Raw genomic sequence first — 144,179 nt, forward strand, 5'->3', positions numbered from 1 at the left:
GTGTCTATGTTCAGAGCAATGTGAACTGAAGGATCCAGAGCCTTTTGGTTTTTCTGTAAGCATCCTCGATTGGCCTGTACAATTGTATCAGTTGGCCTTATTACTCCTCCGTAGGTATCTCAGTCAGTCTACAGCACATTCAGACCAATGGTTTAGAGGTCCAAACAGAAATGGGAATTAAATGAACAGTTCTGCTTGCATTCTAGTGTTTTGGGGTATGCTTTCAGGGAATTACTCAGACCCATTACCTTTTGCTGCTCCATTCTCATGGTAGGAAGAGCAGCAAGTCCTTGTTAGTAGTTTGGTTTATGTGTGTTAAGGCTTTATATATAGCTTACAGTGTTGTCTTGTCTAGGAGAGAAATGGACTGCAACTTATTTTTGTAAAGTATGAACCCCTTCAAAGTATTGATTGTGTGATTCACTTGTCCATTTTGAACCTCAGAAGTGTCACTATTGTTCTTCATGTCAATGTTTTATATTAAAAAGTATTTTGAGATGTGCAATTATAAAAATGTGTTGGCTACACAATCAGCATATGCAAATATGTGGGCCTATTCAATTGTTGGTGCTTGTGTTGGCTGCTGTTGAATCCAAATGTTTGATCATTTTTCCTGTGTTTTTCAAAATGTTTTTCCTGTGATTTTTCTAAATCTTCAATAAAGATGTTTTTATACAGCTGCCTCAGATTCACCGAACATAGTACCTCTATTACAGATTACCTAACAGTTGGATTTTCTACAAATCAGCTAAGCACAAAACTGCATACAAATTACCCAAAGTCACCAGTGTTGAATGAATATGCTGGAACTCAGTGTTATGAAAATAATATTTGAAGATAATTGGCCATAATGAAATGTGTTTGCAGTTTAAGGCTTACAAACGGAGGGAAATCTTAAACAAAATAAATACTACAACCAGTCTGTTTTAGTTACATTTTAGTAATTTAGCAGAGACTTATCCAGAGCGACTTTACAGGAGCAATTAGGGTTAAGTGTCTTGCTTAACAGCACATCAGATGTTTCACATAGTCGCTCAGGGATTCTAACCTTTCGGCTACTTGCCCAACGCTCAGCTACCTTCCCCCAGCTCAGCGCTAGAGGCCAACACTCTAACCAGGAAACAGGCCAGATCTGACTCGCTCATTTTAGAACCAGCAACACATTCACTTCTCCTTTCTCACACCTGAAATAACACAGTGAGCCTTACTCTGTGCAAACTGAAGAGAAACAGCTGATCTTAGCAGAGACTTGAGTCCCAACCAACACAGCTAGTGCCACAGGAATAGATTTTGAAATTAAAGTGCTCTGAGTGTACAAAACATTATGAACACTAATATTGAGTTGCACCCCCTTTCGCCCTCAGAACGGCCTCATTTCATCAGGGCATGGACTCTACAAGGTGTCGTAAGCATTCCACATGGACGCATGCCCATGTTGACTCCAATGCTTCCCACAGTTGTGTCAAGTTGGCTGGATGTCCTTTGGGTGGTGGACCATTCTTGATACACACAGGAAACTGTTGAGCATGAAAAACCCAGCAGCATTGCAGTTCTTGACACACTCAAACCGGTGCGACTGTCACCTGCTACTACCATATCCTGTTCAAAGGCACACCCTCTGAATGGCACATATACACAATCCATGTCCCAATTGTCTCAAGATTTAAAAATCCTTCTTTAACCTGTCTCCTCTCCTTCATCTGCACCGATTGAAGTGGATTTAACAAGTGACATCAATAAGGGATCATAGCCTTCACCTGGTCAGTCTGTCATGGAAAGAGCAGGTGTTCCTAATGTTTTGTATACTCAGTGTACATATCTAATGGTATTACACACACTCAACCTCAAGAATGAGGATGTGGACAAAGAAGAGCATGGATGGGACACACGAGCACCATTACTCAGAACTACAAACAAGCTCTCATGAGTTTTATTGGTGATCATTTCAAACATGGCTTATTTTAGGACAGTTCAATAAATCTGTGATATCTTGTAATAAAATGTAAACATACATTTTTTTATTTTTTTATCTCCGTGATGATCGTTACATTTTGAGGTTACATTTTCTTTGTTGTAACAAAACACAAGAGTACATAAAGTCACAGAATGTATAAAAACAACACAGGCTGTTTCAGTTGGCACAACACATTCTCATTGTCCCGGTAATCATGAATATCAACCTGGTTAATACTTTTAAGGACCCGCCTTGGCTTTGAGATTTGTTCTAATTAGAAAATAATTCATTATATACAGTCATCAATATTTATGAGTACAGGGAAATACTTGTGATACGCAGTTGGGTGCCACACACACCCACCCACCCACACTGGATTGGTCACTTTTCTATGGTATTCCTCGCTGATTGGTTGTTCACTTACAGTACGCTTCTCCACCCTCTTCCTGCTATTGGACCCTTGAGCCTGCCCTGTCTCACAGATCCATGGTGATGGCCAAGTCATATGATCAGTGAGGGATGAGAGGACACCAACTCAGAACTGCAACAAAAGGAAGACATTGACAAGCATCATAATACTGTTCCATTAGTCGCACTGATTTGACTACATTTCTATAAAATGTAGATGTTTTGCTTCGAACACATAGCAGTCTTACATTCTTGAGGAACTCCTCCGCTACGATACGGGCACGGGCATTGACAGACAGCTTCATCTCGCTGATCTCCTTGTCGATCTCCTCCATGAAGGTGATGACGAAGTCCACCAGCTTGTGCTTGTACATCTGCTCCGTGTGGAAGTTGGTGATGAGGAAACTGATGTCATAGCCCTACATGACAGGATGGAGAGATGGACGAAGAAAGAGAAAAGGAATTTTAAAAAGATTAGCAAGTCCAACAACAGCAATATCAACAACACCAATTGAATCATTTTCTTTCCTGTTATGAATCTCACTGGTTCTTTCAACCCCAGTTTAAAACATGAACGTCTAAGTTGATTTTCATTTATCACCTCAACCGGTTTCCTCCTGAGAATGAAGAAGTTCTCAGCTCTCATCATCATGAAGCGCATGAACTTGTGGCACAGGATCTTCTCAATCTCATCAGCCTGATGGAGCCAATTACAGTGCACTAATCAGCATTTGCATTAAACACACTTTTGTTTCCATATTGATTACAACTGATAGCTTTCAAATCTATATGAAAGGCTTGACTTTCTCAAACACACAACATCAAGATAATGGAAGGATAACATTGAAAGCAAAAAGACGGGTCATATTCCCTGACCTGCTTCACAGCAATGCTGACTCGCACAGAGTTGATGGAGCCCTCAATTAGAACCTTCTCCTTGTCATTGCGGCTGATCACCACAGGCTGTAGTAGGAGTTCTTTACTACTCCTGTAATGAGAAAACAACCAACTTGACAGAGCTTGAATAATAAAATAACACTAATGTCATCATGAGGAGAGAGAGAGAGACAGAGAGAGAGACTCTTTCACACACAACTCACCTGACCTCCACCTCTGGTTTGTTGTGGCGTTCCACTACCTGAGAGGAGAAGTTCTCCAGACAGAGGGCGGCCTGCAGTGTGGCACGCACAGCGTTCAAGTATGGGCGCAGGGTTGCTGTCTGAGGGAGGTAGTGCCAACATTAACTCACGGGTAGAAAACAGCACTATTACATTTCAATTATCACGACAATCATCCAGATGTTTTTTTTTTTTACTAAGTATTTACATGTCCGTCTCAGACAGAGTGCTTTCAGAGTGATGTTTGTACCATGGTCACAGGTTTTGCTACAACCATGTTACTACAAACATATTAGCCTCATTCATTTGCATAATATTGAACGATCTAATAATGTTGTGGTGTTGTCAGAGATTTCTAGTCTGTCTTGCTTTGATCAATACTTTTTTCCTAGGGCGTCCTGTCAAACCACCATATTATGGTTCAACCTACCAGATTAAGGTTCAACCTGGGAATTTAAAAGCAGAGAATATAATCGGAATTTCTGATTAAATAGAGAATTAACTCACTCACCATTTCTCTGTTGTAGCGGGTTTTAAATGCGGAAGTTATTTTGCCACGCCTGCCAACTCCTTCCGCAAATCTCATATCACAGCGGATAGAGCGTTTTCATTGATTTCGACTTGACCGTCGCCGCGGCCATCTTTCTGCTATCTAAAACATCTTTGGACGCATCCATTTGTTGGCCTCACTTTTTAGGGGAGTTAAATAAAATGATAAATTAATTAATTGTATAATTTAAAAAAATCATAACTATCTGACATACTATTGTAATAGTATACCTACAAATACACTTCAATTAGGGACAAACAAAAACATTTAGATCCCTAATATTCGTTTGATTCCCGTTACCATAAATCCACATCCCCAAATACAATTTGGTATTTGTCGGGGATGCCATTCTACAATTTAGAGGGTCACTGACGTTCTGTATTCGTCACATGGGAATTGCTCAAAAAAAAGTATTAACAATTGAGAATCATTCAACACTCAGAGAATTACTGGTCATTTTTTTTCTGCCTCAATAATAGCTAGTATGTTAACGTACAATACCCTCTTACTGAATATTCTTACCCCCCTCTTCCACAGATGGTTCAATCAATAATGGATGCCAGTACAGAGGTAAATATTGGTGCGTAAATATTGAACATTTGGTCCATTTACATGGTGTATTTGCAATCAAACCAGTATTTTGTCAATTTATAAACTGTATTTGAGGTCCTGATTGATATTATGAATGGTCACTTTTGTTTCGGAAGCAACACCGGTCGTTGAGCGCAAATACTACTGGTACTGTGCTAAAGCTAGCTAACGTTAGCTGGTTAGCTAAGCTAGCTAACGCGCTAATGTTCACGATATCTTCAATGGCAATCACCAACGTTGTTCCCCGGTCTTGAAGTTAGTAGTAGTAGGCTAATGAAGTTCAGTGATTAGTGTGAGGAGCGTTTCTTTTTTTTGGACAGATGGAGCGTATGTTTGAGTGTACATTTTTGTATGATCAAAGGTGCACTTTATCTCTGCCTCTCCACACAGACATAGCCCACTCTAAACCATCAAGATGAGTGAGTTGAAGGACTGCCCGCCTCTAAAGTACTATGACTTTAAGCCAGTAGAGCATGTGAAGGTGTGCCCCCGCTACACTGCAGTCCTCGGGCGCTCAGAGGACGATGGCATCGGCATTGAAGAGCTGGACACACTGCAGCTGGAGCTGGAGACTCTCCTGTCCTCTGCCAGCCGTCGTCTCAGAGCTCTGGAGGAACAGAGACAGGTAAGACAGTCAATGGGCACATATTTAATGTCACTGAGTAATTAAGTAGGTTTTGTGTCATTGGACTGCCCAATGATTCAGTCACCTCTAGGGCTGACACAATTACTGTATAACCCATGGTTATGTAACCAGTGGTCATGAGGGACAGTTCTAAATTTACTGGGGTGAAGGGGGAGTTTTTTTTTATTTATTTTTATTGGACACAGGAGGGTACTGTGTTTTTTTTCCCCCCATGGTTTATACACTGCTCAAAAAAATAAAGGGAACACTAAAATAACACATCCTAGATCTGAATGAATGAAATATTCTTATTAAATACTTTTTTCTTTACATAGTTGAATGTGCTGACAACAAAATCACACAAAAATGATCAATGGAAATCAAATTGATCAACCCATGGAGATCTGGATTTGGAGTCACACTCAAAATTAAAGTGGAAAACCACACTACAGGCTGATTCAACTGATGTAATGTCCTTAAAACAAGTCAAAATGAAGCTCAGTAGTGTGTGTGGCCTCCACATGCCTGTATGACCTCCCTACAATGCCTGGGCATGCTCGTGATGAGGTGGGGATCTCCTCCCAGACCTGGACTAAAGCATCCGCCAACTCCTGGACAGTCTGTGGTGCAACGTGGCGTTGGTGGATGGAGCGAGACATGATGTCCCAGATGTGCTCAATTGGATTCCGGTGTGGGGAACGGGTGGGCCAGTCCATAGCATCAATGCCTCACTCTTGCAGGAACTGCTGACACACTCCAGCCACATGAGGTCTAGCATTGTCTTGCATTAGGAGGAACCCAGGGCCAACCGCACCAGCATAGGGTCTCACAAGGGGTCTGAGGATCTCATCTCGGTACCTTATGGCAGTCAGGCTACCTCTGGCGAGCACACGGAGGAATGAACACCATGACTGACCCACTGCCAAACCGGTCATGCTGGAGGATGTTGCAGGCAGCAGAACGTTCTCCATGGCATCTCCAGACTCTGTCACATGTGCTCAGTGTGAACCTGCTTTCATCTGTGAAGAGCACAGGGCGCCAGTGGCGAATTTGCCAATCTTGGTGTTCTCTGGCAAATGCCAAACGTCCCCCACATGTGGATGTCGGGCCCTCATACCACCCTCATGGAGTCTGTTTCTGACCGTTTGAGCAGACACATGCACATTTGTGGCCTGCTGGAGGTCATTTTGCAGGGCGCTGGCAGTGCTCCTCCTGCTCCTCCTTGCACAAAGGCGGAGGTAGCAGTCCTGCTGCTGGGTTGTTGCCCTCCTACGGCCTCCTCCACGTCTCCTGATGTACTGGCCTGTCTCCTGGTAGCGCCTCCATGCTCTGGACACTACGCTGACAGACACAGCAAACCTTCTTGCCACAGCTCGCATTGATGTGCCATCCTGGATGAGCTGCACTACCTGAGCCACTTGTGTGGGTTGTAGACTCAGTCTCGTGCTACCACTAGAGTGAAAGCACCGCCAGCATTGAAAAGTGACCAAAACATCAGCCAGGAAGCATAGGAACTGAGAAGTGGTCTGTGGTCACCACCTGCAGAACCACTCCTTTATTGGGGGTGTCTTGCTAATTGCCTATAATTTCCACCTGTTGTCGATTCCATTTGCACAACAGCATGTGAAATTTATTGTTAATCGGTGTTGCTTCCTAAGTGGACAGTTTGATTTCACAGAAGTGTGATTGACTTGGAGTTACATTGTTGTTTAAGTGTTCCCTTTATTTTTTTTAGCAGTGTATTTGACCTTTGCAAGTTTTATGAAAGTATTTTCTTCCATCCTAGCCACATTTCCTCATCAGCATGCATGCGCCTCCCCTGTATCAAGGTGTTTTGGTACTTCCCTTATGCACTACACTTTTACACACGTTAACTATTACTATACCACAGGTCAATATTAGAGAACAACCGGTCAAGGAGGCTGATGGCCCATATTCTTTATTAATTTTTAATTCTCCCCAATTTCGTGGTATCCAATTGTTGTAGTACTACTATCTTGTCTCATCGCTACAACTCCCGTACGGGCTCGGGAGAGACGAAGGTTGAAAGTCATGCGTCCTCCGATACACAACCCAACCAAGCCGCACTGCTTCTTAACACAGCGCGCATCCAACCCGGAAGCCAGCCGCACCAATGTGTCAGAGGAAACACTGTGCACCTGGCAAGCTTGGTTAGCGCGCACTGCGCCCGGCCCGCCACAGGAGTCACTGGGGCGCAATGAGACAAGGACATCCCCACCGACCAAGCCCTCCCTAACCCGGACGACGCTAGGCCAATTGTGCGTCGCCCCACGGACCTCCCGGTCGCGGGCCGGTTACGACAGAGCCTGGGCGCGAACCCAGAGTCTCTGATGGCACAGCTGGCGCTGCAGTACAGCGCCCTTAACCACTGCGCCACCCGGGTGAATGCCCATATTCAATATCATTACATTTGACAATTTTGATTACAATTTCCCAGGGGCGTATGATAATGCATCAATTTTAAAATCAAACAAATTTGACATGGTTTTTACCAATCTAACTACATAACAACATCATGGTAATACTTTTTATTTGAATGGTAAATCTCTTGATAAACTGGGAAAATGAAGATGGCATAGGCCTACTCAGTTAGGGGTGTAATCGTAACTGTTGTTTTATCACACTCGATACTCGTAATCTGAAAACCCGGAAGTGCGCTTTAAATGTTGGTAAAGCCTGTACATCAAGTGCGCTATCACTCAGAGCGCATCGTTATGTACTTTCACTCATTCACGCACATTGTTAAAAGGTAAATGACCCTGACAGATGAAAATGCACATGATTTACTTACAGTGGGGCAAAAAAGTATTTAGTCAGCCACCAATTGTGCAAGTTCTCCCACTTAAAAAGATGAGAAAGGCCTGTAATTTTCATCATAGGTACACTTCAACTATGACAGACAAAATTAGATTTCTTTTCTCCAGAAAATCACATTGTAGGATTTTTTAATGAATTTATTTGCAAAATATGGTGGAAAATAAGTATTTGGTCAATAACAAAAGTTTATCTCAATACTTTGTTAGATACCCTTTGTTGACAATGACAGAGGTCAAACGTTTTCTGTAAGTCTTCACAAGGTTTTCACACACTGTTGCTGGTATTTTGGCCCATTCCTCAATGCAGATCTCCTCTAGAGCAGTGATGTTTTGGGGCTGTTGCTGGGCAACACGGACTTTCAACTCCCTCCAAAGATTTTCTATGGGGTTGAGATCTGGAGACTGGCTAGGCCACTCCAGGACCTTGAAATGCTTCTTACAAAGCCACTCCTTCGTTGCCCGGGCGGTGTGTTTGGGATCATTGTCATGCTGAAAGACCCAGCCACGTTTCATCTTCAATGCCCTTGTTGATGGAAGAAGGTTTTCACTCAAAATCTCTCGATACATGGCCCCATTCATTCTTTCCTTTACACGGATCAGTCGTCCTGGTCCCTTTGCAGAAAAACAGACCCAAAGCATGATGTTTCCACCCCCATGCTTCACAGTAGGTATGGTGTTCTTTGGAAGCAACTCAGCATTCTTTGTCCTCCAAACACGACGAGTTGAGTTTTTACCAAAAAGTTATATTTTGGTTTCATCTGACCATATGACATTCTCCCAATCTTCTTCTGGATCATCCAAATGCTCTCTAGCAAACTTCAGACGGGCCTGGACATGTACTGGCTTAAGCAGGGGGACACGTCTGGCACTGCAGGATTTGAGTCCCTGGCGGCGTAGTGTGTTACTGATGGTAGGCTTTGTTACTTTGGTCCCAGCTCTCTGCAGGTCATTTACTAGGTCCCCGTGTGGTTCTGGGATTTTTGCTCACCGTTCTTGTGATAATTTTGATCCCACGGGGTGAGATCTTGCGTAGAGTCCCAGATCGAGGGACATTATCAGTGGTCTTGTATGTCTTCCATTTCCTAATAATTGCTCCCACAGTTGATTTCTTCAAACCAAGCTGCTTACCTATTGCAGATTCAGTCTTCCCAGCCTGGTGCAGGTCTACCATTTTGTTTCTGGTGTCCTTTGACAGCTCTTTGGTCTTGGCCATAGTGGAGTTTGGAGTGTGACTGTTTGAGGTTGTGGACAGGTGTCTTTTATACTGATAACAAGTTTAAACAGGTGCCATTAATACAGGTAACGAGTGGAGGACAGAGGAGCCTCTTTAAGAAGAAGTTACAGGTCTGTGAGAGCCAGAAATCTTGCTTGTTTGTAGGTGACCAAATACTTATTTTCCACCATAATTTGAAAAAAACCTACAATGTTATTTTCTGGATTTCTTTCCCTCATTTTGTCTGTCATAGTTGAAGTGTACCTATGATGAAAATTACAGGCCTCTCTCATCTTTTTAAGTGGGAGAACTTGCACAATTGGTGGCTGACTAAATACTTTTTTGCCCCACTGTACTTAGTCCTATTCAATTATCAACGAATAATAAATAGCCTAATACATGGCTGGCTACTACTGCCTGCATATATTCTAGACACAGATTTAAATGAAGGTAGGCTAGTTCGCTTGCCCCATATATTGTTTTACTTTAGAGAGGAGCAAAACTATTCTTTCCCAACACTTACAGCTGCAAGAAAAATGTTTGTGCCCTATGGAATTACATGGATTTCTGCATTGATTACTCATAAAATGTGGTCACAATAATAGACAAACACAATCTGACTAAACTAATTCACACACAAACAGTTGTACTCTTCAAATAATTATTGAAGACATTGAGTAAATATCCTCTTTGCAGGCTGGAAAAAGTAAGTGAACCCTTGAATTTAGTAACTTGTAGATCCTCCTTTAGCAGCATCAACCTCCACCAAACGTTTCCTGTAGCTGCTTATAAGACTTCCACAACGTTGAGGAGGAATTTGAACCATTCTTCCCTACAAATCTGTTTCAGTTCATCAATATTTCTGGGTTGTCCTGATTGCATAGCCCTCTTCAGGTCATGCCACAGCATCTCAATTGGGTTAAGGTCAGGACTCTGACTTGGCCATTCCAAAACAAAAACTTCTTCCTTTTCAGCCATTCTTTAGTTGATTTACTTGTGCGCTTTGGGTCATTGTCTTGTTGTATCACACAACCTCTCTTAAGCTTGAGGTCATGGACTGCTGCCCTGACATTCGCCTGGAAAATCCAGGCCCTGAGGCAGCAAAACAACCCCAAACCATGATGCTCCCTTCACCATGCTTCACAGTTGGCATGCAGTGCCATTTTTCCTCCACACATAGCGTAATACATTTTCCCCAAAAAGTTCAACTTTTGTCTCATCTGTTCACGGCACATTTTCCCAGAAGTGTTGTGGAACATCCAGGTGATCTTGGGCAAACTTGAGACGTGCCACAATGTTTTTTTTTTTTTAGACAGCAGTGGTTTCCTTCGTGGTGTCCTTCCATGAACACCATTGCGATTCAGTGTTTTTCTGATAGTGGACACATGAACACAGACTTTTGTTGTTTGTAGAGTTTTCTGAAGGTCTTTTGCTGTTACCCTTGGGTTCTTTCTCACCTCTTTCAGGATTGCCCTTTGTGCTCTTGGAGTGATCTTCGCACGATGCCCACTCCTAGGGAGAGTAGCAACAGTCCTGAATCTTCTCCATTTGTAGACAATTTGCCTTACCATGGATTGATGAACACCAAGGTCTTTAGCAATGCTTTTGTAACCTTTTCCAGTTTGTGCATCTCCATAAGCCTTGGTTTCATGCATGTTAACATTAGAAGCCTCCTCCCTATGTTTGTTTTATTCGCTGCTTTAGCACACTCTGCCAAAGGGGGCGGAGCTAGCCTGCAGAGTTCTGTCATACTATCCATGTCTGTGCCAAAACAATTTGAGCTTCAACTTCTAAAAATCCACCTTTCCAGAAACAAGTCTCTCACCATTGCCGCTTGTTATAGAGCACCTTCTGCCCCGGGCTGTGCCCTGGACACCATATGTGAATTGATTGCCCCCCCATCTATCTTCAGAGCTTGTACTGTTAGGTGACCTAAACTGGGACATGCTAAACACCCTTGCCGTCCTACAATCTAAGCTAGATGCCCTCAATCTCACACAAATGATCAATGAACATATCAGGTACAACCCCAAATCCGTAAATACGGGCACCCTCATAGATATCATCCTGACCAACATGCCCTCTAATACACCTCTGCAGTCTTCAACCAGGACCTCATTGCCTGCGTCCGTAATGGGTCTGCGGTCAAACGACCACCCCTCATCACTGTCAAACGCTCCCTAAAACACTTCAGCGTTCAGGCCTTTCTAATCGACCTGGCCCGGGTATCCTGGAAGGATATTGATCTCATTCCGTCAGTACAGGATGCCTGGTTATTCTTTAAAAGTGCTTTCCTCACCATCTTAAATAAGCATGCCCCATTCAAAAAATGTAGAACCAGGAACAGATATAGCCCTTGGTTCACTCCAGACCTGACTGCCCTTGACCAGCACAAAAACATCCTGTGGCGTACTGCATTAGCATCGATTAGCCCCCGCGATATGCAATGTTTCAGGGAAGTTAGAAACCAATATACACAGGCAGTTAGGAAAGCAAAGGCTAGCTTTTTCAAACAGAAATTTGCATCCTGTAGCACAAACTCAATCAATTCTGGGACACTGTAGTCCATGGAGAATAAGAGCACATCCTCCCAGCTGCCCACTGCACTGAGGCTAGGAAGCACTGTCACCACCGATAAATCCACGATAATTTAGAATTTCAATAAGCATTTTTCTACGGCTGGCCATGCTTTCCACCTGGCTACCCCTACCCCGGTAAACATCCCTGCACCCCCCCACAGCAACTTGCCCAAGCCTTCCCCATTTCTCCTTCACCCAAATTCAGATAGCTGATGTTCTGAAAGAGTTGCAAAATCTGGACCCCTACAAATCAGCTGGGCTAGACAATCTGGACCCTCTCTTTCTAAAATTATATGCCACCATTGTTTGCAACCCCTATTACTAGCCTGTTCAACCTCTCTTTCAAATCGTCTGAGATCCTCAAAGATTGTATAGCTGCTGCGGTCATCCCCCTTTTTCAAAGGGGTTGACACTTTAGACCCAAACTGTTACAGCCCTATATCTATCCTACCCTGCCTTTCTAAGGTCTTCGAAAGCCAAGGTAACAAACAGATCACAGACTATTTCGAATCCCACTGTACCGTCTCCGCTTTGCAGTCTGGTTTCTGAGCTGGTCATGGGTGCACCTCAGCCACGCTCAAGGTCTTAAACGATATCATAACCGCCATCGATAAAAGACAATACTGTGCAGCCATATTCATTGACCTGGCGAAGGCTTTCGACTTTGTCAATCACCACATTCTTATCGGCAGACTCAACAGCCTTGGTTTCTCCAATGACGGCCTCGCCTGGTTCACCAACTACTTCTCAGAGTTCAGTGTGTAAAATTTTAGGGCCTGTTGTCCGGGACCTCTGGCAGTCTCTATGGGGGTGCCACAGGGTTAAATTCTCGGGCCGGCTCTTTTCTCTGTATACATCAATGATGTCGCTCTTGCTGCTGGTGATTCTCTGATCAACATCTACGCAGTAGACACCATTCTATATACTTCTGGCGCTTCTTTGGACACTGTGTTAACTAACCTCTAGGCGAGGTCATATACTACCCACAACTGCGACCTGTATGCTCTCGTTGGCTGGCCCTCGCTTCATATTCTTCACCAAACCACTGGCTCCAGGTCATCTATAAGTCTGCTAGGTAAAGCCCCGCCTTATCTCAGCTCACTGGTCACCATAGCAGCACCCACCCGTAGCATGTGCTCCAGCAGGTATATTTCACTGGTTAACCCCAAAGCCAATTCCTCCTTTGACCGCCTTTCCTTCCAGTTCTCTGCTGCCAATGACTGGAACTAATTTTAAAAATCACTGAAGCTGAAGACTCTTATCTCCATCACTAACTTTAAGCATCAGCTGTCAGAACAGCTCACAGATCATTGCACCTGTACATAGCCCATCTGTGAATAGCCCATCCACATTGTTATTTTTTTGCTCCTTTGCACCATAGTATCTCTACTTGCACATTCATCTTCTGTACATCTACCATTCCAGTGTTTAAATGCTAAATTGTAATTACTTCGCCACTACGCCGACAACAACTCTGTGTTTTTGTTTGTGTCGCGCTGCTTTGCTTTATCTTGGCCAGGTCACAGTTGTAAATGAGAACTTGTTCTCAACTAGCCTACCTGGTTAAATAAAGGTGAAATTAAAAAAATAATGCATCCTCTAAGGTGCTGTGAAAGTTGTTGGGATCGAGGCACGGTTCACACTAACCAATCTGTGTGTGTGTGTGTCTGTCTAGGGAAATGAGAGCAGAGGGAGAGTGGCTTGTTCTAATCCAATTGTTGCAGCATGCTCAACCGATACCCCGCCCATTTCCTTACAGACAAGAACTAGCCAATAGTTGTTTATAACGCACAGTGCTTCACACTGTTGGAGTGAAAGAGAAATGGCAGCTGACAATTACTATAATAATAATTACAATTATTCATAATCGTATTGGGAAAATTCTCCATATCCATCACGATTCTCAGTTTGCCTTCCACCTTGGACTCAGAATGAGTGTGTTAAACATTACGCACATGGAATAGTGCTACACTACATTACCAAAAGTATGTGGACAGCTGGTCGTTGAACATTTCATTCCAAAATTATGGGCATTAATATGGAGTTGGTCCGCCCTTTGTTGCTATAACAGCCTCCATTCTTCTGGGAAGGCTTTCCACTAGAAGTTGGAACATTGCTGCGGGGACTTGCTTCCATTCAGCCACGAGCATTAGCGAGGTCGGGCACTGATGTTGGGCGATTAGGCCTGGCTCGCAGTCAGCATTCCAATTGATCCCAAATGTGTTTGATGGGGTTGAGGTCAGGGCTCTGTGCAGGCCAGTCAAGTTATTCCACGCCAATCTCGACAACCCATTTTTGTATGGACCTCACTTTGTGCACAGGAGCATTGTCATGCTGAAACAGGAAAGGGCCTTCCCCAAACTGTTTCCACAAAGTTGGAAGCACAGAATGTTGGTGTAGCATTAAGATATCTCTTCACTGGAATTAAGGGGCCGAGCCCGAACCATGAAAAACGGCTTCAGACCATTATTCCTCATCCACCAAACTTTACAGGTGACACTGAATTCGGGCAGGTGGTATTCTCCTGGCATCCGCCAAACCCAGATTCGTCCGCCGGACTGCCAGATGGTGAAGCGTGATTCATCACTCCAGAGAACACGTTTCCACTTCTCCAGAGTCCAATGGATACGAGCTTTACACCACTCCAACTGACGCTCGGTATTGCGCACGGTGTACTTGTAATAGCTAGCTATTTGTGTAGGTAGCTATCAAGTAAATCCAATGATAATAGTTGGATTTGTGTACAGGTGCTCTGCAATTGAAACCCATTTCATGAAGCTCTCGACAAACTGTTATTGTGCTGACGTTTCCAGAGGCAGTTTGGAACTCGTTAGTGAGTGTTACAAGGGTGTTACAAGGGTGTTACAAGGACAGATGATTTTTACGTGCTACAGCCCTTGGCGGTCCCGTTCTGTGAGATTGTGTAGCCTAACAGTTTGTGGCTAAGTCGTTGCTCCTAGATGTTTCCACTTCATAATAACAGCACTTACAGTTGACCGGGGCAGCTCCAGCAGGGCAGAAATTTGATGAACAGCCTTGTTGGAAAGGTGGCATCCTATGACAGTGCCACGTTGAAAGTAATTTAGCTCTTCAGTAAGGCCGTTCTACTGCCGATTTTAGTTTTTTGTCTATGGAGATTGCATTGCTGTGTGCCTTTTTTTTTATACACTTGTCAGCAACAGGTGTTGCTGAACCAGCCAAGTCCACTAGTTTGAAGTGGTGTCCACATACTTTTGTATATATAGTGTAAGTAAGCACAGGCAAAATCGTAGAGGAAAACCTGGTTCAGTCTGCTTTCTAACAGACACTGGGAGGCAAATTCACCTTTCAGCTGGTCAATAACCTGAAACACAAGGCCAAATACACTTGGTGTCCAAAACATTAGGAACACCTGCTCTTTCCATGACTTAGACTGACCAGGTGAATCCAAGTGAAAGCTATGATCCCTTATTGATGTCATCTGTTAAATCCATTTCAATCAGTGTAGATTAAGGGCAGGAGAATTATTTTTAAGCCGTGAGACAATTGAGACATGGATTGTGAATGGCCAAGACAAAAGATTTAAGTGCCTTTGAACGGGGTGTGGTAGTAGGTGCACCATTTTGAGTGTGTCAGGATTTGCAAAGCTGCTGGGTTTTTCACGCTCAAAAGTTTTCCGTGTGTTACAAGAATGGTTCACCACCCGAATGACATCCAGCTAACTTGACAACTGTGGGAAGCATTGGAGTCAACATAGGCCAGCATCCACTGATATTAGGAAGGTACTCCTAATGTTTTGTACATTGTTCCTGAGTGGCCTATTTACCGTCTTGACTTAAATTGGCTTAAATCAATGGCAATACCAACATGCTTCAAGTAGACCACCATAGTCCCTGTGCCCATGCACAACACTGACAACGATGAGACAGCCTATAGACCGGGTGGTGCCAGAATAACAACCTGTCCCTCAATATAACCAAGACTAAGGAGATGATTGTGGACTACAGGAAAAGGAGCACTGAGCACGTCCCCATTCTCATCGACGGGGCTGTAGTGGAGCAGGTTGAGAGCTTCAAATTCCTTGGTGTCCACATCAACAACAAACTACATTGGTCCAAACACACCAAGACAGTCGTGAAGAGGGCACGACAAAGCCTATTCCCCCTCCAGGAAACTAAAAAGATTTGGCATGCGTCCTGAGATCCTCAAAAGGTTCTACAGCTGCAACATCGAGAGCATGGTTGCATCACTGCCTGGTACGGCAATTGCTCGGCCTCCAACCGCAAGGCACTTCAGAGGGTAGTGCGTACGGCCCAGTACATCACTGGGACAAAGCTGCCTGCCATCCAGGACCTCTACACCAGGCGGTATCAGAGGAAGGCCCTAAAAATTGTTAAAGACCCCAGCCGCTCCAGTCATAGACTGTTCTCTCTACTACCGCATGGCAAGCGGTACCGGAGTGCCAAGTCAAGGACAAAAAGGCTTCTCAACAGTTTTTACCCCCAAGCCATAAGACTCCTGAACAGGTAACCAATGGTTACCCAGACTATTTGCATTGTGTGCCCCCCCCATCCCCTCTTTTACGCTGCTGCTACTCTCTGTTCATCTTATATGTATAGTCACTTTATATAGTCACTCTCTTTACGCTTCTCCTACTCACTGTTCATCATATATGCACAGTCACTTCAACGATACCTACATGTACATACTACCTCTATAAGCCTAACAGGTGTCTGTATATAACATTGCTACTCTTTTTTTCAAATGTCTTTCTACTGTTTTATTTCTTTACTTACCTACACACGCGTGCACACACACCTTTTTTTTGGCACCATTGGTTAGAGCCTGTAAGTAAGGTTTACACCTGTTGTATTCGGCGCACGTGACAAACTTTGATTTGAAGACTTGAAAATTGCTGTCTTGCAATGATCAACAACAAATTAGACAGAACTTTAACAATAAAAAAATAATGTGCAAATATTGTAAAATCCAGGTATGCAAAGCTCTTAGACTTACCCAGAAAGACTCATAGCTGTAATCGCTGCCAATAACATGGACTCTTAACAACATGATGGAGCTTTGTTGCCCCTTGCAGAAACAAGCAAGGTGTTGTAGCAAACAATTAATAAAATGGGTTGTCAACCTCTAACCCTGGCAATTTGACTTGTAAACTCATGGGTACACTCGCAATTTCTGCCTGGTATTGTGATGTAATAACTTCCATGTTAATGTACAGTGTTCATTCAAATGAAATATTAACTGATGTACCTCACGCAATGGAATTGAGTTGAATCAACAAATCACAGCACATATTGATGGGTACAATTCATGCTGTTGCTTTTTACTTTTCTCCTATGGGTACACTCGCGATAGCCGCCAGTCCATCCATTATCCTATCATTGACTTGAATGGGAAAGCTTATTCTATTTCTATGGCAGCACATGCAGTCGGGAGGAAAAAATGTGCGTCTAAAAAATGTATCTAATATCTTATTCTGCCTCCTTCCTCGAACTGCTGTTGCTACACCTCCATCGGTAATGTTGGACAGGAAAGATATTTTTGTGCCATAGTGGTTCTGAAACTGCAAGTGGTCTGATACTTGCCTGATGTTACAAATCTTACTGCGTCATCCTCTGAAAATGAAGTTTTGTTGGTGACTGGTCCCTATTTTCTCAGATCCTCACAGACTGGCAGGATAAGAAAGGGGACAAGCGCTTTCTGAAGCTGGGAAAGGATGCAGACCTTTCAGCTTCATCACGTCACAAACCTAAGAAGCAGAAACTCGATGGAAAGGGTAGTCACGGGCCTGGTCCTGGGCGACCCAAATCCAAAAATCTACAGCCCAAAGTCCAGGAGTACGAGTTAAGTGAGGATCCACAGGACATTCCCCGTAATCCTAAGAACGATGCCCCCAACAGGTCAGTAACAATCACATCTCACTCAAACAGTGTTGGGTGTCTGCATCTTTTGACCAATGAGTAACATAATATGTTAGTTGTGTAGATAATCTTCTAAGAAAACAAATGGTCCAAACCTAATGTCTCTGTCATAATCTGTTCAAATGTTATTTAAGTGTTTACCCTTGTAGGATGGCTAGAATTAGGGTGACTAAATCAATAGAGCCCGGGAAAAAAGTGTCAGAAATCAGGAATGTTGCATCGCGTAAGATATGCTGGATTCTGTGCAAGAATAAAGGCCACTGGCTACCTGACAGGCTCACTTTCCTGTTGAACTTGTCATCTTTCTTAAAATGGATATCGATTTTGAGACATGACATGTAGTATTTTAGTATAAGCTTTTCATACTAATTCGAAATGACTGATATTTCCCCCAAATTTCTCACAAAAACAAGTGAAATCAACAGAGGACCGAGTGCAAGGCTGTTACAGTGATGTATTATCAGTGGTGTAAAAATACTTAGTATTAAGTAGTTTTTGGGGGTATCGGTACTAAACTATTTATATTTTTCACAACTGTTACTTCACTACATTCTTAAAGAAAATTCTATACTTTCTACTCTATTTTACTCCCTGACACCCAAAAGTATTTGTTACATTTTGAATGCTTAGCAGGACAGGAAAATGGTCCAATTCACACACTCAAGAGAGCATCCCTGTTCATACTACTGCCTCTTATCTGGTGGACTCATTAAACACAAATGCTTCATTTGTAAATGAGTGTGCTCCTAGCTATCCATAAATATAAAAACAAGAAATTGTGCTGTCTGGTTTGCTAAATATAATGAATTTTGAATGATTTATACTTGTACTTTTACATTTGATACTTAAGTATATTTACTTAATAACTTTAGACTTTTACTCAAGTAGTGTTTTACTGGGTGGCTTTCACTTTTACTTGAGTCTTTTTCTATTAAGGCATCTTTACTTTTACTCAAGACAATTGGGTCATTTTTTCCACCACTGCGCATTACCTCCAGACTAAGGTCACACCGGTCCTTCTCCAAAACTGCTCTCTGATACCGCTGATGGTCATTCGTAGCCTACCAAACTTGCTAACTGCCACTTGCTAATGGCCAGGTACTCACCTCTCTATTGTCCCACTAATCACTCTGACATCAATGCAAATGTAATCGAAAATCAAACACTTCATGAGAGCTCATGTTCGCAACATTTCTATAGGCTATGCAATTGTGTGAGAAAACAGTTTTGATGGACTCTATTAAAAAGAAGAGGATACCATCAGCTTTCAATAGGCTAGGCCTACTATATTTCTCAACTTTCCTAATTTTAAGCACATTGCTTCACTTTACATCAGGAGTAGCCTACCTGACTGGCATGAAAATGAACAGAGGGAAAATCGTCCTCCATTCATTATTTATGTGCAACTTTTTTCTCTGCCCCTGTTCTGACGGGTGCATGATAATTGTCCATTCTAAATCTAAACTAATTTCACACATATATTATTAAGTATATGTAAAGAAAATATGAAATTGAGTGTAGTCTGATTGGTGACAGTAGTATCACTTGTGCATGGTGACAGTAGTATCACTTGTGAATGATGCAGTGTGTGTGCAGCCTAAGGCAAGAAACAGCACATGCCTTTTTTTTGCGACTTATTCAAATCCTAGTCGCACACATCATGCCATAGGCCTATATGTTTTGATCACAACTAAAGTGACCAAATAACTAAAAATGTAACCTGTAGGTCTAAGGCCCCTGGAACACGGTTGGAGAGCACATAGCCTACAGAACCTAGTGAAATGTGTTCTTATAAGTCCAGTCGCATGTGAAAAGAGTTTTGACTAGCCACTATTTAAGAGGATCCTATCTTTCTCGTGCTGCTATATTTATTGCTCAATTCTTAAAATGAAGCACATTAATCTGCTTTATATCCAGTGTAGCTTACCTGGCATACATATGTGGTGCGTGAGTCAAGTTTGGGGCAGCAAATTTTCACCATTAAAAATGCACCTTTTAGAATAAAATGTATTTCCTTGCATCATAGCATTTGCAGACATAAAATAGCTTACTGTTCATAATGTGATGAGATTGGATAGTTATAATTTAGGCTTCTAATTTAACTCAATCACTGTTTAAAAAACAAAAAAAACCTGTTCAATGCAGCTGAGTGTGTAGAGTAGGCCTAGGCTATATTTTATATTAGATACATTTCTTTCTTTGCATGGGAAAAATGTGGCCTTTTTATAAACACATTTCATGCAATTCTACGACACTTTATATGACTGGAGAATTGTTTTATGTAGCACTGACTAAATAGTGAATATGCACAGTGCGCACTCACAGGGGATATTGCTGATGCTCTCTGCTGGTGCCAATATGATAGGCTATACTGTTCGCAATTCAGTTGAGAATTTAGTTAACTAAAAGAGATTTAGTATTTTCATTGTCTTCTCTTTACAGCAATAAAAAAATTCTTTCCAAACTATGTTTTCCCGCGATTGTATTTTTAAATATTGTGACATGCCTGGCTTGGCCTCTACTTTTCACAGACAGTCGCAACTCAACAATAATCTGCCCAAATTGTGCACCCTGCCTTTCCTTCCGACTGTAAGCAATGGCGATTTTCAAACAATTCACAACATTTTACTTTAGAGAAAGCTTCCCCTAGCCTTATGGACGCGCCGCCTATGCTTGCATATTAAAAACGTAATGCATGGGACTTCCATTCGCTATTCGAGTGCTGGCTACAGATTACATGTCTTTTTTTTTGTGGGCCATTCTAAATAAATAACAATATTCCACACATATATTAGTAGGCTATATGTAAAGACCAGATTAAATTAAGATTAGTTTAAGAATAGTCTGATGGGTGAGAATATTAACAAGTGCTTGTCAAATTGTCAATTAGAAACTGATTAAGTGTGTGCAGCCTGCATAAGAAACAGAGCAGAGCTCATGCCTTCATGCTACTTTTTTCCAATCATTAGTCGCATCATGCAGCCTTAGAATGTATTAAAAATCAAAACATATAGCCTGTTTTTTTCACAACTAAGGTTGCATAAATAACTCTAAATTAAGCATGTAAACTCAGAAGAAAAAATTTCACTTTTTCAGGACCCTGTCTTTCAAAGATAATTTTTAAAAATCCAAATAACTGATCTTCATTGTAAAGCGTTTAACACGGTTTTCCATGCTTGTTCAATGAACCATAAACAATTAATGAACATGCACCTGTGGAACGGTCGTTAAGACACTAACAGCTTACAGACGGTAGGTAATTAAGGTCACAGTTATGAAAACTTAGGACACTAAAGAGGTCTTTCTGCTGACTCTGGAAAAACACCAAAAGTAAAATGCCCAGGGTCCCTGCTCTTCTGCGTGAACGTGCCTTAGGCATGCTGCAAGGAAGCATGAGGACTGCAGATGTGGCCAGGGCAATAAATTGCAATGTCCGTACTGTGAGACGCCTAAGACAGGGAGACAGGAAGGACAGCTGATCGTCCTCACAGTGGCAGACCACGTGTAACAACACCTGCACAGGATCAGTACATTCGAACATCACACCTGCGGGATAGGTACAGGATGGCAACAACAAATAAAATAAAATTTATTTATATAGCCCTTCGTACATCAGCTGATATCTCAAAGTGCTGTACAGAAACCCAGCCTAAAACCCCAAACAGCAAGCAATGCAGGTGTAGAAGCACGGTGGCTAGGAAAAACTCCCTAGAAAGGCCAATACCTAGGAAGAAACCTAGAGAGGAACCAGGCTATGTGGGGTGGCCAGTCCTCTTCTGGCTGTGCCGGGTGGAGATTATAACAGAACATGGCCAAGATGTTCAAATGTTCATAAATGACCAGCATGGTCGAATAATAATAAGGCAGAACAGTTGAAACTGGAGCAGCAGCATGGCCAGGTGGACTGGGGACAGCAAGGAGTCATCATGTCAGGTAGTCCTGGGGCATGGTCCTAGGGCTCAGGTCAGTTGAAACTGGAACAGCAGCATGGCCAGGTGGACTGGGGACAGCAAGGAGTCATCATGTCAGGTAGTCCTGGGGCATGGTCCTAGGGCTCAGGTCCTCCGAGAGAGAGAAAGAAAGAGAGAAGGAGAGAATTAGAGAACGCACACTTAGATTCACACAGGACACCGAATAGGACAGGAGAAGTACTCCAGATATAACAAACTGACCCCAGCCCCCTGACACATAAACTACTGCAGCATAAATACTGGAGGCTGAGACAGGAGGGGTCAGGAGACACTGTGGCCCCATCCGAGGACACCCCCGGACAGGGACAAACAGGAAGGATATAACCCCACCCACTTTGCCAAAGCACAGCCCCCACACCACTAGAGGGATATCTTCAACCACCAACTTACCATCCTGAGACAAGGCTGAGTATAGCCCACAAAGATCTCCGCCACGGCACAACCCAAGGGGGGGGGGGGGGGGGCGCCAACCCAGACAGGATGACCACAACAGTGAATCAACCCACTCAGGTGACGCACCCCCTCCAGGGACGGCATGAGAGAGCCCCAGCAAGCCAGTGACTCAGCCCCTGTAATAGGGTTAGAGGCAGAGAATCCCAGTGGAAAGAGGGGAACCGGCCAGGCAGAGACAGCAAGGGCGGTTCGTTGCTCCAGAGCCTTTCCGTTCACCTTCCCACTCCTGGGCCAGACTACACTCAATCATATGACCCACTGAAGAGATGAGTCTTCAGTAAAGACTTAAAGGTTGAGACCGAGTTTGCGTCTCTGACATGGGTAGGCAGACCGTTCCATAAAAATGGAGCTCTATAGGAGAAAGCCCTGCCTCCAGCTGTTTGCTTAGAAATTCTAGGGACAATTAGGAGGCCTGCGTCTTGTGACCGTAGCGTACGTGTAGGTATGTACGGCAGGACCAAATCAGAGAGATAGGTAGGAGCAAGCCCATGTAATGCTTTGTAGGTTAGCAGTAAAACCTTAAAATCAGCCCTTGCTTTGACAGGAAGCCAGTGTAGAGAGGCTAGCACTGGAGTAATATGATCAATTTTTTTGGTTCTAGTCAGGATTCTAGCAGCCGTATTTAGCACTAACTGAAGTTTATTTAGTGCTTTATCCGGGTAGCCGGAAAATAGAGAATTGCAGTAGTCTAACCTAGAAGTGACAAAAGCATGGATTAATTTTTCTGCATCATTTTTGGACAGAAAGTTTCTGATTTTTGCAATGTTACGTAGATGGAAAAAAGCTGTCCTCGAAATGGTCTTGATATGTTCTTCAAAAGAGAGATCAGGGTCCAGAGTAACGCCGAGGTCCTTCAGTTTTATTTGAGACGACTGTACAACCATTAAGATTAATTGTCAGATTCAACAGAAGATCTCTTTGTTTCTTGGGACCTAGAACAAGCATCTCTGTTTTGTCTGAGTTTAATAGTAGAAAGTTTGCAGCCATCCACTTCCTTATGTCTGAAACACATGCTTCTAGCGAGGGCAATTTTGGGGCTTCACCATGTTTCATTGAAATGTACAGCTGTGTGTCATCCGCATAGCAGTGAAAGTTTACATTATGTTTTCGAATAACATCCCCAAGAGGTAAAATATATAGTGAAAACAATAGTGGTCCTAAAACGGAACCTTGAGGAACACCGAAATTTACAGTTGATTTGTCAGAGGACAAACCATTCACAGAGACAAACTGATATCTTTCCGACAGATAAGATCTAAACCAGGCCAGAACATGTCCGTGTAGACCAATTTGGGTTTCCAATCTCTCCAAAAGAATGTGGTGATCGATGGTATCAAAAGCAGCACTAAGGTCTAGGAGCACGAGGACAGATGCAGAGCCTCGGTCCGATGCCATTAAAATGTCATTTATCACCTTCACAAGTGCCGTCTGATGGGGTCTAAAACCAGACTGAAGCATTTCGTATACATTGTTTGTCTTCAGGAAGGCAGTGAGTTGCTGCGCAACAGCCTTCTCTAAAATTTTTGAGAGGAATGGAAGATTCGATATAGGCCGATAGTTTTTTATATTTTCTGGGTCAAGGTTTGGCTTTTTCAAGGGAGGCTTTATTACTGCCACTTTTAGTGAGTTTGGTACAACTGCATGTGAGTTACACCAGGAATGCATAATCCCTCCATCAGTGCTCAGACTCGGGGCGGCAGGTAGCTTAGTGGTTAGAGCGTTGGACTAGTGACCGAAAGGTTGCAAGATCAAATCCCCGATCTGACAAGGTAAAAATATGTTGTTCTGCCCCTGAACAAGAATTTGTTCTTAACTGACTTGTCTAGTTAAATAAAGGTAAAATATTTTTTTTTTTAAATAAACGTGCTCAGACTGTCTGCAATAGGCTGAGAGAGGCTGGACTGAGGGATTGTAGGCCTGTTGTAAGGCAGGTCTTCACCAGACATCACTGGAAACAATGTCGCCTATGGGCACAAACCCACCTTCTCTGGACCAGACAAGACTGGCAAAAAGTGCTCTTGACTCACAAGTCGCGGTTTTGTCTCGCCAGGGCTGATAGTCGGATTCGCGTTTATCGTCGAAGGAATGAGCCTGTACTCTGGAGAGGGATCGATTTGGAGTTGGAGGGTCCGTCATGGTCTGGGGCACAGCATCATCGGACAGAGCTTGTTGTCATTGTAGGCAATCTCAACGCTCTGCATTACAGGGAAGACATCATCCTCCCTCATGTGGTACCCTTCCTGCAGGCTCATCCTGACATGACCCTCCAGCATGACAATGCCACCACGCACAGAATGAGCAGTATTGCTGATTTCCTGCAAGACAGGAATGTCAGTGTTCTGCCATGGCCAGTGAAGAGCCCGGATCTCAATCCCATTGAGCACTTCTGGGACCTGTTGGATCGGAGGGTGAGGGCTAGGGACATTCCCTCCCAGACTCCCAGGCACGTGCAGGTGCCTTGGTGGAAGAATGGGGTAACATATCACAGCAAGAACTGGCCAATCTGGTGCAGTCCATGAGGACATGATGCACTGCAGTACTTAATGCAGCTGGTGGCCACACCAGATACTGACTGTTACTTTTGATTTTGACCCCCCCCCCCCTGCTGAAAATGAACGCATTTGACAGTGAGAGGACGGTTTTTATTTTGCTGAGTTTTGGAGGACCTGTTTCTTTGTTAACCGCTCACAGAATAGCAGCATGTTGCCACTCCCTATCTATTATATTCATCCATGTTCAATTGTATTCTTCATACTATAAAAAAATGCCACTGAATTCTAAGAAAATCTTGTCTACTAAGTGAACTAGTGTAGCCCACATGGCATGGCCAGATCAGGGCCTGACATAAGGCCAACTCAGAATATGCTATTCTGCTCTTCTAAAATAGGCTACATTTTTTTCAAATGATGTTTGTTTAAACCTGTCTAAAATAAATCATGGATTTATTGTGATTGTGTACGCTAAATTACATTAATTTATAGTTTTTAAAATGTAATTTTCCAAAGGTCTGCATCCGTGGCTTGTAGGCTATATTCGTGGAAGCCAGGAGATGCTAAACATGTTTATTTTAATTAACGGTCAATTACCATTAGACCGGCAGCTATTTGCATGACACCAACTGAGAAAATGTTATGACCGCCACAGCCCTAACTGAGCGCATACCAAGCTTTTTATTTCAAAGCCTTTTAACATTTACAGATCTACGTGTGTTCTACGGAAACAACTTTGAAGATGACCACCACAAAATGTTAAATATTCAAGAAACCTGCACCGCTACAGTTGGAAGTCGGAAGTTTACATACACTTAGGTTGGAGTCATTAAAACTCGTTTTTCAACCACCCCCAAATTTCCTGTTAAAACTATAGTTTTGGCAAGTCGGTTCGGACATCTACTTTGTGCATGACAAGTAATTTTTCCAACAATTGTTTACAGACAGATTATTTCACTGTGTCACAATTCCAGTGGTTCAAAAGTTTACAAACACTAAGTTGACTGTGCCTTTAAACAGCTTGGAAAATTCCAGACAATTATGTCATGGCTTTAGAAGCCTCAGATAAGCTAATTGACATCATTTGAGTCAATTGAAGGTGTACCTGTGGATGTATTTCAAGGCTTACCTTCAAATCCAATGCCTCTTTGCTTGACACCATGGGAAAATCAAAATAAATCAGCCAAGACATCAGAAAAAAAATTGTAGACCTCCACAAATCTGGTTCATCCTTGTGAGCAATTTTCAAATGCCTGAGGGAAACAGGCACAAAAGTATCTATATCCACAGTAAAACGAGTCCTATATCGACATAACCTGAACGGCCGCTCAGCAAGGAAGAAGCCACTACTCCAAAACCGCCATTAAAAAAAGCCAGACTACGGTTTGCAACTGCACATGGGGACAAAGATCGTACTTTTTGGAGAAATGTCCTCTGGTCTGATGAAACAAAAATAGAACTGTTTGGCCATAATGACCATTGTTATGTTTGGAGGAAAAAGGGGGAGGCTTGCAAGCCAAAGAACACCATCCCAACCCTGAGGCACGGGGGTGGCAGCATCATGTTGTGGGGGTGCTTTGCTGCATAAGAGACTGGTGCACTTCACAAAATAGATGGCATCATGAGGGAGGAAAATTATGTGGATATATTGAAGCAACATCTCAAGACGTCAGTCAGGAAGTTAAAGCTTGGTCGCAAATGGGTCTTCCAAATGAACAATGACCCCAAGCATACTTCCAAAGTTGTGGCAAAATGACTCAGTTCCACCAGCTCTGTCAGGAGGAATGTGCCAAAATTCTCCCAACTTATTGTGGGAAGCTTGTGGAAGGCTACCCGAAAAGTTTGACCCAAGTTAAACAATTTAAAGGCAATGCTACCAAATACTAATTGAGTGTATGTAAACTTCTGACCCACTGGGAATGTGATGAAAGAAAGAAAAGCTGAAATAAATCATTCTCTACTATTATTCTGACATTTCACATTCTTAAAATAAAGTGGTGATCCTAACTGACCTAAGAGAGGGATTTTTTTACTAGGATTAAATGTCAGGAATTGTGGAAAAACTGAGATTAAATGCATTTGGCTAAAGTGTGTGTAAACTTCTAACTTCAACTGTATGTCAACAGAGCTTGGTGCTTATTATTGGATGTATTAGGTTACAATGTCTGACTTTTGGGATATAATGATATATATATATATATATATATATATATGATATGTTCGAGAAAGACACCACTGAACGATTCAGAACATCAATAATCATATTTGTCTTGGTAAAATGGATTTTATAACAAGTGAAATGTCATCACCAAAGGCATTTTCACTGACTCTGGGCAGGGTCAGTGGACACCCTGGTTTGAGATAGAATAGGATATGTGTTTGTTTTTCATTGTCCCACATGCATCTGTGTATTATGTTTTCCAGATTTTGGGCATCAGTAGAGCCATACTGTGCTGACATCACAAATGAAGAAATCCGGGTTCTGGAAGAACTATTGAAGCCCCCGGATGATGAGGCTGAATACTACAAGGTACAATATTGAATGTCCAAAATCTTTTGTGTTTTATGTCATATTTTGTACCTTTTTTATTTAACAAGGTAAGTCAGTTAAGAACAAAAACGTATTTTCAATGACGGCATAGGAACAGTGGGTTAACTGCCTGTTCAGGGGCAGAACGACAGATTTGTACCATGTCAGCTCAGGGGTTTGAACTTGCAACCTTCCGGTTACTAGTCCAACGCTCTAACCACTAGGCTACCCTGCCGCCCCTATGCTCATTACATTTGTAGCTGACTTATCAGGTCCCAAGCACTACCAGCATATCTGATAGTAGGTATTCTGTGACACTTCAGATAAGAGTTGTGCTTTAGAATGGTGTGTTACTCACATCTTCTGTTAAAGATTTCCCCACGGAGAAAACATAGATTAATAGTATTGTATTGGTTATATTGTGAAGATTCCAGCATTGGGGAAACACTTCTCTCAGCGATGGGCTCAGGAGGATCTACTGGAGGAACAGAGGGAAGGAGCACGAGCCAACGACAAGAAGAAAAGCCTCATGGGACCACTATCTGAGCTCGACGCCAAAGGTGAGTGCACCCCAGGGATGGGGATGATGACATACAGTATGTATTGAATGGATGAGCCTTCATAAATGGGTATTGTGTCTGTCTACATTCAGCACAGAAATTATCATGTGTATTTGTCTGATATGGGGATGCTTTTATTCTCTCAGATGTGGATGCCCTGCTAAAGAAGTCAGAGTCCCAGCACGACCCCCCAGAGGATGGCTGTCCCTTCGGTCCTCTCACACAGAGGCTCCTTCAGGCTCTTGTTGAGGTCACATACAGTTGAAGTCGGAAGTTTACATACACCTTAGCCAACTACATTTAAACTCAGTTTTTTACAATTCCTGACATTTAATCCTAGTAAACATTCCCTGTCTTAGGTCAGTTAGGATCACCACTTTATTTTAAGAATGTAAAATGTCAGAATTATAGTAGAGAATTATTTATTTCAGCTTTTATTTCTTTCATCACATTCCCAGTGGGTCAGAAGTTTACATACACTCAATTAGTATTTGGTAGCATTGCCTTTAAATGGTTTAACTTGGATCAAACGTTTCGGGTAGCCTTCCACAAGCTTCCCACAATAAGTTGGGTGAATTTTGGCCCATTCCTCCTGACAGAGCTGGTGGAACTGAGTCAGGTTTGTACACGCTTTTTCAGTTCTGCCCACAAATGTTCTATAGGTTTGAGGTCAGGGCTTTGTGATGGCCACTCCAATACCGTGACTTTGTTGTCCTTAAGCCATTTTGCCACAACTTTGGAACTATGCTTGGGGTCATTGTTCATTTGGAAGACCCATTTGCGACCAAGCTTTAACTTTGACTGATGTCTTGATGTTGCTTCAATATATCCATATCATTTTCCTACCTCACGATACCATCTATTTTGCTGCTCCCTTATACAGCAAAGCACCCCCACAACATGATGCTGCCACCCCCGTGCTTCAGGGTTGGGATGTTCTTTGGCTTGCAAGCCTCTCCCTTTTTCCTCCAAACATAACGATGACCATTATGGTCAAACAGTTCTATTTTTGTTACATCAGACCAGGGGACAAATCTCCAAAAAGTACGATCTTTGTCCCCATGTGCAGTTGCAAACTGTAGTTTGGCTTTTTAATGGCAGTTTTGGAGCAGTGGCTTCTTCCTTGCTGAGTGGCCTTTCAGGTTATGTCGATATAGGACTCGTTTTACTGTGGATATATATATATATATATATACTTGTGTGCCTGTTTCCTCCAGCTTCTTCACAAGGTCCTTTGCTGTTGTTCTGGGATTGATTTGCACTTTTTGCACCAAGGCACATTCATCTCTAGGAGACAGAACGCATCTCCTTCATGAGCGGTATGACAGCTGCATGGTCCCATGGTGTTTATACTTGCGTACTATTGTTTGTACAGATGAACGTGGTACCCTCAGGCGTTTGAAAATTGCTCACAAGGATGAACCAGATTTGTGGAGGTCTACAATTTTTTTTCTGATGTCTTGGCTGATTTATTTTGATTTTCCCATGATGTCAAGCAAAGAGGCATTGAATTTGAAGGTAAGCCTTGAAATACATCCACAGGTACACCTTCAATTGACTCAAATGATGTCAATTAGCTTATCTGAAGCTTCTAAAGCCATGACATCATTTTCTGGAATTTTCCAAGCTTTTTAAAGGCACAGTCAACTTAGTGTATGTAAACTTTTGACCCACTAGAATTGTGATACAGTGAATTATAAGTGAAATAATCTGTCTAAACAATTGTTGTAAAAATTACTTGTCATGCACAAAGTAGATGTCCGAACCGACTTGCCAAAACTATAGTTTGTTAACGACAGATTTGTGGATTGGTTGAAAAATGAGTTTTAATGACTCCAACCTAAGTATGTATATTTCTGACTTCAACTGTATCTTAGGCTTTATTGTTGACTACGCATACAATTCTAAATTACTTTTGAAAACTTAACCCTGCAAATAACTAGTTGATTTGAATAGTTTATAATTAAACTGTAGAATTTAAATTCTTTAATATTGTTGTTTTTTCGTGCAGGAGAATATCATATCCCCCATGGAGGATTCTCCAGTCCCCGACATATTGGGGAAGGATGGTGGGAACGATGGGGCTGGGACATCACCTCGCAACCAGGGCAAAGCTTTTAGGTAAAGGCCTATCCTCCATAAAGTAACATCACCCCTTCATAACCTTGTAGGATACATTCTATAGATATGCTGAATAGCAACAAAGCAGGGCTCGACATACAAGGATACCCGCTGGCCTGGGGAGGTTTTGGAACCCCCCCTGGGCCAGTCAACCATCCACATCATTGGCCTGCTTGGGCCAGTGAAAATAATATTGTAATAATGCTATTTTCAATCTAGGCTACATAATTGATGAAAAAACGGATGAAATCCTGAAAATGTTCGTTCGTTATGTAGATTATTTATCAAACAGATGCCGCACACGGTGCAGCAGCTCCCTAAATGAAGGGGGAAACCTGAAGGCATACCTGAATGCCTTCAACTGAAATGTGTCTTCCGCATTTATCCCAACCCCTCTGAATCAGAAACGACAACGGTAGTTGCATTGCTTGCTGTTTGGGGTTTTAGGCTGGGTTTCTGTACAGCACTTTGAGATATCAGCTGATGTACGAAGGGCTATATAAATAAATTTGATTTGATTTTGATTTAGGGTAGGTAGGAAAGATGTTTCAATTTATGATATCTACAAGTAAATTCTAAGGCATCAATGGGTATGCAAACCAGGTATTCAAATAGTTTGGTCCGAAGTCAGGTTAAATCTTTGCGATATGCAATTCAGTCATTGTGTGCTGTTTGAATAAACATTTCTAAAGGCTTTAAAATATATTTTTTAAACGGACCAATTAAATGTTGACTGCAAAGTAGGTCTATGTGATATCATGATGATTTGTATCCATTTGGGGGGGGGCACTTGTTTGGCAAACCCTGCCATCACATCATGTGTAGCCTACACTGCAGATTGGTAGGCTACAGTACAAAACACAGCTAGCCAAACACAACGGTCTCTAGCTAGGTGAGCAATTGATTTAAAAAGGTAAACTACACCCTCCAATTATTTATATACATGCATACATACATACATGCATACATGCATACATGCATACATGCATACATGCATACATACATACATACATGCATGCATGCATGCATACATACATACATACATACATACAGTGGGGCAAAAAAGTATTTAGTCAGCCACCAATTGTGCAAGTTTCCCACTTAAAAAGATGAGAGGCCTGTAATTTTCATCATAGGTACACTTCAACTATGACTGTCATTTTGTCTGTTATAGTTGAAGTGTACCTATGATGAAAATTACAGGCCTCTCTCTCATATTTTTAAGTGGGAGAACTTGCACAATTGGTGGCTGACTAAATACTTTTTTGCCCCACTGTGAGTGTGTGTATGCATATAGATATATATATCTTGATGTGGTTTAAGCGTTATGGATTTGTACTCTATCAAAAAAGTGATTTTTAAGAGTGAAACTCGTAAACCTGGAAAAACAAAACCGTGAACTATATTTAGCTAAATATAAAACTGATTTTATAGGGCCCTACAACTCGCTAACAAAATCGGTAACAATAACACTCTTTTTGAGATTGCACAAATGTTTAATTTTCTATCTCCAAACAATCAATATAAATATGATATTGCCAAGTAGTAATTATATAAAATGTTATTCTAGGCACTTGCTCAGCCCGCAAATTAAAGATTCAGTTTAAATGATTTGCACATTATTCGGGCCAGTAGCTTTCAGTTGGCACTGGCATATGAAACTGAATGTCAAGCCCCGAACAAAGGCTTTGTAGATTACACCAAAGTATTCCAATCATTGCTTACTTCTTCTGCAACTCTGCAGAAGTTCTGCAACTCACTCATCAGTTAACTAGTTATTTCTCTCCTCTGACTTTCCCTCTTTCCTAGTGTTCCTCACACACGCTCCCTAGAAGCGCGGATCAAGGAGGAGCTGATGTCTCAGGGCCTTCTGGATTCTGAGGAACGGCCCGGAGCAGGCGGAGACTCGGAGGATGAGGTGCTGGCTGAACTCCACAAGAGACAGGCTGAACTCAAAGCCCTGAGCGCCCACAACAGATCCCGCAAGCAGGAGCTACTCCGGTGAGAGCACAGGAGAAATGTAAAATATACATCAGAAATAAGGTTTATTAAGGTCAAAAAGGATTGTATGATGACTTAGTTCAAGACCTATAAGGAGGGATGTTCTGACGTCGATGAAAATGAGTTGCACTTATAGAAGGCCCAGTTGGTTCTCATTGTGTTCCACTTCATCCACCATCAATATGTAGAGCGGAGATTAAGGGAATGTTAACCTTTTTTAAATTTATTTTTTACCTGAACACACATCACAAACTATTACTGGATTAGGATTTTATTCATAACAAGCCTCAGCATTCATCCTTTACTCTAAACTTCCCATCCTCCTCACAGCCTGGCAAAGGAGGAGATGCGGAAGCAGGAGTTGCGGCAGAGGGTCCGGGTGTCGGATAATGAGGTCATGGAGGGCTTCCGTCGCATCATGGCTGCTAGGCAGAAAAAACGAATGCCGACAAAGAAGGAGAAAGATCAGGCATGGAAAGCACTGAAGGAGAGGGACAGCATCCTCAAGCTGCTGGATGGTTAGAGGGACAATAGTTTAGCGTGGGAATTAGATGGGAAGGGGTAGGTTTTCAGTCTGCCAATGAGTATATACTGTTGTATGTGTCTGGTCATATGCTTCCATGCTCTAGTGGCCATAAGCATTTGTGTTACTTTATAAAACTCCCCAATTGAAGTACAGTGAATACCTGCAATGATGTAGCATGATTGTCATAGTTGTTGACACTCGATGTTGAAAATGGAGGTATCTATGTTTTGTATTGATAATTACTGTATTCTTGCATGAATGTGCTAACTAAACTTTCAGTGCATATTCACTATTGGAACATCGTCACCATATGAGCTTATCATCATTTAATGTGCATTGCTGGCGTTTTTTTTTTTTTTTTTACTAATAACTGATAGTTTCCCACTGGCATTTTCCAAGTTCTGTTGTCGATTTTGTTTAAATTTTATTTTTAACGTTATATAGTGCATTTATTTTCTCTAGTATGGAAAAACAACTATGAATGTTTGAATAAATAAATATCAGAAAAATGGTTGTGAGGGAGTGTTTGTAATGTGCCATTCAACTTTCACACTAGCAACGTAACGTTGGGAAACGTTTAACCAAAGATTTTAATCGCTAAACCAAGCTAGACCACAGTCTGTCGTTATCAACGGGAACAAATTAGTCATAATTGGTAGAACAAGCAAGGAGGTAGTAAAATCCTATTGGCCTGTTCTAGCATCATCTGCATATTCCGTTAGGGAATGCCTACTCTGAAGTGAGCGTGTGCAATAACTAAATTATCCTTCGCACTCCTAAACAACGCGATCGTTTACAACTTTAGCAAATGGTGAAGTCAACGAAACTTTGTTCACTCTGTTCATAATAGATCTCTAGTTTTGGGAACAAAACTATTGAGATCAAATGTTTCATCGATGAGAAAATGTGCAAATTCCAATAAGGTATAGATACAACATCCTGCTGAAACAAGGTTTATGTCACTCTGTTGTTGAATGGACCAAAAGATAAACAAATATTTTCTACTGATGAGTCAACAGGTTCAATAGAAGGTAGGCTCTGAGGGTCAGGTCTTGACACATTCCTGAATAACAGAGCAACACCTGAGGGAATGGCATCTAAAACAATTGCAAAATCTTTAGGTGTTACAGGAACCTTGTAAAGTGATAAGAATTCCTTATAACTGAGTAAAAGACCCTCTGCATTTACCAGTTGGCTCACCAATTGGATGTTATTTCGGAACCAATATTCTAAAAACAAAAGTATTTTTATACAATATTTCCCGATTTATTCCATACGTAATATCTGTGTGGAGAAAAAAATTTGTTTATAAATTAAGGACAATGACAAGAAAACCTGGAGATGAAAAGCAGAAAGTTTCACTGGAACTTTGTCAATATTATAATTGCAAAACAATATGAAGTTAAGGCCACCAAAAGTAGAGAAGACATGATGAGGAATAAAATTCCAGATAGAATTGGGTCTTAGGAATTGTTTTATCCAATAGATCTTAAAAGTATTATTTAAAGTAGTAAAGTCTAGAAAATTCAGCCCACCATTCTCATAAGTGTTCATTACACCAGTTTTCCTAATGTAATGGGTACGGTTTCATCACAGAAAGTTGAAAAGCATCTGGTCTATCTCCTTGCTTATTTTACCGTCAAGATATAAAGATCGAGTGCCATATGTTAGTCTAGAGATACCTTCACCCTTGGTTATTAGGGGACTCTACCTTTTAAAGATAAGTCCCTCTGTAGCCATTGATTTAGCTTCTTCTGTTTTTTTTTAATAAGAATGTTAAGATTTAGTAAGCCTCTAGACTTCTGATCCTTTGTAATGGTAATGCCTAAATATGTAAGTTCTTCTTTTACTGGAATACCATAATATGAAGGGGTCACACAATTCCTCTCTTTAACTCAAATCTAGGTGAGGTGCCATATTTCAATTTGATAGAGCTGTTACCATTTGCAGAGAGTCTTAATAGCCTTACAGAAAAAATCCCCAAAGCCAAGTCTCTCAAGGGAGTGGAAGAGAAACTGATGCTCTACTGTGTCAAATGCTTTATAAAAATCTAGAAATAATATGAAGCTATCCTCAGTTATTAGGTCTGAGTAGTCAAGTATGTCTAATACTAGTCTGACATTGTTAGAAATATGTCTGTTCCTCATGAAGCCAGACATCAATGATTGCATCCAGGACTTCTTTAATTATTTTTGCAAGTAAGGCTAATATCTTATAGTCATTATTAAGAAGACAAATTGGACGCCAGTTATCGATTAGCAGCACTTATTTTTTAGGCTTAGGTATCAGTGTTATTAACCCCTGACTCATTGTAGGAGGGAGAACATTGTTTTTAATACTCTCTAAAAAAGACTTCAAATAGTAAGTGAGCTACTTGTTCAGAAAATAAGTTGTAAAATTCAGATGTAATTCCATCAACACCAGGTGATTTATTGTTCTTTAGCTGTTTGATAGACTCTAATCTCTTCAACTTTGATGGGTTCATCACACTGTTTAGATTCTATATCACTGATAGAGTGAACATTATTCAGTAGGTTAAAAAAAAATCTGTGGATTCCTGACAGTACGTAGAGCTATACAATTTTCTGTAAAAATGTATACAGTATTTAGCCATTTAAATTTTTGGTAATCTGTAATAACACCATCAATGTTTAATTTATGGATAGTGTTATTTGTAGAGTGAAATTTCTCAAGTCTAAAGAAATAGGATCCCTCAATCCATTTCTTCCTGATCTAATAACGGCTCCTTCTACTTTTAATCTCTATATATTATCCAGTTTATTTAATCTATATATATTATCAAGCTTATTTCATCTATATATATCATCCAGTTTATTTCATCTATATATATTATCCAGTTTATTTATATAGTTTCTATATTATCTAGTTTATTTTGTAACTCACTCAGTTCCATCTTCTCCTCCCCTGAGAGGCCGAAAGGGGACCTCTGAGAAAGGGAAGTTATCTTAATGATCAGCTTTTCTGGTCTTAAGCAAGATTACTACCATATTTTCTAAGGTATTTGGACACCTCAAATTTAAAGAGCTCCCAGTTCTTGCAATAAAATTGATTCACAAGCCCTTTCCCAAAAGTGTGAGAGCAGATCTTTAACCTCAAATTTAACTACATGATTATTTAATAACGAGCTATTTAGCTTCCAGTAGGATGCTCTACCAAGGTTCGTATCAGGAGTAAATATTTTGATATCAATGTAAATAGCCCTATGGTCTGTGAGGGGAGTAGTACAAATATGTGTAGTAACACACTCACTATCAATACATTTGGATATAAACCTAAAATCTATTCTGGATTATCTGGAACCTGTTTTGTTACTCCAAGTGAACAATCTGCCGGCCATAAACCTCTCTCCATGTATCAGTAAGATCAAACTGTTTCATAAAAAGTATTAAACCCAAATTCTGACAGGTTGAAGAAAAAAAAGACACCCTCGTTCACTTACCCTCGCCTTATATCCTTGGGGTAATCCCTGTCACCATTTTGGATGTTGGTCCAAACGATTAGCCAAACAAGGATTATTCGCAATGTAAGCCCCTCAGCCCTTCTTTCTGATCGAGTTTACGAGTGTACAATTATTTTCACTTCAGGCCCGAAACGCCCCACAATTCAATTCGCGATGATTGTACATCCGCCAAGAAAAATAAGCCAAAACTTTAGACCTCAACGTCAATATGGATAAGTAAACATACAAGTAATCTAATGTAAAAAGGTTAGAAATTGTGCTACTGATGGACATGACGGCACAAACACATCTCATAAAAGTAGTCATATTTTTGTTTGGTTTGCTTTTGGAATTTTTTTAATTAAACATTTTCCTTCTTCAGAAGTTCCAGCTAGGCAGGCTAACTTTATTTAGCTAATTAATTTGCTAGCTATCATACAGTAGGCATATATTAATAATTATATAGTTAATATAGACATGCAATCATAATTGACTGTAGCACATATAAAGCACCCACAAGCTACCGGTGGCTGAAAACACAATCATCTCTGGATGAACAGTGACAAATTTCCATTTGAAAATAATTCCTTCCGCCCTTGCCCTGCAAGTGTATACTTGTCAGACTTCATTTAACATCATCAGAAGTGTCCACTTAATTTGAGGGCTGAGGGGATAGGGTGTCTTTTAAGTGTTTGGAATGCTGCCCATGAGTCATTGTGGAAAATGTTACATTTGTCAGTACTATACACAATGCATGCATTTCATTACAGCATGTTGTTTCATCAGACACTGGGCTGAGGACGTGTGGGAGGACCGCATCACAAATACATGGGTTAGATTAATATTAATCTTTGGCTGCATTCATCCTGAAGTAGAGACCAAGGTGGAAATAATGGGATTCGGATACTTACCGACCTTCCTACAACAAGAGTCAACAGTCTTTGAGCCCCACCTTGTACCAGACATTTTGATAAGGTATGCAAAGTATAGGTGTTCAACTGATCCTGGCTAGGGGGCTGATGTTTCTTTGGGGGGGCTTTATTTGCACCCTGCCTGGAGAAAGATGTGTGTATTAACCAGACAGTCCGAATCCACCCATCCTCAAACTTGGTTCCCGTGTATTAGTGAATGTTTGTGTACCATTTCATTCAGGATCCGATGCTGAAAGGACAGCGCTGTTTCATCTTGGCTGACGGCTTTTATGAATGGAGGCAGGAGAAAGACAAGCAGCCCTTCATCTATTTCCCCCAGACTCAAGGATCTGCTCACGTGAAAACAGAGGACCAGGATGAGGGGACACCCTATAAGGAGGATACAGACATGCATGTCTGAAGAAGGCTCTGTAGACCTGGAAGAGGTGAGCCTACCCACACATGCACCTTTCATCACTAAGAAAACTAACATTCAGAATAAGATGATTGAGTCTGATTACACTGATGTCTCCCATCTTCCCTTTTCTTCTCAAAAATACTTTAGCACTCTCCCACTGACTCCATCCTGACCCATTTTGTGATCCTTCTGTTTGTCTGCAGTAATGAAATAATGTAAACTTTGCCTTTTGACCGATTTTATGTATTTCTGTCTTATGTAGGACAAAGGAGTCTGTGAGTGGAGAGGATGGCTGTTGCTGACCATTGCAGGACTGTTTGACTGATGGACTCCCCATAGTGGAGATCCCCTCTAGACCTACACTGTGATCACTCTGGGTACATCCCCTATCATCAAGGCATCCATGACCGGTATGGGTCTGTTTAAAACATTACTCTCTTCTTGAGTAAAGTATGTTCTTTATATATGAAAGTTTGTATGAGGTAGAATCACCAATGATTTTTCTTGTGTTGCAGGATGCCAGCGATTCTCAACAGAGGTTAGAAGATTGCTGGATTTTGGTGAGGAGAAGTAATTAGATGCCCTAAAACTGCTTCAGTCCAAAAACAAACTGACCTTTCACACAGTCTCTTCACTGGTCAACAACTCTCAAAAACATTTCCCAAGTGCCTGCTGCCAGTGGATCCTCAGGCTAAGAAAGTATAACTGCATGACTTCACTGAGCTACATACCCATATTTGAGATGTCTGGTGTGTTCCAATCATTGAATAGCTCCTGATCATTGGTCTGGGACAACCTTTCTAAACACTTAACATATCTAGATTTAAAACGTTGAAGAGTAAAAATACATAATGGGCTCCATACCATACTACACTTTCCTCCCTGCCTCCCTTCATCATATACACTTCCTTCCACAGGAGCTCAAGCCCTCAGCTGGCAGTAAGATGATGATGGGCTGGCTAAAGAGCAGCACACCCTCCAAGAGGAAAGAGCCAGACACTGGGGAAGTCAAACAGGAGGGCCACACAGGAGAAACCAGGCCTGAGAAGCAGCCGAAGACCGCAGGGCCTCTCCAACAGTGGCTGCAGGGACCCAGTAAGAAACCCAGGATCAACTGAGTGGTTGGGACAAACATTGACTGACTTTGAAAAGAGATGGGAACAGACTGAAGAATGTATGTCTTATTGTCTTGAGATGGAAGAGCGCAAATGGTTTGATTATTTTTATGTCTGGTGTAGGTTGAAGATAATGTAATTAAACATTTGACAGATTTCGATGGTCCCGTGTTCTGTCAACTTTCACAAGTGACCAATTTTTATATTTCAGTATAAGTAGTAGACTGAATACAAATACCAAGTGAGTGCCCCCATGCAAAATGACACATTTCAATGTATTCAAGAGTATACTATAGATTTGAGTAAACTGTCTTTCAACAGCTGTGTGTATGAGAGCCATGATAGTAACCTACTGTGCTTTAACTACCTGTTCTACTTGCACTAACACACACAGATTCTTTATTCAATAACCATTATTACTACCTGAAACCCAAAGACATTTTCAAACAATGTAGATTAAGTGCATTTATCATTTCATTAACTTGATTAAAGCTAACACATTTCCCCCATATGTCCTCTGATGCAATTCAAATTCTAAACATAATATGTGAACAGACAAAAGATCTGATCGGTAAAAAACAAAACAAATCAAGCACTTAAATAATTTGCCAACCTGAGCTATCGGCAGAGAGAGAAACTGACAAGACATGTTTTCTTGCCTTAAACGATTGACAAAGGTTTGTAATAGTTGACAGCGTAAAAAGAAGACAGGTACTAGCTAATAATAGTAAAGAGATATTTCTATTCTGAAAATATATCTCCCTTGGTTTGATTCTCTACCCCGTGTTAGGTCTCAATGCTTGACTTTTCCCCCATTGAGAAACAATGTGTAGGTCAGTTGAGGACATCATGGAAGTTGGGGAGCAGAGTTAAAATCCATATAGCCTCTTCTGCCTTGAGCTAAAAAAAATAATTAAAAGGTGTTTATTGTGGCTCCAAAATAAGGTGTCAAATAGGGTTTGAATAAGCCTACATGACAACAAAGTGCAAAAAATGCCTTCAACACACTTATATGTTGGATTTGCTCGTTTACATCCAATCAAATTAACACATGTATCTTTAGGCAGTACATTGGTATAACCCCCACACACCATTGATATAAATTACTCAATCTGATCCTTCACCACTGGAACTTTGAGAGTGAACTACATCTAACCCCCCTTGTAAAATGTTATGAGGCTGGTGCCATGGAAACAATGGCATCTAAAAAGGTGTTTGAGACAGGTTAGGGGAAATAATAAGCAGATATGCTGTTAAATGCTCTAATATCCATCTGGGTGTTCTTTGGGCTTGGAGACTCATCTTGAGAGTAAATGTGTGATGTGTACACTGGGATGAGTCCAGTGTGTGTGTGTGTAAAGTATACTTTACGAGCGGAACTCTGCTTGCATCTACGAAGGCCAGTGATGATATTGGGCAGAGGAGAGCACACAGGGGCATGGAGGATAAAGGGTAGACAAGGCAAGACAGAGTAGCAGGGCAAACAGTTGTCCCCTGTAGGTCTCCTGGGTCCTCAGCAGCTGCAGGCCTCCGCTGATGGCTTGGCCCGTTCGTTCCTGTCCAGCTTTATCGGTTCAGGAAACTCATTGTACAACTCCACCTCTGTCTCCTAAAAGACGAGATGGTGTTAAGTACTTTAAAGTATTTTTACTGAAGTAGTGTTGTGGGGTATATATACACATTACTATTTATATTTTACAACTTTTACTTTATTACATTCTTAAAGACAATAATGTACGTTTTACTCCATACATTTTCCCTGACACCCAAAAGTTTGTTACATTTTGACAGGAAACTGGTCCAAATTCATGCACTTATCAAGAGAACATCCCTGGTCATCCCTATTGCCTCTGATCTGGCAGACTCACTAAACACAAATGCTTTCTTTGTAAATTATGTCAGTGTTGGAGTGTGCCACTGGGTATCTGTACATTTAAAAAACAAAGACAATTTTGCCATCTGGTTTGCTTAATATAAGCAATTAGAAATTATTTATACTTTTTCTTTTGATATTAAACCCCTTGACTTTCACATATTGATGTGTTACAAATTGGGATTGAAATGGAGTTGTCAAAGTGGAATATATACAGTACCAGTTAAATGTTTGGACACCTACTCATTAAAGGGTTTTTCTTTATTTTTATTATTTTATACATACAATAGTGAAGACATCAAAACTATGAAATAACATATGGAATTATGTAGTAACCAAAAGTGTTAAACAAATCAATCTATTTTAGATTCTTCAAAGTTACCACCCTTTGCCTTGATGACAGCTTTGCACACTCTTGGCAATAATTAAAAATAAATCAATAATATATCTTCATTAGATAAGTATTCAACCCCTTAGTCAATACATGTTGGAATCACCTTTGGCAGTGATTACAGCATAAGTATCTTAAGAGCTTTATACACCTGAATATTTGCCCATTATTATTTGTTAAACTCTTAAAGCTCTGTCAAGCTGGTTGTGATCATTGCTAGACAGACATTTTCCAGTCTTGCCATAGATTTAAGTCAAAACTGTAACTAGGCCACTCTGGACCATTCAATGTCATCTTGGTAAGCAACTCGTGTAAATTTTGTTTTGCCTGTGCTTAGCTCTAAAAACTCAGTAGACCTTGCCAATGACTACCATATCCATAACATGACGCAGCCACCATCATGCTTGAAAATATAAAGGGTAGTACAGTACTTACTCAGCGATGTGTTGTGTTTGTTTTGCCCCAAACATAATGTATGTTTTGGAATATTTTTTATTCTGTACAGACTTCCTTTTCACTCTGTCATTTAGGTCAGTATTGTGGAGTAACTACAATATTGTTGATCCAGCTTCAGTTTTCTCCTATCACAGCCATTAAACTCTGTAACTGTTTTAAAGTAACCATTGGCCTCATGGTGAAATCCCTGAGCGGTTTCCTCCCTCTCTGGCAATGGAGTTAGGGAGGACACCTGTATCTTTGTAATGACTGGGTGTATAGATACACCATCCAAAGCATTATTAATAACTTCCCTATGCTCAAAGGGATATTCAGTGTCTGCTTTTTAAAATATATATTTTTTACCCATCTGCCTCTTTGTGAGGCTTTGGAAAACCTCCCTGGTCTTTGTGGTTGACTCTGCACTTGAAAAATCACTACTCGACTGGGGGACCTTACAGATAATTGTATGTGTGGGGTATAGAGATGGGGTAATCATTCAAAAATCATGTTAACCACTATTATTGCACACAGAGTGAGTCCATGCAACTTATGTGTACACAGCAATATTTTTCCTTCTGAAAGTATTTAGGCTTGCCTTAACAAATGGGTGGAATACTTACTGATTCAAGACATTTCTACTTTAACATTTCTGCAAACAAAATTTCACTTTGACATTGATGGGTATTGTGTCTAGATCAGTGGCACAAAATCTCAAATTAAATCATTTTAAATTCTGTCTGTAACAACAAAACGTGGAAAAAGTCAAGGGGTGTGAAAGGCACTGTACAATGAAATCAAGACAGCACTACTGTAAATACACAAAACACACATGGCATTCAGCAAACCTCTTATAAGCTCACATCTGACCCCTACCTGTTTAAGAGCATTGCGTGCGATAGTCTGGAAAGCCTGTTCAACATTGATGGCCTCCTTAGCGCTGGTCTCGAAGTAGGGGATGTTGTTCTTGCTCTGACACCACGCCTGTGCTCGTTTGGTCGTCACCTGACAGATGCAAAGGGCAGCTGTCATTCTCTGCGGGGAACACAAGCTACTGCCTGAGATGCTCTGGTCTCAAACACTACATCTTGACACACCTGTCTGTTTTCCAAGTCAATCTTGTTGCCTAGCACCACAAAGGGGAAGTTCTCGGGATCTCGGGGGCTGGCCTGTATAAGGAACTCGTCCCTCCAGCTGTCTAGCGTCTTAAAGGTGTTGGGGGCAGTCACGTCAAACACCAGCACACAGCAGTCTGCCCCACGGTAGAACGCTACACCCAGAGACTGGAACCTCTCCTGCCCTGCAGTGTCCCAGATCTGTGACAGAGCACAGGGAGGCGATACATGTTCATGAACAACAATAGATTATAGGCCTACCCACTGGCCTCTACTTCAGCACAGCACTTGTGAAGTGATGAGTAAATTGATAGTATCCCTTCCCCAGTACCTGCATGGTGACAAGTCTGTCATCCACCATCACTTCTTTCGTTAGGAAATCAGCTCCTATTGTGGCTTTGTACTGGTTACTGAACTTCTTATTCACATACTGGTTCATCAGCGAAGTCTTCCCAACTCTGACAAGAGAGATTCAGCAACAGTTATGACAGAGTGATTGGTAAACAAACATATTCTGTAAACTTTTACGTTGAGAAGTGTAATTAGCAAGGTAGACAGGACACTCACCCAGAGTCTCCCAGGATGATGACTTTGAGTAGTACTTTCTTCCTAGACGTCATTGTGCCACAGCTGAGGAAAGGGGCACTAAATTAGAATGGTGGACTAACCATGTACATTGTTATTATGGTAAACAGCAACCTATAACACAGGCACACACAGCATGCTGCCTGTGTGTCTGCTGTGAACCCCCCCGGGGTTAAAAAGCGATGCAGTTTATGTTCTACGACAGCATGGCTCAGGCAATATTATCACAGGCTACTACTTACAACCACTACTACTGCAGTGTAAATATTATAACACTTCCTTTGTGCAATTGACTACATTGACCAGCTGCTAGCTCAACCTCACTCTAGACATTTGGTCCACAGCTAGTGATCCAGTCATTGGGATTACAGACAATGAAATGCTCGGAGCAGGAATAGTTCTGGGAATGTAACCAAGTACAGTGTGCCTCACTGGACACTGTTTAACTACATAAACAACAAGACTAGGTGTTTTTTGTACACCTTGCCCTCACTGACTTACATTTTCTTAACAAAACAGCATAACCATATCCCTCCCAAATAAAACCTGACCATAATTATATCCTCCTGATTCCTGCTTACAAGCAACAATTAAAGCAGGAAGTACCATTGACTCACTCAATACAGAAGTGGTCAGATGACGTGGATGCTACGCTACAGGACTGTTTTGCTAACACAGTCTGGAATATCCTCCAGGATTCATCCAATGGCATTGAGGAGCCTCATTCAACAGCTGCCTAGTGGTTAGAGCGTTAGGCCAGTAACCGAAAGGTTGTTGGATTGAATCCCCGAGCTGTAAAGGTACAAATCTGTCGTTCTGCCCCTGAGCAAGGCAGTTGGACCCACTGTTCCCAGGGCACCGTGGATGTCAATTAAAGCAGCCCCCTGCACCTCTCTGATTCAGAGGGGTTGGGTTAAATGCAGAAGACACATTTCAGTTGAATACATTCAGATGGACAACTGACTAGGTATCCCCCTTTCTCTTCCATCAATAAGTACATCAACAATGTCATTCCCGCATGTACATTTGCCAACTAGATGCCATGGATTACAGGCAACATCCGCACTGAGCTAAAGGCTAGAGCTGCCGCTTCAAGGAGAGGGACACTAATCCAGACGCTTATAAGAAATCCCGCTATGCCCTCAGACGAACCATCAAACAGGCAAAACGTCAATATAGGACAATGATTGAACTTCCTGACGGACCACCCCCAGGTGGTAAGGGTAGGCAACAACACATCTGCCATGCTGATCCTCAACCCTGGCGCCCCTCAGGGGTGCGTGCTTAGTCCCTTCCTGTACTCCCCGTTCACGCACGACTGTGTGGCCAAGCACGACTCCAACACCATCATTAAGTTTGCTGACGACACAGCAGTGGTAGGCCAGATCACCGACAATGATGAGACAGCCTATAGGGAGGAGGTTAGAGTCCTGGCAGTGTGGTGCCAGGACACCACATCTCCCTCAATGTCAGCAAGACAAAGAGCTGATCGTGGACTAGGAAAAGGAGGACCGAACAGGCCCCCATTAACATTGACGGGGCTGAAGTGGAGCAAGTGAACGTGCCGTGTGGAAAGAAATTTGCAACACAAACAAACATGGAGGAGAGTGAACGTGACACAGAGCATGGAGACTGAGTTCATAGCTAAAAGAGGGGCCACTTCGGTCGCATGGATGTGGTTTGGGTATGAAAAGTCTGTCATGGACCAAAAAAAACATCCTCTGCAAATATGCCGCAGGCCGGTCCCGACAACAGGCTCAAAAACCACTAACCTCTTTTACCACCTATGCAAGAATCATGTGAAACAGTACGGAGAGAGTCTACGGATGAGACCCAAAAGTACAGTCGAGTGTTCAAAACAAACCCCCAACTCAGACGTTGAAGAGGCGTTTGCCCACAGCACACCATATGGCAAAGAATCACAAAGATGGAAGGAGATAACAACTGCTGCTACAACTTACATTTGCAAAGACATGGCCCAAATTTACATGTTCGAGAAACGAGAGTTGTATAATTCAAAATGTAATAAGAAATAAGCCTTTACACGTGGTCATTTTATAGAAACAATTTATTCATTGAATTTACAGAAAATGTGCTATATTGTGATTTGTATCATTTTATGAAATTACCTATATCAGGATATGAGATTTTGGCCATATCACTCAGCCCTAGTCCATACACACAAAGACAGTTGTGAAGAGGATACAACAACACCTTTTCCCCCTCAGGACACTGAAAAGATGTGGCATTGGTCCCAGATCCTCAAAAGGTTCTACAGCTGCACCATCGAGAGCATCCTGACCGGTTGTATCACCACCTGGTATGGCAATTGCTCGGCATCTGACCATAAGGAGCTACAGAGGGTAGTGCGCATGGCCCAGTACACCACTGGGGCCAAGCTTCCTGACATCCAGGACCTATATAATAGGCAGTGTCAGAGAAAAGGCCCCAAAAATTGTCAAAGACTCCAGTCACCCAAGTCATAGACTGTTCTCTCTGCTACCACACAGCAAGCGGTACTGGAGCACCAAGTCTAGGACCAAAAGGCTCCTTAACAGCTTGTACCCCCAAGACATAAGACTGCTGAACGATTAATCAAATGGCCACCCTATTAACATTGACCTCCCCCTTGTTTTTACACTGCTGCCACTCGGTGTTTTTTACCTATGCATAGTCACTTTCCAAGTTACCTCAACTAACCTGTACCCCAGCACATTGACTCGGTACCGGTACCCCCTGTATATAGCCTTGTTATTGTTATATAATTTTCTTGTGTTCCTTTAGGATATATTTTTTCTTCCACTTTAGTTGATTTAGTCAATATTTTCTTAACTATATTTCTTGAACTGCACTGTTGGATAAGGGCTTGTAGGTAAGCATTTCACAGTAAGGTCTACACCTGTTGTATTTGGCGCATGTGACAAATTATATTTGATCACAGGACCGTGCATTCAGGAACCCCGACCTGGAATGTAGGCCAACATAAGTGATCAATTGGACCACTCTAGATTCTGAGGGTGGAAGATACATGCATGGTGCCAAAATAGGCCTAACCTCAGTCTGAACAATTAAATTAAGCACTATATACTTTTTAAATTTCTAACAATTTGGCAATTCTGACTGTGGCCTTGCTGACTCCATATTTAATCTCTAACCCATGACATTCATGAGAGTCGGGTGGGTCACATGGGTTTCTCATGTAGAAAGCAACACCACAGATTGTTCATTATATTGACCAACTTCACTATTGGCCAGTAACAACAAAAATAAATGTATTTAAAAATGGAAGGAGAGGAGGCCAGATCAGGTGAGACCATTCTAGCCAATGAGAGGGCAGACAGGCGTGTGAACAACATGCATAACGGTTTCCACTAGTTACCAAAACCACAAAGTCAAAATGATCTACCATAAAAACTTGTGAAAACTAAAAATGTGCTTTTTGGTTTTAATTTATTGTAAAGGGTTAGGCATATAGTTAGCAGTGTGGTTAGGGTTAGGTGGAAAATCACATTTCAAGAAGATAAATTGTAGAAATAGGCGGGGACTTTGTGGTAACTAGTGACAACCAGGCACAACTCCGTTATAACTTGTTTTTTTCTCAAAATGCCGGGATGTCACGTGTCCTTCCTATATCCGTACACTTGTAACAAAACGTTTTGCAACGGAAAACGTTTACTCCAAACGGATGGATTTTGCAACGAAAACAATATTTTTCTATTGGACAAATTCAGGAATGTACTCATTACCTCGATTCTGAAACAAACGAAAAAAGGGGGGACCTATTTGAATTGGTCAAATAGACACACTCACATACAATCATCATAGACTCTGCTGCTACAATGTTCACCATATATCCTGATGCCTACCTTACCCCTAAACATATCTAACCCTACTACACCAGTATCCCTGCACATTGTAAATATGATATTGGAACCGACCCTGACTTATACTGAACAAAAATATAAATTCAACATGTAAAGTGTTGGTCCCATGTTTTATAAGCTGAAATAAAAGATCCCAGAAATTGTCAATTTCTCTCCAATTTTGTGCACACATTTGTTTACATCCCTCTTAGTGAGCATTTCTCATTTGCCAATATAATCCATCCACCTGACAGGTGTGGCATATCAAGAAGCTGATTAAACAGCATGGTCATTCCACAGGTGCACCTTGTGCTGTGGACAAAAGGCCCCTCTAAAATGTGCCGTTTTGACACAACACAGTGCCACAGATGTCTCAAGTTGGGGGAGTGTCCAATTGGCATGCCACCAGAGCTGTTATCAGCTAATTTAATGTTAATTTCTCTACCATAAGCCACCTCCAACGTTGTTTTAGAGAATTTGGCAGTACGTCCAACCAGTCTCAAACTCAGTCCATGTGTAACCACACCAGCCCAGGGCCTCCACATCTGGCTTCTTCACCTGCAGGATCTGAGACCAACCACCAGGACAGCTGATACAATTGAGGAGTATTTCTGTCTGTAATTAAGCCATTTTCTGGGGAAAAACTAATTCTGATTGCTGGGCCTGGCTCCCAAGTGGTTGGGCCTGTGCCCTCCCAGTCATGTGAAATCCATAGATAAGGGCCTAATGAATTTATTTCCATTGACTGATTTCCTTATATGAACTTAAACTCAGTAAAATCATTGAAATTGTAGCATTTATATTTTTGTTCAGTATACTTTTTGTGTTCTCATCTCTATCTCTCATGTGTTTTTGTTCTACTTTACTTTTTTTTGTAGTACTACTGATATTGCCAGCAGCATACCACTCTGTGGGCTTGCTTCTGAAGCTAAGCAGGGTTGGTCCTGGTCAGTCCCTGGATGGGAGACCAGATGCTGCTGGAAGTGGTGTTGGAGGGCCAGTAGGAGGCACTCTTTCCTTTGGTCTAAAAAAGATCCCTATGCTCCAGGGCAGTGATGGGGAACACTGCCCTGTGTAGGGTGCGGTCTTTCAGATGGGACGTTAAATGGGTGTCCTGACTCTCTGAGGTTATTAAAGATCCCATGGCACTTATTGTAGGATTAGGGGTGTTAACCCTTCTAAATTCACAATCTGTCACCTAATAATCCTCAGTTTATGATTGGCTCTTTCATCCTCTCCCCTGTAACTATTCCCCAGATCGTTGCTGTAAATGAGAAGGTGTTCTCAGTCAACTTACCTGGTAAAATAACAGATAAATAAATGGTTGGGAAAAATCAAGCAAGAATGGCGTTTCCCTGTACGTGTGCACATGACAATAAAAACTTGAGAAACTAGTTTTACTCTGTTCGGTTCTTAAACAGCTAAAGGTTTCCGTAATGAATACACCCCAGGTAGGTCCCTCATTTGCTTCCTAGAGTTTTGAAACAGACGAAACATTTTTGCAACTGATTCCGATTAATGAATACACCCCTTGCTGGCTAGTATGAAACATTTGGCTAGCTCGTAAACAAATGTTTACCAGTTGCTAAAATACTAGCTAGTTAGCTAATGATTACAGATGAGCACGTCATTCAACACTAACGTTATTATTTTATCAACAAGGTAAGCTAACATGACAGTTAGCTCAACTCTGGCTAAACGGTCGGTTTGTTTTCTAACAACGTTACTTTAGCTAACTAGTAGCTGGCATAATGTTGGCGTTACCCCTGATGGGCCTAGTAGGTTAGATAGTCCGTTAACGTGACGTTAGTTGGTGCATTACTAACTAGCACCTAGCTAATTAGATACTACAGAGCCATGCATTTAGAAAAATAGCGAAGTACATGGTTTAGGATAGTTAGCTAAGTACATAATTTTGGATGCTTACTGGCTGTTTAGACAGCTAACTAATTGGACAGGGCTGATTTTGACAAAGATGTTCTAGTATGACTGATGAGTGACACTCATATTAGAGTCGAGAAGCTAGGTATCTGACTTCAGTGTCTAGCGCTCAACGCACACTGCGGGGACAAACGACCCGTAAGTAAATTGGTAAACATAAAATAACCATTTATCAAAATTTGTGCAGAAAAAGAATACCATATACAAATCTTACCTTGATCAACCCAAACACAGGGAAGGAATATTAAGGAATGTCCAAATGGGCCTTTCGTCTAACTAGATGAAAAACAGACGACCCACCCCCCCACCCAACAACCTAACGTTCGTTAGTGGTGTGGTAACGTTGCTGTCAGAACGCACGTCTGTTTAATGATATGCAATATATTCTTTCAATACTAGTAGGTAAGCCACCTCTGTTTCCAAAGTAAGATAAAGTATTAAGCAAGAGGAATCCTTGAAGGTATACTTGAAGAGGGCCTATTTCTTTTTCTTTTCAGTCACTTCCTCCAAAACATCCTCTGAGTCAGCAATCTTTGACGTCATCACAGATGTTGACTAAGACACGCCCTAAACCCTGCCCCCTTTTTACTGTATATAGCAGGGTTTCCCAATTTAGGGGTCACCTCATTTAAAAATGGGATAGCTAGAGAAAACAGGGTAGTTTGACCAAAGTCGCGCTTGGTCAGCCTGGTCTCAGACACTCGACCTAACATAGTATACGTAAATCCGGGAAACTCAAATTAGTATAATATGTCAGATTTGGTATTTTTATTTTACTAGGTAAGTCAGTTAAGAACAAATTCTTATTTTCAATGATGGCCTAGGAAAAGTGGGTAACTGCCTTGTTCAGGGGCAGAATGACCAATTTTTTACCTTGTCAGCTCAGGGATTTGATCTTACAACCTTCCGGTTACTAGTCCAACACTCTAACCACTAGGTTACCTTCCACCCTTATGTATGGTTACATAAGAAAAAGGTTTCTTATTAACAGAACAATGAAAGGAGGGGGGTTGGCAGTGGTGGATGTGTGGGCGTATAACACCTATGACTAGAAACTCAAAGGTTACATGTTTGAATCTCATCACAGACAACGTTAGCATTTTGGTAGCTTTTAATCTACTTAGTACTTTTTAGCTACTTTGCAAGTATTTAGCAAATGAGGTCGTGAATGACCTCATTACGGAGTTCAAAATTGATTACATGGCTGTCTTCAGACTGTAGTGCTGCTTTTTTTGAAGCCACTCTTATGGAAGCCTCCCGCCTCCCAGATTACAGCTTAATAACAAACATTTAAAAAAACATGGTTATCAGTTAATGAAGACCTGATGAGAAGTTTGATGATATGTGCCCTAGCCTACCACGCAAAGGCACAATGGATTTATTTTTCCCTGGTTGCCACAGACATGCTAATGAAAGTGATATCATAATTTAAGCCTTCTACCTGCCTTCACAATCCTATCCCCACCATCTTCTTCAAAATTGTTTTTATTTGCATATCTGAAGAAGTGCAAGCTATTGTTAATCACTCCCTGTTCACAGGCACTTTTTACAGATGACACCATTCTGTATACCTCTGGACCTTCTTTGGACACTGTGTTAACTAACCTCCAGACAAGCTTCAATGCCATACAACTCTCCTTCCGTGGCCTCCAACTGCTCTTAAATACAAATAAAACTAAATGCATGCTCTTCAACATATCACTGCCCGCCCCGTCCAGCATCACTACTCTGGACGGTTCTGACTTAGAATATGTGGACAACTACAAATACCTAGGTGTCTGGCTAGACTGTAAACTCTTCTTCCAGACTCAAATTAAGCATCTCCAATCCAAAATTAAATCTAGAATTGGCTTCCTATTTCGCAACAAAGCACCCTTCACTCATGCTGCCAAACATACCCTCATAAAACTGACCATCCTACCGATCCTCACCTTCGGCGATGCCATTTAAAAAATTGCCTCCAACACTCTACTCAACAAATTGGATGCAGTCTATCACAGTGCCATCCGTTTTGTCACCAAATCCCCATATACTACCCACCATTGCGACCTGTACACTCTCGTTGGCTGACCCTCGCTTCATACTCGTTGCCAAACCCACTGGCTCCAGGTCATCTACAAGTCTCTGCTAGGTAAAGCCCCACCTTATCTCAGCTCACTGGTCACCATAGCAGCACCTACCCGTAGCACGCACTCCAGCAGGTATATCTCACTGGTCACCCCCAAAGCCAATTCTTCATTTGACCGCCTTTCCTTCCAGTTCTCTATTGCCAATGACTGGAACAAACTGCAACAATCACTGAAGCTGGAGACTCATATCTCCCTCACTAGCTTTAAGCACCAGCTGTCAGAGCAGATCACTGGACCTGTACATAGCCCATCTGTAAATAACCCATCCAACTACCTCATCCCCATACTGTATTTATTTATCTTTCTCCTTTGCACCCCAGTATCTCTACTTGCACATCCTTCCAGTGTTTAACTGCTATATTGTAATTATTTTGCCACCATGGCCTATTTATTGCCTTTCCTCCCTTATCCTACCTCATTAGCACACACTGTATATAGACTTTTTCTACTGTATTATTGACTGTATGTTTGTTTATCTTGCTTTATCTTGGCCAGGTCGCAGTTGCAAATGAGAACTTGTTCTCAACTAGCCTACCTGGTTAAATAAAGGTGAAATATTATTATAATTTTATTTTTTTAACTTTCCCCACTGCACTAAAAATTGCTATGCTGAAACCCCGTCTGAAGAAAAGTAATCTAGATTGTTGAGCTTTTAGCAATTTTCGGCCAACATCCAACCTTCCATTCTTAAGCAAAATTATGGAGAAATTGGTTTTCAAAAATAAAAAAATTCAATGTCAACTGTATTTTTGAAAAATTCCACTCTGTTTTCTGTGCATACCACAGTGCAGAGACAGCCTTAGTTAAAGTGGTAAACGATCTTAGAGCCAACACAGATGCCAAACATCTCTCTGTTCTCTTGGATTTAAGTCTTACATTCGACACGGTTGACCATGATGTCCTTCTGGACAGACTGTAGAGGTGGGTTGGCCTCTCCGGCTGAGTTCTAAATTGGTTTAAGACCTTTTTAACCGGTCAAGAGTTTATTTTGTCACCCTTGGTCAACATAACTCAGAGAAAATGCATATCACATGTGGCATTCAATTTTGGGTCCGGTACTGTTCAGTTTCTATGTTACCTCTTGGTATCAGAAATGGATTTTCACTGCTACGCTGATGATAGACAACTTAAAATGTCTGTGTCACCAGAGGATTTTTGCTCCACAGATAAATTATTAGACTGTATTAGTGGTTTAAATACTTGAATGGCTCACAACTTCCTCCAGCTAAATCAAGACAAGACCTAGGTACTTATTGTTGGAGCGAAATCACAGAGAGAGAATCTGGCCGCACATTTTAATACACAGGCAATAAAGATAAAACACCAGGTAAAAAACCTAAGTGTTATTTTAGATTCTGAACTCTAATTTGAATCACACATTAGGAATGTGACCAAAATAGCTTTTAACCACCTGAGGAACATTGCCAAGGTGCTGCCGTTTCTCTCTCAGGCTGAGACAAAGAGACTCATCCATGCTTTTATGACAAGCAGGCTTGACTACTGTAATACTATCCTGTCTGGTCTACGCAAGAAAGCCATTGGTCAGCTGTAAAATATACAGAATACAACAGCACAGGTACTGACCAAGACCAAACGGAGAGCACACATTACACCGTTTTAAGGTCTCTGCACTGGTGCCTGAGAGTTTTAGAATGAATTTTAAGATTATTATACTGTTTTTTAATTGTGCACCCCAATACATGTCAGACATTCTTGTAAGTTATGTACCTAGTAGGTCCCTCAGGTCCTCTGGCACTGCCCTTTTAACAAGTGGTGGGAAAAGTATCAAATTGTCATCCTTGAGTAAAAGTAAAGATACTGAGTCACCCAGTCAAATACTACTTGAGTAAAAGTCTACATGTATTTTGGTTTGAAATATACTTAAGTATCAAAAGTAAATGTACACTGAACAAAATATAAACAACATTTAAAGTGTTGGTCCCATGTTTCATGAGCTGATAAGTATTTCTGTCTGTAATACAACCCTTTTGTGGGAAAAAACTAATTCTGATTGGCAGGGCCTGCCTCCCCATTGGATGGGCCTGGCTGCAAAGTGGGTGGGCATATGCCCTCCCAGGCCCACCCATAGCTGCATCCCTGCCCAGTTATGTGAAATCCATAGATTAGGGCCTAATTAATTAATTTAAATTGACTGATTTCCTTATATTAATTGTAACTCAGTAAAATCTTTGAAATTGTTGCATGTTGCATTTATATTTTTGTTCAGTATAGTTGAATGTAGTTCACTACTCCTCAATACTGAGGTTTTGCTCTGTGAGTGTATATGCAAGTGCATTTGTGAGTATGAGGCGTGTGTGTGTGATAGCTTGTGTCAGGGCCATGCACAGACCTTTCAGGAAGCAGGTGCTCAAAATGAAATAACCCCATCCCACCCTTGAAAAATTAAATGGAGTTTCATCATTAATATCTCAATTCATAACCCCACTGGGCAAAGATGTCAATTCAGTGTTGGTTCAACTTAATTTAATTGAGATGACGTGGAAACAACGTTGATTCAACCAGTGTGTGACCGGTGGGCACTAACTGCCTCTGTAGCAAAGGCCTATTTATTTCTGGGGGGGGGGGGGGGTGTAGAGAAACATTGTACAATATGAGGAGGACATTATAGTCCTAAACAATCTTTCCAGTTTCACTGACTCACCCAAAGATGCGCAGCTCACTCGCTTGCTTTCCAACCTGTGTTTTTCCGCAATTGTATTTGAAATATTGCGAAAGACCTGTTTTGTCTGCATTGCCACAGTCATACCCACTGACAGATTTGCCGCGCATTGCCGAATGTAGGCTACACATAATCTGCAGCTAGTCAATTTTTTTCACTCATGGTGTCGTAGGCTATTCTGAATTATTTATTTTATTTCTGAACACAAAGCAGTAATTCTTTACCTTTGGCAAATGTATTTCAATTGATCAGGGGTAAAATGTATTTCAATTGATCAGGGGTAAAATGTATTTCAATTGATCAGGGGTAAAATGTATTTCAATTGATCAGCGGTAAAATCTATTTCAATTGATCAGGGGTAAAATATATTTCAATTTATCAGGGGTGTTGCAGCACCTCCAGCACCCTTCCTATGGCTATGATTCTATAAGGAAAGACATTATGAAGTGCTGCTGCTCATAGGCTATCAGCCAACCAGACCAAATGTTGATGATGATGTAAATCAAGTGTTTTCTAGTGTTAATCAAATGTTATGCTGCTGTGGCAGTGCTTGCTACACACATTTGACCGGTGACCGCATTTCAAGCCATGCATGTTTGGATAGCAATCTCAGTACATGGCAGACTGGAAAATGACACATGTGACCTCCATACAGGGCAGTGGACGGGGAAGGCAAACTTGGCGACGTCACAACAACCTGGGAGCAGTGGGTTCAGAACAGCAATGACAAAAGCTGTATGTAGAGCTGCCCTCATAACAGCCTCAATTCGTCGGGCATGGACTACAAGGTGTGGAAAGCGTTCCACAGGGATGGTGGCCCATGTTGAATCCCACAGTTGTGTCAGGTTGGCAGGATGTCCAACCTGTTGAGTGTGAAAAAACAAGCAGTGTTGCAGTTCTTGACACAAACCGGTGCGCCTGACATCGACAACCATACCCTGTTCAAAGGCACTTAAATATTTTGTCTTACCCATTCACCCTCTGAATGGCATGCACACAATCCATGTCTCAATTGTTTCATGGCTTAAAAATCCTTCTTTAAACCCCTTCATCTACACCCTCAGCACCCCTACTTCCCACGGTTATACAGGTGTGTGCCTGGCTTGTGTTTGTGTTCTGTGTAAGTGAGCGTGCATCACTTGGTAGACGGCTAGTGATGGCTGTTCAACGGTTTTTTGGCTCTGATACACCTGTACTGTCTCTGCCTGTCAGACAGCAGCCAATTGAACACTCAGTGGCTCAGGGGGCCATGCCAAATTTCTTCAGCCACCTGAGGTTGTAGAGGCGCTGTTGCAGTTTCTTCACCATGGTGTCAGTGTGGTGAGACCATTTTAGGACCTCAGTGATGTGCACGCTGAGGAACTTGACTCTTTTGACCCTATCCACTGCAGCCCCGTCGATGAAGATGGGGTTGTGCTCCCTCTTCTGTCTCCTATCATCCACGATCAACTCCTTTGTTTTGTTGACATTTAGGGAGAGATTATTTTCATAGCACCACTCTGCCAGTGCTCTAACCTCCCTGTATGCTTACTTGTCGTTGTTGGTAATCAGGCCTATCACTGACGTGTCGTCAGCAAACTTGATGATTGAGTTGGACTCATGTGTGGCACGCAGTCATGGGTGAACAGGTTTGTAGTACATGTAGTTATGGCAGATAATATTCTATTTTTGGTGACTTTAATATTCACATGGAAAAGTCCACAGACCCACTCCAAAAGGCTTTCGGGGCCATCATCGACTCAGTGGATTTTGTCCAACATGTCTCGAGACCCACTCATTGCCACAGTCATACCCTGGATCTAGCTTTGTCCCGTGGAATAAATATTTCGGAACTAAATGTTTTTCCTCATAATCCTGTACTATCGGACCACCATTTTGTTTACATTTGCAATCGCAACAAATAATCTGCTCAGACCCCAACCAAGGATCATCAAAAGCCATGTTATAAACCCTTGGAAATATATAAAAGAAGCCAAAAACTGTTGGGGCCTTTCGATTTTTATACTCCAGTTTATAATATGATTATTTTAGAACAATGTGACTTGTATTAACACTATAACACAATTTTAACATAGTGTTAACACAATTTCACAATAATGTTTTCTAAAGAAAACATAGGCCTATGTCTTAAAACCATTTACTATCAATCACCATAGTTCAGAATAAATCAATTGGTGTGACGAACCATAACAAAGGGAGAAATGCAGAGAGCAAGGTAAAGCAATTTTACCAGTTGTATCTAGATTGTCATTATAGAGACACCTGTTGGATAAATGTAAGAAATAAAATTGGACTAGTTTTCAGGCTTTGTGGGAGGGTTTTGAGTGGTCATTGAGACCCCTCAAAACCCCTCCCGGCCCTCCCGGGCGCCTGTGTAGGCGTGTTTTGCATCCGTTAAAAATGGATTTCATTCGATTTGGAGCCGGGCTGCCACCCGGGCATAAACCAGGTGCCCTGTTCAAAACCAACGGCGTAGTCGGCTCAAAACAATAGTGATGTAATTAAGCACGTGCAGTAATTAGTAGGATTTTGTGTTCTGTCTTCTGCCTTCCCAATGAAAACTAGTTCGAAAATTCAAACGTGTTTTATGAGAACGAGATGTATGTTTTGGACGATGCTCCATGCTGCCTTTGCAGCCTTAATGCTTTATGTAAGAACCGGTCCACGAACGGGAATGCTAGATCTGCATTATCGGCTGCCTAGGCTGTGATTGGGTACAGGAACAATGCCATCCATGACAGCTATCTTGAAGTAAGTGGGGACGATAGGGAGGGGTCGTACACATTCCATCTATATTCTGGTCATTCACAAGTAAAGTTAGGTTGTAGCTACAAGCTACACACAGATTTGTGTGTTACTGGAGAGAGACGTTTTGCAAAAAAAAAGAAAAGGACAATGGCTCCCTCTGCCGTTTTTTTCTTCTGAACAGCATCTTTGGACCAGTTTACGCCCTTCTTCTTATATGATATCATGGTGGTCCGCAAACAAACGTGTAAGGTGCATGTCGCCACCTACTGTTCTGGAGTGTGCGATCAATCGTGGTCTGCCAAATTCTGTACCACTACGAAAATACAATTAAAAACCAAATAAATCCCTACTAACTTCTACTCCCCCCCCAATCCATTACAGTTGATCTATATCATGCTGAAACAATCCACCCTTAGAATTATTTAGCATGTCAACAACCATTGATAGTCAAAGTTAACTTCCTAGCTTTCATTGGTAAGGTTAACAACACGACTCAGGTTATGGAACTCAGAAATGACAGGTTGAAGGTTATAGTGGATATGGCAAAATAGTTATTGGGGGTAACAGATGTTACTGTCAAATTGTCTTTTTACACAGCACATTCATGATCGCAAGATTTATGAACAGGTCTGGAAACCATGCCAGGACTAGCAGAAGCCCCAGCTCCGACAGTAGGTTCACTTAGTACAGGAGCAGCAATGGAAGCGCCATCAGACCGCACTGTAGTTCCACCAATCTGTGTTACAACCTCTGCATACGATACATTATGACTGCTTTTATATTTCTGAGCCTCTAGCCTCTCTCTGCAACTGGCATCCACCAAATGCTGCACTATGTCCCTTCTTTGACCCTCTTCTCTACTGATCAACCTTTTGGCCTCAATCACTCTTCCTCCCTTCACATTTTCTTTAATATTATCTATGGACATGCTGTAGATATTCTGACCCCCAGTGATGACTCCCATCAACCTAGCATAAGCACCAGGGTGTTGGTTTTTAATCTTCTTCCCATGAATCTTTTCCATTTGCAGAATCTTCCCTTGCTGAGCCTGACTACCACAAAATATTAGCAATCTACCTTTTCCAATGAACCGGACTAGTTTGATTTGAAATGAGGCCCTGTGGTCTCATCAAACACTCACCACTTTCTACACCAACACATCTTTACTCTTGCATCCTACCTTGGCCTCTTTATGCTTTCTTTAGTAGACTCTTCAATGCTTTTAGTTTCATGACCTCTTTTCTTCCTATGTCTTTCCACTACTGACTATTCAGGTCATTGACACTCATCCTCCCGCTCCATATCATCAGAACAGACACCCATATTGTTCGCATTCCAGCACAGCTGTTGCTTCACCAACTTTTTCTCAATTTCCTCCATTTCGTCCACACTACTCGCTGCCATATCCAACCCGAGCGCGTTGTAAAGCCCTCACTCACACTCAAACCCGGACAAGCCATGTCATGTTTTTGATGAGACAAAGAACATTTAACAAACTGTTTTCAGCGTTACAAGTCTTCTCCTCTTCTGCAAACGCACTACTCTCAGCGATTCCTGAGCATCAACCATTTTGCCTGAAATTGAGAAAAGGTTGGTGAAGTAACAGCTGTGCTAGAATGCGAACAATATGGGGGTCAGGTCTGATGGTATGGAGAGTGAGGCATTAAAAAAAATATGAAGGGAGAAAGAGTGATTGAGGCCAGGTTGATCAGTAGGAAAGAAGTTCTAATAAATGAAAGCCTATCAGTGCTGCTGAGGTGTGAGAAGGTTGTGCTTGGAAAAGTACAGATAGGATTCCTTAGTTTCAATGTCAGAGCATTTGTCCCTTTCCCATTGCAGTGTTTTAAATGCAAAATAATTGGACATGTAGCTGCTCAATGTAAAGGAAGGAAAAGATGTGCCAAGTGTGGAGGGGAACATGATTAAGGTGAATGTGGGAGTAATGTGAAGGTTAAGTGTTGTAATTGTGGGGTGGGGAGGCATAGTACAGCATTTGGTGGATGCCAGGTGCAGAGAGAGGCTAGACAGACTCAGAGATATATAATTAGTCATGATGTATCATATGCAGAGGCTGTAAGACAGATTGCTAGAACTACAGTGTGGAAGGATAGAGCTTCCATGGCTGTTCCTGTAGTACGTGCACCTAATGTCGGGGCTGGTGTTTCTGCTGGTCCTGGCATGGTTTGGAGGCCTGTTCAGAAATCTTGTACTCATGAATGTGTGGTGTCAAAGCACACTTTGATAATGAATAAAGTTGACTTCATAGCTTTTATTAGTAAGGTTATCAATACGATTCAGGTCTATCACGCTAGTGCTTAATTTCTAAATTGTAATTGTTTCGCCACTATGGCCTATTTATTACCTACCTCCCTTATCTTACCTCATTTGCACACTCTGTATAAATACTTTTTTTTCTCTATTGTGTTATTGACTGTATGTTTGTTTATTCCATGTGTAACTCTGTGTTGTTGTTTGTGTCACACTGCTTCACATTATCTTGGCCAGGTCACAGTTGTAAATGAGAACTTGTTCTCAACTAGCCTACCTGGTTAAATAAAGGTGAAATAAATCAATAAAAAGGTTGTGGAAAGCAGAAATGCCAGGTTGAAGGTTATTGTGGATAAAGCAAAAGAGATATTGGGGGTAGCAGATGTTACTGTTGAAATGGTTGTTGACATGCTGAACAATCCTAAAGGTGGAGTTTTTCAGCATGATATAGATCTAGTTTAATGGGGTAGAGGTTAGTAGGGATTTCTTTGTTTTTTATTTATTTTCATGGTAGTACAGAATTGGGCAGATCATGATTGATCCTACGTTCCAGCACAGTACGTGGCGGTGGCATGCACTTAAATGATTGTTTGCGGACCGCCATGATATCATAGAAGACGAAGAACCATTTAGCCTGGGAAGCAACCAGTTTACGCCATTACAAACACTCATTTCCGGTGTTCTATCGAAATGGCCCCTCCTAGGAAATGCTTTTGAGAACTTGATATAGCTAGCTGAAGTGGAATAGGAAGTATCGCAAGAAGCGAGATCAGTGTGTTTTGATAGAAAATGATGGCGGAAGCAGATGATGAAGTGGATTCTGAGTCTAATGGCGGTAAGAATCAAGGATAATTAGAATATTGTCCAAAATAATGGAAACGGAGAAAAGTAGTATACAATGATGAGAATGTCACTTTGTATCTTGTAGGATTGTACGGTTTATTAATGAGGAGCAGCTGATCGAATGACCAATCTTGAGGAATCCATTGGAGATATCCAAACTGGTGGAGAGAGTGCTGGGTAGAGTGAAGGCTGTGAGGATCAGGAGAGGCGGGCTTGTTTAGATTTTATGTTATTCTGCGGATCAGAAGAAACGTGTGTTGAGTCTCACACGATTTGATACGTTTGAAGTGTCGTGTGTGTGTCTCTCAGGAACAGGGCACCCCTCAAGGGGTGCTGGTGTCTCGTGGGCAGTGGATGTTGAAGAGATGAAAAATATTCCTGGAGTGATTGATGCATGTCAGCTGAATCATGTGGTGAATTAAGAAAAAGAGGAGAGTATCTGTTCTTTTCTTTTTTGATATGGAGTCTCTCCCTATTCAAGTGCAGTTAGGGTATATTAACTACAGTCAGGTTATTTATCCAAAGACCAATGCAGTGTGATCATTCTAAAGCTTTTGGTCATGTTTCAAGTGTTTGCATACGGGAGAACCCGAGATGTCCAAGTTGTGGAAAATATCATATCGTGTTATAAAAGTGATGAAAATGTGACATGTTGCAATTGCGTTGGGAACCATGAAGCCACATCTTTCGAATGACCCACAAAGGTGAAAGAGAATGAGGGGGGCAAAGTCAGGGCTGTCCAGAGCATTTCATATGCAGCAGCTGTTAATGGGTTGAGGGTTTGAATGGTTCACCTGAAGAGTCCATGGTGGTGGATAGTCTTTCACTGCAGGCTGCAGGGGTTACATTTCACGAGGAGGATCCTGACATTTTAAAGGTTAAGAAGGTGGCCTTTATAGCTATGGTGGTTAATTACCCTGCCAAGGTGGAGAGACGGTCCAGGAAGATAGAAATCATTGTGGGTGTGGCAGAGCGGTTCCTTGGGCTGAAAGATTTCTCTGCGAAGGAGTTACATGGAATATTGTCACAGGCCGTACCACCCTCTCAGGCCCTAGAGCCTGAGAAGGGAGATATGGAGATTTGTTTTGTTTTCTCAATGTACTATTTTTATTTGGGTGGATTAAGTTAGTTATGAATTTTATTTTTTACCTCGTTTTGGTTTCAACCCGTCCAGTTGGTGGCGGCAAAATGCATGTTTTGTTTGTAGTCTGTCATAAAACCCACAGAAGAAGAAGACGAAGTTTACGCCATTACGTGAGAAATGAATTAAGCGTCATCCTTTCGGCTGCAACTTTGATCCTAAAGCGGTGCGCGGCATTTTTGTTTTTCCCCCTCTCTAGCTTCAACTATACATACCGTTTAATTCTATAACAATGGCGCGAAGCATATCTTTCTGCACAGTTCCCACTTGTCTGCTCCTTATCACCGGACTGTGTTATAGAGTAGTTGCCGACGGGCTGGTGAACGAGGAGGTGAAACGAACAGTGGACCTGAGCACGCACATTGCTAAGATAACAGCAGAGATTGTTCTGTTAAATCAGGGAGACTCGGAGGTACATAGCTTTATATTGGCAGTAGAGCCCGAATTGGCCCCCAACCTTGCGTACGTCGGAGCATCGGTAAGTGACTTAGGAATGCATTCGCTGTAAACCAAACATTTTTCTCCAGGTAGTTACCTAACACATGATTATAGGTAACGTTAGTAGGCTAGGTAGTTTACCCAGCTAGCAATAGCATGCACATATTTGTCCTGCAGCGCCCAGTCAAGGCGAGGAAGCTAAATTACTACTTGCTAGATAGCAAATGTGTTTTGCTAACAATGCAAGGCTGTAGCAATAAAATATAAGTGAATTGTGTGATTGTGCGGTGGAACTGTTTGAATGGGCCAACGAGTGCACTTCCGCCGCACTCGTTCTGTCAGGAATGACACGTATCCGCAGAGGGAAGTTATTTCCGTGTCTTATCTATATTCTGAACATCTCCTTTTGTGTGCATGATTTTGGGACCTTTGATTATGTAAGATAATGTTTAGTAACTAGTTAGAATAAATGTTTTCCTCATGGTGAGGGTTGTAAATTAAGATTTGTGTGTGCTATCAGTGATTGTGTGCACACCACCCATAGCCGTGGGAAATCAGTACTAACTCTAGTCACAACGCAACATACTCAAACTCATTCCTATCTATAATGAATAAAGATCAGGTCCAGTTGCAGTAATAAGAGTTGAATTGCACTGGATTGGACAGACATGTAAACATGTGTGTCTTTGCCAGGTGAAGGGTGATGAAGAGGAGGATGGCATACTTGAGCTCAAGCAGACAATGATCCAAGGCCAAAGGTGAGCGGTCTATAATTGCTGGCATCCCTGTTCACTAATGCTTCGAACACACTGAGAGCGTCTTTGTGCAAAATAGTATGCAGCATCATACTATCATGTGCAGATGTGTAACAAAAGTTCAACATTCACCTTCTGCTACCATTTGTTTGACCGTCTACGCATACAGTTTCATGCATACCTATGTACCACACCGAACGCACTGCAACTGCCTCTGCAATGCAATGCTGCAAGGCAAACACAACTTTTCATTGGAAATGAATGGAATTCTGGTGTACCAAAATGCCATGATGCTATCTGTGTGTTCGAAGTAGAGGTCGACCGATTAATCGGAATGGCCGATTAATTAGGGCCAATTTTCATAATTTTTTCATAACAATTGGAAATCTGGATTTTTGGACACTTTTTTTTTTTTTTCCCCGATTGTAATTTCTTTACACCTTTATTTAATCTTTATTTAACTAGGCAAGTCAGTTAATAAGAACACATTCTTATTTTCAATGACGGCCTAGGAACGGTGGGTTAACTGCCTCGTTCAGGGGCAGAACGGCCGATTTTCACATTGTCCGCCCGGGGGATCCAAACTTGCAACCTTACAGTTAAGTCGTCCAACGCAATAACGACCTGCCTCTTGTTGCACTCCACAAGGAGACTGTCTGTTACGCGAATGCAGTAAACCAAGGTAAGTTGCTAGCTAGCATTAAACTTATCTTATAAAAATCAATCAATCATAATCACTAGTTAACTACACATGGTTGATGATATTACTAGATATTATCTAGCGTGTCATGCGTTCCGTATAATCTGACTGAGCATACAAGTATCTGACTGAGCGGTGGTAGGCAGAAGCAGGCGTGTAAACATTCATTCAAACAGCACTTTTGTTCGTTTTGCCAGCAGCTCTTCGTTGTGCGTCAAGCATTGCGCTGTTAATGACTTCAAGCATATCAACTCCCGAGATTAGGCTGTGTAACCGAAGTGGAATGGCTGGCTAGTTAGCGCGCGCTAATAACGTTTCAAACGTTGCTTGCTCTGAGCCTTGGAGTGGTTGTTCCCCTTGCTCTGCATGGGTAACACTGCTTTGAGGGTGGCCTTTGTCGTTGTGTTGCTGGTTCGAGTCCAGGTAGGAGTGACGAGAGGGACGGAAGATATACGGTTACACTGGCAATACTAAAGTGCCTATAAGAACATCCCATAGTCAAAGGTTAATGAAATACAAATGGTATAGAGCGAAATTGTCCTATAATTCCTAGAACTACAACCTAAAACTTCTTACCTGAGAATATTGAAGAGTCATGTTAAAAGGAACCACCAGCTTTCATATGTTCTGAGCAAGGAACTTAAACGTTAGCTTTCTTACATGACAAATATTGCGCTTTTACTTCTCCAACACTTTGTTTTTGCATTATTTAAACCAAATTGAACATGTTTCATTATTTATTTGAGGCTAAATTGATGTTATTGATGTATTATATTAAGTTAAAATAAGTGTTCATTCAGTATTGTTGTAATTGTCATTATTCCAAATAAAAAATCGTTCCGATTTAATCGGTATCGGCTTTTTTGGTCCTCCAATAATTGGTATCGGCATTGAAAAATCATAATCGCTCGACCTTGAGTTCGAAGGGTATGTTGCTTATACATTGTCAAGCATTCGACTATAACGTTTCTAGATATGCACATTTTCACCATGTTAAACTTCACCCCTTTTATCCAGTGGAGTTTCTGTCACTGTTTTAGTTAGTCCCCTTGTTTTTTAAAGCCATATACGTTGGTGCTGGTGTCCACTGACCTGACCCCTCCTGTCTGCTAACCTCTTACAGTGGGGAGTTCTACAAGGTGCAGTTACCCTCCAGTCTGGCCGTTGGTGCAAAGCTGCGAGTGAAGGTGGAGACAGTCCTGAGCCACATTCTGAGGCCCTTTCCCACCCACATCACCCAGGCTGAGCGTCAGCTGGTGGTGTTCCAGGGCAACCACTACCTGTACTCTCCATACCCCACCCGCAGCCAGACCACCCGTGTCCGCCTTGCCTCTAAGACTGTGGAGAGCTACACCAAGCTGGGCAACCCCAGCAAGAGTGATGAGGCCATTGAGTACGGCCCCTTCCGTGATGTCGCCCCATTCAGTGAGGTATAATGTCTCTGAGGGCCCTGGGTTTGAGATACATCTGTTGTTGAATGGTCTGAACACTGTTGGGCCAGCTGAATAGCAAACATTTGCTTAGTCGATTCATATTTGGAAGGGAAGTTTGATATTTCTTTGTTTCTCATTCTTTTTAGGATGCCCTGAAGGTCCATTATGAGAACAACACCCCCTTCCTCACCATTAGCAGCATCACCCGCATCATTGAAGTTTCTCATTGGGGAAACATTGCTGTGGAAGAGACAATTGACATGAGGCACACAGGGGCATTCCTGAAAGGGCCTTTCTCCCGTTATGACTACCAGCGCCAGTCTGACAGTGGCATCTCATCAGTCAAATCCTTTAAGGTGTGTTGATTTTAAAGACACTTTTATTGCCATGGAATATTGGTGCATTTGCAAATCAAATCAAATTTATTTATATAGCCCTTCGTACATCAGCTGATATCTCAAAGTGCTGTACAGAAACCCAGCCTAAAACCCCAAACAGCAAGCAATGCAGGTGTAGAAGCACGGTGGCTAGGAAAAACTCCCTAGAAAGGCCAATACCTAGGAAGAAACCTAGAGAGGAACCAGGCTATGTGGGGTGGCCAGTCCTCTTCTGGCTGTGCCGGGTGGAGATTATAACAGAACATGGCCAAGATGTTCAAATGTTCATAAATGACCAGCATGGTCGAATAATAATAAGGCAGAACAGTTGAAACTGGAGCAGCAGCACAGTCAGGTGGAAGTTGAAACTGGAACAGCAGCATGGCCAGGTGGACTGGGGACAGCAAGGAGTCATAATGTCAGGTAGTCCTGGGGCATGGTCCTAGGGCTCAGGTCAGTTGAAACTGGAACAGCAGCATGGCCAGGTGGACTGGGGACAGCAAGGAGTCATCAAATCATGCTCTCAAAGGTGATTGTATAATAACTACATCTCCTCTTTCTCACAAAGACCATCCTTCCTGCCTCAGCCCAGGATGTGTACTACCGGGATGAGATCGGCAACATCTCCACCTCCCACCTCCAGATTCTGGAAGACTCTGTGGAGGTGGAGGTTAGGCCCCGCTTCCCCCTGTTTGGTGGCTGGAAAACCCACTACATTATCGGCTACAATCTGCCCAGCTACGAGTACCTCTACACCCTGGGTGAGTTGAGTTGACTAGATTACCATATTACGATAACTGTTTATAACCAGAACTCTTTTTAAAGAGAAATGGCCTAATTGAAAGCTAAAAAAGAATATGCTAATTCAAATATTCCTTAGGGGATCAGTATGCTCTGAAGATGAGGCTGGTTGACCATGTATATGATGACCAGGTCATCGACTCCCTCACTGTTAAACTCATACTGCCAGAAGGTGCCAGGTGAGTATGCTGTGATACATGATGTGTATTTAGAATCTGTGGAAAAGCATTGATCTCCTGTTTCATTGTATTGATCCATGTCTCTTCCTCTCAGGAACATCCATGTGGAAACCCCCTACCCCATTGACCGTATTCCAGACCAGCTGCACTACACTTACCTAGACACCTTTGGCCGCCCCGTGCTGGTGGCGTCTAAAAACAACCTGGTGGAGCAGCACATCCAGGACGTAGTGGTGAGCTGCAAGCCCCTAGTGGAGGAGGGAACAGAGACTTTCGGGGGAGGTTCAGGGGAGAAAGGAAGGCAGTATCAAATCAAATTTTATTTGTCACATACACATGGTTAGCAGATGTTAATGAGAGTGTAGTGAAATGCTTGTGCTTCTAGTTCCAACAATGCAGTAATAACCAACAAGTAATCTAGCTAACAATTCCAAAACTACTACCTTATACACACAAGTGTAAAGGGATAAAGAATATGTACATAAAGATATATGAGTGAGTGATGGTACAGAGCGGCATAGGCAAGATACAGTAGATGGTATCGAGTGCAGTATATACATATGAGATGAGTGTGTAAACAAAGTGGCATAGTTCAAAGTGGCTAGTGATACATGTATTACATAAAGATGCAGTAGAATATATAGAGTACAGTATATACGTATACATATGAGATGAATAATGTAGGGTATGTAAACATTATATTAGGTAGCATTGTTTAAAGTGGCTAGTGATATATTTTACATTTCCCATCAATTCCCATTATTAAAGTGGCTGGAGTTGAGTCAGTGTGTTGGCAGCAGCCACTCAATGTTAGTGGTGGCTGTTTAACAGTCTGATGGCCTTGAGATAGAAGCTGTTTTTCAGTCTCTCGGTCCCAGCTTTGATGCACCTGTACTGACCTCGCCTTCTGGATGATAGCGGGGTGAACAGGCAGTGGCTCGGGTGGTTGTTGTCCTTGATGATCTTTATGGCCTTCCTGTGACATCGGGTGGTGTAGGTGTCCTGGAGGGCAGGTAGTTTGCCCCCGGTGATGCGTTGTGCAGACCTCACTACCCTCTGGAGAGCCTTGCGGTTGTGGGCGGAGCAGTTGCCGTACCAGGTGGTGATACAGCCCGACAGGATGCTCTCGATTGTGCATCTGTAGAAGTTTGTGAGTGCTTTTGGTGACAAGCCGAATTTCTTCAGCCTCCTGAGGTTGAAGAGGCGCTGCTGCGCCTTCTTCACGATGCTGTCTGTGTGGGTGGACAAATTCAGTTTGTCTGATGTGTACGCCGAGGAACTTAAAACTTACTACCCTCCACTACTGTTCCATCAATGTGGATAGGGGGGGGTTCCCTCTGCTGTTTCCTGAAGTCATCTCCTTAGTTTTGTTGACGTTGAGTGTGAGGTTATTTTCCTGACACCACACTCCGAGGGCCCTCACCTCCTCCCTGTAGGCCGTCTCCTTGTTGTTGGTAATCAAGCCTACCACTGTTGTGTCGTCCGCTAACTTGATGATTGAGTTGGAGGCGTGCGTGGCCACGCAGTCGTGGGTGAACGGGGAGTACAGGAGAGGGCTCAGAACGCACCCTTGTGGGGCCCCAGTGTTGAGGATCAGCGGGGTGGAAATGTTGTTGCCTACCCTCACCACCTGGGGGCGGCCCGTCAGGAAGTCCAGTACCCAGTTGCACAGGGCGGGGTCGAGACCCAGGGTCTTGAGCTTGATGACGAGCTTGGAGGGCACTATGGTGTTAAATGCCGAGCTGTAGTCGATGAACAGCATTCTCTCATAGGTATTCCTCTTGTCCAGATGGGTTAGGGCAGTGTGCAGTGTGGTTGAGATTGCATCGTCTGTGGACCTATTTGGGCGGTAAGCAAATTGGAGTGGGTCTAGGGTGTCAGGTAGGGTGGAGGTGATATGGTCCTTGACTAGTCTCTCAAAGCACTTCATGATGACGGACGTGAGTGCTACGGGGCGGTAGTCGTTTAGCTCAGTTACCTTAGCTTTCTTGGGAACAGAAACAATGGTGGCCCTCTTGAAGCATGTGGGAACAACAGACTGGGATAGGGATTGATTGAATATGTCCGTAAACACACCAGCCAGCTGGTCTGCGCATGCTCTGAGGGCGCGGCTGGAGATGCCGTCTGGGCCTGCAGCCTTGCGAGGGTTGACACGTTTAAATGTTTTCCTCACGTCGGCTGCAGTGAAGGAGAGTCCGCATGTTTTAGTTGCGGGCCGTGTCAGTGGCACTGTATTGTCCTCAAAGTGGGCAAAAAAGTTATTTAGTCAGCCTGGGAGCAAGACATCCTGGTCCGTGACTGGGCTGGTTTTCTTTTTGTAATCCGTGATTGACTGTAGACCCTGCCACATACCTCTTGTGTCTGAGCCGTTGAATTGAGATTCTACTTTGTCTCTATACTGACGCTTAGCTTGTTTGATTGCCTTGCGGAGGGAATAGTTACATTGTTTGTATTCGGTCATGTTTCCGGTCACCTTGCCCTGGTTAAAAGCAGTGGTTCGGGCTTTCAGTTTCACGCGAATGCTGCCATCAACCCACGGTTTCTGGTTTGGGAATGTTTTAATCGTTGCTATGGGAACGACATCTTCAACGCACGTTCTAATGAACTCGCTCACCGAATCAGCGTATTCGTCAATGTTGTTGTCTGACGCAATACGAAACATATCCCAGTCCACGTGATGGAAGCAGTCTTGGAGTGGAATCAGATTGGTCGGACCAGCGTTGAACAGACCTCAGCGCGGGAGCTTCTTGTTTTAGTTTCTGTCTGTAGGCAGGGAGCAACAAAATGGAGTCGTGGTCAGCTTTTCCGAAAGGAGCGCGGGGCAGAAGTTAGAATAGCAGTGATCCAAGGTTTTTCCAGCCCTGGTTGCGCAATCGATATGCTGATAAAATTTAGGGAGTCTTGTTTTCAGATTAGCCTTGTTAAAATCCCCAGCCACAATGAATGCAGCCTCCGGATAAATGGATTCCAGTTTGCAAAGAGTAAAATAAAGTTCGTTCAGAGCCATCGATGTGTCTGCTTGGGGGGGAATATATATGGCTGTGATTATAATCGAAGAGAATTCCCTTGGTAGATAATGCGGTCGACATTTGATTGTGAGGAATTCTAAATCGGGTGAACAGAAGGACCTGAGTACCTGTATGTTGTTATGATCACACCACGTCACGTTAACCATGAAGCATACGCCCCCGCCCCTCTTCTTACCAGAAAGATGTTTGTTTCTGTCTGCGTGATGCGTGGAGAAACCAGTTGGCTGCACCGACTCCGATAGCGTCTCTCCAGTGAGCCATGTTTCCGTGAAGCAAAGAACGTTAGTCTCTGATGTCCCTCTGGAATGCTACCCTTGCTCGGATTTCATCAACCTTGTTGTCAAGAGACTGGACATTGGCGAGAAGAATGCTAGGGAGTGGTGCACGATGTGCCCGTCTCCGGAGTCTGAACAGAAGACCGCTTCGTTTCCCCCTTTTACGAACTATTTTTTTGGGGTCGCCGGCTGGGATCCATTCCGTTGTCCTGGGTGAAAGGCAGAACACAGGATCCGCTTCGCGAAAGTCATATTCTTGGTTGTACTGATGGTAAGTTGACGCTGCTCTTATGTTCAGTAGTTCTTCTCGACTGTATGTAATGAAACCTAAGATGACCTGGGGTACTAATGTAAGAAATAACACGTAAAAAAACTAAAAACTGCATAGTTTCCTAGGAACGCGAAGCGAGGCGGCCATCTCTGTCGGCGCCGGAAGTACACGTTTGTCTTTGGTTTCACTGCATCTGGAAAACCAGAGTGCCGTTACGGTGACAGGATTATTATAAGCAACGGCTCTGGAGTTATGCCACTGAAATATTTTTTTTTTTTTAAACAATCAAGATGCTTTACATCTGCAAACCCTTTCAGAGAAATGCTTTAGAAGCTATGTACGGTTCCCAATTGATGATGTGAGTTCCTCAGTGTCTGTCTCATCCCCCAGGTGCATTATACCTTCAATAAGGTCCTGATGCTGCAGGAGCCCCTGTTGGTGGTGGGGGCATTCTACATCCTCTTCTTCACTGTCATCATCTATGTGCGCCTGGACTTCTCCATCACTAAGGTACACCATCCTCAACATATTCCCCCTCAGTCTCTTTAATAGTGGTAGCACTTGTACTCTCCACATCACTCCCTTCTATGTTTATCTCCTTTTTCCTGTATGCACTTGCTGATTGTCTCGTGTGTGTCTTCCCACCCCCCCCGTTTCAGGACCCTGCTGCAGAGGTTCGTATGAAGGTGTCCTCCATCACAGAGCAGGTCCTGACCCTGGTCAACAAGCGTTTAGGGCTGTACCGCCACATGGACGAGGTGGTGAATCGCTATAAGCAATCTCGAGACACAGGGGCCCTGAACAGCGGCCGCAAGATCCTGGAGTCCGACCACCGCACCCTCACCAACGACATCAGCTCCCTGCAGGCCCGCCTCAAAGCAGAGGGCTCCGACCTTGCAGATAAGGTGTGTGTATTCAATTGTGTATACAGTGTTTGGTGTGTGTACAGTTTATACCTACCTGTGTGCATACACTGTGTTGAACCTCACATTTCCTTGTGTTTGTCAACAGGTGGGTGAGGTGCAGAAGCTGGACGGCCAGGTGAAGGAGCTGGTGTGTCGCTCTTGGCAGGAGGCTGAGCGCCTGGTGGCAGGCAAGGTTAAGAAGGAGGCCTACATCGACAACGAGAAGACCCTCTCTAGCAAGAGACTGGAGCTGGTGACCCGCATCGACAGTCTGCTGGACACCCTGTAAACACCACTACACGTGTCAGTGTACAAAAAACACACATGTGCTGCCCCAACTACACATCTGTTGATCCAGCCCTGCAGTTATTATAAAATAAGAAATATTTCCCTTTGCTCATTGTCCATCCCACTCACAAAGTACACACACACTAAAGGAACCTGTAGGTGCATGCAAACACTCGTGCCTTTGTGCCTCGCAAGAAACACAACAGCGTTATGCTTAACACCACAGGGAATGCTTGCGTCACACCTTACATGGAAGTCTAAGTTAAATTGCGTGGAAGAGCTCTGTTCCTAAATGCAGAATTTAACTGTTTAAATTTGAATTTTTTTAAATATTTTTTTGAATGGTGATAAATCTATATTTGTGTTACTCTTAAGGGTTTTCATGTCACATCTGTCCTGTGTCTATACTCCCTTGAGTCCCTCCAACCTGTGCTCTCTTAAGGGTGGAGTAGTCATCAGTGCCCCTGAAATAAGGGATCCCTTGTGAGTCAAACAGTCTCTAAATGCTTTGTCATTCTTTGCACCTACGAACTATTGTTACTTCCCCCTGGCTGTTTATATTTCAACAAAGTTGAAGCTCTGAAATGGTGTGGACCCCAATCCAAAGGGTTACCATCATGTTACGTTTCTCATTGTCCCTCTAATATTTTATAACATTTTGTATAATTTCTCATTGTAACGGTATATTTAGTTTGATAGGAGATTTAGTGAATGCATGAGGTTAGGCCATGTGGGGAATAGTATGGGGCAGTCGAAGACGTTGAGTGATAATGTATGTGAACCTGTATCGTCAGTAAATGAAATGGGGAAAATGAACCAAGTTTGAAACATTGTCTGACAACTGTTTTAAAATAGAAATGATTCCTCCACTTTTAAAACTCTTTTGGGAAGTAACCTAGTTCCACCACCTGAGGGCACTCTTGCTCAAGATATTTTTCCCATCTGTGGTGGGTAAGTGAGGCTTTTGACTTGGGAAAGGGATAGTGCCTACAAAGTCGACACTGTTTTATTTTAATATGGAAGCAACCCCAAATAAAACAACTGCTCAATTCATATAATGTGATCCTTGTAGATGTGGCTTGCTGATTCTCTCTCAATCATGGGGGACAATTGGCTTATTCTTTCATTTTGCTGATCATTGCATCAGCCAATTATATTCTTGAAGACTACTAAATCGTGGCTCACCTGTCAATTAATTAATAAACGAGAGGGCAATGGTGGGTTGAATTCTCCATTACATTCAAAGATGTCACATACTGTATAAGACATCAATTACATTTCCCTTCTCTTTCCACATTCCTCTGGGAATTTCCAACATGATTTATTCTAGTGCACACCAGGCCTTAGGATGACCACACCTAGCAACCCAAACTGCTAGTGGAGGGTGGCACTCCCTAGGAGACCTGCTTATTCCTGATCAGAGGACGAACAGGAGATGAGACATGGGTCAGTCTAAGGTCACCGCTTTCCCTTTAGGGTCATAAGAGGTCATGCCAAGGCCATAACTACCCATTCTAGTTGCCATGATAACGTTCATGTATTGTATGTGCGTTACAATAATCATTGTGCAAATACACATTGGAGGAAGGCGAAGACCATGTCTGTTAGCACTGATGTTCGGTGGCATTACAAGGCCCCACAATGGCATTTTGTGTATGCGCTTCAGTGGAGATTTGGAGCTGCAGGGCTGGTAGACCCCCCTCAGCCAATCATTCTCACACCAACATAAACTCAGCAAAAAAAGAAACGTCCTCTCACTGTCAACTGTTTACTTTCAGCAAACTTAACGTGTAAATATTTGTATGAACATAATATTCAACAACTGAGACATGACCTGAACAATTTCCACAGACATGTGACTAACAAATGGAATAATGTGTCCCTGAACATAGGGGAGTCAAAATCAACAGTAACAGTCAGTATCTGGTGTGGCCACCAGCTGCATTAAGTACTGCAGTGCATCTTCTCATGGACTGCACCAGATTTGCCAGTTCTTACTGTGAGATGTTACCCCACTCTTCCACCAAGGCACCTGCAAGTTCCCAGACATTTCTGGGGGGAATGGCCCTAGCCCTCACCCTCCGATCCAACAGGTCCCAGAAGTGCTCAATAGGATTGAGATCCGGGCTCTTCGCTGGCCACGTCAGAACACTGACAATACTGTCTTGCAGGAAATCACGCACAGAACGAGTAGTATGGCTGGAGGCATTGTCATGCTGGACGGTCATGTCAGGATGAGGCTGCAGGAAGAGTACCACATGAGGGAGGAGGAGGTCTTCCTTGTAACGCACAGCGTTGAGATTGCCTGCAATGACAACAAGCTCAGTCTGATGATGCTGGAACACACCGCCACAGACCATGACTGACACTCCACCTCCAAATCGATCCCGCTCCAGAGTAGAGGCCTCGGTGTAACGCTCATTCCTTCGACGATAAACTCGAATCCGACCATCACCCCTGCTGAGACAAAACTGCGACTCGTCAGTGAAGAGCACTTTTTGCCAGTCCTGTCTGGTCCAGTGACGGTGGATTTGTGCCCATAGGCAACGTTGTTGCCGGTGATGTCTGGTGAGGACCTGCCTTACAACAGGCCTACATGCCCTCAGTCCATTCTCTCTCAGCCTATTGTGGACAGTCTGAGCACTGATGGAGGGATTGTGCGTTCCTGGTGTAACTCGGGCAGTTGTTGTCATCCTGTACCTGTCACGCAGGTGTGATGTTCGGATGTACCGATCCTGTGCAGGTGTTGTTACACGTGATCTGCCACTGCGAGGATGATCTACTGTCCGTCCTGTCTCCATGTAGAGCTGTCTTAGGCGTCTCACAGTACGGACATGGCAATTTATTACCCTGGCCACATCTGCAGTCCTCATGCCTCCTTGCAGCATGCCTAAGGCACGTTCACAAAGATGAGCAGGGACCCTGGGCATCTTTCTTTTGGTGTTTTTCAGAGTGAGTAGAAAGTCCTCTTTAGTGTCCTAAGTTTTCATAACTGTGACCTTAATTGCCTACTGTCTGTAAGCTGTTAGTGTCTTAACGACCTTTCCACAGGTGCATGTTCATTAATTGTTTATGGTTCATTGAACAAGCATGGGAAACATTGTTTAAACCCTTTACAATGAAGATCGTTGAAGTTATTTGGATTTTTATGAATTATCTTTGAAAGACAGAGTCCTGAAAAAGGGATATTTATTTTTTTGCCGAGTTTCTTATACTGCAGGCAGACTGTAGTTGACATAGTTTCCCTCACTGCAGTGGTATGTCAAACAGCACGCCATCACATTACAACTTGGTTACCAGTATGTTAGATCGTATTGTATTCGACAGCAGGTTGCATACTTATTTGTGGACCGCTGTATGTTTGGCAAATAAACTGTTAACAAACAAGGGAGAGAGCGAAAGTATTGCTTAAGTACAGTATGTTAGCTCTTCATAATACCACCAATTCCTCACATCTGACATCACTTCCAATAGTGGCAATAATTTGATTAGGTCTTACCCAAATGTGTGGCATAGCGACAGATTCAAAATGTGTTTTCTTGTAATAGTTTAGTGTGATTTACTGTATTTGGTTGATATGTGGGTGGTAGGAGGTGAAGATTCGTTAGAGATGTTCCTTTCAGTTCTGGCCCTGCCTTGCTTTAGTTTCAGCCTATAGGGGATGTGATAACCGGTCACACCAGGGCTGCGGTTGAGCTGTTGACCAAATCCGAGCAAAATTCTGTTTAAACCGGAATCTACAAACAGAACTGTATCCTGATGTGGCGAAGAGTGAAAGCTGAGGGACATGTGTGTGTGAACCATGTGGTTGTTATGTGTTGCATAAATATTATTTATTTCCTGATGCAGTAACTTAGGCTATTGCAAGTAAGTTATTTCTCAGAATGAATTGATAGTTTTGGAAGAATCTGAAAGAAAAAGCCAGGTACTTATGAAATGGGGAATCTAGAGGGCAAGAGCAACGTGACATGGTGGTGATTGATTACGTTGAGAGCTCACCTGCAGGCCCCTTCTCCTAATCTCTTTCTCCCGCTCTCTCTAACACACACACACCCTACCGAGGGACCAGTCACTGTCAGAGAACAATATCCTGCACTGAAGACCCTTCAAAGTGCGTGCTCATAAATCACTCCCTCAGAGAAGCCATCCTCCCTGTCCCTATTTTATTATATATGCAGCACATACATACACGCACAGAGCTGAAGGTTGAAGAGAGAAGAGAGAAACCATGCAGATTAGGAGGAAACTAATCCAAACATCAAGGGAGTTCTCAATACTCGCACACATATGCATGCAAAACCTGGTCTCATAGACATAACATAGTAAACATAAATCTGGGAGCCTCAAATTAGAATGATATCTTATGTTTAGTACGATTACATAAGACATAAGGTTAGTTAATGCAAAACAAAAGTAGGGTGATTGGTCGGGGTGTATGGGCGTATAACCAGGTTGCTTTTTTGAATCTCATTACGGACAACTTGCATTTTAGCTAATTAGTAACTTTGCAACTACTTGCTAATTTTTAGCTACAGTACTTTGCAACTACTTAGCATGTTAGCTAACCCTAACCTTAACTGCTTAACCTAACTCCTAACTTTAACCCCTAACCCTAACTGAGCTAATGTTAGCCATAACAAATTGGAATTTGTAACATATCATACATTTTGCTAATTCGTAACATATTGTACAAATTGCACTTTGTAACATATACAAATTGTAATTCGCAACGTATCATATGAAATGGATGATGGACATCCACAAATTAATAAATATCATACGAAACGTAACATATCATACTAATTGAAGTGTCCTGGATTTACATGTACTATGTTAAGTCTACCCCTGAGTCCAGCTTGGCATGCACACACACACACGCATTCATGAACACTCATAAACACTTACAAATGCAAATGGGAATCCATGTGCCATCAAATATCTGTCATACTTGACTGTCCTCCATGCTGTAAAGACTGTACTCACTACCCACAATAGCTCAAATGCTGTTGATGGTATTCTACTTAAAGTGATGGTAATCTGTAGAGACTTGACTTTGGGCTACAAGGCAATATAAACAAGGAAAATCCCCATCATGCATTCTGGCAATACCCACACACTCACAGGTCTCTGTCTCCTGTTGTATTCAAAATCATTTAAAAAATGTTGCATCCTATGCTAAAATCTATTCCTTTGCTGTGTACAAATCCTGTATACTTTAGCTCCTCTTGACCTGGAAACAAACAGAGATGGCTCTCTGTCCTCTAGCCCGTGTGTCTGCCATTCCACAGTGACAGGCCTGGGGTAGAGGGGCCTGCGCTGGGGGGGAGATGAAAGCTGCCTGGTCAGGGCCCATGTCCTGTGCAGGTGGCAGGTGTGATTGTGGCGGGTGCAGACGAGCGAGGGCGAGGAAGAGGAGCACAATGAGAGCGCCTGTGCCCCTCTCACAGCTGCAGGGGGTGGAGATGAGCACGGCTGACAGATAGACAGACAGACAGACAAACGGACAGAGAAGGGTAAGGAAGGGAACAGAAAGAGGGATGGAGAGATATCTGGACATGTGTTCATCTGACTTCAAACAGAGGATTGTGTCAGGGGTGTGGAGAGACACATTCTTGTCTGGGGCGGGTAGGGTGGGTTGTATGGTGAGGAAATGGAGGAAAAGGTGCAAGAGAGACAGAAAGAGGGGGACAATCATTGAGAAGGTTGTCATTGCTTCCATCTACTGCATAGAGTAATCCGAGTTTGTATACATGGTATATGTGTGTTATGTCAGTTTGTCTCTTCTCTATGGATTTGTATTGATGAAACTGTAATCCTCTTGCCCTCCTCCCCTTGTATGTAACTGTCCACAGCTCCCACTAAGACCCCCTGATCTCTGTCACATGGCTCTCCATCAAAGGCACGCTGGTCATGCCTCTCAGGGAGAGATTCACCTAAAACATCCACTGGGTGATCCATCTCTAGGGGAAGTGAAGAGGTGGCAGCTCTGATGGTTATTTTATACATGTGTATGTTATCCATGACAGATCCATGGGCTTTATAAACCCAGTGAGACATGGTTAACAACAACTTCATCCATACACAGAGAAAGACATATGCACATGTACCTATGTGCAAATGCAATCACACGTGTGCACACACACACACATACACACACACACACACACGTTTCCTCCTCTCTATCACTCCTGATTAGAGTGACAGGGGCACTTCCCATTGGCTGTGAGATTGGCCCTCTCCTTTCCAGGGCAGCCAATTTCCCCCTACTCCAGAGCTGATAGGAAACTCTGATTGTCTACTGAGTTTAGGAGAGACAAAGACATTTTTCCTCTCACACTTCACATACCACTCTATTTCATATCTACTGTGAGACTCATTCTTTCTGTGTTTTCTCAACCTCTATTTGTCAAACCTCTGACATTAACTCGTGTTGTCCCATGGTACATGGGCTTTTATTGTGAGCCCACGTGGGTTTGTAACCTGGCTGACAGATCTGACAGGCAGGAAGTACCACCGTGGTAACACCTGGTTCCTGCTCCCCAGTTTATTTACACCTCAAGCAACCTGATGGCCTGGCAGCTTGACCCACTCTCCTCCCTCCCACAACCCCATTGATCAAATGTATCATACCCTGTTGCTGTGTGAACTCACATGAGGAGTTTGAAGGTGAACATTTGAGGGAAATAGGATGGTTTCATAACCAATAGGCCTACAAGTCCTAATGTGGATGGGGAGTGAAGCATGGCGAAAGACAGAGGGATAGGTAGACAGAGAACACTTAGAGAGAAATGTGTTGAGAGAGGGAGAGCAGCTAACAGGAAACAACTCTCTCTCTCTCCCCACCCAGCGCTAGCCCTCCCAGCACACTCTTCCTGTCAGGACTCCACTCTCTTCCTGTCCAGCCATCGGGAATCCCAGCTGGAACATTCCAGCTGTGCAATGGCCTTTTGTAGTCTCCCTCTCTCTCTCTCACTCACTCACTCACTCACTCACTCTCAATCTCTTTCTCTCTCGCTCTGTCTCCATCCCCTGCATCTATTCTCAATGACTCAATGAATTTTTATCCTCCATGAATTTCTCTCTATGTTCGTTGTTTCTCTCCCTCTTTCAACACACACAGACTCTCTCTCTCTCTCTCTCTCTCTCTCTCTCTCTCTCTCTCTCTCACACACACACACAAACACACACTTTTTTTAAACTTTCATCCATTTTCCTCCACTTTCCTCATTTGAATATTGATCTACTTTTGAATGATCATCTCATCACTAGGGGTCGCTACATAACAGTACATTGGGCCCAATTGCTACTCAAACTGGAGCCCTAGCGGGTTGGTAATGAGACAAATAGCCTGAGTAACCTCTCCAAGCCTCAGCTTGTGTTGCTGCTATGTTGTTCTGTCTACATTCACCATAAGTCACAGAAGGTACTTCTTTATGATGCTGATATTTTGTGAGCAGGGACATTTTGAAGGTTAATGACTTTAAATGAAATGGCATGCAAATGCATGTATATACATGTGTGTGCACTCACAGCCAGGGTGAAAATACCAGGTGTCATGATTTTGTGTTTGACCTTTTCGGGAAGAGAGCTAATCCCAGGATATAATAGACTGGTGCTGATATGGAAAACTGCTGCTCTGTTATCTTGGTTGTCTAGGAGACCATCAGAGCACAGGGCTGGTGGAGATACCTTGTTATTAAAAGGGGAGTTTGTGTATATTGGAAAACTCGATTTTTTTTTTTGTCATAAGTGTCACTCCTAAATACTACATTATGTTCCATGTTCGATTATAAATGGAAAACGGTTCTCTCTCAAATACAAAACATTTTGCTCTCTGTGCGGTCAAATTAGTAATGTAGACTCTGAGATGTATGACTACAGCAAACTTCAAAGGGCAGTCATCAGAGAACTCGATGTCCATGGTGAAGTTTTTGCGCCTACACCTCGATCACACCTACAGTGTCATTGCGTTTTGGTACACCAGAAGTACATTCATTTCCAAAAGAATAATGAGTTTGCCTTGCAGCATTGCGTTGCAGAGGCTGTTGCAGTGTGTTCTGTGTGGTGCATATGTTGGATTTATCAAACATATGCATCAAATTGTATGCTTAGACGGCTTGACAGAAATGGTAGCAGACGGTGAATGTTACACTTTTGTTGCACACATATCCAGATGATGCTGATTACCATTTTGCGCAACGACAGTGTAGGTGTGATCGACGCATAATCGTGTATGCCAAATATTCTCTCATAAAACATCAAAAAATAACATGGGAGAATAAAGGAATATTAGGCCTAGCATACCACACCGGGTCTATAGTACGCCTACTTCATACACATAAAACATGGGAAAAGAATTGTGTTTGAATTGGAATATTTTAATAAATGCATTTGTTAGAGAATAAACAGTATGCCTATAGAAAACGGCAGAAACTGTTTGTCTGCTTGCTCGAATAAACTTTTGCCATACCTTCGGGAATGTTGAGGTATATTGGCCTGTTGTATTTGTTATATAGGCCTATATATTGCATTTGTAAGCTTTTAGTGAACTAACACTCGCACTTGACTCGTTTCCCTTCGTAGCTCTGGCTTTGCTGATAGCTACTTTATTGAGGAAAAATTAACTTACTATGACTTTGATATGTCGTTGTCCCACCTAGCTATCTTAAAACGAATGCACTAACTGTAAGTCCCACCTAGCCATCTTAAAACGTATGCACTAACTGTAAGTCCCACCTAGCCATCTTAAAACGAATGTACTAACTGTAAGTCCCACCTAGCTATCTTAAAACGTATGCACTAACTGTAAGTCCCACCTAGCTATCTTAAAACGTATGCACTAACTGTAAGTCCCACCTAGCTATCTTAAAACGTATGCACTAACTGTAAGTCCCACCTAGCTATCTTAAAACGTATGCACTACTGTAAGTCCCACCTAGCTATCTTAAAACGTATGCACTAACTGTAAGTCCCACCTAGCTATCTTAAAACTAATGCACTAACTGTAAGTCCCACCTAGCTATCTTAAAAATAATGCACTAACTGTAAGTCCCACCTAGCTATCTTAAAACTAATGCACTAACTGTAAGTCCCACCTAGCTATCTTAAAACGAATGCACTAACTGTAAGTCCCACCTAGCTATCTTAAAACGAATGCACTAACTGTAAGTCCCACCTAGCCATCTTAAAACCAATGCACTAACTGTAAGTCCCACCTAGCTATCTTAAAACTAATGCACTAACTGTAAGTCCCACCTAGCCATCTTAAAACCAATGCACTAACTGTAAGTCCCACCTAGCTATCTTAAAACTAATGCACTAACTGTAAGTCACTCTGGATAAGAGCGTCTTCTAAATGACTAAAATGTAAAAATGTATATTGAAGTGAATATTATTGCCATTGCTAATACTATGATTAATCAATATATGCATTATTATTATTGTAGTTATTATTTAGCCTAAGCTACAATTATTACAGTATTATGTTATTATTTATTGCATTGTTATGTATGTTCATTCATAGTGTCATTATCAATTGTTATTAGTTATTATGTTCCATTGTGTTTCAAATGTCAGCGTTTATAGTTTAAGTTATAGTAGACTATTCAGTATAGAAATGCATTTCTGAAAACCAATAGGCTACAAGGCTACATCCGACGCAAAGAAATAACGAGTTTTGTTTTTTTACCACTACCAATGTAGAGACAACAACTGAGGAGACAGGATTAATCATGCAGATAACCATCATATCACTTCACTGTGATATATGTTTAATATAGGGTGATATGTAAAATGTGTGAACCAAAGGCCTACCTAATATTGGCTCTAAACACGGTAGCGGGTAAAACGTGTAAATATTTCGCATTCCCTGTGTCTGTATGTCTCTATCAACCTGCGGGATCTTCCCCCCTCAAATGATGCATTCGATGCATTGAATGTATTTGTTGTGTGCGTCTGAAAAGGCGGCGATAATCTGGGAGTGAGAGATAAGGAACACCAATTTATTCAGCGGCACTTTGGACCCTGCTTTCAGCCTCGGTCGGTGCTGACACCCCGAGCAGTTTGCTGATAACGATTAGGCCATTTATTATCTTCACAGAGAACAAAGATTGCCTAGCACCGATGAAATATTAGCCTACCCCTGGTAATAATCAGAAGAAGAAGGGCCCTGGCATCTAATGCAGCATGCATACATAAATAATAACGTTCCAGCCAAGCACCATGCAGACACTTACAAAAACCCTGCTGCAGAACATGTTGAAAATGATAAGAAACATACAAAAATAAATGCTGCAATTTCATGTGATTATGTGATTATGATAACCCTATGATAAAGATTATTAGGCTATTCAATTATTGTAAGGCCAATTATTATTATTAGGCTATAATTCAGCCTATTTGTATTATTATTAAGTCCTTGACCTTGAACTATAAAGTTTGTATTATTGTCATTAGGCTCACCTCAAGAAAATTTGCTTCAAAATGTTAGAAGCTATAGGTGTCCAACTGTAGCCTATAGGCTAGATTTGGGTGGACAGTATGACATGTCGTATTTTCTATTAAAAAAAACATGAGTTGAGCAGCTTCATCAATTTATGGGTTATATATTTTAGTCTTTTTTATTATTATTTTTTCAATAGTTGCAAATAGGAAAGGAAGCTCGGTGCTGATAAGCTTTTATCGCGCGCTCAAATCAGGAGGCAGCTCTTTCCGCTGGACGGATCACAAGGCTTGCGCTGCTCGTACTTTTATTGATCTTTAACTAATTAGCATTCTAATTGGGTTAATGCTATGAGCATGTGAGCATGAAATTTCTAATTTAGCTTAACCACTTTGTTGTCAAGTGATGATATTCTACGGTTTTGTAGCCTAAATAAACGAAAAGATCAATACACATAAAGAGCTATTTGTGATGAGTGTTTGATTATAACTATTAACATTAACTGGTATGATCATAACCATTGTTGTTGATTTTGGTGCAACTTTTTGTGAAATAAAGAACTGTCGCTTTTGGGGTGGGATACTGTGAAAATAATGGATCGTTACCGTTCTCATTTCTCTCATATGTCTGCTCCAAGTTCTCAAATGTTGAGGGCATTTTTATTTGTGTGCTATAACTTCTACTTTGGATAATGGGATAACAACATCATGACCGGGGTCGAGTCTGCATTTCAAGGAAGGTAAAGGCTAGTTACTGGATGCAAGTAGGCCTAAGCCAATAATGCACTCTCCAATTTCAACAATATATGCTGTCTTCAATTGTGCGCCGTCATTGAATTTGATGTTATATTACAAAAATGTTATTTGAACAAAAATGTAGACCTAAATGCACAATACAGGCTATTTAAAATGTCTTTCTCTGGGCGTATATGCACGGATTGTTGTAAGGCGTCAACATGACAAAGTTACACAATTTAAACCATGTAGCCTATGGAGCTTTTTCTGCCTCCAGTTGGGAGAGTTGACATCGCGCCATCTCAAGATAACTGTCTTTATTTTTCGGCTTCTCTTCTTTTTTTGGTAAAATTATATAACCTACCATAAACCAGACGATTCTTGTCAGTTTATTTTATTTTGAAAATTAAACTTATGTCAAGTCAGTGTGTATATTCTGTCTGTTTTTTTTTTCATTCAAGGCCCTATGCATGAGCCAAAACAGATCGGGGTTTGATGAATTTTGCATAAATTATTTTAAGTTTTGAAATGAATGCAATTAATTATGTCAGAGTTTACTTTTTTTGTTTCTATTGATGCAAGCTTGGTTTTCTCCTCTTTTTGTGTGTGTCTACTCTAGGGGACACGAGCCCGGGATGCAGCAGTCCTTGCACCCTTGCACCTGCCTGGCTTCAGAGGCAGTGCACGAGCCCAGGTCGCGTGCAGGAGATATTGAGGCTTTGCATGTTTTAAAAGTTGGTGTTAATGTGTGGGACAGAGTAAAACGAAGATGGGAGGAGGGCGGGTCGGTCATGGGGTATACCGTATTTTAATCCAAATTGGCGAAGGAATTCATTACACCGGATTGCTCTAGGCCAAATACTATTGTGCATGTAGATTTATGTAGCTAATATAATCACAATTTGTTTTTTCATAGATTAGATTATTTTGAAGATATATTGCCTCGCCATAGCGCTAAACTAGGCCTACTTTATATGACTTTTATTACAGTTCAAAATAACCTGATTGGTTATTGGATTGGTTGAGTGACATTGACCTTCCACTCTCACATAACATTCCATAAGGAACTGTTCTGCTTACTGATTATGAAGTGAAACTGTAGGCCGGATAAACCTTATGACTAAAATGTTTTTAAGAATGAACACTAGATACCCTCCTCCACAATCCATATCAAAATGGCCAAAGCCAGGATCCGGAATACAAGATAGAGACTGGTTGACGCACCGACCGACATCGTTACGTTGCTCCAGCCTCTATACGTCTATGAAGTTCTTTCTCGTTTTCAGTGGAGAGAAAGGGGGAGTGCAGAGATTGAAAAAGTGAAAGGGTTGAAAGGGAGAGAGAGAGGTCGCTAAACTGCTTGCCAGCTGACATAACTCTTGGGAAAGAACGACATAACTTCTACAGCAGCATCACCAACAAACGCGGATTGATTTTTAGGCAAATCTACCACCTTCATCACTGTGCGCATAACAGGGAAACGTGCTAGAACTACGCGGTGTCAGGCAAGCGAAACGGAGACCCGGTTATACAAGACTGAGTCTCTCATTATTCCTCTCCCAGACAGAGCAGGACCGTCAGTTTGTGTCCATCTAGCCTGTGCATCGCGAAGAACAGGGATCAGCCACTACATATGCAACCATCAAGTGGTAAGAGCTATTCAATATTTACATAGGGTATTGTGGTAAATGGAATTATTTAGGATATATGATCCTTGCAATGTTGTTACTGGTTGGGGTGCATATTGCAATAATAGTTGTCCATCAACTGAAATACAATATGTGAGAGAGTAGGCTATCCAAGCTTTATGCCAGTCAAAAATAATGAACGCGCCTATGTATCATTTAAAATATACTACATTATAGGCCGCAGAGAGCCATGGCACGGCACTCGGAATGGACACGGAGTAGTTAGAATGTCAGAAGAACAACATGAAATACAAGCCATCACAATAATGACAACAATAGACTACAATTGGAATGTATTTTATTCAAACAGTTTATCATGTGTTTATCATATAGTTTACCATTCAGAATAATTCGTTACGCAGTTACAGCAGTAGCCTATCTAATCCAATTGTGCTATTATATGATGCGATTATGTGCTGTTTGCATTTCTCTGTCAAATCTATAATTACGACTATCAAACAAGTTTTCCTGGTTTTCTAAACAACATTTTTTTATAAGACTAAATAGACCTCAAATAAAATAGTTGAAAAAATGCATTGAGACTGTATAGGCTACTATACCTACAGCTAGCTCCTTTGAGCATTAGTTATTAGGCCTACTGTTTTTTGTAAATATTATGCTATATAGACTAGGAACATAACATAATGTGATACTTCGAACATTAAGTCATCTGGTAGAGCTAACATAGTTCTCCCGAGTCCCCCCAAAATACCTGCCGCGTCATATGAGCAGAAGAAGAGCATCGATTATAATTTGTCCAGATTGAATTCTTAATAGTTTAACAGTGTTATGTATTACATGGTTATTGCGAGTATCCGCTTTGGAATGACCTGACTTAGTGTGATCTGATTTTCTGTACTAGATGTTCATTAAGTATTTAATAGTTCATAATTTAAAATGTGAAAATTGCTGTGGCCTCGGGTTGTTCTTATGGAATTATGCAGATCCAGATAGGCTAACCAATCAAGGGTGTGAGATCAACATTGGCGTTATATTGACATATGACGATGTATCCACTAATCACCTGTGCTTTCAACCGCATTAACTCCAGTAAACCCCTTTCATCATAAGAAAGGGCAAAAACGTCATGATCTCAGCGCTCGAAAAGAAACAGGGGCGGAACTGTTGTCTCGAGCAGGCATATTTATTGCCCGGGTGAGACTGAGATCATCTAATAAAAATGACGCTTTCACTCGAAACTCAATATGTGGCCCCTTACGGTTACTTATCACATAGCAGTCCCCCACATGCCAAAGAGTTAAGCATCCCTTTTATGTGTCTGTGTGTGTGTGTCTTGTGGTCAACTTCATATAAATCAAAAGTATCACTTACACCTAATCTAAATAAACGACTCTCAAATTATGTCAAGGCTACCAGTGAGATACAGGAAGCCAACATGTACAGAAGTCCATCCATTAATGGGCCATTATAGCTAGATTTGCCTACTCCGAAAATAGTAGTTTGACTTCTCCAATATTCAGCTGCACCTCAGTGTAATTTATTCAAATAAAACATATACCAACTTCAAAGTAAATGGATGCAGTTTAATGTGAGGGTGAAAAGGCATAGCTTTCACATCTCCTTCTGTGTTCCCATGCACTTCCACTAGGATGGGCTGGGTGTTGGGTGCTTGTGTCTCTATAGCCCTTAGTGCCCTGGCTCGATCTAATTACCCATGAGTAAAGGACAATAATGCTTCAGCTGGTTTGTGTCATTCTCCTCTCCCCAGCTCTGCTTATCTTCACAAACCCCTCTGTGGCTCTCACTACCATCCTACTCCCCCAAAGCCCGCTGGAAAATGATAGATGACCAGGAGTAAAGGGAACAAACAGGTTGAGAAAGGCAAGCTCATTTCATAACAGCACCTCTCTGTAACTCATACACTTACTCTTGTTCAGTAATAACAACCATACCTTAGCAATGGTGGTAGGGTATATCTTCAGCATGTTTCGAAGCTGTCCGCTGCACATATTCAATTCTACAGCAGAAAATTGACATGGTTTTGCTACTATTGTATTGTCTTTCATAACCATGCCTGTGTTTGCTATGTAAATATAGGCAATTAACATTTATTAGGAATAAAGTCTTTCCCTCAGCTATAGGTAGCCTTGCTTACCTCAAAGGGTTCTACCACTCGAGTAGTATCCCCTGTGAGACAATTCTGCTATGTCCTTGAGAGAGGACCCCCTGCCCCCAACCCATCATCCCATCCTTTGTTCCAGCACAGATACAAATGGGATTAATGAAGGTATAAATGACAGAGGAGTAAATCCTGTTGAGTAATCCATTTGGCAAACAAGCAAAACAACAATGGAGAAGCTTGCTTGCTGGGCCTGACCCACCCAGTCCCAGCCAGACAGCACAACGTTGAGAGGAGCACAGCACTGAGGACAGACAACAACACAGACAGACAGCAGGGGTGAATTACAAACAGTATGCATTAGGGTGAAGGTGTTGTAAAATGATTTTTCCTGCTATGATCACTATATAGAGTTTGGTCAAGATGTAAATCAAGAATAATTCATATTTGAAATTTGAGTTGGTACATGACTATTAAATTGATGCATCATAGTTTGAAGAGATCTATTGTGTTGATGCTTATTTAATTTTTTAAAAGCAGTTGGCATGAAGTTCTGCACTTTTTTCAATGGAATATCTGTAGGGAATATTTATATTGTACTTTAGACCTAGCTAAGTGCCATAGAAAACTTTTTTTTTTATCTATGTAATTAGACCAGCTCAATGAATCGACAGACAGTTGCACATTATATATAAAAAACAATTTATTAATACAAATCTCCTCACTGCTAGACCTGTCATTTTCTGTAGTTATATATGTCTCATTTCAGGAGAATGTCTGTGTTTGGCTGATTACATAATTAGGGAGACCCCTGGGTGTGTTAAGACCCCCACATACGTTAATTTGTTGATTTTAGGATTTGACGCACAGAGAGCTGAGCTCATCATGTCATGGCCCTTGGCCAGTGCCAATGACTGAATGTCAAGCTACACACACACACACCATACAGACATGCTCATATCAAAGCCCAAACTGCGCAAATGGCTTTGCTCTAACATTGCGTTAAGCATTCATGCATCCCTTTTTTCACAGGTTGAGTAGAGTGCATGTAATTACTTCACATAAGCTTGGCCAAAACATCACTGTATTTCTATCAGAATAAGTGAAACTTGGTCCTCGTTGATCTCGAGGCTTTTTTGGAACGATTATAAAGTTCATGCGCTGATATTTTTTCCCCTTTTCTGTGATGCTGTGACGTCAAGTCGCGGCGTCAGAGAGGCGGTCAGTCTGGGCCCCGAGCTCCCTCCAATTATTGCATGTCAATCACGCACGCACGCACTCTTTATTACAAAAGCCACAATAAAACAATTCATTTTTAATATTCAATATCGTTAAAGCATGGCACGAAATGCCACATTTTTACCATAGTGGCTAAGCCAGTATATCTCGACTGACAAATTCATCCTGGATGCATTTCCTTTGGAACAGGTAGGTCCTACATGGCATGTCCATGTAGTGTGTAGCTACAGTTTTTAGTCACATTATAATAAAAGGCCACTATACTTGTAAGCCTACATATTATGAGTCTCAGAAACTCAGTTGGTAGCATATAATTGAGTAGGCGTTTGCTTACCTAAGGCATGAGGATTTCTAATCTATACTAAAGTAAATCACATATATACCTAGATATTAGTCTTTGGGTAGGCTAGCAAATGGGGCAATTATAGGACAAAGCCTACCTGGTTATATTTATTTTTTATGTAACCTTTATTTAACTAGGCAAGTAAGTTAAGAACAAATTCTTATTTACAATGATGGCCTGGCAAAAGGCTTTCTGCAGGGATGGGAGCCTGGGAGTAAAAAATCTAAAAGAATATAAATACAGGAAAAAACACACATCACAACAAGAGAGAGAACACGACACTACATAAAGAGAGACATAAAGACAACAACATAGCAAGGCAGCAACACATGACAACACAGCATGGTAGCAACACAACATAACAACAACATGTTAGCAACACAACATGGTACAAACATTATTGGGCACAGTCAACAGCACAAAGGGCAAGAAGGTAGACACGACAATACATCAAACAAAGCAGCCACAACTGTCAGTAAGTGTCCATGATTGAGTCTTTGAATGAAGAGATTGAGATAAAACTGTCCAGTTTGAGTGTTTGTTGCAGCTCGTTCCAGTCGTTAGCTGCAGCGAACTGAAAAGTAACAGGCGGCACTCTTGTCTTTCTGCCTGAGTTGGGCAAGCCAACTTGTTTTAGCCCACGAGGAGATTGTAAACAAGAATGAACAAAGTGCCGCTAATGGTCACCAGTTGGTTTTACGCAAGTGAGGCCTGACGCCCTGTCTGCACCACCAAGTGAGAAAAAGGCGCTATTACCATGCCAATAGTGTTTGATCGCCCTATTTCTGAGACAAAACCAGTGTTTTCACAAGAAGAATGTCGTGACTACTAATTAAAGACAATTAGGCGTTCACAACATCGGCCCCACTTTCGAGGTTATAAAACGCCTCCAACCATATTAATCCTAGAGGTGCTGAAAGTTGTATTTATTTGCATTGCAGTCTCATGTGAAAACTCACACTTGTAATGGTTGTTGTTCTACGTAACATTTACATGATTGGCATATATAATATTTGTAAACTTTGTCCAACCTGCCGATGCAGTTCCCCAGGGCATATGCGTAAAACAAGGCATTATGCGTAAAACCAACCACTTTATTCATGAAATACAGAATAAAAACCAACAGTGCTTAACTAAAATACCCATAATAATGTTATGATGTCTGATAGCATTTATATTAGCCCACTAAACCTGTAGATTAGAAAATCTAATCATGGTTGGTTTAATTTAATTATAGCCAATTCAAAATAGCATTGGTATTCACTTCAAATTCAAGTTTATAGTATTATGATGCGTTCTCTAAACGTGGTATAGGCAAGGCTAAGCAATGTAATTGACTGCTCTAGAACTTGGTAGGTTTACATTTTATAGTTACAATTTGCCTCCATCTTGGCTGTCCACTTCTTGAGTGTTGTTAGAAGAAGACCTTATCAGAGCACAATTGCTCATTTTGTGATTTTCACGAGAGAGAAAAAGACCCCCAAGAAATTACAACGCTGATTGATATGTCTTTTAGTTTTTTGGTCCCGAGCGTTACTGTTTCGACAGCAGAATGGAAATTGAAAGAGCTGGGATACATGAGCCAATTGTAGCTATACTGATCTGTGGTTGGCTTACAGGAGGTCACTGCTAACGGGTGACTCCGCCCCGGCTCTCTTGATATTGAATTTACTGGCGCCAGTCGCATCAGTACAGGCACATTTCATTAATGAGCGTGCGCCCGGGTACCTCACGGATCAGGCCTTTCAGAGATTAAAATGTGTTTGAACAGCTGATCGTAGTTATAGATCAAACTTTCACTAGGTATATTCCGAATACGTTTTTTTAACGGAATAAGATTGGATGCAAAAAACAGAAACTTGCAGCAATGTTTTTTTTTTACTATTTAAAAAAAATGATACATATGAATGAGTAGGCTACATTTGTGACGGGAGCTGTTTGTAAAAGGGCTTCAGTGGTAGACTAGCCTATCTATACAATCAATGTTCCTCGGAGGACTGAACATATATGGATAACAACAATCTCTTATCTTTTGTATACATCCCCGAAGGAGTTCTACAAAATGGGCTGGCACCACCTTGTGTATTAAATTAGAGCATTTTGTTTTGTTTCATTGCAGGTGTCAGTAAGAGCCAAGACGGATCAAGGTTTCTATATCTGAAGCAAATAAACTAGAAGGAGAGTGTGCAGAAAACCCATATCACAACTGCATCACTACGTCCATCCTTTTCTCCACACTTCGGGACTGTTTAAAAGTGCTTGATCCAGGAGAAGGACCACAGAAAGATCATTTGTATTTTGAGTAAAGTAGGCTACGGCGTTTTGGTTATATCTTGGATAAGGAGATCGAAGACTTAGTTATGGAAGTCGCAGCTGATCAATCTCGTTGGATGGCGCATCACCACGCGGTGTTGAATGGGCAGCACCTGGACTCGCATCACCACAGCCTGACCCACAACTACATGGAGCCCATGGCGCCGCTTTTGCCCCCGGACGAGGTGGACGTGTTTTTGAACCACTTGGACTCTCAGGGGAACCCCTACTATGCCAATTCCCGGGCTAGGGTTACATACAGCCAGACACATGGTAAGACGCGCTCAGCCTTGTGACTAAACTGTATTTGTGTTCTAGTCAAGTCTGCTTTAAAGCTGTAGGTAATTGCGAGAGTGTGCGAGTTACAATACGATTACATGTTTCCTTCAACCCAGCCTGTTGCTTTCAAACTCATTGATGGTAGGCCTATATTATTGCCATAAATGGTTATGTGTGATGCGCAAAGCCCTTTGACACAGAAAACGACGCCGGACCAGTTAAAAGTCGCCATAACAGTCCCTTATGGGACTTTTATTTATTTTCTTAATCCTAGGACATTTTGTTATTGTTTTCCCTTTCACGCGTAAGCCTATATGTGAATTAAATCACTCTAACACATCTATGTCCATAAACGTGTAGCCTAGGCTTATATGTATCTGACATACGGCATGGAATCATAAAATGAGAATTTCAAGCAATAAATAGCAAGAGGAAAGGGAAGTATGTCATTTAACCCCTCTCTGTTGGGCCAGGGGTTTCTAGAAAAGTGGAGAGAGGCACTTCCGGATATAATATAAAAGCGCAAAATTGCTAATAACATTCTTTAGCCCAAGTTCTGGAACTTGAGCGAAGACCAGGCAATGGCCATAGACAAATAGCAGTTCAATCAAGGCCTCTACAAAGGTCCGATTTTCTCCTCGTGGATTTCTTTCTTCTCAGTTAGGCCTATATGCTTTCGGCAATAAGCATGCACATTTAAATGAGTAAATATGTCGTATAGGCTATGGCACGGGGCTGTTGTAGCCTAACTCTTGTTTTAGCTTTGGCTGGTGATTGTAAAATGACGTGGGGTTTAAGTTAGTGCCCTGTAGGCTATTTGATTAACTTTTACACTGTGAAAATGATAACTCGATGTCGAGTTTAAATAGTTTGGAGTTTGCATCAACAGGTGAAGAGACAGCACTTTTACGCATTCTGAGAGAATTGGACCAATCGCTTTCGATTAGTAAAAATTCATAATAGCTTATTTCTATTTCCAGCTCGCCTTGGGAGTCAGGTTTGCCGGCCACACCTCATCCACAGCCCTGGCATTCCGTGGCTGGACAGCGGGAAGGCGGCCATCTCTGCTGCCCACCACCATAACGCATGGGCAGTCAGCCATTTCAGCAAGCCCGGACTGCATCCTGCTAGCTCTGGCTACCCTTGCAGTAGTAACTCCAATTCTGCTCCCGTGTCTTCCCTCACCCCTGCGTCCCACTCCAGCCCGCACCATCTCTACAGTTTCCCTCCTACGCCTCCCAAAGACGTGTCCCCGGACCCCGGCCCTACTTCTCCAAACTCCAACTCTGCGAGAATGGACGAAAAGGAGTCCATAAAGTACCAAGTGTCACTCGCAGACGGGATGAAAATGGAGGGTTGCAGTCCTTTGCGCAACAGCCTGGCTTCGATGAGTGCCCAAACACCCGCAACGCACCTCCCTATCCCGACCTACCCATACTCTCTACCAACACCACACGAGTACGGCGGCAGCCTCTTCCACCCCGGTAGCCTGCTGGGCGGATCTTCTTCCAGCTTTACGCCGAAGTGTAAAAGCAAAGCCCGGTCATGCTCAGGTGAGTTTCATAACTCTATTCCAAAAGTTACCCTGTGCCTAGAGTTTGGTATAATAATTTAAGTTTTAAGATACCAATATCTGGGCCTGCATGTTTAACGATATAAACTCGGCCTATAGTTTGTCGAAACGCTTTGGAAGTGCATCGATTTCTGTCAGGGCACATACAATAATTAACATACTTTAAATAGATTTTACTTGTAGGGCTATACATGTTTATTTTATCTTGAAATAGTTTGGGTGGTCCATCCAGTATGTGTTTCGCTGTCAAACGGTTGGTTGCTGTAATAGTTTGTTCAGGTTCTTTTACCTGCAGCGTTTCTTTCTCCTCAAACCTGTTTCAGCGACTCTTATCTATGTTCCATCGCATACGTCACCACTTGTAGACACCATCCACTTAAAAGGGTCACTTAATGGGAATCTAACATGAAACGACTAATCAGGGTCACCGATTACAAACGCAAATATTCAGGACCAGCTTGAACATGACTACACGTTTTGGAGTCGAGGCAAAGAGATGATAGCCTAAAGTCAACAGTCACCAAAATAGAAATAGGGAATTCAACGTGAAAATGTATTTTCTCGTTGATTATTTGGCTTATAGTAGGATATAGTATTTTTAAGAGGGTGCTGAATATAATAATATTTCAGTAGAAAATTTAATAAGGCTTAGCTATTGTGCATGTTCTATCAAAAGTACTACGTGGCGTAAGCCTATAATCATTATTTTGCTACTATTTTGAACCATATTCAAAGTGTACGTTTTTATGTTTATCTGGTTTAGATGCTGAACATATATCCCACCAATGTCCTTGTTTGGCAGAAGTGTTCACTTCCAGTTGTTTTCTTTTAGAGTAGTTCTTTATTACACTTAAAATGCAGGAGTCACGACGCTCTGGCTCCTACCAAATCCTGTAGCCCATACTTCTGAGTGAACAAATCACAACCTCCACCCCTGCCGATTGCTTGCCCCAATACTAACAGAGCACCGTCAGGATGCGCCGTCACAGGCGACAGAGCCCTGCTGTTTGTATTTTTAAGCATGGCCTTGGCCCAGTGCGCTGTGATGGTGAGAAGGAATGAAACCCAGGGTTAAGGTAGCCTACTCTAGTTGAGAGGATGATTATAACACTAGTGGTAATGACCACATGAATCACAGCAAAGTCATAATACGATATTTATAATTGATAATAACGATATTATGATACTGTAATAATAGCCGCTACTCGTATAAAAGTTTAGGATCTTCCAAAGAGCACATCACCTTCAGAGAAATTAATACAAATACTAGATAATGAATTAGATAGTGAATCAAGCCATCACATGAGCTCATAGGGAGACATTTATTATTGCATTTGCTCAGACTAATTATGTTGTGGCCCTGGTGTTCAAAAATATGTTGAGTGTGGAATTTCTCTAACAGTTCATTAGTGTATAGAGATATTAGCAACAACTGTCTTCATTTAGATGATCACCAGAGCTCAAAGTGCTATTGTCTGACGGATGCTTAGTAATTCAATACATTGTGAATGGTAGATTGGTTATGCAAATATTTTAATTCAAACACTACACAAATGTTTTAAGGGGATTATTTAATGCAAGAAAAGCCTACTGTTATGAGAGTTATGTGAGTTCTAAAATCAGTAACTATAAGGCCTGCATTAGCTACTCTTATCTGTCAGTCCCATCTGATGTAGCAGTGATTGATTGTTGTATGAAATGGCCACAATGACATTTCAGCAGTCAGCACACACCTTAAGACAGTGTTGTTTCCTGTTTAAATAACCTCAAAACAGCCCTCTCCGCTCACCTACCTACCTCTTCGCTCGAAGGGCAATGGCCTCACACTCCCTATACTCTTGGCCAGTGCGATCTCAGTGTTCTCTCCCTGTGGAACCTCCCCAAATTACACAACAATTCAACAGCTTTAGCATTTGTGGAGCTGGAAGGTGATGTTGTATTGATACTGGTGCCTCTGCTGGACTGGGAGAGAGAGTCAAACACTCAGAATACACTTCAAAGTGAACACTGCCATTGTCCAGAGCAGATCCCTCTCTCAGGTTTCGGTGGGACTGTGGGTGTCGCTGACATTCTAATAAGACATGATGCGCCAGCAACCTCCCAATTTACTGAGCCTGTGCATTAAACAAAGTGAAACTGAGAGGAGAGAGTGAACGCCCATTTGTTCTCTGCAGCTGAAGATGTAGAAGTGGGTGAAAAAGCTTGAGCACTTAATACTACAGAGGAGGAAAATACAATCAGGGTCACCACTAAATGTGTTGCTGTCAGGTACTCAAACCTAACAATGAACACATTTTGTAAACAAATGTAAAGGGCACGAGTAAAGGGAAAAAGAGAAGCCAGGTTGATATAAAGTGATATTGAGCTATATTATGGGATTCTATTTGGTTGAGACCACAGTGTGGTCAGGCCCACATTTAATACTACCACCAGCAGCACACACTTCTGTTTCCTATCATGTGTGCCTGCTAAGCTGATGAATTATGTAGCTCTAATTTGATGGTGTCTCACATTCATCTGTTTGGACACCTTTGGACACGTCCTGGCTGTCTCTGGGCTTCCGAACTTGGATCACTTTACATACAGGTGTGTCTGTATCCATGGAGATTCGCCCTGAACCAAGCTGTACAAATGACAGTCATATGGATTGTCCTTGGCTGGTACACCTGCACACTGAGACACTGTCCTCGAGGGGGGGGGGGGGGGGGCGCACTAAGACTTCATATTACACTACTAATGAAAAGTGGCTCCAATAGGCTCATTAGTACCTGTCTGTCCTCCTTGGTCCTGACGACTATTGTCTTTAATGTGAATCTGTTACAGTTTAGCTTTTGATGGAGTGTGAACTTTTTAATTATATAAATTTCCCTTTGTCTTCCCTCCACTTGAATTCTGCTCAGAGGGGCGCGAGTGCGTCAACTGCGGTGCCACCTCCACCCCCCTGTGGCGGCGGGATGGGACGGGTCACTACCTGTGCAACGCTTGCGGCCTGTACCACAAGATGAATGGCCAGAACAGACCTCTCATCAAGCCCAAACGCAGACTGGTGAGTCCCCGTCTCTCTCCTGTCTACCCCTCCACATCTGAGAAAGGGGGCCCAAATAGAGCATGAAGCAGATACCGCCAGGACAATTCCAGGAAAGTTATATTTTCCCTATGATCTTCCTGGAATTGTTTGTCCCTCTCACCCCCTGCTGATCCCCTACACCGCCTGTTACAATACTGCTACTATTGCCATTGTTACTGCTATTATTATTGCTGGTACTTTTGATACTGTCACTGATACCAATGCCCATGCTGCTTTAGTTATCACCACACTGGAGTGAGTGAAAAACACTTTGTCCAGTGTTCTGCACAGGCATTTAGGAGCAAGGACTATTCCAAGCCCTGTTATTTTTAATGCACATACACTTTTATAGATATTTGTTTGTCTCGGACCAAAGTATTATTGTACGTTTAATGTTCAATATTATTAATCACGATGAGTTGTTTAGTTATCATTACAAGTTGTTTAAAACAAATATATATATATTGGTTCCTGCTTATTTTGAAATTGTTGTATTTCTTTCATTTTGTATTCAGAACTCTGATTAGGAATCATAACTTTGATTCTATAGGATAGCCTTACTCCCTGGTGTAGTGGGGCCAAGAGGAGTGGGTATGCTCTAATTTAGCAAAAAAAAATGTAAAAAGGCCTGCCCTGTGTGAAATCTTTTATGAGTAACATTGATATGTACTCTGAATGACCTAAAATGATAATTCCCATGTTGGTCTTTCATAGTCAAGTAGGCTAACAGTAGGCCACATGAGATTGATCAATGCAAATAATCATTAGCATCACTATATTTGACCTGTTCCTTAGTTGTTTGAAACCGGGACGTTTTGCGTCCTATTAAGAGGCATGTCTTACCTTGCTTCAAAGTAGCCAAGCCAAAATTCAACCATAGAAATGTTGATCGAAATATTTAATGAACACATCCTCATGCACTCTAACATTCTATCGGTTTTCAAATGAACTTTCTTTCATTTTCTAGCAGCCAAAGGCATTATCCTAGTCATTTTAGCAACCAATGATAGTTGTTCCATCTTTAGATCTCCCCCTTTCTCCATTTTTTATGTGCTTTGCAAATTTCATATTCAACATTTGCATGTAGCCTCCACTACATCACTAATTTGGCATTTTCAGTCTTACCATCTCAAAGTTTAAAAAGATATTCAAGTTTCCCAAAAGTAAATTGTGAGAAGTAATTAAGGCTAATTTCAATGCCAGTCCAAGGCGCGATCCAACTCCTAATTTTTGGATAGCTCCAAAAAATGTGGGCTAAGCATTAAAGCAGTAGATTTAGGGCTCTACTCAATCCATATGGAAGTTCAGCATTACAAGTTACAGCTTGATTGACATTTAAAGGCAGTGTTCCCTCCCTCAGCAGAGACCGCATTTATGGCAAATCTGCATTTAAACACAATCTGTAAAGCTTCAGCAATACAAACTGAATAGAGCCCTTAGATTGATCTAATCTTTAAATTAGTTAGTTCAATTTGACAAGAAAATTGTTTTACTTTATTTTGCTTCTATAATGACTTTTTCTAGCTTCTGTTTTCCTCAGCTTAACAGGTTCATGAATCATGATCAGTAGGTGTTTTACTCGCCACACCTCGTTTATGTAGGCCTATAGGCTTAATCTGAATAGTTTAGTTCTGATTAGACATTCAATTTATTTCACATAATTAAATCATATGCTACTATAGGCCTACATCATATACATGTTTCAATCAATAGCTTATACCTTAATATCTAATTCAATCTGTACTTAGACAGTTATACTTACACTTATACTCCTCCAGTCATGCAGTGCCAAAGACACATTAGTTGGATAACCTAATTGTAGCCCAATTCACTCGTGTTTTTAATGTTGGTTGCCTTGAAATCAATAATTCAAAATGTTCAACAAATTGAAATGGTTGTTTGCTTTACCATTGCTATCTTCCATTGAGCTAAATGTAATGGGATGGTGAGCATGGTGAATAGGGTGGGATTATATTTGAATATGTTTTGAATAACTGTCTTTCTGAAATACATTGCTTCTTACTGTATTAGCAACATTGTCAGCATTAGTGGGACAAGTATAACTCATTTTAGCGCAGCTTGGTGTAAATAAAGCTTCTGCATTTTTCTCCTTGGCTGCGCGCCTCTGCCTAGTTCTTCCGATGAGAAGTCCATTACATTTTCCATGGGTCGGTCTGTGGTCGAGCTTTGCATTTTCAGCTCAAGTGTTTTCAGAATTCAGTTCAAAGGGCATCCAGTTGTTTCCTATCCGGATATCTGCCCAGCCCGATAAGGAAGCCAGGTTCCCCGGTGTTTCCGCCTTCAACAAACCCTGCTGCATTTTTCAGGCCAGACTTTGACATATACTGTAAAGCGATTATCACAGCACTGTGTGTATGTGTGTGTGGAGAGAGAAAACGTGAAGGGGGGGGGGGGGGGGGGGGGGGGTCGGAAAATAAATGGATTGTTTGTCATGCTGGGTAAGCAGGGGCGCAAGCTTTATGCGTCGGAATGCGAAATGTTTTTTGTTGTCGTTTTTTACATTCCGTGCGTCGCCACCGATGTTTTTATTGGGGATGTTTTGAATGAACAACTATGATATGATACAATCTTAAATTAATGAAAAGAAAAACACACATGCAGCATCATGGCTGTATAGTTATTGTATTCTGAGTTGAAATGTTTCTTATTATATGGAGAATTGATCTGTAATGGACACAAAGCGCATCGGCAGACAGGGCCCTGGTATTGTAGACGTCTTAGTTCGGGTCGTTTGATTCTCTGGATCAAGGGAGAATCATGCAAAAAGACGGCATACATTATTAATGTGCCCTATCTATTTTTTTAATTAAATGAAATATGACAGCAGTAATTGGTAAAAGATAGAAACAACGCATTTAACTAGAAACAGCTTTTGCAGCATTGCACAAATTGAAAAATTGAATTAAGCTTGTATAGATCACAGAATATATTCAATTAAATCAATACAGATGTGACTCCCTTTAAGCAATTTCATGAGTCTAACTGGCGCTGTCTTTGATGTTATTTGTGGATGTAGCCCTGAGAGGAGGTTGGTTGGAGAATAGCCTACACAGCAACACAAAGTCATAATACTCATCACCCTAAAAGATACATGGGAAGATATTTACCGAAGAGAATGTTTTTATTCTGTTGTTCAATGCGTGATACTAGTTGATATGGGTAGATCTGGTGGAACATTACAGTAGGCTTTTAAAACCAGTGGTTTTAAGTTCTAAAATGTCTTATAAATTCCGAATGAACATTTGAAATGTAGCCGCCTTTGGCTCTGCCTAAATCGTCACGGTAGTTCATTTCAATAATCGTATTCATGTCATGTTCACTTCCCTCGTTGACCTCTGTTGCCTAATACAATGATCAAATCAGCTAACATTTGAATGGCTTTATTCATAATGTATTAACAGTATGCGTTTTTCTCCTCCCCAGTCCGCTGCGAGACGAGCTGGCACCTGCTGCGCTAACTGTCAGACCACCACCACCACCCTTTGGAGGCGCAACGGCAATGGCGACCCGGTGTGCAATGCCTGCGGGCTCTACTACAAACTGCACAACGTAAGTAGCCTGACCGCTTACATAGAAACTGGGGGGTGAGCTGGTCAAGTAGGCGGACAGCTTGTATGGATTGAGGAGCCGGGGAGAAAGAGGCTGGGGATGCAAAGTCTGCTTTTCCTGTCAAGCAGAACCTGCCAGTCCTTTTTTCTTTTTATTAATCCATCTTTGTTTCAATGGGGGGTGTATCTCCCAGGAGAGGCTGGAGGGTGGGACTGTCATTCAGGGTAAAGGCGTCAGTTATATTGATGCCAACTTGTCTGAGAGTAGCCCTTTCAGGTTCAGCGTGGCTTCCAGTCCTCATGTATTCATGTTCAGTGAGAGGATTCTATTTAATTTTAAAGACAAAAGTGGAAAAATGCTCATGCCTTTTAATGTGGCTTGGTTATCCAATGTCTGTTAAATCTGTTCCACAATATTTATGGCACATCAGTATTTTTTCTCGTGTTTATTAAAAAGGCAATATGTTTTCCATCATAGTTGTTTAGATTTTTCTAAATGATCCACAATTATGAACGAAGCTTGACAAAGTTGAATATAAAAGGATTGAGAGTGCAAGAACATGTCCCAATGACTAAATCATTTAGTTCTGGACAGTTTTTTAAAACAAGAAACAGGTATTTGACATGATATTGAAACCCACAAAATATCAATATGAAGCCTACTCCAATAGCCTACTCCAATAGCCTACTCCAATAGCCTACTCCAGGCTTGTCTGGCCTCTCCTTAGCTAATATCCCTCCTCCCTGGCTCTCCACAGGTCAATAGGCCAATGACCATGAAGAAGGAGGGCATCCAGACACGCAACCGCAAAATGTCCAGCAAGTCCAAGAGGGGCAAGCGTTCTGGAGATGGCTACGATGAGCTGTCTAAATGCATGCATGACAGGTCTTCTCCCTTTGGGGGTGGCCCCGGCCTGGCTGGACACATGACCCACATGGGCCACCTTCCCCCCTTCAGCCACTCCGGACACATGCTGCCAACTCCCATGCCCATCCATCACCCCTCCTTCAGCCATCCCCACCACTCAGGTCGGTCGCCGGCCTGGGCTGAGCACTGAAGCCTCCTGAAGCCCCTGCATCAGGCCTTGCCACCACCACCACCCCTCCAACTCCATCACCACCACTACTGTGGGACAACATAAAGAGGACTGCGTCTGTTTTTAGAAGGGTAATAGTAATGGGGATCAACTGTCAGTAGGACATTGTTTTGCCTGGCCTCATTGAGAGATTGATGAAGAGGAGATGTGACTGAAGGTAGAGAGAAAGTGAGAGGGTGAAGAGGAATGTGGGTATGCTAAGTTGCCCCCTTCATGTGTGTGGAAGACGAAGACGCATTGGTGCGAATGGGGACATTCATGGTTCTTTTGCCTTTTTTCTACTAAGTCACTTTGGTACCCCCCCTCCCACCCTATCAGAGAAGAGATAGGGGAACCACTGCTTTCCCCTCTTAACCCCCCCACTGACTGGCTGCTGTGGACAGACTGTTGATACCGTAGGAATGAAAAACTTTCTGACCCAGCCGCCCCACACTTTGACACACACACAAACACCACTGACCCCTCATCCCTCACATGCTGGAATACACACCACCCACCTGGTCCCCTATTTTTAACAGATTTTATTGAAAAAATAAGCAAGCAAACAGAGCAACTATTGTTGTTATAATTGCTGTTATAATTATTGTTATGATAATTTATTTTCACTCTTTTTGCTTCAGAAAACATGACTTATCTTAGACAAGACATTGTTCCTGAGCTGTACGTGTTTATAATTTTTTCCATCTCACAACATTAAGGAAATAAAGTTTGAATAATAAATGATGAGTCCTTGAAACTGATTATTGAAATGTATACATTTCTCTGTTTCTCAGTGTTTCTTTCAGCCTCTCTCTTTCCCCATCTCTCTTTCATATACACGTTTAAAATAGCCTTAAAGGAACATTTCACCAAAAACTATCTTTGGTATTTGTTTCATTAATCCATTGTTGACATAGTCCCAAAATATTTTGCATGTCAGAAATCAAGTTTTCAAGATAAATATCAAAATACCAAAACGCAACTGCCATATTTCTGTATTTATAAAATTATATACAGTATCTTGAAAACTTGATTGCTGACATGCAAAATATTTTGGAACTATCAACAATGGACTAACAAAACAAATACCAAAATATATTTGTGAAAAGGTCTTGATTCCAGCTCTATTTCTAAGTGATATCAGATGTAATGAAGCCAGCTCTATGTTCCCCAAAGCGTGGTAATGGTTTTGTTGGGCTCCTCGCCTGAGTGATGTGCTGCTGTTTATAGAAGGCCTCTTTGTGGAGCTCAGGCCCCAGGGTGCACCACTGTGACCCAGACAGCAGGCTCCAAACCCAGGGTGAGCACAGGGTGCCCACGTCACACACGCACACAGTCACACACTAGTCTTTCCTGACGCGCACACATGTTCTTGAACACAAATACACATTTTCATTTGATTCCTTATTTCCATTCCTTGTGTCCATCTCCCCTGCATCTCCCAGAATGCACCTCTCTGGGTCATGGTGCGTTGATTAGAGTGAGAGGAAGGACAGCAGGTCTTTAGTGGGAGAGAAAAGAGGAAGGAAAGGCAATCAGGCGACCCGTGAGCAAACACGTGGGGGGCTGTTTGGACCCCTCACAGACAGATGTTCTCGCAGCTGAGGACTGCAGGAAATTCTCTGCCTCCCTCCCTCCCCTGATGAAACCAAGATTCAACTCTGGCCTGAATGTCAAGCATCACGTCTGGAGGAAACCTGGCACCATCCCTACGATGAAGCATGTTGGTGGCAGCATCATGCTGTGGGGATGTTTTCAGTGGTAGGGACTGGGAGACTTGTCAGGATCGAGGCAACGATGAATGGAGAGAGATCCTTGATGAAAACCTGCTCCAGAGCTCTCAAGACCTCAGACTGGGGCCAAGGTTTGTCTTTCAACAGGGCAACGACCCAAAGCACACAGCCAACACAACGCAAGAGTGGCTTCGGGACAAGTCTCTGAATGTCCTTGAAAGGCCCAGGCAGAGCCCGGACTTAAACCTAATCAAACATCTCTGGAGAGACCTGAAAATAGATGTGCAGCAACACTCCCCTTCCAACCTGACAGAGCTTGAGAGGATCTGCAAAGAAGAATGGGAGAAACTCCCCAAATACAGGTGTGCCAAGCTTGTAGCGTCATACCCAAGAAGACTCTGTAATCTGTAATCGCTGCCAAAGGTGCTTCAACAAAGTACAGAGTAAAGGGTCTGAATACTTACGTAATTAGCAAACATTTCTAAAAATGTGTTTTTGCTTCATCATCATGTGCCATTGTGTGTAGGTTGATGAGGAAATAAATCAATTTTAGAATAAGGCTGTAACCTAACAAAATGTGTAAAAAGTCAAGGGCTCTGAATTCTTTCCGAAGGCACTGTATGTATTGTGCTATAATAAATCAAGCCCTCTAGCTACAGAAATGTGATCATATATGAATGAATCTAATGTATTGCCTTTATAAATCAAATCAAATTTTATTGGTCACATACACATAGTTAGCAGATGTTATTGCGAGTGTAGCGAAATGCTTATGCTTCTAACTCCGACAGTGCAGCAATATCTAACAGGTAATATCTAACAATTACACAAAAAAACCTAATACACACAATCTAGTAAAGGAATGGGATAAGAATATGTAAGTATAAAATATATGGATGAGCAGTGACAGAGCGGCTAAGATGCAATAATATATTGTAGGATACAGTATACAGTATGTATATATGAGATAAGTAATGTGAGATATGTAAACATTCTTAAAGTGGCATTATTAAAGTGACTAGGGTTCAAGTTATTAAAGTGGCCAATGATATCAAGTCTGTAGGTAGGCAGCCACCTCTTTGTGCTAGTGATGGCTGTTTACAAGTGTAGACTTTACCGTGAAATGCTTACTTACAAGCCCTTAACCAACAGTGAAGTTCAAGAAGAGTTAAGAAAATGTTTACCAAGTAGAATAAAATAAAAAGTGATAATAAAAAGTAACAATAAGAATAAGAATAACGAGGCTATATACAGGGGGCATCGGTACCGAGACAGTATTCGGGGTTACAGGTTAGTTGAGGTAATCTGTACATGCAGGTGGGGGTGAAGTGACTATACATAGATAATAAACAGCGAGTGGTAGCAGTGTACAAAAGGGAGGGGGGGGGGGGTTCTTATGAATTGTTCAGCAATCTTATGGCTTGGGGGTAGAAGCTGTTGAGGAGCCTTTTGGTCCCTAGACTTGGCGCTCCGGTACCACTTGCTGTGCGGTAGCAGAGAAAACAATCTATAACTTGGGTGACTGGAGTCTCTGACATTTTTATGGGCTTTCCTCAGACACTGCCTATTGTATAGGTCCTGGATGGGAGGGAGCTTGGCTCCAGTGATGTGATGGGCCGTTTGCACTACCCTCTGTAGCGCCTTATGGTGAGATGCAAACAACTTACAGACACGAACACAACATTAAACAAAACTATAAACACAAATACAGTACAACAATTACATATTACGTTAATTAACACGAAAGTCTTGACTAAAAGACAGCTGTTTCTACAGATGCTCTCGATGGTGCAGCTGTATAAGCTTTTGAGGATCTGGAGACCCATGCCAAATCTTTTCAGTCTCCTGACAGGGAAAAGGTTTTGTCGTGCCCACTTCTGTTTGGACCATGATAGTTCGTTGGTGATGTGGACACCAAGGAACTTGAAACTCTCGACCCGTTCCACTACAACCCCGTCGATGTTAATGGGGGCCTGTTCGGCCCGCCCTTTCCTGTAGTCCACAATCAGCTCCTTTGTCTTGCTCACATTGAGGGAGAGGTTGTTGTCCTGGCACCACACTGCCAGATCTCTGACCTCCCTACAGGCCGTCTCATCATTGATCAGGCCTACCATTGTTGTTTCGTCAGCAAACTTAATGATGGTGTTGGTCGTGTTTGGCCACGCAGTCGTGGGTGAACATGGAATACAGGAGGGGACTAAGCACACACCCCGGAGGGGCCCCAGTGTTCAGGATCAATGTGGCAGACGTGTTGTTGCCTACTCTTACCAGCTGGAGCAGCCCGTCAAGATGTCCAGGATCCAGTTGCAGAGGGAGGTGTTTAGTCCCAGAGTTCTTAGCTTAGTGATGAGCTTCATGGGCACTATGGTGTTGAATGCTGAGCTGTAGTTAATGAACAACATTCTCACATAGGTGTTCCTTTTTTCTGGTTGAGAAAGGGCAGTGTGGAGTGCGATTGAGATTGCGTCATCTGTGGATCTGTTGGGGCGGTATGCAAATTGGAGTGGGTCTAGGGTGTCCGGAAGGATGCTGTTGATGTGAGCCATGACCAGCCATTCAAAGCACTTCATGGCCACTGACATGAGTGCCACGGGGGAGTAATCATTTAGGCAGGTTGCCTTCGCTTCCTTGGGCTCAGGGACTATGGTGGTCTGCTTGAAACATGTAGGTATTACAGACTCGGTCAGGGAAAGTTTGAAAATGTCAGTGAAGACACTTGACCGTTGGCATGCTTTGAGTACACGTCCTGGTAATTCGTCTGGCCCAGCGGCTTTGTGAACCCGTTTAAAGGTTTTGTTCACATCGGCTACCGAGAGCGTTATCACACAGTCATCCAGAACAACTGGTGCTCTTGTGCATGCTTCAGTGTTGCTTGCCTCGAAGCGAGCATGAAAGGCATTTCGCTCGTCTGGTAGGCTCGCGTCACTGGGAAGCTCGCGTCTCGGTTTCCCTTTGTTGTCTGTACTAGTTTTCAATCCCTGCCACATCCGACGAGCGTCAGAGCCGGTGTAGTAGTTTTCCCCCGGTGATGCGTTGTGCAGACCACACCACCCTCTGAATAGCCCTGCGGTTGTGGGTGGTTCAGTTGCCCTACCAGGCGGTGATACAGCCCGACATAATGCTGTCGATTGTGCCCCTGTAAAAGTTAGTGCCGGTTTTCGGTGACAAGCCAAATCTTTTGAGCCTCCTGAGGTTGAAGAGGCACTGTTTTTGTGCCTTCTTCACCACACTGTCTGTGTTTGTGGACCATTTCAGTTTGTTGGTGATATGTACACCGAGGAACTTAAAAACATTCTACCTTCTCCACTGCAGTCTCGTCGATGTGGATAGGGGGGTGATCCCTTTGCTTTTTCCTGAAGTCCACGACCATCTCTTTTGTTTTGCTGACATTGAGTGAGAGGTTATTTTCCTGACACCACATGCCGAAGGCCCTCACCTCCTCCCTGTAGGCTGTCTCGTCGTTGTTGGTAATCAAGCCTACCACTGTTGTGTCGGAAAATCTACTTTGTCTCTATACTGACACTTTGCTTGTTTTATTGCCTTACGGAGGGAATAACTACACTGTTTGTATTCGGACCATATTCCCAGTTGCCTTGCCATGATTAAATGTGGTGGTACGTTCTTTCAGTTTTGCGTTAATGCTGCCATCAATCCACGGTTTCTGGTTAGGGAAGGTTTTAATAGTTACAGTGGGTACAACATCTCCTCTACATTTCCTTATAAACTCGCTCACCGAGTCAGCGAATACATCAATTTTGTTCTCTGAGGCTACATGGAACATATCCCAGTCCACGTGATCGAAGCAATCTTGAACCATGGAATCCATTGGTCAGACCAGTGTTGGATAGACCTAAGCACGGGCGCTTCCTGTTTTAGTTTCTGACTATAGGAGGTGAGCAACATGGTCAGATTTGCCAAAAGGAAGTTGGAGTAGCAATGGTCGAGCGTGTTGCTCGCTCGTGTACTGCAATCAATATGCTGATAGAAATTAGGTAGCCTTGTTTTCAAATTAGCTTTGTTAAAATCCCAGGCTATAATAAATGCAGCCTCAGGATATATCGTTTCCAGTTTGCATAAAGTCCAGTGAAGTTCCTTGATGGCCGTCTTGGTATCTGCATGCGGGGGGATAAACACGGCTATGACGATAACCGAGGAGAGTTCTCTTGGGAGATAATACGGTCGGCATTTGATTGTGAGGAATTCTAGGTCAGGTGAATAGATGGACTTGAGTTCCTGTATGTTTTTACAATTACACCACGAGTCGTTAATCATGAAACATACACCACTTTTGTCACACCCTGGCCTTAGTTATCTTTGTTTTCTTTATTATTTTGGGTTGGTCAGGGTGTGACATGGGGGATTTATGTGTTTTGTCTGGTCTAGGGGTTTTGTACGTACAGTGGGGCAAAAAAGTATTTAGTAAGCCACCAATTGTGCAAGTTCTCCCACTTAAAAAGATGAGAGAGGCCTGTAATTCTCATCATAGGTACACTTCAACTACTAAATCCAGAAAATCACATTGTATGATTTTTTATGAATTTATTTGCAAAATATGGTGGAAAATAAGTATTTGGTCACCTACAAACACAATAAGCCGCCAGGGACTCAAATCCTGCAGTGCCAGACGTGTCCCTCTGCTTAAGCCAGTACATGTCCACGCCCGTCTGAAGTTTGCTTGAGAGCATTTGGATGATCCAGAAGAAGGTTGGGAGAATGCCATATGGTCAGATAAAACCAAAATAGAACTTTTTGGTAAAAACTCAACTCGTCGTGTTCGGAGGACAAAGAATGCTGAGTTGCATCCAAAGAACACCATACCTACTGTGAAGCATGGGGGTGGAAACATCATGCTTTGGGGCTGTTTTTCTGCAAAGGGACCAGGACGACTGATCCGTGTAAAGGAAAGAATGAATGGGGCCATGTATCGTGAGATTTTGAGTGAAAACCTCCTTCCATCAGCAAGGGCATTGAAGATGAAACGTGGCTGGGTCTTTTAGCATGACAATGATCCCAAACACACCGCCCGGGCAACGAAGGAGTGGCTTCGTAAGAAGCATTTAAAGGTCCTGGAGTGGCCTAGCCAGTCTCCAGATCTCAACCCCATAGAAAATCTTTGGAGGGAGTTGAAAGTCCGTGTTGCCCAGCAACAGCCCCAAAACATCACTACTCTAGAGGAGATCTGCATGGAGGAATGGGCCAAAATACCAGCAACAGTGTGTGAAAACCTTGTGAAGACTTACAGAAAACGTTTGACCTTGTCATTGCCAACAAAGGGTAGATAACAAAGTATTGATATAAACTTTTGTTACTGACCAAATACTTATTTTCCACCATAATTTGCAAATAAATTCATAAAAAATCCTACAATGTGATTTTCTGGATTTTTTCCCCTAATTTTGTCTGTCATGGTTGAAGTGTACCTATGATGAAAATGACAGGCCTCTCTCATCTTTTTAAGTGGGAGAACTTGCACAATTGGTGGCTGACTAATTACTTTTTGGCCCCACTGTATATGGGGTGTTTTCTAGTCTAGGTGTTTATGGAAGTCTATGGTTGCCTAGATTGGTTCTCAATTAGAGGCAGGTGTTTATCGTTGTCTCTGATTGGGATACCATATTTAGGCAGCCATGTTCTTTGGGTATTTTGTGGGTGATTGTCTTCTGTCTTTGTGTCATTGCACCAGATAGGACTGTTTCGGTTTTCACATTTGTTGTTTTGTATTTTGTAGTGTTCTTGTGTATGGTCTTGATTAAACATGTTGAACCACGCTGCATTTTGGTCCTCTCCTTCAACGGAAGAAAACCGTTACACCCTTCTTCTTACCAGAGAGATGTTTATTCCTGTCGGTGCGATGCACTGAAAATCCTGTTGGCTGTACTGACTCCGACAGCATGTCCCAAGCTAGCCATGTTTCCATGAAACAAAGTATGCTACAATTCCGGATATCTCTTTGGAAAGCAACTCTTGCCCTGATTTTGTAGGCTTTGTTAACTAGGGACTGGACATTAGCGAGTAATATACTCGGAAGTGGGTGGTGGGTGGTGTGCGCGCATCCGAAGCCTCACTAGAAGACCGCTCCGGCACCCTCTCCTCCGGTGGCGTTGTTTTGGCTCAGCCTCTGGAATCAGTTCAAATGCCCTGGGAGGCGCAGACAAAGGATCCGCTTTGGGAAAGTCATATTCCTGGTCGTAATGCTGGTTGTGCTGGTAAGTTGACGTCTCTCTGATATCCAATAGTTCTTCCCTGTCTGTATGTAATAACACTTAAGGTTTTCTGGGCTAACAATGTAAGAAATAATCCATCAAAAAAACAAAATACTGCAGTTTCCTAATGACTAGAAGTGAAGCTGCCATCTCTATTGGAGCCATCTTCCACCATAAAGTGCATTCTAAAGTGCTCAATTAGCATTACACACTCTTAGAAAAAAGGTGCTATCTAGAACCTAAAAGGGTTCTTCGGCTGTCCCCATAGGATAACCCTTTGTAGAACCCTTTTTGGTAGTAGGTAGAACCCTTTTGGTTCCAGGTAATACCCTTTTGGGTTCCATGTAGAAAGCAGATATACGATAAGTATTTAGAGCTAATATTACCTTCACCACCAAGGTAGTAATAAACTACAACAGTACAGCTACATAAAGATAGATGCAGAGGTAAGACGTCATTAGATGAGGAGCAGGGTGAAGATGATGGTCATCTTCATCAGTTATGAGAGCTTTATGAGTCTTCAACCTTGGACTTTCATGTTTCTTCTCTCCCTCTCTCTGTCCCTCCCATCCTCCCCCTCCAGATGTCTTTCCTTCCCTATACCCATCTCTGCCTTCACCCACCTCCCCACCTCCCCTTCTCCCACAAACCCCATCCTCTGGCTCTCTATAACATCTCCATCCATTCCACTCCCACTTATTCCTCCCCTCCCTTTCCCACTCCCTTCATATATGTGTTTTTCTATGAAATTGAATTAGCAGAATCAAAAGGTGGTTGTCCTCCACGGAGTGGAGTTAGGGAGACAGGGAGGAAAGATGAAGGCAGGTGCAGTCGGTTCAGACGCAGGTCTCCTGGAGTGGATATGTGTGTGTGTGTTTTGAGGGTGGGGGTTAACCTTTACGCTGGCCTATGGAAAAAAAACAGACTCCCTACCCAAAACCCCTAGAAGGATATGAGGTTAAACTGGGCATTTTCTGGATTACATTTTGATTTTTAAAGCTTGGACATGTAGTCCTGCAAGTGTACATGCCACATCATTTAATGTTATACTTCCTACATACTGCACATGATGTTATCTATGATTAATGTAGGTCTTACATTTAATGTATACCAACAACTAATATCCCATTCCAGTTTTATATTTACTTATCAACCCACTGTTTGACATTCATGTACTGAAGTGACTTATGTGGACAGAAAATCATCTTAACAGACTACATTGAAAAACAATGATATTAGTAAGCATTTCCAGCTAGGTGGTTTACAGTTTGAACTACACCAATAAAATGAGTTGTAGCCTACAAGCTCCCACACGCATGCATGCACACACGCAGGCAGGCTTTGTCACTGTGATTATGCTAGTAAAAGCTGTAGGTGAACTTCCTCTTTTTTACGGACCATTAGAAATTCATAGAAATACGCTCCCTTGACATTTCATTTCATGTCAGGAGAGAAGTGTGATTAGGCTGTATTCAATAGAAACACCTAGTAAACATACTGTAGCTCACAGGACACACCACTGATACAGACAAACCTTAACACATGAACACACTTGCAGGTTTATTAACCTTGACACAGTCTCCCAATCACTTAACCATAGCTTGATGTTATGGTCTGTGACATTTACTGTGTGTTAAGAGTAGAATTGACAGCCAATTGTGGCTATCATGGATGACCTCTGTAACCAGGATACTCAGTGACATCCTGACCTGTCAGAACACAGTAAGTAACAAAAACTCCCCACAAGTCACAGACTAGAGGAGATTACTGTTTTTACCATATGATAAGTCATGTTTTCCACCCCTAATAGTATTTTTTTCACCACAGACCCAACCCCACATTTTGTCCCACTACGCCACACCTCGGTACAGCTATGGCTACAGCTGCACTTAAGCTTGGCTGCACACCTTTTTCGAAGCACCAATATTGAAAGAAAACAGGAAGTGAGAAGTCCAAACAGGAAATACTTATGAAGTATTATTAGGACTGATTGAGACCAACAATCTGACAAGGGCAGGGTAGAGAGAGATTGATAAACAGTGAGTTGGCTATAGTGTACTCTAGCCTACCTCATATTTATTTGTGACATATTCAATACATTTGTACAAATCAATGTTTTAGAGAGTGACTGGTTAACCAGAGATCTACGATGAGAAAAACGACAGAAGTGAAAGAGGGAAAGAAACTGCGAAAGTGTTTCATATCATAGAGAAGTGGTTAGTGGTAAAACATTATTGCTGCTGCTTGTGGGAAGGCCAGCAATGAAAAGGTTGTAAAGACCATCGAAATATTGTGCTTGTGGTCTCGGCATAGTAGGAAAGCAAATGAAGATGTGATTACCTACTCTTCAAAACGGTGTTGGGTATCCAGTAACCTAACGTAGCAGGTGTAGAATAAACACCTGAGCGGTGTTTATTTCTTTCTGGTCTTGACGAGAAACTATTTTCTGCACTGTTTAACCAATCCAGTAAATGTGGAGGAGTTCAGATGGAGTGTCGTCCAAAAACGGAGTTCTCATCACAGACTCCCTTTCCATTTCCCCTGAAAACCAGATGCATCCGGTTGTCCCCAACCCCACATAGGGTGGGTATCCAGTAACCCCCACTCTGCACATGGAGACGTTATTGCTGTAATAATATGTGGGGATTATTCTGTTTGCTCACAATCCTTGTTGAAACCAGGGTGATACAAAATCCCAACACTATTCAGCTCCCTAATCCCATGAACTAGCATTAAGAATTAGCATCAATCATCCAACCGTTTCCATTCTGTTCCATTCATGCATTCTGTGCTACTGTCCAGTGGGGGTAATTCTGGGCCTGGGTAGTAACGGCTGTTGCAGGGTGCCGACACCAAGGACACTGCCCTCGCCTTGGTATCCTACAAAATGAGATCAGGGCTTCTCTCACCTGGGATGGGAAGCGATTACAGTGTTCACCTGGGACAGGTAGTGTTCAGGTGGCATTCTGGTGTAGCATTCAGGCAGCGTTGAGGCCCTTCTGCTCCTCTGAGACAGACATATTCATCCCTGCTGTCTGCGGACAAACGAGACCATTCATCTGGGGCACCAATTTACAAACCAGGGGGCAAGTACAGTACTAATGCCTGGGAGGGCTCGGGGAACTGGGCGTTTGGACCTGTTATCCTCTTCCGCACCCTCACAATGCCCCCCACCCCACTCTCTAGGGCAGGGGGACAGGACCCAGGAAGTTTCCCCTGGATGCATGGGCCCCTGGAGGCCCAGGGGGTGAGATGACCCAGGGGGTGAGATGACAGAGTAACAGGAAAGTAGAGGACAGTCAAAACCCACTGAGACCTCCTTTCTCTTATTCAGATTAGAAAAATGTTTAGGGTCTCTTTTGTACAGTCTCTAAAGATTTGGAGGATGAGATTCTCTACAGGTGTGTGGTGTATAGAACGACAGAGACTTTTTGGATAAAACCTTATTTTTTAACATTTATTTAACTCGGCAAGTCAATTAAGAACAAATTCTTATTTACAATGATGGCCTATCTTCAACCACCAACTTACTACCCTGAGACAAGGCTGAGTATAGCCCACAAAGATCCCCTCCACAGCACGAGCCCGAGGGCTGCAAATCCAGACAGAAAGATCACGTCTGTGACTCAACCCACTCAAGTGACGCACCCCTCCTTGGGTCAGCACGGAAGAGCACCAGTAAGCCAGTGACTCAGCCCCCGTAATTGGGGCAGATGCAGAGAATCCCAGTGGAGAGAGGGGAGCCGGCCAGGCAGAGACAGCAAGGGCAGTTCGTTGCTCCAGTGCCTTGCCATTCACCTTCGCACCCCTGGGCCAGACTACACTCAATCATAGGACCTACTGAAGAGATGAGTCTTCAGTAAAGACTTAAAGGTCGAGACCGAGTCTGCGTCTCTCACATGGGTAGGCAGATCACTCCATAAAAATGGAGCTCTAATGGAGAAAGCCCTGCCTCCAGCTGTTTGCTTAGAAATTCTAGGAACAATAAGGAGGGCCTGCGTCTTGTGACCGTAGCGTACGTGTAGGTATGTAAAGCAGCACCAACTCTGAGAGATAGGTAGGAGTAAGCCCATGTAACGTTTTGTAGGTTAGCAGTAAAACCTTGAAACCAGCCCTAGCCTTAACAGGAAGCCAATGTAGAGATGATAACATTTTGGGGTTCTAGTCGGGATTCTAGCAGCTGTGTTTAGCACTAACTGAAGTTAATTTAGTGCTTTATCCGGGTAACCGGAGTGTAGAGCATTGCAGTAGTTTGATCTAGATGTGACAATAGCATGGATTAGCTTTACTGCATAATTTTGGGACAAAAGTGTAAGATTTTTGCAATGTTACGAAGATTAAAAAAAGCTGTACTTGAAATATTCTTGAAAAGTTCGTCTAAAGAGAGATCAGGGTCCAGAGTAACGCTGAGGTCCTTCAATGTTTTATTTGAGACGACTGTACAACCATCAAGATTAATTGTCAGATCCAACAGCAGATCTCTTTGTTTCTTGGGACCTAGAACTAAGCATCTCTGTTTTGTCCGAGTTTAAAAGTAAAACATTTGCTGCCATGTACTTCCTTGTCTGAAACACAGCCTTCCAGGGTAGGCAATTTTGGGGCTTCACTATGTTTCATCAAAATGTACAGCTGTGTGTCGTCCACATACCCGTGAAAGTTGATACTGTGTTCACCAAGAGAATATATTGTGAAAACAATAGTGGTTCTAAAACGGAACCTTGAGGAACACCGAAACTTACAATTGATTTGTCAGAGGACCATCCACAGCACAGAGAAAAATGTATATCTGAAAGATTAGTGGAATCTGTGTGGGTAGCTGGACAGGTAGGATGACTGACAGTGAAGGTGAACAGGTGGCCACGTGTCAGGTGACAGAGGAATGGATGAGACTGAGGCAGGAATTCCTTTAACCATAAAGTGGTATATTTAGTGTGGATAGTGTGGATTCATGGACGCACAGAACTTCTGGATCAGATGGAGTTAAGGAAGAGAAAGCAGCGAGATCAGGCGAACTCCATGGGCCTTTTCTACAGCCACCCTGGAAATTTGTTAAATTCCACACTCCTCAAAAAAGGCTCATTGCTCCCCGTCCTCCTTCATCTTAGGGAGAGGAATTAGTCGGGCAACTGGCCGGATATATGTCCTGTTCTTCACCTGGATCTCCACTGATCTAACACGACCATCGGTCCCAGGCATGGTCTTAGTTATACGGCCCACCGGCCAGGAGGCTCGAGGCAGCTGAGGGTCCACCATCATTACTAGTTTCCAGGCTGCCCATTTATCTCTGCCATTTCCCTCTGTGCTGTAGACTTGGTAGGTAATCCCGAATGAATCGGGCCCAAAAATGGTCAGCTAAGATTTGGCCGGCGTCTGCCTACGAGGTTGGTATCAGCATACATGGCTTGAGGAAGTGACACATCTCAACGTCCCATCAAGAGCATATTCGGTGTAACCGGATCGGGGTCAGCGACGTCTGCAGAGAGATATCCCAAGGGTTTGGAGTCCAGAATCCCTTCCACCTCTCAGGACGGTCCTCAAGACAGTTTCAGTGACAGTTTGGTCCCCTAGTACGACTCGTAAGGCCGTTTTTACAGATTTGATCTCTCGCTCCCATGTTCCTCCAAAATGAGGAGCTCCTGTAGGGTTAAATTTGAATGAGATTTGTTGGTCCATCAGCTGATCCTGGAGGCTGGGTTCCATGGCTTGGAAGGCTTCCTCCAACCTTGCTTCTCCTGCCTTGAAGTTCGTACCTCTGTCAGCCAGGATCTCGTAGGGTTTCCCCCGTCGGGAGATAAACCGCCGTAGGGCCATGAGGAAGGCTTCAGTATCCAAACTCTCCAGTAGGTCCAGGTGGACACATCTGGTTGTCAAACACTTGAATAGAATGCCCCAGCGCTTTTCCACACGACGACCTAGTTTGATCATCAAGGGGCCAAAGCAATCTACTTCTGTTGACCAGAAGGGTGGTTTAAGGAGGCGCAAGCGAGCAGGGGGTAAATCTGCCATTTTGGGCACCGTAGCTCCGGCCAGCCATCTCTGATATTCTACGCAGGCATATTGGTGCTTACGAATTGCTCCTCGTCCTCCAATTATCCAGTACTTCCGCCTCATCTCCCCATAGACCCTCTCTGGCACTGGGTGGAGAAGCCTCTCATCATAACTCTTGATGAGGAGCCTGGTAAGAGGGTGTCTGGAGTCAAAGATAATTGGGTGGATAGCATCTGGGTCCAAAACTTCTGCTTGGCGCAGCCTCCCTCCGACTCTGATCACGCCAAGGATTGGATCATATTCTGGGGCAAGAGAGAGAAGACGGCTGTCCTTAGCCACTTCCCTGCCAGCTTTCAGAGCTTTTAACTCCTCAGGGAAGCTAACTGCTTGTGCTTGCTGGAGGAGTAGTGTATCTGCCGCGAGGGAGGTGTGTATAGAAGCCACCCCATCTGAGGTCTGGTTTGTGGCGGCGATCAGATCCGGCAGTGTTTGGGATTGTGTTAGGTCAGGGAGAGCCGTTGTTGGTTCCGTAGAGATGCTGTAGCATTGGGCGGACTTCTTTAACTCATGAGCTTCAGTTGGTTGCGGAGGGGCCGCACGCCTGGGGGCTGTCGGCTACTCGTTCTCTGGTTGGGACAAGAATGGTGGTCCCAAGCTCCAGCGATGGGGTTGAGCCAATTCCTTAAGAGTTTTACCGCGAGTAACGTCATCAGCAGGATAGTTTATGCTATCAACATACCTCCAGTCCTGGACTTCTGTTAGGTCTTGGATTTCCGCAATGCGAGTTCCGACAAACACCTTATACCTGCAGGACTCCGACTTGAGCCAGGTCAATACAGTGGTCGAATCACTCCAGTAGATGACCCGTTGGATTGGCAAGATGAGCTCGGCTCACAAGGTAGAGACCAACTGGGCTCCGGAAAGGGCAGCACTGAGTTCCAGCCTAGGTATTGACAACTGCTTCTTGGGTGCGACCCTGGGCCTGGCCATGACAAAGGAGACATGGGTGTGGCCTGCCTTATCCTCCACTCTAAGATAGGAAACAGCCCCATAAGCTCGCTCCGAAGCATCACAGAACACATGCAGTTCCAGGCATGATCCCAGTTGGTCAGCACAGGATGGTACATAACATCTTGGCATTTGGACATCAGAGAGCTCCGTTAACTCCGTTTCCCAACAGATCCATCGTTCCACTAGGTCAGCCGGGTGGATTGGTTCATCCCAGTCCCTCTTGGTCTGCCACAGGTCCTGGACTTTGGCCCGTGTTGTGTATGGCAGGATATACCCAAGGGGATTGTATTGGCTGGCCAGGGTCTGATAGATGGTGCGCAGAGTGGGGGTTTCGATACTCGGGGATGAGCGGTGCTTATACCCCAGGGTATCCGGTATGCAGCTCCACCTCAGTCCTAGAGTGGGCTCTTCTGGGTTAGCACCAGACTGCGTTAGCCATAGTTCACTGCTACTGGACCTAGCTTGTGGCGGGAGGTGCTGGATAACCTCCGCTCTGTTACTAGCCCACTGTCGGTTCTCAAATCCCCCTTTGGACAGGAGATTCCGTACTTTATCAAGGAGTGCTTTTGCTTCAGCCGTGGATGGGACTCTCTGTAAGCAGTTATCCACATAGAAGGCATTTTCCACTGAATCCAATACTTCTGGGTCACTGTCTGGAAGCTCCCGTGCGTGTCTCTGCAGAGCGTATATGGCACAGCAAGGACTGCAGGTGGTGCCAAATGGGATTACCTGCCATTCATAGATTGTGGGCTCTGCATCTCATTCCATATCTCGCCATATGAACCGGAGCAGTGTGGTGTCGGAAGGCAGTAAACTAATCTGATGAAACATGGCTTTGATGTCTCCACTGATAGCTGTAGAGTGCTGCCGGAACCGGAGAAGGACACCGAGCAAGGAAGGACCTAAGGTTGGTCCGGCGAGTAGACAGTCATTCAGGCTTTGACCAGCAGCTTGGAATGAACAGTTGAAGACAAGTCTATACTTCCCACCATGTTGCTGGATAACATGGTGAGGGAGATACCAGGATTCACGGAGTGCGTTTCCCTCTTCATGAGCTGTCACTTCAGTGACATAGCCTGCCTTCAAGGTTATGAATCTCTTGGATTCTTCACCAGGTGTCGCTCTGTTCCACGCAGTAGTGGGAGTACAGCCCGTGTCGTGGTTGCCAGAGGAGGATGGTTGGGCACCCGTAGCAGTGGGGTTGCATACCTCCGAACGCCATCCATATCAGTGGTGGTGGTGCTCTTCTCCAGGAGGTCTAATGCGTAGGAGTCATGTTTCGAGCGAGTGACCTCCTGTAGCTTCCGGTTGGAGAAGGTGTCCATCTTCCAGAGCATCTCAACATTCCGAAGGAGGTCAGTGGCTGCACAGGGGAATGGATCTGGATTGCTTCTGGTGAAGAGGACTTGCTGTGACTGTACAGCTTGGGTGGAGAGAAGTAGATGGGATGGACCTTGCACAGCCCAACCCAAGGATGTATGGACAGCAATGGGCCCTCCTTCTGGTCCAGCTCGTATAGGCTCAGTCGGGGTGATGAGATGTGGGTGGTCTGACCCAATCAGGATAAGTGGCGCTACTCTGGCCAGGTTAGGAAGAGGCAATCCTCGTAGATGAGGATATTGTTTCTGTAGAACACTTACCAGGCAGGAGTGCTCTGCGAGATTCAAGCAATCTGCCGTGAAGGCATTTGTGATGTTACAGGCCACGTCCCTGTTTCCTGAAGGTGACGTGGCAGAGCCTTTCATTTGGATAACATCATGTCGCACCATTCTGAGATTAAGGGTCTCGGGGGTCCCCTCCAGGTTAAGCTGACGGGTGGCCGCCGTGAGAATTATTGTTCTTTCTGACCCATCATCTAGAACGGCGAATGTATCAATGCTTCTCCCTTCACTTTGCAGAGTGACTTTGACCACCTTCAACATGACCCTTGGAGACCTGGTCTGCTGGTCGAGTTACAGCTCCTTTGCAGCTCCTACCATGAGCATACTCTGCTCCTTCTGTGCTTGGGGAATTACATCATGCAACACGGTGAGATGGATTTCTTTACAGCGGTTGCAGGGTTTCCTCAATGTGCAGGTCTCCACCTTATGGCTACGGGCACACTTGTAGCATCGCTCGCCTGAAGTGATCCAGGCCTTCAATTGAGTTTGAGTGAGCTTTTTTACCCTGGGGCATGAGCCAATGAAGTGCCCCTTACTATTGCAATATGGGTAGTAAGGCTGGAATTTTATGTTCTTGCTCTTGAGAGGGGTCTTCTTCCCGGGTTCCTCCCCGGCTTCACTATTTAAGTACATGGTAGTGGGATTTGGCCTTTTCTGTCCCTCCTGGCGTTCAAACTCCTTCCTTCCCCCGGTGGCTATGGTTGAGATTGTGGCCTGGTGAGCGATGCTCTTCGCCTTTGCCTTCACCTCCAACCATGCGGCCAGGTCTCTGAGAGCATAGGTGCTTCTCAAGCCCTCTTTCAGGATGCCCTTATTCAAACAATGTTCAATGAAACTGTCTCTGAGGTACACTGGAGGTTTGCTAAGAAGCCTGTCCACGTGGGAGCCACATTTCAGCTCGTTCCCGTCTTCTCCTTCAACGGATTGGAGCATCGAGGTCAGAGATTGGACAGCCAGGGAGAATTCTTGGAGGGCAGCATGGTCTCCCATTTTAATTGGAGACGTGTTCAGGATATTGTTTAGTTAATTCTGGACAAGCTGATGTGGCTCACCATATCTCGCCTTCAGGGCCTGGAGAGCTGCAGTGTATGGTGTTGCAGAGTGCATAAAGGATTGAGCCAGCCTGTATGCACTGGGAAACCGCAAATGATCCATTAGTACTTGGTATTTGTAGCGTTCTGACAGATGACTGTGAATACCCAGTAGGCTCTCCAATGCCATTTCCAAAAGGACAATTTCACTCTCCTTTCCGTTTTCAAAGTATGGCAGTTCGGGTCTGGGAATTCCATAGGCTGAGGCTACTAGAAGTTTCATAATGTTGGCTCCCTCTTCTGGTTGCGTGAAGGATAAACCCGGGACTTCTGATGAGCCCACTGTGGCCTCATTGGGCTGGTCCCCTACTGTCCCAGACCCTCCATTTGTGGCAGCCGGAATTGGGCGAGAGCCCTCCGACCTGTTGTTTGAGGACTGGCCTGGCCCTGGACGAAAGGAACGATTTGCCTTGGTTGGTAATTGGCGGAAAGGCGAATGAGTGATGCACTGTCCAGATGGAGGAATACTAACTTGTGTCACTGGCATAGAGGGCGTTGGCGGAGCGGCCTGTCTCCCGTGCTCCGTGTTGGCTGTTGACCCCGGAGCCTCCGGGGTCTGTGTGCCATGCTGTACCAGAGGGGCAGATTGGGAAAGAAAGGCAGACAGGTCAGGTCCATGTCAAATCAAATCAAATCAAATCAAATTGATTTGTCACATACACATGGTTAGCAGATGTTAATGCGAGTGTAGCGAAATGCTTGTGCTTCTAGTTCCGACAATGCAGTAATAACGAACAAGTGATCTAAGTAACAATTCCCCAAAAAACTACTGTCTTATACACAGTGTAAGGGGATAAAGAATATGTACATAAAGATATATGAATGAGTGATGGTACAGAGCAGCATAGGCAAGATACAGTAGATGATATCGAGTACAGTATATACATATGAGATGAGTATGTAAACCAAGTGGCATAGTTAAAGTGGCTAGTGATACATGTATTACATAAGGATGCAGTCGATGATATAGAGTACAGTATCTACGTATGCATATGAGATGAATAATGTAGGGTAAGTAACATTATATAAGGTAGCATTGTTTAAAGTGGCCAGTGATATATTTACATCATTTCCCATGATTAAAGTGGCTGGAGTAGAGTCAGTGGCATTGACAGTGTGTTGGCAGTAGCCACTCAATGTTAGTGGTGGCTGTTTAACAGTCTGATGGCCTTGAGATAGAAGCTGTTTTTCAGTCTCTCGGTCCCAGCTTTGATGCACCTGTACTGACCTCGCCTTCTGGATGACAGCGGGGTGAACAGGCAGTGGCTCGGGTGGTTGATGTCCTTGATGATCTTTATGGCCTTCCTGTAGCATCGGGTGGTGTAGGTGTCCTGGAGGGCAGGTAGTTTGCCCCCGGTGATGCGTTGTGCAGACCTCACTACCCTCTGGAGAGCCTTACGGTTGAGGGCGGTGCAGTTGCCATACCAGGCGGTGATACAGCCCGCCAGGATGCTCTCGATTGTGCATCTGTAGAAGTTTGTGAGTGCTTTTGGTGACAAGCCGAATTTCTTCAGCCTCCTGAGGTTGAAGAGGCGCTGCTGCGCCTTCCTCACGATGCTGTCTGTGTGAGTGGACCAATTCAGTTTGTCTGTGATGTGTATGCCGAGGAACTTAAACTTGCTACCCTCTCCACTACTGTTCCATCGATGTGGATGGGGGGGTGTTCCCTCTGCTGTTTCCTGAAGTCCACAATCATCTCCTTAGTTTTGTTGACGTTGAGTGTGAGGTTATTTTCCTGACACCACACTCCGAGGGCCCTCACCTCCTCCCTGTAGGCCGTCTCGTCGTTGTTGGTAATCAAGCCTACCACTGTTGTGTCGTCCGCAAACTTGATGATTGAGTTGGAGGCGTGCGTGGCCACGCAGTCGTGGGTGAACAGGGAGTACAGGAGAGGGCTCAGAACGCACCCTTGTGGGGCCCCAGTGTTGAGGATCAGCGGGGAGGAGATGTTGTTGCCTACCCTCACCACCTGGGGGCGGCCCGTCAGGAAGTCCAGTACCCAGTTGCACAGGGCGGGGTCGAGACCCAGGGTCTCGAGCTTGATGACGAGCTTGGAGGGTACTATGGTGTTGAATGCCGAGCTGTAGTCGATGAACAGCATTCTCACATAGGTATTCCTCTTGTCCAGATGGGTTAGGGCAGTGTGCAGTGTGGTTGAGATTGCATCGTCTGTGGACCTATTTGGGCGGTAAGCAAATTGGAGTGGGTCAAGGGTGTCAGGTAGGGTGGAGGTGATATGGTTCTTGACTAGTCTCTCAAAGCACTTCATGATGACGGATGTGAGTGCTACGGGGCGGTAGTCATTTAGCTCAGTTACCTTAGCTTTCTTGGGAACAGGAACAATGGTGGCCCTCTTGAAGCATGTGGGAACAGCAGACTGGTATAGGGATTGGTTGAATATGTCCGTAAACACACCGGCCAGCTGGTCTGCGCATGCTCTGAGGGCGCGGCTGGGGATGCCGTCTGGGCCTGCAGCCTTGCGAGGGTTAACACGTTTAAATGTCTTACTCACTTCGGCTGCAGTGAAGGAGAGACCGCATGTTTTCGTTGCAGGCCGTGTCAGTGGCACTGTATTGTCCTCAAAGCGGGCAAAAAAGTTGTTTAGTCTGCCTGGGAGCAAGACATCCTGGTCCGTGACTGGGCTGGGTTTCTTCCTGTAGTCCGTGATTGACTGTAGACCCTGCCACATGCCTCTTGTGTCTGAGCCGTTGAATTGAGATTCTACTTTGTCTCTGTACTGGCGCTTAGCTTGTTTGATAGCCTTGCGGAGGGAATAGCTGCGCTGTTTGTATTCAGTCATGTTACCAGACACCTTGCCCTGATTAAAAGCAGTGGTTCGCGCCTTCAGTTCCACACGAATGCTGCCATCAATCCACGGTTTCTGGTTGGGGAATGTTTTAATCGTTGCTATGGGAACGACATCTTCAACGCACGTTCTAATGAACTCGCACACCGAATCAGCGTATTCGTCAATGTTGTTGGCTGACGCAATACGAAACATCTCCCAGTCCACGTGATGGAAGCAGTCTTGGAGTGTGGAGTCAGCTTGGTCGGACCAGCGTTGGACAGACCTCAGCGTGGGAGCTTCTTGTTTTAGTTTCTGTCTGTAGGCAGGGATCAACAAAATGGAGTCGTGGTCAGCTTTTCCGAAAGGGGGGCGGGGCAGGGCCTTATATGCGTCGCGGAAGTTAGAGTAACAATGATCCAGGGTCTTTCCACCCCTGGTTGCGCAATCGATATGCTGATAAAATTTAGGGAGTCTTGTTTTCAGATTAGCCTTGTTAAAATCCCCAGCTACAATGAATGCAGCCTCCGGATAAATCGTTTCCAGTTTGCAGAGAGTTAAATAAAGTTCGTTCAGAGCCATCGATGTGTCTGCTTGGGGGGGGGATATATACGGCTGTGATTATAATCGAAGAGAATTCTCTTGGTAGATAATGCGGTCTACATTTGATTGTGAGGAATTCTAAATCAGGTGAACAGAAGGATTTGAGTTCCTGTATGTTTCTTTCATCACACCATGTCACGTTGGCCATAAGGCATACGCCCCCGCCCCTCTTCTTACCAGAAAGATGTTCGTTTCTGTCCGCGCGATGCGTGGAGAAACCCGCTGGCTGCACCGCTTCGGATTGCGTCTCTCCAGTGAGCCACGTTTCCGTGAAACAGAGAACGTTACAGTCTCTGATGTCCCTCTGGAATGCTACCCTTGCTCGGATTTCATCAACCTTGTTGTCAAGAGACTGGACATTGGCAAGAAGAATGCTAGGGAGTGGTGCACGATGTGCCCGTCTCCGGAGTCTGACCAGAAGACCGCTTCGTTTCCCTCTTTTTCTGAGTCGTTTTTTTGGGTCGCTGCATGGGAACCATCCCGTGGCGCTGGTTGTAAGGCAGAACACAGGATCCGCATCGCGAAAAACATATTCTTGGTCGTACTGGTGGTGAGTTGACGCTGATCTTATATTCAGTAGTTCTTCTCGGCTGTATGTGATGAAACCTAAGATGACCTGGGGTACTAGTGTAAGAAATAACACGTAAAAAAACAAAAAACTGCATAGTTTCCTAGGAACGCGAAGCGAGGCGGCCATCTCTGTCGGCGCCGGATGTGGAGGGTGGTCAGGTCAACTCCCTGTTCGTTCCTCTCCAGGAAGGATGAGACCATCCGTGCCTCCTCCAATTCCCTTCTGGCTTGACGGTGCCGTCGCTGCTGTGCTAGGTCCTTGGCAATGAATTCCCGTTCCTGTAGAGCTGTACGGGCCTGCACATCCAATTGGTGACATCGTTCGTCAGCCTGTTGTTCCTCCTCAATCTGACGCTCAACTTCCTCCAATGCTAATAGTTTCATCCTCTCTTGTAGGACAGCGGTCTGTGATTCACTGAGGGCTAGTGAATGGCGGCTGCCATGGCCACTTCCAAAGGGGTATCCACTGGTCGAACTCCCACTCCGTCTAGAGTGCTTAGACGATTTCCCATTAGTTAAGGGGTGAGCGGAAGCCTCAGGAAGCTGGTCGACCTGTGCGGTGGGAGTTATCTCTTCCATAGGTTCTTCATGTAGACCACTTTCCTGCTCCAAAGCAGTTTCCGGTCCTTGGTTCAAAGGAGATGGTTGATGGCTGAAACGTATAGTTGATCCATCAACACTTTGAGCTCTGGTGGGCTTGCCCTTTGACGTCGGAAACTTGACCACATAATCCTTAAGATAACCAGGTGCTTGCCTGGTTCTTCTGGTGCTGCTGGTGGTTGAGGATGAAGCCTTTGTTGCTTTAGGCTTAGCTCCTGGATATTTCCTTTGTTCCAAGACCTTTCTCTCAGCTGCTCTCTCCTCCTCTCTTCTTCCTTTCAGTGGAGACAATTCTTCCCTCTCCGCCTCCATTTCCTTTTCACCTGTCTTTGGTTCAGTCATCATCCCGCTCGAAGGACCATTGAAAGATTAGTGGAATCCGTGTGGGTAGCTGGACAGGTAGGATGACTGACAGTGAAGGTGAACAGGTGGTCATGTGTCAGGTGACAGAGGAATGGATGAGACTGAGGCAGGAATTCCTTTAACCATAAAGTGGTATATTTACTGAGTAGTGTGGATTCATGGACGCACAGAACTTCTGGATCAGATGGAGTTAAGGAAGAGAAAGCAGATCAGGCGATGGCAATTTCCTCCTTTTATGGAGTTGATCTGTCTGACATTTCCACCTGACCTAATTAAAGCGCCCCTGGCCCAGCTGAGTAAATGGCAATGAATTAAAGGATTATTCCACCAACTCCACCAACTTCATGGGCCTTTTCTACAATATCTTTCCGACAAATAAGATCTAAACCAGGAAAGAACTTGTCTGTGTAGACCAATTAGGGTTTATAATCTCTCCAAAAGAATGAGGTGATCGATGGTGTCAAAGCACCATAAAGGTCTAGGAGCACAAGGACAGATGCAGAGCCTTGGTCTGATGCCCTTAAAAGGTAATTTACCACTTTCCCGAGTGCAGTCTCAGTGCTATGATGGGTCTTAAATCAGACTGAAGCATTTCATATTCATTATTTGTCTTCAGCAAGGCAGTGAGTTGCTATGCAACAGCTTTGATTTTTTTGGGGGAGAGGAATGGGAGATTCGATATACAGTAGGCCAATAGTTTTTAAAACATTTTCTGGGTCAAGGTTTGTCTTTTTCAAGAGGCTTTTTTACTGCCACTTTTTTTGGTACACATCCGGTGGATAGGGAGCCATTTATTATGTTCAACATAGGAGGGCCAAGCACAGGAAGAAGCTCTTTCAGCAGTTTAGTTGGAATAGGGTCCAGTATGCAGCTTGACGGTTAAGAGGCCATGACTATTTCATTAATGTGTCAAGAGATACAGGATTAAAAAAACTTGAGTGTCTCCATTGATTGTAGGTCCTGGCAGTTCTGAGCAGACTCAGGACAACTAAGCTTTGGAGAAATATGCAGATTCAAAGTGGTCTAATTTGCTTTCTAATGATCATGATCTTTTCATTGAAGACTTTCATGAAATTATCACTGCTGAAGTGAAAGCTATCCTCTCTTGTTGATTGCTGCTTTTTAAGTTAGCTTTGCAACAGTATCAAAAATACATTTTGGATTGTTCTTATTCTCCTCAATTAGGTTGGAAAAATAGGATGATCGAGCAGCAATGAGGGCTCTTCGATATTGTATGGTACTGTCTTTCCAAGCTACTCAGAAGACTTCCAGTTTGGTGGAGTTACATTTCCGTTCCAATTTTCTGGAAGCTTGCTTCAGGGCTCAGGTATTTTCTGTATAGAAAGAGAAAACTTCTTATGACAAATGTTTTTTTATTTTTAGGAGTGCGACTGCATCTAGGATAATGCGAGGTTCAATTAAGATCCGAAATTTGTACTTGGGTAGGTGGAAGGATTCTGGAAAGGCATCTAGGAATCTTTGGGTTGTCCGAGAATTTATTGCATGGCTTTTGATGATCCTTGGTTGGGGTCTGAGCAGATTATTTGTTGCGATTGCTAAAGTAATAAAATGGTGGGCCGATTGTCCAGGATTATGAGGAAAACATTTCGACCCACAATATCTATTCCCACAGGACAAAACTAGATCCAGGGAATGACTGTGGCAATGACTGGGTCTGGAGACATATTGTACAAAACCCACTGAGTCGATGATGGCTCCAAAAGCCTTTTGGAGTGGATCTCTGGACTTTTCCATGTGAAAATTAAAGTCACCAAAAATGTGAATATTATCTGCCATGACTACAAGGTCCGATAGGATTTCAGGGAACTCCGTGAGGAACGCTGTATATGGCCCAGGAGGCCTGTAAACAGCAGCTATAAAAAGTGATTGAGTAGGCTGCACAGATTTCATGACTAGAAGCTCAAAAGATGAAAATGCAGTCATTTTTGTTTTTGTACATTTAAATGTTCTGTCATAAATTTTAGCAACACCTCCGCCTTTGTGGTCCCACAGTTGACAGTGCATGTCAGAGCAAAACCCAAGCCATAAGGTCAAAGAAATTGTCCCGTAGAGCTCTGAGACAGGATTGTGTTGAGGCACAGATCTGGTGAAGGGTACCAAAACATTTCTGCAGCATTGAAGATCCCTAAGAACACAGTGGCCTCCATCATTCTTAAATGGAAGAAGTTTGGAACCACCAAGACTCTTCCTTGATTTGGCCAGCCCACCAAACTGAGCGGAGAAGTGGTCAGGGATGTGACCAAGAACCTGATGGTCACTCTGACAGAGCTCCAGAGTTCCTCTGTGGAGATGTGAGAACCTTCCAGAAGGACAACCATCTCTGCAGCACTCCACCAATTAGGCCTTTAAGGTAGAGTGGCCAGAAGGGAAAAACATACATGATAGCCTGCTTGGAGTTTTCCAAAAGGTATGTAAAGACTCTCAGACCATGAGAAACAAGATTCTCTGGTCTGATGAAACCAAGATTGAATGCCAAGTGTTACGTCTGGACGTAACCCTGCACCATTCCTACGGTGAAGCATGGTGTTGGCAGCGTCATGCTGTGTGGATGTTTTTCAGCAGCAGGGACTGGGAGACTAGTCAGGATCAAGGGAAAGATGAATGGAGCAAAGTACAGAGAGATCTTTGAGATCCTTCCAATAGGACAACAACCCAAAGCACACAGAAAAGACAATGCAGGAGTGGCTTCGGGACAAGTCTCTGAATGTCCTTGAGTGACCCAGATGTAACAGTATAACTTTAGTCCGTCCCCTCGCCGGGCTCGAACCAGGGACCCTCTGCACACATCAACAACTGGCACCCACGAAGCATCGTTACCCATCACTCCACAAAAGCCGCGGCCCTTGCAGAGCAAGGAGAACCACTACTTCAAGGTCTCAAAGCGAGTGACGTCACCAATTGAAACGCTATTAGCGCGCACCACCGCTAACCAGCTAGCCATTTCACATCGGTAACACAGACAGAGCCCGGACTTGAACCTGATCGAACTCCTCTGGAGAGCCCTGAAAATAGCTGTGAAGCAATGCTCCCCATCCAACCTGACAGAGCATGAGACGATCTGCAGAGAAGAATGGGAGAAACTTTCCAAATACAGGTGTGCCAAGTTTGAAGCGTCATACCCATGAAGATTCCATACTGTAATCGCTGCCAAAGTTGCTTCAACAAAGTACTGAGTAAAGGGTTTGAGTACTTACGTAAATGTAATTTTTCAGTGTTCAATTTGTAATAAATTAGCAAAAATGTACAAATATATATCATTTTGGGGCACTGTTTGTAGATTGATGAGGAACATTTTTAGAATAAGGCTGTAACGTAACAAAATGTGGAAAAAGTGAAGGGGTCTGAATACTTTCCGAAGTACTGAACATAAGTATTCAGACCCTTTGCTATGAGACTCGAAATTGAGCTCAGGTGATCATCCTTGAAATGTTTCTACAACTTGATTGGACTCGACCTGTGGTAAATTCAATAGATTGGACAAGATTTGGAAAGGCACACACCTGCCTATATAAGGTCCCACAGTTGACAGTACACATCAGAGCAAAACACACGGCAGGAATTTTGTGTGGGGTATTGTGTGTAGATTGATGAGGGAAAAAAATAATTTGATACATTTTAGAATAAGGCTGTAACTTAACAAAATGTGGAAAAAGTCAAGGAGTCTTTCGGAATGCAATATATATATATCAAAACTATGAAATTACACATATGGAATCATAGTAACCAAAAAAGTATTTTTTTTTAAATCAACATTTATTTTATATTTGAGATTCTTCAAAGTAGCCACCCTTTGCCTTGATGACAACTTTGCACACTCTTGGCATTGAAGAATCTATAATATATGTAGATTTGATTTACACTTTTTTGGTTACTACATGATTCCATATGTGTTATTTAATAGTTTTGATATAAAATGTATAAAATGCATATACATATATTTTGTTGTTGCCTGTTTTGCATGTTATTTTGGCATTAATACGTGACACATTTGTTTGCAAACGATGTAAAAAAAAAAATTTTTGTTAATAAAGCCGCATACAAACATGATCCAAAATGCAGGTTTCAGCCTAGCTCAGTTTTTTCTGTGGTGTTGGGACAGCCAGTGGAAAATACGGAGTGTAGGGGTTGGTAATGTTCTTTTGTTGCGCCATGATTGTCTCAGTGTTCTGTCACTCACGTGGACACTACGGCACAGCAAAATCTACGGGGAGAGCTAGAAAATTCAAGCCCCTTGGGTGCTGCCATAGAGTTACATTAGAAGTGCCCATCCAAGAAGGCTCAAGGCCATTTGCCACAGAGAAAACAACGTCAAATCACGCTATATCTACAGTAGCTTTGATTGGACTGATCATGTGTTAAGGTTTTCTGTTGAAGGAGAGGAGGACCAAAATGCAGCGTGGTTATTTGTAAACATCTTTAATAAAGATGCAAAATACAAACAATATACAAAAACAATAAACATGAAAACCCAAAACAGCCCTATCTGGTGCAAACAAACACAGAGACAGGAGCAATCACCCACGAAAAACTCAAAGAATATGGCTGCCTAAATATGGTTCCCAATCAGAGACAACGATAAGCACCTGCCTCTGATTGAGAACCACTCCAGGCAACCATAGACTTTCCTAGACTACTATACTACACCACAATCCCATAACCTACAAAAAAAAACCTAGACAAAACACACCACATAAATAACCCATGTCACACCCTGGCCTGACCAAAATAATAAAGAAAACACAAAATAATAAGACCAGGGCGTGACATCATGTCAACATCATACTTTCAAAGTCTTAGCTAGCAAGCTAGCAGTCATCATCATGAATCAAGTCGACAATCTACTGGCCAATCCGTTTCAATCCTTGTCATATGAAGAGAAATTATGATGAGAAATTAAAGATTAAACATCATCGGCCATTGGACATAAACATCCAACAATTACAGTTGGAAATCGCAAATTCAACAATGAGTGGTTTGGAAGGAATCAGTGGCTAACTGCAAGCATTGCAAAGCAATCACTAGCCTGCTATTCAGTGGAGTGGATTTGTGGTCTAAGTCTTGGTTTAAGGATCTCTTTTCCAAGCTTAAAATGATAAATATTCAACATTGACCATGCTGTCAATCCAGCATGACATCTGCCGTGCTCAGAACAACAGTATACTCAGATCGGGGAAATCTCAGACTTCAGTGAGTTTAAGACCAAAACTGGGAAAAAAACTAGCTTCAACTGGGAAAATAAGTTTTGAACAGTCATCCAACTCAGAATTCCAAGTCGGGAACTCTGGCCTCTTTCTAGAGCTACGACCTGAAGATGACGTCATGATTCAACCTTGTTTTTTCAGAGTTCCAAGTTGTCTTAAAGCACCATAAATCCAGAGAATGCCAGACATTGACACCAGACACCCGAACAGGCCCTCATCCCAATCATTCGCTGGAGAAGAGACGGAAAAGATATTGCGGAAAGAGATCGGGGTGCCTTGTGAGGATCTGCCGACGAGTGGCTAATCTTCCCTTGCCATCTGTACTACTGGTCAATGTACAATCGCTGGAAAATAAATTGGACAAACTAAAAGCATGTATATCCTACCAATGGGACATTAAAAACAAATATCTTTTGTTTCACAGAGTCGTGGCTGAACGACGACATTAATAAAATACAGCAGGCAGGTTATACATTGCACTGGCAGGATAGAACAGCAGCCTCTGGTAAGACAAGGGGTGGCGTTCTATGTATATTTGGAAACAAATGCGGGTGCACGATATCTAAGGAAGTCTCAAGGTTTTGCTCGCCTGAGGTAGAGTATCTCATGATAAGCTATAGACCACACTATCTACCTAGAGAGTTTATCTGAATTTTTCATAGCTGTCTACATAATACCACAGACCAATGTTGGCACTAAGACCGCACTCAGTGAGCTGTATACCGCCATAAGCAAACAGGAAAACTCTCATCCAGAGGCGGCGTTCCTAGTGGCCAGGGACTTTAACGCAGGGAAACTAAAATCCATTTAACCTAATTTCTATCAGCATGTTAAATGTGCAACCAGAGTGGAAAAAATTAAGACCACCTTTACTCCACACATAGAGATGCGTACAAAGCTCTCCCTCGTCCTCCATATTGTCAAATCTGACCATAATTCTATCCTCCTGATTCCTGCTAAAAGCAAAAGTTAAAGCAGGAAGCAGCAATGACTCAGTCAATAAAAAAGTGGTCAGATGAAGCAGATGCTAAGTTACACGACTGTTTTGCTAGCACAGACTGCAATATATTCCGGGATACTTCCAATGGCATTGAGGAGTACACCACATCATTCACTGGCTTCATCAATAAGTGCATTGATGATGTTGCCCCCACAGTGACTGTACATACAACCCCAACCAGAGCAGAGCTAAAGGGTAGAGCTTCCGCTTCAAGGAGCGGGACACTAACCCGGAAGCTTATAAGAAATCCCGCTATGCTCCCTGACGAACCATCAAACAGGCAAAGCTTCAATACAGGACTAAGATCGAATCATAATACACCGACTCTGATACTCGTCAGATGTGGCAGGGCTTGCAAACGGTTAGACTACAAAGGGAAGCACAGCCGAGAGCTGCCCAGTGACACGAGCCTATCAGATGAGCTGAACTACTTCTATGCTCGCTTTGAGGCAAGTAACACTGAAACATGCATGAGAGCACCAGCTGTCCCGTATAACTGTGTGATAACGCTCTCCGCAGCCGATGTGAGTAAGACCTTTAAACAGGTCAACATTCACAAGGCTGTGGGGCGGGACTGATTACCAGGATGTGTACTCCGAGCATGCGTTGACCAACTGGTGAGTGTCTTTGCTGACATTTTAAACCTCTACCTGTCTGAGTCTGTAATACCAACAGGATTCCCTGTGCCAAAGAAGACTAAGGTAACCTGCCTAAATTACTATCGACCCGTAGCACTCACGTCTGTAGCCATGAAGTGCTTTGAAAGGCTGGTCATGGCTCACATCAACACCATTATCTCAGAAACCCTAGACCCATTCCAATTTACATACCGCCCCAACAGATCCACAGACGATGTATTCTCTATTGCACTCCACACTGCCCTTTCACACCTGGACAAAAGGAACACCTCTGTGAGAATGCTATTCTTTGACTACAGCTCAGCATTCAACACCATAGTGCCCTCAAAGCTCATCACTAAACTAAGGACTTTGGGACTAAACACCACCCTCTGCAACTGGACCCTGGATTTCCTGAAGGGCCGCCCCCAGGTGGTGTGGATAGGTATCAACACATCTGCCACACTGACACGGGGGCCCCTCAGTCCTCTCCTGTACTCCCTGTTCACTCATGACTGCACAGCCAGGCAAAACCCCAACACCATCATTAAGTTTGCTGATGACACAACAATGGTAGGCCTGATCACCAACAACAACGAGACAACCAGAATATAGAGAGGAGGTCAGAGACCTGGGTTTGTGGTGCCAGGACAACAACCTCTCCCTCAATGTGATCGAGACTAAGGAAATGACTGTGGACCACAGGAAAAGGAGGTCCGAGCACACCCCCATTTTCATCGACAGGGCTGTGGTGGAGCAGATTGAGAGCTTCAATTTCCTTGGTGTCCTCAACACCAACATACTAACATGGTCCAATCACACCAAGACAGTCATGAAGAGGGCATGACAAAACCTATTCCCCCTCAGGAGACTGAAAAGTTTTGGCATGGGTCCTCAGATCCTCAAAAGGTTCTACAGCTGCACCATCGAGAGCATCCTGGTTGCATCACTGCCTGGTACGGCAACTGCCCGGCCTCCGACCTCAAGACACTACAGAGGGTAGTGCGTACGGCCCAGTACATCACTGGGGCCAAGCTTCCTGCCATCCAGGACCTCTATACCAGGCGGTGTCAGAGGAAGACCCTAAATATGGTCAAAGACTCCAGCCACCCTAGTCATCGACTGTTCTCTCGGCAAGCATTACCAGAGCACCAAGTCTAGGTCCAAGAGGCTTCTAAACAGCTTCTACCCCCAAGCCATCAGACCACTGAACATCTAATCAAATGACTACATGACCCCCCCTTTACGCTGCTGCTGCTCTCTGTTATTATCTATGCATAAGTCACTTTAATGACTTGTCTGTATATATTACCTCAATTACCTCGACTAACTGGTGCCCCCACACATTGACTTTGTACCGGTACCCCCTGTGTATTGCCTCTGTTGTTATTTTAATGCTGCTCTTGAATTATTTGTTACTTTATATATTTTGGGGGGTTGGTATTTTTATTAAAACTTTGTTGTTGGTTAAGGGCTTGTAAGTAAGCATTTCACTGTAAGGTGTTGTATTTGGCACATGTGACAAAATACATTTGATTTGATTTTGATTTTTGTTGTGCTGGCATGCATCAAAAACATTTTTTGGGGAGTTTGCCCAACCAAGATTTACATGCTAAATGCATATACGTACATTTTAATATTGTTGTTTGGTGGTATTATACATTTTGTGTCGTAGATATTTAGTGGTGTAATGATGTTATTTTATGGACTGTTGTTTTTGTGTGTTTTTGTGTGATGTACCTTAATGTGTTTGGCCTTGGCAACAGCTAATGGGAATCCCCAATAAATACAAATAGAGCTTTCAGAATGTCTAGATTTGCCAGTTCTTCAGATCTAAGCGACAGTTCTTCTGCATCACAGACAATAGAAGTATGTATGGGACTCATCTTGAGCTGGCGTCAGGAGCAAGTCGGCTAGGCCTCATTACAGTCCCCATTGGCTTATCACTCATGCAGAAATGGTGCCTCTCAGGTGAGGGCATTTTTAGACAACACTACATATTGTTTTTCCATGGCTGTAGTTTTTGTTGTGTCTCAGCCCCCCAGCGTCATCCACATAAACAAACACTATCTGACATTCTGATCCTCTGTGGGAAAAACAGCTTGTGTCACGATGAGGTCCAAGCAAACAAGGAGCACTGTGTGCCTCTGTTTTTACTGTGAGGGTTTACTGGAATTCAACAACAATTAGGTACAACAACTTGGAGAGGAAAGAAAGCCACACAAATATTATTTAGAGGTGTCTTTAACGGCAGCTTTGTTCTTGAGAGCCTGCAGCACCCCACATCAGTCTATCACAGTGCCATCCATTTTGTCATCAAAGCCCCATATATTACCCACCACTGCGACCTGTATAGTCTCATTGGCTGGCCCTCGCTTCATACTCGTCGCCAAACCCACTGGCTCCAGGTCATCTACACATCTCCGCTAGGTAAAGGCCCGCTTTAGCTCACTGGTCACCACAGCAGCACCCACCCGTAACACACTCCAGCAGGTATATCTCACTGGTCACCCCCAAAGGCAATTCTTCCTTTGGCCGCCTTTCCTTCCAGTTCTCTGCTGCCAATGATTGGAACGAACTTCAAAAATCACTGAAGCTGGAGACTCATATATCCCTCACTAGCTTTAAGCAGCAGCTGTCAGAGCAGCTCACAGATCACTGCACATGTAAATAGCCCATCCAACTACCTCATCCCCATACTTTATTTATTTATTTAGCTTTGCACCCCAGTATCTCTACTTGCACATTCATATATATATATTAAATGCTGTAATGGTAGATGTGCTGTGTGTGTGTGTGTGTATATATATATATATATACACACACACACACAGCACATCTATCATTACAGAATTTAATTGCTATATTGTAATTACTTTGCCACTGTGGCCTATTTATTGCCTTACCTCCCTTATCCTACCTCATTTGCACACACTGTATATATACTTTTGCTACTGTATTATTGACTGTATGTTTGTTTATTCCATGTGTAACTCTGTGTTGTTGTATGTGTCAAACTGCTTTGCTTTATCTTGGCCAGGTCGCAGTTGTAAATGAGAACTTGTTCTCAACTAGCCTGCCTGGTTAAATAAAGGTGTTCTCAACTAGCCTACCTGGTTAAATAAAGGTGAAATAAAAATATAACATTAAAAACATTGGCCTTCAATACGGTAGTGCCCTCTAAGCTCATCACAAAGCTACACGACCCTGGGACCTAACTCCTCCCTATGCAACTGGGTCCTGGACTTCCTGACTGGCCGCCCCCAGGTGGTGAAAGTAGGCAACATTACCTCCTCCACACTGATCCTCAACACGGGGCCCACAAGGGTGCGCCTTCAGTCCTTCTGTACAACCATACAGTTCCAACTTTATCATCAAGTTCGATGACAACACGACAGTAGTAGGCCTGATAACCAACAAAGACGAGAGGAAGGCCTTCTGACAGCGTGGTGCCAGGTAAATAACCTCTCCCTCATCGTCAGCAAAAGAAAGGAGCCGATTGTGGACTTCAGGGGGAACCAGGTTGGGGACGCCCCCAACCTCATCAACGGGGTCGCAGTGGAGATGGTCAAAAACGTAAAGTTCCTTGGCGTACACATTGCCGATGAGCTGAAATGGTTAAACTTACCTAGATCAGCATTCATAGCCTTGGATACTTGGATGGAGGAAGTGATGGTGAATAACCCAGTTACCAGTCTTTCCCTGGGTTAGTTATGTCTAACAAGGCTATATACAGTAAAAAGAAGATGAGAAAGAGCTCCCCTGGTGGCTTAGAGGATAAAATACCTTGCTTGGGAATTTAACATTACAGGTTCAAAACCCCACGTGCAGATTGTCAACATATAAAGTGTAAAATAAATATGGATCTGTTTGAATGATGAAATGCTGTTCAATTGTCCAAGAATTTAAATGCCATGTTTCTCTATATCACCTACAATGCAAATCGATGTTCATTCTGGAGAGAAATGGGAACTTATTCTAAGGAGTGTAACTGGACAATTTTGGGAACATATCTTTTGTGATGTCCCCACAATGTTCTCACCAGACTATTCCCACAACCTAATGAAACATTCTGGGAACCTTTAAAGAACAGATTAAATATGTTCTAGGAACATTCTTGCAACATCAGGCAAATGTTTTATACAAAAAATGTATTATCATCAGCACGACTGGGTAGTTTTTGTGCTATGAGAACAATTGCCATACCTGTGACCTAACCAATGTTCTGGTAACTTTCACAGAACCAATTTTGGTTTGCTGGGTTGTCTCCCTTGGAGACAAAGATTATCACAGTCATCACACAGGCCGAGGGGGAGACAGGGGAGAGAGAAGTGAGGGAGGTGTGCACAGCAGGCATATCTGCTCAGGATCGGTATGAGAGGCATTCTGCTCACTCATTGGCTCAGTTTGATGTTGCAACTGCAGCATCTACTGGTTCTTATCTCCCTCAGGCAGACTGTGCTGGCTGATATGCATCTCGTACAATTGGTCAGAAATAAAAGACAGTGCAGGAAAATAACATGATGAGTCAAAAACCAAAAGCAAACTTCTCTGTGGTTTATGCATACGGTTAATCATTTGCTTATACACTGTGGGTGTGACATCTAACCTTGCAAAAGTTTAGATGTGTTTACAAAAATGTGATCCTTTACTGTCTTGTGCATGTACTGATTGTATGTGTGTGCGTTCAGTTGTATGTACTATGCGGTTGTAAGAGTAGGTTTGTCTGTATGGGTTTAGAGCATAAGACGTCATCATTCCATCACCACCAACGCTATAACAACAGATAAGGCCCGTTCCTTAATCAGTGTGGCGTTACATCTTGTCCATCAGCTGATGTGGCACACGCTGCTCCTGTCTCTGGGTATGGGTGTCTATCAGGACTATATCTGTAGTGATAGGAGGAGAGTCAGGAAGAGAGAGACTGACCACAGACAGTACTGAAAGTTCTAAAGCCACAGAATGTCAAGATTCCCTTTACTCACACTGAGATTACAGTCAGCCGTGTAGTAAAAATAGTCAGCTATAATACACACACACACACACACAATTATTACATTTACTATTGTGATTAAAACATGTCTGTACTGTCATCGTCTGCTGGAGAAAGAGTGAAAAACAGTGATGTAAGTGGCTTCATTCAGTTATTGTTACAATTAACTAACAAGGGAGGGTTCAGAGTATGATGGCTGTTCAGACAGATCAAATCATCTTGAAGAGAAATAGTTTAATTTAGTATTTTTGAAACTCATTAAAAGGGAAAGAAGTCATTCATGAAATGAGAGCTTCTCCATACAAAGTCTCTCCTGAAGGTGAAGAAATATTATTTTACTACACCCCTCTGGCCAATAGAAAGCTTGCTGGACAAGAGTACAGCCATCCCAGCCAGGGTCCCTTCCTAGAAGCCTTTGCTCTAGGCATGGCCTCTGGCTACAGTGGAGTGTGTAGAGACAGTAGAGTGTAGGGAGGAGCATGGTTTCAAAGCGCAAATGGAAAGAGAGAGAGAAAAGCAGAGCGAGACAAAGAATCGAGTGGAAAGAGAGCTTTCTGATTAGTTTCCTTGGCAGGAAGACAAAACCGTAAGGAATGCAGGCATGAGGGGAAAGAGGAGTGATCAAGAGCTTGAAAAAGAGAGAAAAAATGAAAAGATGGAAGAGAGGAGGAGTGAGGACTGCTGAATGAGCCAGGATGGACGGTTTTCTCTTGATTCATTTCCATTCCATCCAACCCGCTTTCCCTCTATCTCTTTCCAGCCATTCTTCTCTCTCTCTCCTTACAGCTTCCTGTCTCTGTTCACTCTTCTCATCAGACAGAAACATATTTCCCTCCATCCCATGTGAGGAGAGGTGGAGTGGTCTGATTGCTGTTGGAATCACTCCAAGAGCAGAGAAGAGGGCAGAACAACTTGTCATTGTATCTGCTGCATGTGGTGGCAGAGGTGAGGATGGAGGTAGAGAGCCTGGTGTGTCATGGTCATGTGGGGCGGCAGGGTAGCCTAGTGTTTAGAGCACTGGACTAGTAACCGAAAGGTTGCAAGTTCTACTCCCCGAGCTGACAAGGTACAAAATCTGTCGTTCTGCCCCTGAACATGCAGTTAACCCACTGTTCCTAGGCTGTCATTGTAAATAAGAATTTGTTCTTAACTGACTTGCCTAGTAAAATTAAAATAAATGTGCAAGCTTGTACAACTGAGAGAAGTCTGAAGGCAATCAATTCATATTTGCGTAGAAAAATGTATTGTATCGAGTCAGATGATGGTTTTTTACATAAGCATACATGGACACATTACAAAGTACATGCATGTACGGTAATATAATATATATTGAGCACTAGTATGCACACTGACATGCACACAGAGCAGCTGCAACCCCTGTCCAGTCCATTTCACAGCAGCTCCTCACAACCCTGTGCCCAAGGCCTGGGGCAAGTCATCGCTCCAGCATTGAGTAAACTTTGCCACCTCAGCCTCACACTCATAGACACAAACACACACTCTGTTGAACGCGTGATTAATGGAAGGAGAGTATTGGAGATGACAGCATCCCGAAAGGCTGTGTGATAGCCTCTGTTCTCCCCTTCTTTAATCTCTCTCTCTGGCCTCCCTCCCTCCCTCTCTCATTTTGTTATCATAGAGCTCTTCAGCAATAAAAACAAAAAGTATCAAGACCTATCATTAGTAGATACTCACCTACAATATAAGCATGACTAGGTGGTTCCCCCATCACAATAACAGGAAATAAGAATGACAAATATCCTGGTCACTCGGACCAAAGGTTACAGTTAAGTTAGAGTATCACCACCAGTTACCATGTCCAAAACTGTGTCCAAAGGAACCAAGGTTCATTTCACAGTTCTAAACATTGTAATGTTCTCCTGGATTCACGTTAGACTGGATGCACGTTAGACGTTAGACCACATTAGACCCTCTAATCATGTTAACCCCTGTGTATGTACATCACTAGAGAAGTGATGTGGGTCTGCTGTGTTCTGTTGTGTTGCACAACACTGGTCCTGGTCATGAGTCATTATTAATATAATAATATATATTAGTTGTTTGAGTGGAGTTTGTCTGCAAAATTTACCCATCATGTGACATGAATCAGCCAGTGTCCCCCCTCACCCCACCTTCCCATTTACTCGTGCCCGTCTTTCCCCCTCTGACCCCCGTCCCGCTGGCGCCTACATGGTTAGTTAGGGTTTGCCACAGGGCATCATGTGAGCAGGGAGACATTTTCCAAACACACACACAAACACAACACAGAGAGAGAGAGAGAGAGAGAGTGAGAGAGAGAGAGGGGGGGGGGGAGAGAGCGAGAGAGAGAGAGGGAGAGAGAGAGAGAGAGAGATAGAGGGGGGGGAGAGAGAGAGAGAGAGGGAGAGAGAGAAAGAGAGAGAGAGAAGAGAGAGGAGAGAGAGAAAGAAAGAGAAAGAAAGAGAGTGAGAGAGAACGAGAGAGAGAAAGAGAGCGAGAAGAGAGAGAAAGAGAGAGAGTGAAAGAAGCACAAACATTTAATGTGACGGAACCAATGTGAGCACCATCATGCGCACATACACACATATCAATCTGACGTTCTAACTTCATCCATTGAAGATGAAGTTCTTTCCATCTGGGGTGACTCTGAGGGCCAATGAGATCTCCAACAATACTATCCATTATACTGGCAGGATCAGGGGGTCTATCTGTCTGTCTGCAACTCAAAGAGCTGGGCAGACACACACCTCAGGGCTAAATGTCAGCACAACTTTGGAGAACAACACTACATACAGAGAAGCCCTTGAATGCAACACGCCAAATTTGTGTTTGTTGTTTTTTAGGGAAATACTTTGGTGGATTTATGTTGGTCTAATGGTTGCTTAGCATGTACCGCCTGTTGCATGGACAGCCAGGCCTATAGGGGAGATTCCTTAGTGACGTATAGATCTGAGATCATAGTGTCTGGGACTTCCACAGGAAATATCCCCCAAGGCTTTTAACAACGTGAATGCATGCAAGGCACACTTTGGCACACATTTTTCATTTCTCCTCTCCTATATACCTATTATCCATCCCCCTCTCTCCTCCTTTCCTCCCCCTTCCTCCTACGGCAGACCTCAAATGTCTGAAACCCTAGACGAGGCTGGTTCGGTCCTTTCTATGAAATGTAGGAAGCCATTAGCAACCATCAAAATCATTACCTCAGGAGAGGGGAGAGAGGGGGAGAGGGGAGAGAGGGGAGAGAGAGAGGGGGAGAGAGAGAGGGGGAGAGAGAGGAGGGAGAGAGAGAGGGAGAGAGAGGGAGGGAGGGAGGGAGAGAGAGAGAGAGAGAGAGAGAGAGAGAGAGAGAGAGAGAGAGAGGAGAGAGAGAGAGAGAGAGAGGAGAGAGAGAGAGAGAGAGAGAGAGAGAGAGAGAAGAGAGAGAGAGAGAGAGAGGAGAGAGAGAGAGAGAGAGGAGAGAGAGAGAGAGAGAGAGAGAGAGAGAGAGGAGAGAGAGAGAGAGAGAGAGAGAGAGAGGAGAGAGAGAGAGAGAGAGAGAGAGAGAGAGGAGAGAGAGAGAGAGAGAGAGAGAGAGAGAGAGAGAGAGAGAGACTAGGATTGGGAGATGGGCGAGAGAGAGCGAAATATCAGGTGTCCTTGGTTTTCAGTCAATCCATTACAGTAATGTGCAGGGGCCCATTTAACTAATGCAGAAAAGCACATTGATACCCATAATAAACAACATTACACACTAAATGAGTGTCCAAGACACACAAGCACACTCCTCCCACTTCTCTGACCAAACTTGTTGAACATGGAGATCAGGGATCCATCCACATTCATAAGAATTTATCTCACAAAATTACCAATTTTCAAATATAGACAAACTGAAACCATTACACCCTCAGGCAGTCTTGTACAAAGCCAACAAAGGGCAATGCAGAATGAAAACATAACTGTTCTTTCTCTATACCCTATTCTTTCTCCTTCTCTCTCCTTCCCTCCTTCTATATCCCTCTCTCTCTTGTTACAGCACTGTCACCCCAACACTAATCCAGTTCAAATGTAAACAGGCTTAGGTCTTCATTCCACACTTAAACCGCATCAAATGTATCAAAGCCAGGGCTCAGTTGAGTCCCTGGCTACAGCAGGGTCAGACTGGGGCCACACGGGGCCACACACCCAAATCAATTAGCCTGAGAGCCAGTTAGTCTGTCCCACCAGTACTGCGTGTGTATGAAAGAGATAGAAAGAGGGGGGGGGGGGGGGGGGGGATATGTGCATATGTGCGTGTGAGACTGTGTGTGTCTAGGACCAGGATTTGTAATGCTGTGTGAATTCATGTGTGTGTTTGAATATACATGGTGGTATATATTGGGTTAATAGGTCAGGTCACGGTGATTAGGAGCGTGTGAGAGTTTGTGTCTGTGTGTATGTCTATGTGTGTGTGTATGCGAATGTGTGACAGAGACATAGTATGTCTATGTGTGTGTGTGTGTGTGTCTGTGCTTGCGTGCGCATGTGTGACAAAGACGCTATACTTCCTCTGCAGGCTAAAGTCAATAACACAGACACTGTCTGCAGCAACATGATTTATATCTGAGGAAATAAACCCTCCTCAAAGACCCCACTATGGCTCCTGCAGAGCTGTCATCATACTGCCCACAGAAAACAAAAGCAACATCACAACAGCTAAGACAATGCTCTCTAAGATACGAGATCTCAAAATGTGTACAACCTACCTCACAACATCCTTTGCCATTTTACTGTGACGAATTACAAAAGCACATACACAAACCAGCTCAGAGCAAAGAGGCATCACAACAAACGACGCAACAGTGATTCTTAAAGAATCTGATGTGTACCAGAGCCTTAGGTGAAAATAGTCCTAATTCTCAGTGCTCCATTCTCTTCCTGTGGGAGAGGTGGTAGCTTTATTTCTCACATAGAGATGTCTTCTTAGTATCTGAACCCTGTCCACCCCATGTGACCTTCTAAATCAAATCAAATCAAATCAAATCTTAAATTCTTATGATGTGTTGGTGCGTCTATGGCTAGTTGTGTGGGAATGGACCATGTCCACATCTCCCACTGGATCCCCTGTACTGCCTTATTGATGCAAGGGGGTCCCAAGAGACCTTCATAACAACCTGTTCCCACCCGCTCCCCTAGAGCCAACCTCTTCACCCCGATCGACATATTGCCAGTCTAGCCCAGCAGAGTAGAGAATGGAGCCCAACCAGGCAGCCCAGCTTAAACCCAGAAAATGTTCAAGGCTGTATAGCCCAGACCAGTCTAGCCCAGCACAACCCAGCCAGCATAATTGTGAAAAGTACATCTCATTCCACAGCACCCAACCCAACTCAGTGAACCAATCTACCAATGTATCTCCCAAATGTATTCCCCCACCATAAGGGACACTTCAGCTTAAATCAAGCAATCATCAGGACCATCCTAATGTTAAGGGGCCTCTGGCTGTCCCACAGGCCTGCAGTGGGATTACCCTCCCCTCCCAGCTCCAATCCTAAACCCATCACTCTTATTCAGCCACCAAAGTGTCAATATGGCCCTGATCTGGGAACGGTGTCTTATCTGATCCCTCAGGACTCCTCTGGGGATGGGGGCATCCCAGCCAAGCCAAGCTACACCATGTTTCTACATGCCTTCTGCCTCTCCATACACACATCACTCTACCTACCCCATAAACATCAGCCCCAAACATTCCCCTAGAGGATAATGACCTTACTCCTCCAGAACATAAACATAACATCACAACTACCTGCATTTTCTTGTGTTTAATACTACAATTTGTGGACACACTGTCCAATGACTTAAAGATTCTGATGTGTGCCAGAGCCTTAGGTGCTGCAGTTGTAAAAGTGTGTGTGTGTGTGACAACTTGATGTCATTGGGGGTAACCTGTGTGTTCACTTTCTGAGCATGTTTGTGCATCAGCGATTTTGGACTCACTTGGACTCACTCATCACCTGTTATTACCTCCCCTATATTTGTCAGTTCCCCAGCCCTGTTCCCCGCTTCTGCTTCGTCTCTCCAGCGTCAACTCGTGACAGAATGCAGAAGTCAACTCACGAAGCATCGGGGAGTTCTGGTGTTCCAGTTGGTATGGTGGCATCGGCTCTGGGTCGCCACCGATGGAACTGGGGGTGCCTAAGCCAGCCCGTTGGGCTGTCACGCCTTGGCTGGCTCGAGAGGTTTCCTTTCCACGGTTGGCTCGGATGGCGTCCATTCCACGTCGGGCCTCAGCCGGATCGTCAGTTCTTGTTTGCCCAGCCGGTTTGTTTGTTGTTTTGTTGATGACGTCGGGTGGATTCCGTCACGCCTCGGTTGGCTCGGCGGCTTCCCATCCCACGTCACACTGCACCGGATCTTCGGGCTCACTCATCACCTGTTATTACCTCTCCTATATTTGTCAGTTCCCCAGTTCTGTTCCCCGCTTCTGCATTAATTGTTTTTTGTTTGTGTTACTCGTTTGCTGACGCTGTTCCTGACTCGTTCCATGTCCGTTCCTTATTAAATGTTTGACTCCCCGTACCTGCTTTGTCTCTCCAGCGTCAACTCATGTGACAGATTCTTCCTGAATGTTCCAGTCGCCATCCTGATTTATTGTTTCAGTATTGCTGTCCATCAATGATTCACAACCAAATTTACTGAGCTTGAGAAATTCTGCCCCAAAAATGTATATATGTTGGCCTACGAGAATTTTGGAATATTTTTCAAAATGATTCACAGCTATAATGGCTGCCAAAGGTGCTTCCACCAAGTATTAACTCTGGGTGGGAAGACATACACTGTCACGTCCTGACCTTAGTTCCTTTTTTATGTCTCTATTTTAGTTTGGTCAGGGCGTGAGTTGGGGTGGGCATTCTATGTTTTGTGTTCTATGTTTTCTATTTCTATGTGTTTGGCCTGGTATGGTTCCCAATCAGAGGCAGCAGGCAATCGTTGTCTCTGATTGAGAACCATATTTAGGCAGCCTGTTTTCCCACTATGGGTTGTGGGTCGTTATTTTCTGTTTAGTATTTTTGTTGCAAATTACAGAACTGTTCATTTGTCTTTTTTTTTTCTTCCAGTATTCATCTTTATTAAAATGATTATGAATACGTACCACGCTGCACTTTGGTCCTCTTCTCCTTCTCCCGACGACAATCGTTACATACACAATCAATACATCTTTGTTTTTTATTTCTTAGTAAATTGGAAAATGTTCTATAATATTTATTTCACTTTGAAAATGTGGAGCAGGTTGTGTAGATCAATATGAAGAATAATCTAATGTAATCCCTTTTTAGATAACATTTTAAGGCAGCAAAATGTGAAGACTGTGCAAGGGCAACATAGGCTTTCACTAGCAGCTGTATTTGCACTGACACTCCTAGCTAGATTCCATCAGCAGGAGGAAGGTATCCCGGGCCTTAATCGTCCGCTGACTCGTCCGTCAGACACAGATTCAATTGGTGGCTTTAATTAATAATTACGTTTATCATTGGGGACATCAGGTGCTGAGGCAGGGGACAGGAGCCTGTCACTCTAATTGGGAGGCCTGATTAACCGCATGTGGAAGCTTTTACGCCAGCAAGGTTATCAGAGGCTCTACCTCTCTCTGCCTGTCATCTCTCTCCACAACATGGGCTCTCATGCTCTCCTCTGTGACCAAGGTCTTGCTTTCTCACCAGTCTGCTCTGTCCTGTCCCTTTACTTGTCCCTGTCCCTGTCCCTCTACCTTCGCTTCCACTCCAGTCGCTTACTCCTTTCTTTCCGAAACCCTGCACTTCTCTTTTTTGGTTCAAGTGAAATGTGGTTTGTCTTAAAATTCCTAGAAGTCTTTAGACTGTTTATGAACACCAAAATCTCAAAATTTTAGGTGACAGCCACTGAGAGTGGCAAGAGGCCTAAATGACTGGTGTTTCTTCATGACTGTAGACCAGTGTAGAGAGAGCGAGAGTGTGAGAAAGAGTGAGAGACAGAGAGAGAGAGTAAGCAAGAGATAGAGAGAGAGTAAGAGCGAGCAAGAGAGAGAGAGCGAGAGAGAGAGAGAGAAAATGTAAGCAAGAGAATGAGCGATGGGGAGTGTGAGAGGCTCAGCCATCATTGTGTTGGACAGCTCCTGTCCTGTCTGTCCAGCCTGATGTGAATGGAAATGTATCGATCCCAACAGACCAAGCTGAGCTGAGTTGCAGGTACTAATGCAGTTACATACTGCTCTCTCCATCTCCCCTAGCCTGCTGTTTGTCCCACTTAATTACAGCTTTACCATAAGAGGCATATACCTCCCTTTCCTGTCTCTCTCTCTCTCCACCATACCTTTCCTTTCCCTAAATCTTCCTATCTCTAAATCTACTCTACTCTATTCTACCCCCGACTTGTCCCTCCTCTCCCCCTTCTCCCTGGGGTATTGTCTGTAACAGTACTCAGGGGTATCTGTCAGTCTGGTTCAGGAGGGGACAATGTGTACATTTAAAAAAGATTCAAGTGGACCAATGGGGAAGACCTGTACTACCTATAGCCATCACTGCTTCAACATGATGCCATTTGAAAGATATTAAAACCCTCTGTTGTGGAGGAAGAAGATTATTTTGTAAAAGCATTGTTTTCAATTGTTTTGTCATAAAACAAATATATATAAAAATACTGTGTGTGTGTGTGTGTGTGTGTGTGTGTGTGTGTGTGTGTGTGTGTGTGTGTGTGTGTGTGTAGGGGTGTGTAGGGGTGTTCTGTCTCTCTGATGACCTCCAAAAGAGCAGGCACTTCAGTCACTGGGAGGGAGAATGGAGAGAATGGAGAGATTGATTTAGGGATAAAGCTAAAAGGAAAAAGGAGGGAGAGGAGATGAAACAGTGTTTTACTTTATTGTCATGTGAATTACTACCTAAGCCAGATCAAACAACATTATTGTTAGTGCTAAACAAAAATGTGTCATCCCTCTCTACCTCCCTCTCCATCTCCCTCTTTCTCGGTATCCTCTGCTCTCTGATCTCTGTGGAACATCCTGCCCTATTTTAGTCTCTGTCTTAGTCTGTCTGCAACCCCAACTCATCTCTGTCTACCTCTGCAGTCTACATTCTTTCTCTATATACTAACCCCAACCCTAACATGTTTTATTTAACATGGTCCTCTTCGGACACTGGTAAACTTAGGCTTAGGGTTATGGCTAGAGTTAGGGTTATGGCTAGAGTTAGGGTTATGGCTAGAGTTAGGGTTATGGCTAGAGTTAGGGTTATGGTTAGAGTTAGGGTTATGGCTAGAGTTAGGGTTATGGCTAGAGCTAGGTGTTATGGCTAGAGTTAGGGTTATGGCTAGAGTTAGGGTTATGGCTAGAGTTAGGGTTATGGCTAGGGTCAGGGTTATGGCTAGAGTTAGGGTTATGGCTAGAGTTAGGGTTATGGCTAGAGTTAGGGTTATGGTTAGAGTTAGGGTTATGGCTAGAGTTAGGGTTATGGCTAGAGTTAGGGTTATGGTTAGAGTCAGGGTTATGGCTAGAGTTAGGGTTATGGCTAGAGTTAGGGTTATGGCTAGAGTTAGGGTTATGGTTAGAGTTAGGGTTATGGCTAGAGTTAGGGTTATGGCTAGAGTTAGGGTTATGGCTAGAGTTAGGGTTATGGTTAGAGTTAGGGTTATGGCTAGAGTTAGGGTTATGGCTAGAGTTAGGGTTATGGCTAGAGTTAGGGTTATGGCTAGAGTTAGGGTTATGGCTAGAGTTAGGGTTATGGCTAGAGTTAGGGTTATGGCTAGAGTTTAGTGTTATGGCTAGAGTTAGGGTTATGGCTAGAGTTAGGGTTATGGCTAAGAGTTAGGGTTATGGCTAGAGGTTAGGGTTATGGCTAGAGTTAGGGTTATGGTTAGAGTCAGGGTTATGGCTAGAGTTAGGGTTATGGCTAGAGTTAGGGTTATGGCTAGAGTTAGGGTTATGGCTAGAGTCAGGGTTATGGCTAGAGTTAGTGTTATGGCTAGAGTTAGGGTTATGGCTAGAGTTAGGGTTATGGTTAGAGTCAGGGTTATGGCTAGAGTTAGGGTTATGGTTAGAGTCAGGGTTATGGCTAGAGTAGGGTTATGGTTAGAGTCAGGGTTATGGCTTAGAGCTAGGGTTTATGGCTAGAGTTAGGGTTATGGCTAGAGTTAGGGTTATGGTTAGAGTCAGAGTTAGGGTTATGGCTAGAGTTAGGGTTGGTTAGAGTTAGGGTTATGGCTAGAGTTAGGGTTATGGCTAAGTTAGGGTTATGGCTAGAGTTAGGGTTTAATGGCTAGAGTTAGGGTTATGGCTAGAGTTAGGGTTATGGCTAGAGTTAGGGTTATGGTTAGAGTTAGGGTTATGGTTAGAGTTAGGGTTATGGCTAGAGTTAGGGTTAGCTGAGTTAGGTTGGCTAGAGTTAGGGTTATGGCTAGAGTTAGGGTTTATGGCTAGAGTTAGGGTTATGGCTAGAGTTAGGTTATGGCTTAGAGTTAGGGTTATTGCTAGAGTTAGGGTTATGGCTAGAGTTAGGGTTATGGTTAGAGTTAGGGTTATGGTTAGAGTTAGGGTTATGGCTAGAGTTAGGGTTATGGCTAGAGTTAGGGTTATGGCTAGAGTTAGGGTTATGGCTAGAGTTTAGGGTTATGGGTTAGAGTTAGGGTTATGGCTAGAGTTAGGGTTATGATAGCTTTAGGGTTATGGTTAGAGTTAGGGTTATGGCTAGAGTTAGGGTTATGGCTAGAGTTAGGGTTATGGGCTAGAGTTAGGGTTATGGCTAGAGTTAGGGTTATGGTTAGAGTTAGGGTTAATGGCTTAGAGTTAGGGTTATGGCTAGAGTTAGGGTTATGGTTAGAGTTAGGGTTATGGCTAGAGTTAGTGTTATGGCTAGAGTTAGGGTTATGGTTAGAGTTAGGGTTATGGCTAGAGTTAGGGTTATGGCTAGAGTTAGGGTTATGGCTAGAGTTAGGGTTATGGCTAGAGTTAGGGTTATGGTTAGAGTTAGGGTTATGGCTAGAGTTAGGGTTATGGCTAGAGTTAGGGTTATGGCTAGAGTTAGTGTTATGGCTAGAGTTAGGGTTATGGCTAGAGTTAGGGTTATGGCTAGAGTTAGGGTTATGGCTAGAGTTAGGGTTATGGCTAGAGTTAGGGTTATGGCTAGAGTTAGGGTTATGGTTAGAGTTAGGGTTATGGCTAGAGTTAGGGTTATGGCTAGAGTTAGGGTTATGGCTAGAGTTAGGGTTATGGCTAGAGTCAGGGTTATGGCTAGAGTTAGGGTTATGGCTAGAGTTAGGGTTATGGCTAGAGTTAGGGTTATGGTTAGAGTTAGGGTTATGGTTAGAGTTAGGGTTATGGCTAGAGTTAGGGTTATGGCTAGAGTTAGGGTTATGGCTAGAGTAGGGTTATGGCTAGAGCTAGGGTTATGGCTAGAGTTAGGGTTATGGTTAGAGTTAGGGTTATGGTTTAGAGTTAGGGTTATGGCTAGAGTTAGGGTTATGGCTAGAGTTAGGGTTATGGCTAGAGTTAGGGTTATGGCTAGAGTTAGGGTTATGGTAGAGTTAGGGTTATGGCTAGAGTTAGGGTTATGGCTAGAGTTAGGG

General features: G+C 43.1%; 5 protein-coding genes and 1 long non-coding RNA gene across 15 annotated transcripts; 4 read left to right on the top strand and 2 right to left on the bottom strand.

The window, feature by feature from the left end:
- Positions 1 to 1,897: 1,897 nt before the first annotated feature.
- On the bottom strand, positions 1,898 to 4,124 carry LOC109897261 (actin-related protein 2/3 complex subunit 4-like). The gene is made up of 6 exons (XM_020491799.2): positions 3,992 to 4,124; positions 3,463 to 3,581; positions 3,239 to 3,350; positions 2,964 to 3,059; positions 2,611 to 2,781; positions 1,898 to 2,495 (listed from the first exon to the last, which is right to left on the bottom strand). Exons 1-6 carry the CDS (start codon positions 4,064 to 4,066, stop codon positions 2,490 to 2,492), a joined length of 579 nt encoding a protein of 192 aa, XP_020347388.1. The 5' UTR covers positions 4,067 to 4,124; the 3' UTR covers positions 1,898 to 2,489.
- A 230-nt stretch (positions 4,125 to 4,354) lies between these two features.
- Positions 4,355 to 32,862, top strand: LOC109897237 (transcriptional adapter 3-like). Of its 3 annotated transcripts, none has more exons than XM_020491781.2 (10): positions 4,355 to 4,440; positions 4,568 to 4,600; positions 5,012 to 5,246; positions 17,531 to 17,772; positions 27,131 to 27,236; positions 27,664 to 27,796; positions 27,943 to 28,046; positions 29,808 to 29,917; positions 31,727 to 31,918; positions 32,249 to 32,862. In XM_020491781.2, exons 3-10 carry the CDS (start codon positions 5,037 to 5,039, stop codon positions 32,439 to 32,441), a joined length of 1,290 nt encoding a protein of 429 aa, XP_020347370.1. In that variant the 5' UTR covers positions 4,355 to 4,440; positions 4,568 to 4,600; positions 5,012 to 5,036; the 3' UTR covers positions 32,442 to 32,862. The 3 variants fall into 3 exon arrangements, with proteins under 3 accessions (XP_020347370.1, XP_031659233.1, XP_020347374.1); XM_020491785.2 differs by having other exon boundaries at positions 4,375 to 4,440; positions 4,568 to 4,610; XM_031803373.1 differs by having other exon boundaries at positions 4,374 to 4,600.
- A 2,848-nt stretch (positions 32,863 to 35,710) lies between these two features.
- Positions 35,711 to 38,941, top strand: LOC109897229 (uncharacterized). The gene is made up of 4 exons (XR_004205153.1): positions 35,711 to 37,261; positions 37,496 to 37,643; positions 37,749 to 37,793; positions 38,151 to 38,941. It is a non-coding gene; the product is annotated as an uncharacterized LOC109897229 (long non-coding RNA).
- LOC109897219 (ras-related protein rab7) lies at positions 38,513 to 49,092 on the bottom strand. Its single transcript, XM_020491771.2, has 6 exons — positions 48,766 to 49,092; positions 42,730 to 42,792; positions 42,494 to 42,620; positions 42,145 to 42,363; positions 41,924 to 42,052; positions 38,513 to 39,957 (listed from the first exon to the last, which is right to left on the bottom strand). The coding sequence occupies exons 2-6, from the start codon at positions 42,780 to 42,782 to the stop codon at positions 39,862 to 39,864; spliced, it is 624 nt and encodes a 207-aa protein (XP_020347360.1). The 5' UTR covers positions 42,783 to 42,792; positions 48,766 to 49,092; the 3' UTR covers positions 38,513 to 39,861.
- Positions 49,093 to 59,190: 10,098 nt separating this feature from the next.
- On the top strand, positions 59,191 to 70,866 carry LOC109897208 (dolichyl-diphosphooligosaccharide--protein glycosyltransferase subunit 1-like). Of its 3 annotated transcripts, none has more exons than XM_031803643.1 (10): positions 59,191 to 59,211; positions 61,492 to 61,556; positions 63,377 to 63,683; positions 63,833 to 64,042; positions 64,632 to 64,824; positions 64,944 to 65,043; positions 65,138 to 65,276; positions 69,009 to 69,128; positions 69,278 to 69,523; positions 69,630 to 70,866. In XM_031803643.1, the coding sequence occupies exons 1-10, from the start codon at positions 59,206 to 59,208 to the stop codon at positions 69,810 to 69,812; spliced, it is 1,569 nt and encodes a 522-aa protein (XP_031659503.1). In that variant the 5' UTR covers positions 59,191 to 59,205; the 3' UTR covers positions 69,813 to 70,866. The 3 variants fall into 3 exon arrangements, with proteins under 3 accessions (XP_031659503.1, XP_031659399.1, XP_031659460.1); XM_031803539.1 differs by lacking the exon at positions 59,191 to 59,211 and adding an exon at positions 60,147 to 60,838; XM_031803600.1 differs by lacking the exon at positions 59,191 to 59,211 and adding an exon at positions 61,128 to 61,235.
- Positions 70,867 to 82,229: 11,363 nt separating this feature from the next.
- LOC109897164 (GATA-binding factor 2) lies at positions 82,230 to 98,960 on the top strand. 6 transcript variants are annotated; one of them, XM_031803825.1, is made up of 6 exons: positions 82,230 to 82,635; positions 88,456 to 88,922; positions 89,909 to 90,481; positions 93,402 to 93,547; positions 97,013 to 97,138; positions 97,896 to 98,960. In XM_031803825.1, the coding sequence occupies exons 2-6, from the start codon at positions 88,697 to 88,699 to the stop codon at positions 98,193 to 98,195; spliced, it is 1,371 nt and encodes a 456-aa protein (XP_031659685.1). In that variant the 5' UTR covers positions 82,230 to 82,635; positions 88,456 to 88,696; the 3' UTR covers positions 98,196 to 98,960. The 6 variants fall into 6 exon arrangements, with proteins under 6 accessions (XP_031659685.1, XP_020347332.1, XP_031659715.1 ...); XM_020491743.2 differs by having other exon boundaries at positions 82,265 to 82,635; positions 93,390 to 93,547; XM_031803855.1 differs by lacking the exon at positions 82,230 to 82,635 and adding an exon at positions 88,030 to 88,139.
- The last annotated feature ends 45,219 nt before the right edge of the window (positions 98,961 to 144,179 follow it).

The sequence above is a fragment of the Oncorhynchus kisutch genome, linkage group LG1 (genome assembly GCF_002021735.2).
Source record: "Oncorhynchus kisutch isolate 150728-3 linkage group LG1, Okis_V2, whole genome shotgun sequence".
NCBI classification, from domain to species: Eukaryota; Metazoa; Chordata; class Actinopteri; order Salmoniformes; family Salmonidae; genus Oncorhynchus; species Oncorhynchus kisutch.

What these genes read in the sequence shown, in the direction of transcription:
- LOC109897208 (XM_031803539.1), top strand. Translation starts at nt 60,593, where the DNA reads ATGGCGCGAAGCATATCTTTCTGCACAGTTCCCACTTGTCTGCTCCTT. An exon ending in ACAATGATCCAAGGCCAAAG is followed by an intron (nt 61,557 to 63,376) that starts GTGAGCGGTCTA and finishes AACCTCTTACAG; the next exon opens with TGGGGAGTTCTACAAGGTGC. An exon ending in GCTCCGACCTTGCAGATAAG is followed by an intron (nt 69,524 to 69,629) that starts GTGTGTGTATTC and finishes GTTTGTCAACAG; the next exon opens with GTGGGTGAGGTGCAGAAGCT.
- LOC109897164 (XM_020491743.2), top strand. Translation starts at nt 88,697, where the DNA reads ATGGAAGTCGCAGCTGATCAATCTCGTTGGATGGCGCATCACCACGCG. An exon ending in CAAAGCCCGGTCATGCTCAG is followed by an intron (nt 90,482 to 93,389) that starts GTGAGTTTCATA and finishes TCCCTCCACTTG; the next exon opens with AATTCTGCTCAGAGGGGCGC. An exon ending in TCAAGCCCAAACGCAGACTG is followed by an intron (nt 93,548 to 97,012) that starts GTGAGTCCCCGT and finishes TCTCCTCCCCAG; the next exon opens with TCCGCTGCGAGACGAGCTGG.
- LOC109897237 (XM_020491781.2), top strand. Translation starts at nt 5,037, where the DNA reads ATGAGTGAGTTGAAGGACTGCCCGCCTCTAAAGTACTATGACTTTAAG. An exon ending in CTCTGGAGGAACAGAGACAG is followed by an intron (nt 5,247 to 17,530) that starts GTAAGACAGTCA and finishes CTATTTTCTCAG; the next exon opens with ATCCTCACAGACTGGCAGGA. An exon ending in AACCAGGGCAAAGCTTTTAG is followed by an intron (nt 29,918 to 31,726) that starts GTAAAGGCCTAT and finishes CCTCTTTCCTAG; the next exon opens with TGTTCCTCACACACGCTCCC.
- LOC109897219 (XM_020491771.2), bottom strand. Translation starts at nt 42,782, where the DNA reads ATGACGTCTAGGAAGAAAGTACTACTCAAAGTCATCATCCTGGGAGAC. An exon ending in ATCATCCTGGGAGACTCTGG is followed by an intron (nt 42,621 to 42,729) that starts GTGAGTGTCCTG and finishes CTCTCTTGTCAG; the next exon opens with AGTTGGGAAGACTTCGCTGA. An exon ending in CACGCAATGCTCTTAAACAG is followed by an intron (nt 39,958 to 41,923) that starts GTAGGGGTCAGA and finishes CTCGTCTTTTAG; the next exon opens with GAGACAGAGGTGGAGTTGTA.
- LOC109897261 (XM_020491799.2), bottom strand. Translation starts at nt 4,066, where the DNA reads ATGAGATTTGCGGAAGGAGTTGGCAGGCGTGGCAAAATAACTTCCGCA. An exon ending in AAACCAGAGGTGGAGGTCAG is followed by an intron (nt 3,351 to 3,462) that starts GTGAGTTGTGTG and finishes TTCTCATTACAG; the next exon opens with GAGTAGTAAAGAACTCCTAC. An exon ending in TCAGGAGGAAACCGGTTGAG is followed by an intron (nt 2,782 to 2,963) that starts GTGATAAATGAA and finishes CCTGTCATGTAG; the next exon opens with GGCTATGACATCAGTTTCCT.